Genomic DNA, 118,539 nt, shown 5'->3' on the forward strand with positions numbered 1-118,539 from the left:
CTTGGGTCATGGTCCCAGGGTCCTGGGATCAAGCCCTGCATTGGGCTCTCTGCTCAGTTGGGAGCCTGCTTCCCCCTCCCTCTCTGCCTACTTGTGATCTCTGTCAAATAAATAAAAATATCTTAAAAGGAAAAAAACAAAAACAAAAAATAACACCAAAAATAAATTCAAAATGGATTAAATACCTAAATGTGAGACCTAAAACCATAAAAATCCTTGAAGAAAACACAGGCAGTAATCTCTCCAACATCAGCCGTAGCAACATTTTTCTATTAAATAATTCTCCTGAGGCAAGGAAAACAGAAGCAAAAATAAACTATTGGAACTACATCAAAATAAAAAAATTCTGCACACCAAAGGAAACAATCAACAAAACTAAAAGGCAACTGAGTGAAGGGGAGAAAATATTTGCAGATGACATATTCGACAAAGAGTTAGTATCCAAAATATATAAGGAACTGACACAATTCAATACCCCCAAAATTAATAATATAATTAAAAATGGGAAAACACATAAGAAGGGCCATCTGTACCCCAATGTTTATAGCAGCAATGGCCACGGCCTCCAAACTGTGGAAAGAACCAAGATGTCCTTCAATGGACGAATGGATAAGGAAGATGTGGTCCATATACACTATGGAGTATTATGCCTCCATCAGAAAGGATGAATACCCAACTTTTGTAGCAACATGGACGAGACTGGAAGAGATTATGCTGAGTGAAATAAGTCAAGCAGAAAGAGTCAATTATCATATGGTTTCACTTATTTGTGGAGCATAACAAATAGCATGGAGGACATTGGGAGTTAGAGAGGAGAAGGGAGTTGGGGGAAATTGGGAGGGGAGGTGAACCATGAGAGACTATGGACTCTGAAAAACATTCTGAGGGGTTTGAAGTGGTGGGGGGTGGGAGGTTGGGGGAACCAGGTGGTGGGTATTAGAGAGGGCACGGATTGCATGGAGCACTGGGTGTGGTGCAAAAATAATGAATACTGGGCGCCTGGGTGGCTCAGTGGGTTAAGCTGCTGCCTTCGGCTCAGGTCATGATCTCAGAATCCTGGGATCGAGTCCCGCATCGGGCTCCCTGCTCAGTAGAGAACCTGCTTCCCTCTTTCTCTCTGCCTGCCTCTCCATCTACTTGTGATTTCTCTCTGTCAAATAAATAAATAAAATCTTTAAAAAAAAATAATGAATACTGTTATGCTGAAAATAAATAATAAATAAATAAATAGATAAATAAATAAAATTTTTTAAAAAGACATAAGTAGATATTTTTCCAAAGAAAACAGCCAAATGACCAAAAGACACATGAAAAAATGCTCAACATCACTCATCATCAGGGAAATACAAATCAAAACCACAGAGATACCATCTCACACCTATCAGAATGGCCAAAATAAACAACACAGAAAACAAGTGTCGGTGAGGATGTGAAGGAAAAGGAACACTTGTGTGCTGTTCGGAACGCAAACTGATGCAGCTACTCTTGAAAACAGTATGGAAGTTCCTAAAAAGATAAAGACAGAACTACCCTATGATCCAGGATTTGCACTACTGGGTATTTACCCAAAGAATACAAAAACACTAATTCAAAGGGATATAGGTACCTCTATGTTTATAGCAGCATTATTTATAATAACCAAACTATGGAGGCAGCCCCAGTAATCACTAGATGAATGGATAAAAAAGATGTGAGATATATATATATATATATACACACACACACACAAACACATATCTACATATGGACTATTATACAAGTATAAAAAGAATGAAATCCTGCCATGTGTTGCAACATGGATAGAGCTAGAGAGTATAATGCTAAGTGAAATAAGTTAGAGAAAGACAAATATCATATGATTTCACTCATATGTGGGATTTAAGAAACAAAACAAGAGAATAAAGGAAAAAGAGAGAGAGAGAAGCAAACCAAGAAAAAGACTCTTTTTTTTTTTTTTAGATTTATTTATTTGACAGACAGAGATCACAAGTAGGCAAAGAGGCAAGCAGAGAGAGAGGGAAGCAGGCTCCCTGTCGAGCAGAGAGCCTGATGTAGGACTTGATCCCAGGACCCTGAGATCATGACCTGAGCCAAAGGCAGAGGCTTTAATCCACTGAGCCACCCAGGCGCCCAGACTCTTAACTATAAAGAACAAACTGGGGGTGCCTGGGTGGCTCAGTGGTTAAAGCCTCTGCCTTCGGCTCAGGTCATGATCCCAGGGTTCTGGGATTGAGCCCCGCATCGCATCGGGCTTTCTGCTCAGCGGGGAGCCTCCTTCCTCCTCTCTCTCTGCCTGCCTCTCTGCCTGCTTATGATCTCTGTCTGTCAAATAGATAAATAAAATCTTTAAAGAACAAACTGATAGTAACTAGAGGGAAGATGGGTGGGGGAGATGCAGGAAATGGGGAAATAGGGGATGGGGATAAAAGAATACACTTATCATGATGAAATAAAATAAAGTGATAAAAAATGCATCACCAAAAAAATTAAGAATTGAAACCAAAAGTAAGATCTTTTTCTTGGTCAAGATCTGTCTCGTCAGAGACATATCATCTCAGAAACACTCAAAAGGGTATCTACTGCCTACCAAGTGGACAGAAGAACAGAGAGAAAGCTATTCTGCAAAGTGGAGAAGAAAGAAGGATAACCTGTGGGCAGGAGCACAAATTCAGGATGGAGAGAGAAAATATAGTATTTCAGACTCAAGTTTCAGTTCTTTTCCTCCTGCTTATGGACTTCTTGAGGTAACTCCTTATCTTTATAATGAACTTTTTTCTTAAACCAGTTTTTATTCTACAACTTGTAGTAATCAAAAGTATACAGTCTAATGCACAAAGCCAGCAGAAGGATCTTTTTTTTTTTTTTTGGTAGCAGTAGGGTTTATTAAGCTGTGCCTTAGTACAGGTGCTGGGGCTTGCTCATGGTGCTCTTGATGTGTAAAGCCTAGACATTCTGCCAATTCTCCTTGAGTAATGACACCAGGAAACTGACAGCTAAGTGGATATTGCACACAAGCTCATCACCTGTCATCTGCACGCGGTCAATGGCCATTGCCAAACACAGCACCTTCTTCATCTGGAATTTGATGGTAAACTTCACTCCATCTACTTTGGCCACCATGTTTTCATTGTGGGTCAGTAAGGAAGGGAGCTTGCCAGCCTTATGAGGCCTGGGCCCAGCATTTGTGGGATCTGCTTGATCAGAAATTCTGAGGCCAAAAAGGCATCATACTTCTTGGCCAGCTTCTCGACTTTTTTTTCTTCTTGTTGAGTTTCTTCAGTGCCTCAGTGTCCACGTGGGGAATAACCACAGACTCATCACAGTCCTGCTGATCCCCGAAAAACATATGGGGAGCTTGGGGTGTGGGAGTGAACTTAATTTTAAGTCTGACTGTGCCCGAGAAGCATCTGTCTTCCTGAGGGTCATAGTTGTTTGAGCTGATCTGTAGATCCACCGGCTCCAAAACCTAGCTGGGCTTGCAGGGGTTGCCAGGCAGGAATTCCCGCACTGCCTTGTACAGGGCAGCTCAGGAGCCCTTGCTGCTCGCAGAGCCTCACACCTGCAAGAACCGGAAAAGAGAGCCAGTTGAAGGGTCACTTCTGCCATGAATTTTGAAGTTGATTATATAAACAATGACTTGCAAGATTAGAAAATACTTCAGTGGTCCTTCTCAAACACAATCCCTACACTATCTTTTCCAAATATCAGCAGACTCTGCTTTAAAAAAAACCTCTAAAAATGGAGACTTTATTATCTCCAAAGGCAGATAATTTCATATTTTAACAATTTTGGCTATTAGAAAATTAGTCTGTGTAATTGGATAGAAATCTATTCACCCAAAATATTATAACATCTGGGATCATTTGGAAAAAACATGGTATCCCTTCCCCTACGACAGCTATATAGCAGGTTGAAGACAATAACCACAGCTCCACCATTCTCCTTCCTCCTGCTCCTCTTGTGTGTAACACACACACATACACACACATGCTCACATACCCATGCACCTGCATACATACACACACTGTCTTCTCCCTAAAAAATATAATTTCCTTGCTCAATTCTCTCACAAGAAGCTTAGAGCAGTTATAATGACATGGTTAATGTCGAACTTGGATTTGATTTCAACACTGCCTTTGTTAGATGTGTAGCTCAGGAAAAATCAGTTATCTTAGAGTCTTGGGTCCCTCACATATAAACTGGGCATAATAAAAGTGCTCAGTACAAAGGAGTATTGTAGGGCTGAATGAAATTATTCACGTAAAGAATGCAGCACACACACACACACACACACACATACACATACACACACACACAAAGAATGCAGCATAGCATCTGTCCCTGGTAGGCGTTCAGTAAATAGGAGCCATTATTATCTTATTAATAGAACTATTGATATTAGTCATTACGATTGCCCTTATCTAGAAATCTGGTCTTATTTGACCAATGCTCCCAAACTGCTAGCTATGAGGATGTCAGATTAGGGGCTCTGCGTGCTTACTATAATACCAGGCACCACAGCATTGGTAGATTATCTTCCTCTGCAGAGGAAGGGAAGACACAGATTAAGGAGCTTGTCCAGAGTCACACAGCTAGTAGGTAGCAGAGCAAGAGTTCTAATTCAAGAATTCTGACCCAGACACTATTGCAACCTGCCGGTTATGCCATCATAGCTCATTAATTACCCACAAGGTGGTGCTCAGCAATAGACAGTGGCTTTTTCTGCTAAACCCTCTCAAGCATTCAAAATGAGGCCCCATGGGGGTGAGTCAGCATTTCTAATGGAGGCATTTTCCTTCAAAAGCAGTACTTCAAGCCAGTTTTTAAGGAGAGCACAAAAGTCATGGGGATGTAACACAGAGCAGGGTGACTCTAGTCAATGACACTACACAGCATATTTGAAACTTGCCAAGAGAGTAGATCTTAAAAGTAAACTAATAATAACAAGGAGAGTAGACAGGAGGTTTGGTCAGTAGCACAAATTAGGGCACAAGAGAGACACTTAAATGCCTAAAGAAAATATGAGTGAAAAACTTTCATGAGTGTGAACCAAAACATAAGCAGCTCCCCACAACTAACTTCCCTATATCTGGTCCCATCACACAAATTTTACATCCTCGTATCCATGTTGCTAATTTAGTCATTTCTTTGAAGAGATATATAATATCTTTATAATAAATTTACATGTATATTAATTTGTAAGTGTTCATTATGTTTTTTCCTTCCCCCAATGTATTAAAGAAAATTCTGCCTTATTCTGGGCTTTTCACGAGACCTCAATCCCTCCCCACCTTCAAAAAATAAATTCAAAATGCTGCAGTTCTGCTTCTGGCCCATTTTCGACAGAGAACTGGCAAATGAGAAGAGAGATGGATGGAAAAGTGAGAGAAATTTCATCAGAAAGGCAAATATTTAGTCCATTAAAAGCATAAAATATAGAGGGAAAGGATAAGAGAAAAGAAACATGGAGATCACTAAAGCTTGGTTTTGTGTTTTTTACCCAGGTACATTCCATGGAGGATGGATAGTGAAGGTTTAAGATAAAGTCATGGGGTGGGTAGAGAGTGTGAGAGATGGGAAGATGAGAGGCAGGGCAAAGGGGGACATGGAAGAACTGAGTAGGAATTACACCCTTGTTGATATCTGTCAAGGGACTCAAGGCAGGATGTGAATCACTTTCAGACATCACACTTGGCTTCTTTGAAGATGGCTGCATAGAGAACTCCAGTTAGTGGTAGCTCTCAGGTTTATTCTGGTTAGAGCAACACACATCTGAAGCACTCATACACATGTCCACCTTGCTGGAATGAGCAATTCTTACCCTGTTTGCTTCTCCTCGCCTACAAGCAGACCTGTCAAATAAATCATTTCTGTGATACTGATGAACCAATATTAAGCAAATTGGGCTCCCTTGCCACTTTTAAGTATGTAATATAAATACAAATCCCTAATGGACCTACTGCTCCTTACAGTTTTAAACTTCACTTTCAACTCATTTGAACTTGACAACATTATTCCTGGAAGTAAGCAAGGGCCATTATCACCATTTTACAAGATGAGGGAAAGGAGGTTCATGGAACTTGCAATGGCTTTCACAAGATCACAAAGTCAGTATGTGGCATACTGCAAAGTCAGTATGTGGCATACTGCAAGTCCCGTGGGCTCCATAGGATTTGTCATCACACTTCTCCACTGTCTGTACTCCATGAAGTATGTGCTTCATGTAATTACCTCTTGGAGATGGCAGAGTATGTAGAGGCAAGAAGCATTTGGCTTAGAGCCTGAAGGACTTGGTTCTAGTACGTCCCTTTCTATCACTTTGGATAAGTCATTTTTACACTCTGAAGTTTATTGACTTCATCTGTTTGTATTCATTTTTTATTGAGGTAGAGTTGACACACACTGTTACAATAGTTTCAGGTGAGCAACACAGTAATTTACTAAGTCTATACATTATACCATGCTCACCACAAGTGTAGGTGCCATCTGTCCCCATAGGACACTATTACAGTACCACTGACTGTATTCCCTGAGCTGTACCTCTCAGCCCTGTTGCTTACTCATTCCATAACTGGACGCCTTTATCTCTTACTCCCCATCACTCATACTGCCCATTCCCCCCTCATCCCCCCCCCCCACTGGCAACCATCAATTCCCTATACTTATAGGTCTGATTCTGTGTTTTGTTTGTTTGTTCCTTTGTTTTGTTTTTTAGATTTCACATATAAGTGAAATCATATGGTATTTGTCTTTCTCTTTTTTTCATGTTTGCACTTAAGAACTCCAGTATTCTATATTAACAGTGATAACTGCTATTATTACTGAAGGCTTATATAAGGTACATACTAGTAATAGGTACATAGATTTGTCATCCATTTAATCTTCATAACCTTGCAAGTTTTCAGAGAGGGTAAAGTATCTCCCAAACTGACAAGTAATAGCACTAGGATTTGAAAACAGGTCAGACAGATTCTTTTCTCACAGCACCATATTGCCTCTACATCTCTTGGTGAATTATCAAAATATGTGTGACTATAAAAGAGGAAGGCCACTCTAGATTGGTACGTGGCAGGTTTAATAAACAAGGGAACTTACACACAAGCCTTGTCTTGGATAGTGGCAAGACAAGCAGATCTCTGCACCAATCTGACAGAATCTTAAACATTTATACAGAGGTTTTGATTAGGATCCTGTCATGTATCCAGTCCAGATGGTCTCAACAACACATTACTGTCTCAAGGCTATGTCTCTGAAAATGACACTTAGTGTGGACAGTGGGTGGAATGTACATTCCAAGGATGGGGGTGGGGAGGATGAGGGATGAGGAGCCTCTAATTGCCTGGGTCCAGCTAATGTGTCAACTGGTGATCACATCCTCTCAGTGACCTCCTTCAACAGGTTTGGATCTGGGTTTGTCTTCCTCAGAGTCCAGGTTCTTCAAAACTGCTTTGTATCCCTAGATACATGGAACTTCTCTGTTGTACCCATACCTATTTCTGCCTGAATCTAGGTAGTCAGAAGGAATTCTCTTCTGACTTGAATGTGCTCAGAAGGCTTTCCTCCATTGCCTCAGTAAACTTTTCTCTGAGTCTTCTACCTCTTATCTGTTAAACCCCTTGTTTAAAATTGCTGGTGCGTTACTATCTACCTTCCTTCCCCCAGCACGAAACCAGGAAATACGTGTGCACACACTTTCTATTTCTTGGTATACAGGTAAGTAAACTTTAGAACATGAGAATAAATGCCTTTCTTCACATCAAAAGCTTGAGAACTTTTCGTAGAAGAAACAATCTCCAAATACCTGTTGAGACAGTTTTGGGCTTGCTTTCTTCTGGATTGTGGCCATATTTCAGGAACACACATTCTAAGCAAGTGGGACAGGTTTGGTCACTTAATTTAGTAGGCCCTCTTCACGCCAAATGCAGTACTCTCCATTCCTCATACTTTGAGAGGAAGCCCAGCTTTCACTGGGGAAAATACCATTTCCAAGTCAAACACCCTCTCATAAGCACATATACTGAGGGCCAGAGACGTGCTCAACGTCAGGAGACTCTTAAAGACTGTGCTCTTAATCCCCTGCCCTTTTATTAGAACTTAATGTTTCCTCTTGGGAAATCAAACAATCACTGGGAGTCATCCTGGTCACCCACTATGATGTGGCAAAAAACCCTGGCAAAAACCCTCTTTTCCTCCCGATTTTTCTAAGATAGATCCACCAAATATCATGTCCATAAGTGTCCTTAGAGGGCCAATTTAAGATCTTCCCAAATTACTATGACAGAAAGAAGGAAGGAAGGAAAGAAAGAAATCTTTACCAATAAGTGCCAGAAATGTGGAATTATGTCAAATTAAAAGGGTGTTTTATTTGGTACTTCTTGAAGCCTTTGATACAGTAAAGGTGTATTGTGACCTCCTAATAGAGAAATAGGTTCCCCAACTTATTTGGCCATTTATATTTTTTACCCCTCCATGGAGAAGTGCACACATTCAGTGTTCTATGAAGCACACTTTGAGATATGTTAATGTGGTCTGGTATTCCTAAGATCCCATTTGCAATGCTCACAAAGCAGAAATGACTTGTTAAGGCCTTACAGAGTGCATTCCAAAGAAGGAGGACTGATCTGGACATGGGTGAAAACTGGAGGGCGTTATGCTAAATGAAATACACCAGGCAGAGTGACACAAATACCACATGGTACCATTTTTATGTGAAATCTAAGTATATACATACACACTTGCCAATTTCATAAAAAGAGAGAGTTAGGTGGTGGCTGCTGGGGGCTAGGGGATGCCAAAATGAGATGTCAAGGGACATAAACTTCTGAGTTATGAGTAGTTCTGAGATCTACTGTGCAGTACAATGACTATCATTAACAATATGGTTTTTGTATACTTGCAATTTACTGAGTAGATTTTAAGTATTCTCACCACACACACACACACACACACACACACACACACACACAGAAATATAAGTATGTGAGGCTTTAGAAGTATTAATTAACTGTGGAAATCAAGCAGGACTGCAATCTGTGGACTATAACTACATGCTGCCATAGTCCAAAACAGGAGTAACTTTGGTCCACAAGACTCAAAAACAATGTAAGCTGCATGAGGCCAGGGAACCTATTTTGTTGACTACTGACCATCTAGCACAGTGCTTGGCACATTGAAGATATCCAGAAGTATTTGTTTAATAAAAAATGTCCCACAACAGTACAGGATCATTTTGTCTTGTTGACTCTTTACAACAACCCTATGATTGTTATTATAATTTTTCAGAAATTGAAAGATTAGAAATTTGAAATTTGAGATTAGAAAGTAGATAGTAACTTGTCATAAATTCACAGAGATAATAAGTAACTGTGATGGTATACTAGCTTAGTATTTCTCAAATCCTGCGTGTAAATCACCTGGGTATCATTGAAAACTGTAGACTGCATTTCTAACAAGTTCCCAAGGGAAATTGATTCTGCTATTCCACAGACTACACTTTGAATAGCAAAACCCTAGTTTCCAATCATAGAATGCCAGAGTTTTAAAAGGAAAACATAGTTGGTCAAGTTAGAAATATTAAGCCTAGATATTACAAAATGCTCCCTCTTAGGCCATTTTTGATGTTCACATCATTACTCTGAGCTAACATCAGGCCAAAATCCTGCCAACCCTACTACAGACAAGGCATCACAAAGTGACATAGCCAAAGCATAACGATGTGCCATGGAGAAGCTGGGAAGAAATACCACATAGGACTTTCCTACTGCCCTGTGACATCCTGCTGGAGATCACCACGAGCCAAAACCAACAGGAAACAGGAGGCAGAAGAGTTCACTGATAGAATCCAGCCAGCTCGGCCTCAAAGGGCAAAAAGCAGAGTAGAGAAAAACTGAGGGCGTCTCAGGAAGGGCACACTAACACTATCCAATGCACTTCTGCCTCTCTGTAGAGATCAGACCAAGCTCCTTTCCAACTACTCTTTCACCTAGGGTGGAACAAATGTCAAAGGAAAAGAGGGGAAGGAAGGGAGTATACTTTTCTATTTTGTGCCTGCACACTTCCCCTAGAACCGGATGACACTACTATCTGTGAAAAAGCAGTATCTCTCTTCACCGACAGGTTAGCCCCTCTGTTGGTGTTCTTGCCATTGGCGTAAAAAACTTACTCTTCTCTCCCTCTGAGTAGGCAGCTCTCGCTTCTCTAAATTCTCGTCCCTCTCAGCCTCTAGAGTATTAGCCCTTAGGATTCCCCTGGTCATTATCTTACTGTTTCTTCTCAGACTCATTCCAAAGTATCTCTTCTTAAATACAGTAGTTTTTTAAAAAATGTTTTATCTGCTGAAGGCTATAACACCCTATCTTTGGGGCTTAGTTTCAACCCCATTCATCCAGTTCCACTGGCCATCTACTTATAGGGAACCCCGACTTAGATGATGAAGCAGCCCTTCAATCTCAAGTGCCCAACTACACTCAGCATCTTCCCCCTGAGCTCTCTTCTTGGCTCCCTTCTCATGATAAAGTCGCCATCACCCTCCTGCTTGTCACCCAGTCTCAAAGCCAGCTCTAACAAATTCTAACTCTATGACACCACTAGTACTTATATCCTTTGTTTATTTCCCAGTGACAACATTGCTGTTTAGTTTCTCATTTTTTTTTCTTTCCTTGGCTAATAAAGTAATTTCTAATTAATTTCTTGCTTCTTCTTTTTTTTTTTTTTAACCTTTCTAGCCCAATTTACAAACACAACCATCAGATTAATGTTCCAAAAATACAGTTCGGATTATATCATATTAAAAAAAAAAAAAAACCTCATTCAAACCTTGAATAGCTGTTGAAGGGAAAGTAACTGTAAATGTGTGAACAAAGAGGAGGGAAGGCAATGTTAGCATCCCACTTCTTTGGATTTCATCTGTTTTTCTGTTCTTTACTTTCATATCTGTTTTTGCTGGCAGTGAGTGGATTTTTGCATTTCTTTTTGTTCACTTCCAAATCGTTTGCAAATTTTGGAAATGGAGATAGTGTGAGAGAGAAGAAAGGAGAAACAAGATTTGTGGTAGTTGAGGAAGAGAGGGGGGAAATGAAGACTGAGTGACCGAATTGGTCTTCAATAATTGCTAGTCATTCGTTGGGAAACTGAAAGCATGAATGGGTATTTTTAAAAACCACGGTTTCTGAGTATGGCTGCAATGGAACTAACTTCATTGACCAGAGTCCTTAGTGTCAATATCATTTCTGGGGGCTTGGAAGTTTTGAAAGAGAAATGACCAAATTCTAACTACTTCAATCTGAATGGTACCAAAATCAAAGTACTCAATTCAGTAGATATTCAGGAAAATATTAAAAAGATAGAAAAGTCATGACTTGTTTAACTCTGATATCATAATCCTAATAACTGAGAAAGTATCTTTTTTTAAATTTTATTTTTTATAAACATATATTTTTATCGCCAGGGGTACAGGTCTGTGAATCACCAGGTTTACACACTTCACAGCACTCACCATAGCACATACCCTCCCCAATGTCCATAACCCCACCCCCTTCTCCCACCCCACCTCCCCCCAGCAACCCTCAGTTTGTTTTGTGAGATTAAAAGTCACTTATGGTTTGTTTCCCTCCCAATAATGACTACAGCATAACATACTTAAAGGGATTTTGTCAGCAGGATAATGAACATCAACCCCGAAGAGGAAGAGAAAGAGTATGGAAATAATCATAACCAAGCTAATGGGGAGGACGGAGCTGGACCATCCAGAGAATATGAGGAAGAGGAGGAAGAAGAAGAGGAGAATGAAGGCAAGATGAAGCAAGCTCAGAATTGGGAAAGGGAAAATAGGAAATAGATCTCTCATAGCCAATGAAAGATTTTCAGGATGGATACTACGATGATTATGTTCACAAGGAGAACATAGAAGATGGAGAAGAAGGTCTTCAAGGGAAAAAGAAAAATCAAGATGCAAAGGATGAAAGAGAATGACATAACTAGATTCTCCTTAAACCAGACCATGTAATGCTACTGGTAGCATCAGTTAAATGGCCATTACAGTGATTTCCATAGAAAACAAACAACATGTAACTCTTAAAAGAATGTTTTACTATTTTCATATTGTCTTCATTAAAATAAGCTTTATTAATCTAATGATTATATTATTTGTGGAGAAACATTTTTATTGATTTCATTGTCATAGTCCCTAGAAATTCATTTGGAATCTTAATTTTTCTCATTATCTTATTCTTGTTAATCATTATTAGCCAACAATGAAAACATGACTGATTCTACAGTTTAATACAGTACATTTTTTTCATGTTTTAAACTTACTTTAAAAACAGAAGTAAAAGTTGCAATAATATGTAAAGGCAACAGTTTTTCTTTTGAATGGCAAGTTGGTTATTTTCATAATTGACCCAGAGATCTCTAGTTGGGAAGTTCTTAGTTTTGTGTTCGTTTGTTTAGTAAGAGTTTTAAAATTTTTTTAGGTGTTTGTTTTGTCACACAATTAGTTTGGAGGATAGGAGTAAAATAATAAAGATTCTATTCAGCCACACAGATCAAGAATTTTAATACTCTTTTTATGATTGTATGTGTGTGTGTGTATATACATATATATATAGTGTTAAGTTCCTCATGAGTCTCTTCCTAAAAATTTGAAGTTATTATTTTTTGTGCAACTGGTTTTTTTTTAAGTTTTTTTTTAAAAAAAACTTTAAAGATTTTTTTTTTTAATTTATTTGAGGGAGAGGGAGAGGAGAAGGTGACTCCCCACTAAGCAGAGAGCCCAACACAGGTCTAGATCCCAGGACCCTGAGATCATGACCTGAATTGAAGACAGACTCTTAACCAGCTGAGCCACACGGGCACTCCTGTTTTCCAACTCGAATGAGGTATAATTGACAATTAAAAATTATATATGTGTAAGATATACAACACAATGACGTGATATACAAATACATTGTAAAATAATCACCACAATCAAACTATATAGCATATCCATCTCCTTACATAGTTAGCATCATTTTTGTGTGTGGTAAGAACACTTAAAATCTACTCTCTCAGCAAATTTTGTACACTGTACAGTATCTTTAACCACAGTTACAGTGCTGGATATTGGATTTCCAGAACTTACTCACTTGGTGTAACTGAAACATTGTACACCTTGACCAACATCTTCCCATTTCCCCCTACCTGAAGGACTGTCATTCTCCTCTCTGCTATGTTCATCAGAGGTATTAGCCTCTAGTGTTCTTTCCTTGTAATGTCTTTGTCTGGTTTTAGTATTGGGGTGATGCTGGTCTGGTAAAATGAGTTTGGAAGTGTTTCCTCATCTCGGATTTCCTGAAAGAGTTTAACAAGGATTGGTCTTAGGCTTTCACTGGCAAGGGGTTTTGATTACTGACTACTGATTTCATCTCCTTGTTTGCTACTGGTCTATTCAGGTTGTCAATTTCTCCTTGATGGAGTTTTGGTATGTCATATGTTTCTAGGAATTTAGCCATTCCTTCTAGATTATCAAGGGTTTTGGTATGTGATTCTTCATGATACTCCCTATGATCCTTTCTGGTTCTTAGATATCCACTGCAATGTCTCCTTTTTCATTCTTGATTTTACTTATTTGAATTTTCCCTTTTCTTTTTCTTAGACTGGCTAAGAGTTTGTCAATTTTATCTTTACAAAAAAAACCATAACTCTTAGTTTTATTGATTTTTTCCATTTTTATTCTATATTTATTTCTGCTCTAATCTTTATTATTTTCTTCCTTCTGCTACCTCTGAGTTATGCAGTTCCTTGAGGTATAATATTAGGTTGTTCATTTGAAATCTTTCTTCTTCCTTAGTGTAGGTATCCATCACTAAATACTTCCCTCTTAGAATGCTTGTGCTGTATCCCATAAATTTGATACGTTCTGTTTTCATTTTTGTCTGTCTCAAGGTACTTTTTAAATTGTTGTCATATATTCAGGTATATGACATTTCTAATCTGACATCTGTATACACAACAAAGTGATCATCCCCAAAAGTTTATTTATCATCCATCACCCTACAAGCCCTTATACCCACCCTCAACTCCTTTCCCTCTGGTAACCACTGATCCGTTCTCTGTATCAAGATACTTGTAAAATTCCCTTTGATTTTCTCTGACTCAATAGTTGGTCAAGAGCATGTTCTTTAGTCTCCACATATTTGTGGAGCTGGGGTGTGGTACACAGGCATGCATGGAGGGGCAGCAGTGCCAGGGTCCAGAGCACAGTGCACATGGAAGAGGTGTGCAGCCAGGGTCCCAGTCATGTGCCAGAATGGAGCAGGTGGGTCAACAGCCCTGGAACCAGTGGAGCTGGGAGAAGTGGCTGCTCTGGCCTGGGATGAGGGGTGCAAAGCAGCTCATACTCCCCATGCAGCTCCACTGGCTGGGGTCAACATCAACAAAAACTTCAGGGATTTTCAGTGGTAAAGCTGTGTGCAATGGGTTGCTGGAGTCTTCTGTGGTGAAGACTGCTAGGATCTTCCTGCTCCTATTTTCCCCCACAGTGAGGAAGTCATGGACAAGGGGATCTTACTGGGTGCTAAGCAATACAAGACTGGATGATGGGATGAAGGTAAAATGCTCCCTCTACTTTTTCATAAAACCAACCTCAGTTTATGTGTTCCACTGGTTTGCTGCAACTTTCTCATTATGCTCTTCCTCATTTCACATTAAATAGCTCTTCTATGGTGAGCACCTTAAGTTCTTCAAACTTTCCTCAAAGGTCATGTTTCTAAAGCCCTTCTGCATCATTTCCAGGTTGGTGGGTTTTTTTGTTTTGTTTTGTTTGTTTGTTTGAGAGAGATGCAGGGCTCGATCTCACAACCCTGAGATCACAACCTGAGCCTAAATCAAGGGTCAGAGGCTTAACCAACTGAGTCACCCATCTCTCTTTTTAAGACATATTCTCTCTGCCAGAGGTTGTGCTACTTGTTCTCCTTGCATCATTACATTTGTGTCTCTTGATGAGTCTGAGAGCTAGGTATTATAATCTCCATTTTGCAGATAAGAAACTGAAATTTTGAGAGTTCAAATAACTTTCCCAAGATATCACTTATTGAGCAGCATCCAAACTGAATTCTGACTTCAGAGTCTATGCTATGCAGTACCCACTATGTTGTCCCAAGAGGTAGTGGACTGCCTAAGTTCAGAGTTATAATCGTAAAATCTGTATGTGTACTTGGAACAACAGAATGAGGCACACCTGGGTGGCTTAGTGGGTTGAGCATCTGACTCTTGATTTTGGCTCAGGCAATCTCGGGGTCCTGAGATCAAGCCCTGCATTATGCTTGTCATGAATGAGGTTCTAAGTGGCTGATGAACTGAATGAGACCTTCGAGAATCATTTTGGCCTTCCCAATCACGTGAGACTTTGAATTTTAAATAGTTCTATAGTTCTATAGTATGCAGTGATGAATGTAACAGGACATTTAATATCGAACCAGCAGAACTATCAAAAACAGAATATGATTTCCCCCTTTCTCTTCCATACGTGACAAGTATAATGAACATATTCTGCCTCATATTAAGGTTCCTTGCATTTCCTACCCTTCTGAAGTAGAGAAGGCTATGGATACATGTTTTCACAGATGAAGAAGCCAGCCTTGAGAAAGAGGCATGGAATTGACTTTGTTGACTCTCTGACACCAGAGAGGGAGGTATTATCACCAATGCTACATGAGCACCCGTCCTGCAAGGGACCAAAGGCTCCTCACCACGAGATTAATGAAACATCACAACCCTATCTCTGAGAAGTCTCCAACAAAGACAGCTCTCCCTTTCATAAAATCTCTCTTCTCTTTGTTAACACAGCATCTAAATATTTTATTTCCTTCTTCCCTTCTGATAGCTTTTTCTAAACTTCTCTTCCAAGCCCTTCTTGCTCTGTGGGGCCCTTAAATGTGGATGCTCCTCAAGCTTCTGGTGAAGTGCTCTTCTCTTCTAATCTTCCCACTATCCTTGAATTTTCCCATCTATTCCAATGGCTTTATCTTTCAGCAATGACTCCCAGGCCCATATCTCATGTAAAGTCTCCTCTTTTCAAGGTCAGAAAGTATTTGTTGATCAATGAGTAAATGTAGTAATGGATAAATAAGCATAGGAGAAGTAACTGGGTGTCCGTATTTCAGACTGGAACCCAGTAAAATGCATTCTTATCACCAGTTTTTCACAACAGATAGAACTAAGTTCCAGTCCAATCTTGGCCCCTTACTAGTGGAGTGATGTTAGATTAAGGGATTTAAATGCCCACACCTTAGTTTATTTTTCTCACTGTGGTTGTTAGTTTGTTTTGCTTTGTTTTTAAGAATTTACAAAATGAGGATAATTATACCCATCCTGACCTACATTTCAAGTAGGGTAATTATGAGGAATGCATGAGTTCTCACATAGGAGAGGGCCTTAGGAATGAGAATTATCATTACTAAACAGTATTGAGTTATTCATTCAAGAGAGACAGAGCAGGATGCCTATCAGGGTGCAAGACAAATGTTTTCTTTTGTTTATCCTGAAGGTCTGGGTAGCTGTTCATGGCAGTTATTCACAGCTCAGCCATAAAAAGTCTTCTGAAGGAAGGGTAAGAAGGATAAAGGGTGGTGGCCATATTAAGTCCAGCCCTAGCTATCCACAGCACACACCCACCTGTTGTGTATGGTAATGCCTCAGAACACGGGCCCAGCCCAGACCTCAGCCAAAGCACCTGGTCTCAAGCGAATACAAAAGTAACTAGTGAGATGACCTCTTTAGTCATCACAGAGTGCCAAGGTTAGAGGCATTCTAGTCATTACTCCAATCAACAATGTCATTGGAAAAATGGAGACATTTGGGCCCTGGAAGGGAAAAAAGAAGTGCTCAAGTTACCCAGCTAGTTAGTAGCAGAGCTAGAATATAAATGTCAATCACCAGTTCATTATACATTCTAACCACTCTGACTACAAGACTAATATACTTATTTTTCATCCAGAAGGCTCTTATAATTATTTTTCTTTTTCCTATTAGGGTATAATTTACATGTACTAAGATATACTAAGGTACAATTTACATACAGTTTGAATTTACCTTTTTAATATTTTTTGTGGTTTAATTTAAATCCAGTTAACATGCAATATAATATTAGTCACAGGAGCGTAATATAGTGATTCAGCACTTCCCTACAACACCTGGTGCTCATCACAACAAATGTACTCCTTAATCCCCCATCACTGCTAATCATCAGTTTGTTTTCTATTAAGAGTTTATTTCTTCATTTGCCCTCCCAATCTCTTTTTTTCCCCTTTGCTCATTTGTTTCTGAAATTCCATATGAGTGAAATCATGTTAAATTTACCCTTTTAAATATCAAGTTCTGTGTCTTTTGCCAAATAGAAAATTTCATGATACAAGCATATTCATTGCATAAAGTGTCCATCATCCTTAACAATTCCCTCTAACCCATTTACAGGAAACCCTTCCCTCCCTGTTCAATGAACACATCTGTCTCCTATCCCTAAAAATTTCCCTTTTTCAGATCATATAAATGAAATTAGAATTACACACTATGCAGCATTTTGTTTCACTTAGAATAATGTGTATGAGGGGCACTTGGGTGGCTCAGTCCTTTGAGGATCTGACTTGAGCTCAACTCAGGTCTTGATCACAGGGTCATGAGTTCAAGCCCCATATTGGGCTCTATACTGGGCATGGAGCATACAATAAATAAAAATAGTAATAATAATAATAATAATAATAATACTTTGGAAATTAATCCACGCTCTTCCATGTATCAGGAGTTTGAGCCTATTAATACTAAGTAGACTTCTTTCTTAACTATTTTAATTCAATTAATTAACATATAATGTATTATTGGGCTCATAGGTAGGTCTGTGATTCATCGGTCTTATATAATACCCAGTGCTCATTACATCACTTGCCCTCCTTAATGTCCATCACCCAGTTACCCCATTCTTCCACTTCCCTTCCCTCCAGCAACCCTCAGTTTGTTTCCTATGATTAAGGAAACAAATGGTTTGTCTTTCTCTCTGGTTTTGTCTTCCTTTATTTTTTCCCCTCTTCCTTGATGAGCCTCCGTTTTGTTTCTTAATTCCACATATGAGTGAGATCATATGATGATTATCTTTTTCGGACTTGTTTCACTTAGCATAATGCCCTCTAGTTCCATCCATGTGGTTGCAAATGGCAAGATTTCATTTTTTGATGGCTGAATAGTATTCCATTGTGTGTGTGTGTGTGTGTGTGTGTGTGTGTGTGTGCGTGATCTTTATCCATTCATTTGTTGATGGACATCTAGGTTCTTTCCATAGTTTGGCTATTGTGGACATTGCTGCTATAAACATTGGGGTGCAGATGCCCCTTTGGATCACTACATTTATATCTTTGGGGTAAATACTAGTGCAACTGCTGAGAGGTAAGGCAGCTCTATTTTCAACTTTTTGAGGAACCTCCATGCTGTTTTCCAGAATGGCTACACCAGCTTGCACTCCCACCAACAATGTAGGAGGGCTCTCCTTTTTCCTCATCCTCGCCAACATCTTTCATTTCCTGACTTGTTAATTTTAGCCATTCTGACTGGTGTGAAATGGTATCTCATTGTGGTTTTGATTTGTATTTCCTTGATGCCGAGAGATGTAGAGCATTTTTTCATGTGTCTGTTGGCCATTTGGATATCTTCTTTGCAGAGATGTCTGTTCATGTCTTCTGCCCATTTCTTGATTGGATTATTTGTTCTTTGCGTATTGAGTTTGATAAGTTCTTTATAGATTTTGGATACTAGCCCTTTATCTGATATTTCATTTGCAAATATCTTCTCCCATTCTGTCAGCTGTCTTTTGGTTTTGTTCGGTTTCCTTTGCTGTGCAAAAGCTTTTGATCTTGATGAAGTCCCAATAGTTCATCTCTGCCCTTGCTTCCCTTGCCTTTGGTGATGTTCCTAGGAAGAATTGCTGCGGCTGAGGTTGAAGAGGTTGCTGCCTGTGTTCTCCTCAAGGATTTTGATGGATTCCTGTCTCACATTGAGGTCCTTCACCCATTTTGAGTCTATTTACATGTGTGGTATAAGGAAATGGTCCAGTTTCATCTTTCTGCATGTGGCTGTCCAATTTTCCCAACACCATTTGTTGAAGAGGCTGTCTTTTTTTCCATTGGACATTCTTTTCTTATTTTGTCGAAGATTAGTTGACCATAGAGTTGAGGGTCCATTTCTGGGTTCTCTATTTTGTTCCACTGATCTATGTGCTTACCATACTGTCTTGATGATCACCACTTTGTGACAGATCTTGCTAAGAAGTACTTTTTTATGTGGATTCACCACATTTGTTTATCCATTTGCTGGTTGAAGAACATTGGATTATTTCCATTTTGGGTCATTACCAGTAAAGCCACTATAAACTGGCATGTATGTTTTATTCTTTGAACATAAAATTTATTTCACTTGATTATACATCTAGGAGTAAGACTGCTGGGTCATATGGTTAAGGATATATTTAATTTTATATGAAACTGCCAAACTGTTTTCCCATTTCCCATTTCCCCCAGCAACCCATGAGAGTTCCAATTTATCTGTGTCTATCTAGCACTTACTATGATCAGTTTTGTCTTTTTCTTTTTTAATTTTAGTGATTCCAATAAGTGGGTAGTGACACCTCATTGTGGTTTTTAATTTGTATTTCTCTGATGACAAATGGTACAAAATATATCTTTTTATGTGTTTTTCAACCACACACCTACTTTGATGAAATAAATGTTCAGATCTTTTGCCCTTTTCTTTCAATCAAGTCATTTTCCTATTACTTAGTTTTGAAAAGAATTTATGTATTCTGGCTATAAATCCTTCAATAGATAGGTGAGTTTTCTCCTTCTGTTTGGTTTGTCTTTGTTTTTTATCTATAGTGTCTTTTTGTGTATGTGGATCATGTTGTTGTTGTTACAGCTAAGAAATCTTCATCTAACCCAAGGACATAAAGCCTTTTCTCTATATTTTTTCTAGAAATTTTAGAGTTTATGTTTTTACATGTGATTCTCCGAAATATTTTGAATTTAATTAATTAATATACTGAATAAGGTATAGATGAAAATTTATTTATTCTTTTAGTGTGGATGTCCAATTGTCTCAGTACCATATATTGAGAGGACTACTGTTTCTCCACTGAACGACCTTTGTTGAAAACCAGTTGATCATAAAAGTGTGACTATACTTCTAGACTCTGCTCTGTTTCACCAATATGTCTATCCTTTCTCCAGTACAATACTGTCTTAGTTGGTGAGCTTTACAGAAGTCTTGAAATCAGGTAGAACGACTCCTCAAACTTTGTTCTTTTTTTCTTTGTTTTGTTCTTTGTTCTTTTTTCTTTCTTCTTTTTTCTTAAATGCATTAGGCTTATTTAATGATTTAGCAAAGTCTATCTTGAATAATGTTTCCTCTGCAAAAGAAAAGAAAGGGTATTTCATTGTTTGATGTAGAGTATTTTATAATGTAATTTAGGTTAATATGGTTATTTAGGTTTTCTGTATCCTTCTTAACTTTCTATTTGTTCTATCAATCTGTAGATTGATCTCTAGTTTCTTTTAACCCCAAGTTTTTTTTTTTAATTAGTGTTTGATGATATACGTTTTTGCATTTACTTTCTTTTACTTTTGTCTTCATATTTAAAATAAGTTTCTATATATAGTATAGTCTGACAATCTCTGCCTTATTGATGTATTTAGATTGCTTACATTTAATGCAATTATTGATGTGACTGCATTAAAACCCACAGTGTTGCTAGATTTTTTTTTAATTCCCTCTATTCTTTCCTTTCCCCTCCTTTTCACCTACTTCTTAAAAAAAGATTTTATTTATTTCTTTGGGGAAGAGAGAGAAAGAGAGAGCACAAGAGTACAAGAGCAGGGGGAGGAAAAAGCAGACTCCTGCTGAGCATGGAATCTGACGTAGAACCTGAACCCAGCGATCCCAGAAAAACCCTGTGATTTAAGTGTTATTATACTCTTATCTGGCATGGATAAATTATATATGAATGACATAGAAATATTTGTACTATGAATTTAAGGCTGGGGTCTTTATAATTTAGGGTAAAATTACTATTTTCATGTGATCAATTTATGCTTAATTTTTTTTTAAGTTCCCTTCATTCTGTCCCATGTGCCAAAATGAGGCATGACCAAGTAAGTACCTATTCTGAAATGTTGTCTCCATCCTTAGCTCTAGCTGCTAGAAAAACAAAAGCCACTGGACTCTTAGGTATCTTTCTATTTATACCTCATCTCTTGGCCTGAGTCTTGGCTCTCATTCCAGTAGGCATCTAGAATCCTCTGCCACTAGTCCCAATTGTCCATTTACACATTTAATTAGCATCCACTGAATACCCACTGCATTTATTCAGCATTGTCTACTTGCCAGGTAGGCAAAGAGTATCTGAGGATAAATAAAGTATGGCTCATGCTTGATGAGCCTGTAACTTAATGAAGGTATCAAAAATAAAACATGACCGAGTCAAGATGGCGGAGAAGTAGCAGGCTGAGACTACTTCAGCTAGCCGGAGATCAGCTAGATAGCTTATCTAAAGATTGCAAACACCTGAAAATCCATCGGCAGATCGAAGAGAAGAAGAACAGCAATTCTGGAAACAGAAAAACAACCACTTTCTGAAAGGATGCAGCTTGCAAAAAGAAGTCTGTGGCGCTCCCTTTCATATCCCATCCCTTCTGGCTCTGTCCGTGAGGAGGAAAAATCAGTGTTCACATTTGAGCAATTCCAAGTGGAAGTATCCTATTTCAGAGAGGACACAATTTATGATTAAAAACCCTATGAATCCAAGTGTTATTAATCATCGTTCCTCATTTCCTTTCACTGCTGGGATTTGACAAGGATTTTATTTTACCTTGAAAAACTGCACATAGTGGAGAGTTTCTTCACTTTATTTCTGCAGTCTTAACATACCCTACTGAGTAAAGGTGGAGGTGCTTGGCCATATGGTAACACCATGCTTAGCCATTTGAGGAACTGCCAGACTGTTTTCCATACTCACCAGCAGAAGATGCTGCTGCGGCTGAGGTCGAGGAGGTTGCTGCCTGTGTTCTCCTCAAGGATTTTGATGGATTCCTTTCGCACATTGAGGTCCTTCATCCATTTTGAGTCTATTTTCGTGTGTGGTGTAAGGAAATGGTCCAATTTCATTTTTCTGCATGTGGCTGTCCAATTTTCCCAGCGCCATTTATTGAAGAGGCTGTCTTTTTTCCATTGGACATTCTTTTCTGCTTTGTCGAAGATGAGTTGACCATAGAGTTGAGGGTCTATTTCTGGGCTCTCTATGAGATATCACCTCACACCAGTCAGAATGGCTAAAATCAACAAGTCAGGAAATGACAGATGCTGGCGAGGATGTGGAGAAAGGGGAACCCTCCTACACTGTTGGTGGGAATGTAAGCTGGTGCAACCACTCTGGAAAACAGCATGGAGGTTCCTCAAAATGTTGAAAATAGAACTACCCTATGACCCAGCAATTGCACTACTGGGTATTTACCCTAAGGATACAAACGTAGTGATCCAAAGGGGCACGTGCACCCGAATGTTTATAGCAGCAATGTCCACAATAGCCAAACTATGGAAAGAACCTAGATGCCCATCAACAGATGAATGGATCAAGAAGATGTGGTATATATACACAATGGAATACTATGCAGCCATCAAAAGAAATGAAATCTTGCCATTTGTGACAACATGGATGGAACTAGAGCGTATCATGCTTAGCGAAATAAGTCAAGCAGAGAAAGACAACTATCATATGATCTCCCTGATATGAGGAAGTGGTGATGCAACATGGGGGCTTAAGTGGGTAGGAGAAGAATAAATGAAACAAGATGGGATTGGGAGGGAGACAAACCATAAGTGACTCTTAATCTCACAAAACAAACTGAGGGTTGCTGGGGGGAGGGGGGTTGGGAGAAGGGGGGTGGGGTTATGGACATTGGGGAGGGTATGTGCTTTGGTGAGTGCTGTGAAGTGTGTAAACCTGGCAATTCACAGACCTGTACCCCTGGGGATAAAAATATATGTTTATAAAAAATAAAAATTAAAAAAAAATTAAAAAAAATAAAACATGACCTTACAACTCAAAATAATGCATACTGTAATAGAGGTAAGTGCAAATGAGTCCACAGCAGAAGTGATTAATTTTGCCATGGGTTAGTCCAAGGATGTGGTCACAATGTTTTCTGAAGGATGCAATATTTGAAGGATGAGTTGGTGGGAGTTGGATATTCCAAGTAAAATTAATGGAATGATGGAATAACTAATAGTCTGGAGATAAGCCTGGTAAGGCAAGAGGGGAAGCTGTATTCTTCAAGAGTGGTAGGAAGTTATAATGCAAAGAGTAACATGTATTAGACACACATTGTGCTAACCTCTTTACAGCATGATCTCATTTTATGCTCATAAAAAATTTTATGAAGCTGACACTCTTGATATCTTCATATTCATGATGGAGAAGTAAAGTTCTCTAGTCATTATTAGGAACTGAAGAGATATTATATAATAAATAATTACATAATGAAAGTACAGAGATTGATCCTGAACAATCAGTGTGAGCATTTCAGTACTTGCCAGGTATATACTAGTCCTTATGAAGTCAGAAATTAAATCCAGGCCAACTGACTGCAGACCTGTGCTCTAAGACTCTTTCTATACCATAACTAAGATAAAATAAAACTACTGATTGAAAATAAAATATGAAGGGCTTTATCCATATGCAGTAAGGAGTCATGGAAATTTTTAGTGAAGGGAAATGACAGAGGTTATTAACAAAATCATGTTTAGAAACATTAAAATGACAGCAATGTCGAGGTGACAGGAGAGGTGTACATCAGGAAGACAATTTGTTGTTTTAACAGTCAGGACAAATTTGCAAACTATGACACTTTTGGTGGAAATGAAGAGAATTTGATAAATATGAAGGCTATTTAACAGGAGAATTGATAGGACTTTGTGAGGAAATGGGCTCCAGAGTGAAAAAAGGGTTAAACAAAATCTGCATTTCTAGGGGCACCTGGGTGGCTCAGTCAGTTAAATGTCAGCCTTTGGCTCAGGTCATGATCTCAGGGTCCTGGGATCAAGCCCCTCATGGGGCTCCCAGCTCAGTGGGGAGTCTGCTTCTTCTTCTGACCCTTTCCCCCAAATATGTTTTCCCTCTTTCTCTCTCTCAAATGAATAAATAAAATCTTTTTTTAAAAGAAAATTTGCGTTTATTTTATTAATTTTTAATTTTTTATTAACATATAATGTATTATTAGCCCCCCAAATTTGCATTTCTAACTCTTATAATTGATGGATGGCCATGTGCTTCTCTGAGATTATAATAGAGAAAAGAAACAAAGGAAAAACTAACTATGAGCTTTAATACTTAGTGATTTGTGATTTGTTACTCCTCCCAATGGTGTTTCCTCTTCTTGGTCCTTCCCTCTCTTTCTCTATTATTTCTTCTTGGCATGTTCAATTAATTAAAGCAAACTTCAAGATTCAGTTCACTCACGTCAATGTTCACTTCTAGTAACACTCAAGAGTCTGAAGGTTCATTCCTAGAAATATGTTACACTCTTCCATGCTTCTGTGCTTTTGTAGATGTCATCTCTCTTACATGAAGTATCTTCTCCACAACTTCCTTGCATAGTGAACACCCACCAATCCATTTTTCAAGGCCCCAAACGATACTTCCATGATAGTCTCTTGAGACAATGTTAACCACTACATGATACACTCCCACAGGAATCTGTTCATAACTCCCTTAGCATGTCTCATATTTAAACTGTAATCATATGGTTATATATTTGCCTCCTCAACAAACGTAAGGTCAGGGACTAGTGTTTTACATTTACTTGTCCCTCATGCCTAGCAGAGCACCTGGCAAATAGCACAAGCTCAACAAATGCCCAGTGACTAAGAAATTAATAAATTTATCAGTAGCATAAGGACTGACTAAGACATCAGGTACAATGCAGAAAGGTGACATGACTATTGTCACTCCTCAGCATTGTACCTGATGTCTTAGTCAGTCCTTATGCTACTGATAAATTTATTAATGGTCACCAAGGCCAGAGGAGCCCTTTCTGAAGCCAGAGGCATTCCTTCCAGGGCCGGTCTGATACTTTAGCTAGAGTGAACCAAGAACAAGAGAGAGGCTAATGATTTCCTTATGAGGAACGCAGGGGAGATAAATGCCCCAGACATGATATTAAAGAAGAACTGGGCCCCTTAATAACTTCTAATTTCCCCCTTCCACATGTGATTTTAACTTCTCATGTACTAACTTTTAATCATTTATTTGACCCTCTTATCCTGGTCGTCACTCTCTGATCTTGGGTTAAATGCAAGAAAACACTCATGAGTGCCTACCCCTGTAAGACGGCCAAGACTGGGCAGATACAAGTATAGGACACTCGGTTAAATTTAAATTTCAGTGGAACAACGAATATTTTTTAGTATAAGTTCATCCCGTGAAATACTTGGGACATACTTACATGAAAAAAATTATTCAGTGTTTATCTGGAATTCAAATTTAATTGATCATCTTATGTTTTACTCTATAACCCTATCTCTGGTTTACTTTCTGCAAGGATTAAGACACTCCATATCCTGCACCTCTGATACATCAAACTGAGCTACAATAAAGGTGAATAAGGTGGGTCAGATCTTCATCCAGGAGTCAGTGGGAAACCTACAGACCAATGGGAAAAACAAAGCAGACACAGAAGGATCCGTGTGCAAGCAGGCTAAATGAGTGCAAGTTTCGTTTGACCTAGGATTTTTGCCAGTCTGTGACCCAAAGCACATACCAGTAGAACATAATAGTTAAAAGTGCAAACTTTGAAATCACACAGCCTTGAGTTTGATTCCTTCCTATGTCTCATACATGATTTGCAAGCCTGGACAAATCACTTAATTTCTCCAACAACTTAATTTCTCAGACAACCCAAGGTAGAACAGGATAGGACAAGACAAGAGAGAAGAGCATAGGACAGAACTGGATAGGACAGGGTAGAATAATAGGATAGGGTAGGGTAGAAAGGAATAGAATGATTAGTCCACCACTTATTTTTCACTTAGCGTGCTCAAGGCATTGTGCTAACTGTATGTATTTATTTTCCCATCCAATACTTGTAACAACCCTGAGAGATACCATTATTTCTATTTTGTAGATATTGGATCCAAAGCATAATGAGATTAGGAAATATTTCTAAGGTGACAAGGTCAAACAACTTGTAAGTGGCAAATCTGAAACTAAACCCATGTCTGTCTGATCCCAAAGCCCATGCTTAACCAGTAACACATACATCAAAATCCTTCTGTGAGATTTCAACCCAGACTGCAATTCTTTCCTATATCAAGAACTCTGGTGACTATCATTTATGCATGCAAATGTCCATAGGAATTAAAGAGTCCCACATTCCTTTCATTCTCGTATCTTCTTACCACATTAGAATAATATTCCAAGAGAAGGTCCCTATCTTCCTCTTCTCGGCTTGGATAAAGCCATCTTACATAATCTCAGTTTCTCCTCCACCTAAAGGCAAATTCATTTGCTTATGTCAATGGGGAATAAGTCACAGCTTATTAAAGGCTCTTTATTTACAACAGCCAAGACACAGAAACAACCTAACTGGCCATCAGTGAATGAATGAATAAAGAGATTATTTTACACACACACACACACACACACACACACACACACACACACACACGGTGGAATATTATTAAGCTATAAAAAAGAACAAGGAAACCTGACCAGTTGTAACAACATGGATGGACCTTGAAGGCATTATGCTAAGTCAAGTAAGTCAGAAAGATAAATATTGCATGATCTCACTTACATGTGGAATTTTTAAAAAGAACAATAAAAAACCAAACTCATAGGAAATGAGATCAGACTTAACAGTTACCAGAGGCAGAGGATGAGGAGAGGGGAAATTGGAGGAAGGTGGCCAAAAGGTACAAACTCCTATTTATGAGTTACTAGAGTATAGGACTCTAACCACCCTTTATATGATCCATAGGAAAGTTGTTAAGAGAAAAAATCCTAAGAGTATCACAAGGAAAAAATGTTTATACTTTTTCTTTTCTTTATATTGTATCTATTTGAGAAGATTTAGGTCAACTAAACCTTTTATAGTAATCATTTCACAATACACGTAAATCAAAACATCATGCTTTATGCCTTGAACTGATATAGTGATATATGTCAAGTATCTCTCAATGTAACTGGGAAAACAAATAAATATTCTTTACAGCTTATCAGTTATTCTATCTGTTATCTCTTATATCCTTAAATACTGTAGACAAGTAAGCAGGAAATTATAATATAGCCAAGTTTTACAGATGAGGAACCCAAGAGTGTGGCATCAGTCATTTTCCAGCATCACAGGTATTAACTGATAGAACTATCAAACAAGACCAGACTTCTTTTCTCAAAATTATTCATTTATTTGGTATGTATTTTTTCTGTATCTTCTACATGCACTATTTTGGAAACCAGAGCTATCTCAGCAAACAACAAAGACCAGAATCCTTCCATCCTGGATTTTAACATCTCTGGAAGAAAGATGTTGAGTAATGAAACAAAAATTAGTATTTAAATGCTATGGGGGGGGGGGGCGCCTGGGTGGCTCAGTGGGTTAAGCCGCTGCCTTCGGCTCGGGTCATGATCTCAGGGTCCTGGGATCGAGTCCCGCATGGGGCTCTCTGCTCGGCGGGGAGCCTGCTTCCTCCTCTCTCTCTCTCTGCCTGCCTCTCCAACTACTTGTGATTTCTCTCTGTCAAATAAATAAATAAAATCTTTAAAATAAATAAATAAATAAATAAATAAATAAATAAATGCTAAGAGGGAAGACTACAGAGTATACAAAAGATAATAAAGGGATCTGAGTTACATTAGAGAGTCATAGTTTTCCTCCGAAAAGAGGCATTTTTAACTGAAATCTGAAGCTAAAAGGAATAAACCAACAGAAAAGAACAGATAAAAATAAAGTAAACACAGAAAACTGAGCATCAGGGCTGGAGAGTATTTAATCAGGGTCGTACAATGAGTCAGTGCTACTGACAGGAAGAGAATCCAGCTATCCTGACCCCTCAAAGTGGTGTTACTTCTGTGATACCAGACCAGTGAAAGCAGATTCAGGAATTTGTCTGCATGCCCCATTTAACTGGTATCTTTGAGAAGCCAAGGGGCCTCTCCCCAGGCTGCAATATTAGAGTCTTTGCTTGCCTGAACAGCATTTTTATGGTGAATTAGAGTCCCCTGAAGGCTCAAAGCTCATACAAAATAGAAGGTACTTGCCCATGCAAGTCAGGGACCATGACCTGGCTAAAAGAAGAAACTTGACTGTTATTTTCCCACTAAGATCAAAGGACAAGCACAGTGCTCTCCCAAACAGTGACCCTGATGGTATCAATCTAATTCATTGAAAGCTTCCTACTATGGACAACTACCTCCAGATCACAACCCTTTGTATAGGAGTAACAGGATCAGGGTCTTCTTAAAAAGATAGATTGGCGTGGGGGCACCTGGGCAGCTTAGTTGGTTAAGCGTCTGATTCTTGATTTTGGCTCAGGTCATGATCTCAGGGTTCTGAGACTGAGCCCCACACCAGGCTCTGTGCTGGACATGGTGACTACTTAAGATTCTCTTTTTCCCTCTGCTCCTCTCAACCTTTTCCCAACTTTCTCTTAAAACGGGGAGGAGGAGGAGGAGGAGGAGAAGGAGACAAAGAAGAAGGAGATGAAGAAAAGGAAGACAACAATGAAGAAGATGACAACGAAGAAGGAATAGGAAGAGGAGGGAGAGGGGTGTGGGAGGGGAAGGAGGAGGAGGAAAGGAGGAGGAGAAGAAGAAAATAGGTTGGAATTGGAGAGAAGACCTGGAAGGGTCCAAGCAGAGGTGCTTGATGGCTTTCAAGTGCAGTTTCGTATTTAGAAGTACTAACCCGAGTTAGAGAGCCATGTCCTGGCTCCGTGACACCAGATAAGTCTCCTATTTCCATACCTCAATTAATACAACAGGGTCCTCTGATACTCACAGTGTATATATTTGGCCAATCTGTAAGTTTAGGAACTAAAGTCTTAACTAAATTTGTAGCAGTTATCAGGATAACCAATATCATATAGACTTGAACTAAAATTTATCCCCTTAAGTGTTTGTATTCAAGAGGAAATATATTTTACCCATGAGATACATAGCAGCATCTCAACCCCAATATTCCTTTTTAACGACTATAAAAATTTATTTTTCTTTTCTTTTTTTAATGTTTGCTACATGCCTTGAGTAACATGTATTCAACTCTGAGAAAGACAGTCTTGCCCTTAAGGTACCTACAGTGTGTTGGTAGAGACATTTAAACACACACTTATCAGGCACATAGCGGAGCATCTACCTCTTCCAGGAAGAACCAGGACAAGATTCCCAAGAACAGGAAGTCAAAGCTGAGAACAGTTAGGAGAGCCATACTAAGCTCCTTGAAGATTCAGTAGTAAACAAAACACTCTGCCCTTAACAGATCCATGAGCTAAAGGAAAAAAGAGCTCTTCAAGAACTTTGTTCTCAAACAATATGGCAGGGTTCCAGAAGGCAGACAACAGAGCAATTGTTTGGAGTGTGTGTGTGTGTGTGGGGGGGTCATCATCAGGAAGGTTTCACAGGGAAGGGGGCATTTGAACCTGAACCTGAGGAATAAGAAGAAGGTTCTAAGGGGAGATAATGGGGAGGCTATCCTGGGAAAAACAAAGAGCATGAGCTAAGGGCATGAGGGTGTGACTGGGCATGCCCATGTGGGGACAAGTAATGAGTTCAGAGCATGGAAAAACAAGCAGAGTACACAGGGAGGGGAGGAGGCACACCTCACCAATCTGATTTATCACCTGCTCCTTGGCCCTGCATAGTCCAATTCTGCCTCATATCCAACAAATCATCAATGCAAGCATTGGAACCACCTGTAAAAGAGTTACTCCAGTGCTGTTTATAAAATACACATTAGAAACACTGACAGGGTTTTTCTTTCCTTATATGAAAAACTTTGGGTTTAAAAGATAGGTCAGGCTTCATTAGTAGAAATCCAAGCGCAAACTGTGCAGATATCTTGTGCAACAACCTAATTCCATTGCAGATGATGTCACTTATAAATGGCTTATAAATGGGGCAAGTCTCTGGGTGCATCCAAACAGGTGATCTGCACCGATGCCCAGTGCTGCAGGCATGGCTGTCTCTGTGCTGCGGCTGACAATTGTCCTGGGACTACTCGCCCTCATCCTGACTTGCCAGGCCGGTAAGTGCTCCTCAATGCAGCTCATGCAATGTGTGGTAGTCCGCCAGGAGTGGAGGGAGGTGGTGGCGCTGATCCAGAACATAAAGGGGAAAGAGAGGAAGGGGGCTTTGGGCAGTGCAGAAAGAGCACTGGACTAAGGGCCAAGAGGCAGATCCAACAACAAAAAAAGGATTTTTAGACTAATGTGCTTCAGTTGTACCCTCTATCCTCAGTGAATGTATGAAGTTTGGGATGATTTTTTTTTATATTATTGATGCAATAGAGTGAAACTATTATATTACAGATTTCTTGACGGGGGGATTTTTTTTTTTAATCATTCTAACTAATAATATTCAAAGGTAAAGGATATATACCCTGGAATAAGACTCCTAGGCCTGGCTGTCCACTGATCAGGAATGTGACTTCAGGCATGTTATTTCACCTCTCTGGGTCTCACATGTTAAAGGGAGTATCAACAGCTAACCTTCTCATAAAGTTAACATAAAAATGGAGTAAACTGAATAAGAGACAAAAGTCTGGTCCTTAATAAGCACCAATAAATATTAACTGTTATTGTTATCACATATTATCTCACTTGATTCTCATAATAATCCTTTTAAGTAAACATTCAAACTTTTATCCATTTTCCTCTCAGCAGGTTAACAAGCAGAGCTTGCAGAAGGAAAGTTACTTGGGCAAAGACACAGGTAGAAGAGGCATACCTGGAACTGAGACCCCAGGTCCCTTGAGACTGACCACTATGATTAAGCACCTACTTCTTTCGGGTCTGTCCCAAGCAAATAGGGTACCACAAGGCACCTTTAAGAGTCTCCCTAATTAATTTATTTTTGGCCTGCAGAAGACGGAGAGCTCTTGACTTGTCTTTATTCAGAAGGATAGGTCAGAAAACACAGCCAGTGGAAATAATTTAGTACCAGAGCCTTTTGAAATGTTCTAACTAGAACTTGGCAGAACTCAACACCATCAGCCACCCACTGTCCACCAGCAGAACATATAGGCAGATATCCTAACAGAACTGCTATAGAGATGGCCTCAGACACTACTGTGTCCATCAACTCCTCGAGAGTCACCACCACAGTAAAGTGAAAGATGAGATTTATATGCTAAGGACCAGGCTGAAGCTCTGTCTCTCATGAACTCTGAAACTGGTTAAATCAGTTCACTGCTTCGAATCTCAAGTTTCTTCATCTATAAAATGTGATAACAATCAACTTCACCAGGTCAAATGAATATGCCTCTGTCATCACTTTGTAAACTATAAACACTATACAAATATCAGCAGTAATGTACTTTTTCTGAACTTTATTATATAACATTAACTGAAAAACTCAACAAAGTACTTAATGTAAATAAAGGCTAGTCCACAGTATATTTGAAAAGAAAAAATATTCAACTATTGGCTTTGATAATTTGTTTCTAGTATGTCAGACTTCTTAATTTTTATTATTTATATTTATTTTTCTGTTTCTCAACATTTTCAAATGCCTTAATATTTTAATCACATTTTTAAAGTTTCACAATCTCTTAAAACATTAGAGAAAAAGCTACTATAAATTGTTTTGCTACTATTACTATGAATATATTATGTGTGTGTGTGTGTTTATGTATCTTCATTATTATGGACATATATCCAGAGTAATGCAGCAAGCATTTATTGTAGGTTTACTTTGACCTGGTATTGTGATAAGTGGCATACACACACACACACACACACACACACACACACACGTTTCAGATGTTTCAGATGAACACATGTGTGTGTGTATGTGTATGTGTGTATGATATGGATATATGCATTTATATTGAAAGACATATATGAAATATATATAAAATACCTCTCAATCCTGACAATAATACAATGGAGTAACTGAGACAGAGTGGTTAAGCATTGTGTGCAAGGTTATGTGGTGGATTTTTTGCTGAAGACAGGAACCAAACTCAGGTATATAGGATTCCAAAACATATGGTCCTCCATATTCTAAAACCTCTTAATATAGCTGTAGTCCAAGGGCTAGAGCCAAAGATCCAGTCTTCACACATACTCCAAAAAAGGGCTCTTTGTATAATGAAAAGCTAGCATTTAGTAATCATATTAAAATTAAAGGTCAGTAAAATTAATGTGCCAACGCAATTATGCATAGAGCAACATAGGAAAAAGGACCCACCTTTCATGCAAGAAATTGCTGTTTTTGTACCCGGTAAATGTCTTCAGGGGAAAACTGCTTGAAGATAGTATTATATCATGTAGATAATGCAATTTAGGCTCAAACCCTGGCTCAACCAGATTCTAGAGGTGTGATTTTATGTGAGTCATTTAATTTCTCTGAACACATGTTCTCTCTCCTATAAAACCACAGTATCTTCACTGAACTAAATAAAGATAAAAGCATGTCATGTAAAAAGTATCCCAGTACCTGCTCAACAGGCACATCACAAATTTCCATTCTCCTTCCTTCTTCCTTTGATGAAAACACAGCAATTCTGGTCCCTGTGGTGGCGATCCATGAAAGGATCATGTCTTTATATGTTTGTTCATACCCTAACTCTTAGCATATACTATGTACATAATGGTAGGCTCAAAAAACACTTGCTGGATGCAAACACTAACAGCTAAAGGAACAAATACTTGGTGATTAGTACACTGATTTTGGTTAAGGTCCTAGACTGGTGCTCCTACCAAATCTTATGTTGTGGCACAGTAAACCACAAATGCTTACAGAATTGGAAGCCACATTTTTTGACTAAGAGTTTCTATTTTAGGATATAATATAGATGCAAAGCTTCTAATGCAATTTTTGACAGTCTCCATACAAAAAGCTAGTTACACCTCCCTCATTCAGAGTCATGGGAAACAGGGTCTAGATGTTGGGACTTTTTGAGTCAAAACTTATGGTGGGGTTACCAAATGAAATACAGGATACCTAGTTAAATTTTAATTTCAGATGAACAACGAGTAATTTCTTAGTTTAAATATGACCTAAATATTGCATGGTCATTCTTACACCAAAAAAAGTATTTGCTCTTTTTCCAACATTTAATTTTACTTGGGTATCCTAAATTTTTATTTACTAAATCTGTGACACTACTTGTGAGGCTACAGTAAAACTGAAAGATAAAGGTCCCACTTTATCCAAGCACCAGAGTCCAGGTAGGAGGCCACATGAAGCTGCTGACACTCCTCCCTTACTTTTTTTTTTTTTTTTAAGATTTTATTTATTTATTTGACAGACAGAGATCACAAGTAAGCAGAGAGGCAGGCAGAGAGGGGGAAGCAGGCTCCCCGCTGAGCAAAGAGCCCAATGCGGGGCTTATCCCAAGACCCCAGGATCATGACCTGAGCCCAAGGCAGGGGCTTTAACCCACTGAGCCTGGCACCCCCCCTCCCTTACCTTTAATCTCTTAAACAATTTAGAGTACAAAGCAAAGCCAACCTCCGCCCCCCCCCCCCAAGGGACCTTGCATGTCCCAGCCTCACTCCCTGGATCCTTAGTCCTCATTCCAAAGGGCACTTGACTAAAAGTTAAGAGTAAGAAGACTAAATTTAGAATTCCATCCTCTCTTGCTATTTGTGAGATCTCCTGCAAGTCACTCAATCTTTTCAGTTTCTTAGTCCAGTGGGGTAAGAACTATACACCCCATAAAAATGGACAAGGGTAAAATCACTTGGTATTTGTAAAGTCATTATTTACAGAAATATCAAATCAGGTACAAGTGATAGAATTTCTCCTTGTCATCATCCTTATTATACTACTTTCAATCTTATGACACACTTGTGGTTAGAGCATAATTTTTTTTGTCAAAGGCCACTACAGCACATTTTTGTTGCTGTTGATGATATTTGTATTTTATAAGTATTCTATGTTTGTTGTAGAAAAATTTAGAGACTATAAAGAAATAAAGGTATTTCCATGGGGGTGGGGGGTGGGAACAAGGCTAAGCAGTTCAGCACAGAGTGCTTTTGGATCTAGATTTTAATGCCAGGAGGACTTGGGACTGAATTCTATTTTGGCCACTCACTAACTCTGTGCTTTGAATTAGCTCCTAAAGTTCTCTCAACTTTACCTTCTTGACCTTTAGCTTGAGATAATAGTTTTGCCTACTTCACAGTGCTGCTGTTGAGAATAAAATGATGTGATAATGCATGTGGATCATCTGTCATAGGTCTATCCTTAACAAAGGCTACCCATTATTATGTCATTATTATCATTACCACAGGCCAGGGATTGCATGGAGAAAATGACATTAAAATGGGCATTCTGGGGGTACCTGGCTGGCTCAGTCCATTAAATGTCTGATTCTTAATTTTTGGCTCAAGTCATGATCTCAGGCTCATGGAATCTGGCTCCTCACTCAGTGCAGAGTGTACTGAAGACTCTCTCTCCTTCCGCCCCCTCCCTCCACCCACTTGCACACCCTGTCTCTCTCTAAAATCAACAAATCTTTTTAAAAAGGGGGAGGACATCCTATATTTCAATCCTAGTACTGGCATTTACTAGCTGCTTTACTCTGGACAAGTTACTTAACTTCAGTGAGTTTCAATTTTCTCTATCCAGAAAGGAAATCTATGTCTACCTAAGTATTAATATATGTTGTTTTTAGGAATAAGTGAGATGATGCATGTGAAGGCTTTGTCCAGGAAGGCATTAAATGTTCTATAAATATAACTGTACCAGGCTGTATAATTAGTGAGGGGAGATACAAAGTGGTCCAGGAGCTCCCTTTAAAGAAAAGAGTCTTCTCTTTCTTATGGCTGAGAATCACCTGAGATTCTGTTCTGTTTTTCAGATGACAAACCAGATGACAAGCCAGAAGGCTCGGACAAAAACCCAGAGCCAGAATTCCCCAAATTCCTAAACATCTTGGGCACAGAGATCATTGAGAATGCAGTGGAGTTCATCCTCCGCTCCATGACCAGGAGCACGTAAGCCCTGAGACAAACCTTGTTTTTGTCCAGTTTGCTGTTGGTAATAACCACATTGTATTAAAATGAATGAGAAACAGAACTGTGCATGACAATATATTATTTGAGTTGAAAAGTATTGTCTGACCTTAAGCTATATTTGCATCTGAATGAATTTTCCTAAACTCTTTTGGAGTGTGCACATTGCCAACAAGTGGTTCCATAAAGTATTTTTTATCTCAGGACCAAGGAGAATGGAGGAAGAGCACCAGACCAGGGAACAGAAGGCCAGGTTCTGGTCTTCCCACATGTGCTACTTGACTGGGTGACCTTGAACAAGTCCCTCCTTCTCTGAATGCCTCAGTTTCCTCATCTGGAAAGTTAAAAGAATAAAGGACCCATCCAATACAGGCATTGTAATTCTTTGAAGGTGGTGGGTAGTGATATGTTCACTAATGAGAGGTGTGATGAGTCCTCCCTTTATTTCCTAGTTTGAGAAACTCAAGAGGGTTAGCAAAGAGAGTAGCTGATTATTTCCTCAGAGACAATCTAGAAAACCTCTCATATGAGTGTTGGTCATGAGGAACTGCCATGGTGGCTGAGCATATACCCAGAATCTTCCCAGAGTTCTTTACATGCTTCCAAGCCACTGTATCCAACACATAACACATCTTACTCTGATCTACCTAGCTCAGATTTTCAACTTTACTTCACCCTGTTCTCACTCAAACCACAGTAATTCCTACTTTCAGCTCTCCAGGATCCAATTTGTTCTGAATTTCCAGGTGCTTTCAATCCCACTTCACTGAGCCCCTGTCTCTAATTCTCTCCTTCATAGACCCCAAAGCCCAGTTTGATGAAGTGTGGTCTAGAATTCCTGGATAATTTATACAAAATGAAGTTTCCTTCATCCCATCTTGTGTCAAAGCTAAGGGTGTGCTTCTTAACAAGCTTGCTGGTGATTCTGATATCCCAACAATTTTGATAGCCCTTGATTAGATGCTCTACACTACATGGCCTTGACTTAAAGGTCCACATATCCTTTAACTTTTTATTCATTTTGTGTAAATGTGCATCTTAGCATTTGAGTGGGGGGGATGTTTCTGACTTTTTTTTTGATTCTCAATAGGGTCTACGACCAATAACAGATTAAGAAACACTTCTACAGAGAAGTAATCAGGGGCCATGTTGTAATCTCTGATTTGCTTAAATCAATATATTATCACGTGATGGGCAGGATTCTGCATACCATCCACATGCACAAATTATTGAAACTCACAGATGTTTATTTTTGTATTGTTATTTTTCCTATTGTGGTTGGCTTTTGCAACTGTTGAGTTTCAGTGATTGTTAATATAAACAAGGAGGAAACTGACAAGGAAGCAAGAGTAACACCCATCATGTACAAAGTACACATTACACTCCGGTTGAATTCATACTGTACAAAGCATGACAATAGCAATGCAAGGAGTTGAAGCAATAGTATTTCTTTTTATTCCTTCCTTGGGGAATTCTCCAGACATAAAATAGCACACACCCCCACCCCTGCGCCTCTGTTAACTCTGAAAACTCATTATCTGAAATACAAGACAATTGCTGTCAGCTCTGGGTTCAGGAATGGCACCTTGACTTCAACTATTTCCACTTTTTCTCATTTTTTCCCAAGTAAATGATGTTCTCTCTGTTTCTGGAACTTAAAACCATCAAAGGCTCTCTTGCTTTCATTTCCTAAAATGCTCCTTCTTTCGTGGCTAGTGCTTTATCTTGCAGCTCATCTAAAAGTCACCTCCTCAGAAAACAGTTGTATAACCACTCTTACACTACCTTCTTTCATTCCCTTGTTCTTCTCTCTTACTTTACCTTGTCATAGTGTCATTATAATATTTTTATTTATTTGTAGTCATGTAGCTATATCAGAGACCAGATCTATCTAGCTCATCGCTCTAACACATACCTTATAGACTGATGAGACACTCAGCAAATAATTGTTGGACTGATTAATTAAAGAAATATATCTTAAAGATCAGATCTAAAACCCATTACTGCAATATGACTGAGAAATCTTGAGGGATATTTGTTGCAAGATACAGCAGTCCTTGCTCATGGGAAAAATCTAACTGTCCTTTCTCTGTCCAAGGGAAGACCATAAATATAATGGGGATGGGGAATGGGAGAAGACCATCAAGAAGTGTTTCTAAGTACATTAGTATATACCAAAGTTGGGACAGAAATTGTGAAGGAAAAATCTAAAATGTAAAACCTTCTCAAAGATTTGCAGTCCTTATGGTAAGACGACATACCAAATGCCATGATGACTAATATGCTAAGATAAATGTCAGTAAAACAACACAGGTGATTTCTGGAGAATGGAGCTGTGACTGACACCAGGATGCTTAGGGGAGTATTTATAGCAAGGGTGAGATGCAATCTGGGCCTTAAAAGATGAAATGAGCTTTGATTAGTGAGAACGACAGGAATGAGGGAACTTCATAAAGATGAGAATTTTCTTTATTTACTCCAATATATCTGATGCCTAAGTACTGCGTCAGGCACATAATAAATGCTAGATATGTACTTTCAGGACACTGAATAGAAGAGCTCACTTCCTCCATTCTGAATTACTTTAGAGCTGTGTGAACTGAATTCTCGTCACCATTGTTTGGAAAAATATATATATTCTTAATCTCTCTGACCCCTCAAGAAGGCTCCAATCCTTGTGAATTTCCCCTTACCTGCTGAATTTCCAGGATATGACATTTTCCTGGCTCTTTCCCTGCGTCTAGCCATTCTTTATTCTTCTTTTTATTTGACTTATGATCCAGTGACTTCCAGAATCAGATGTCTATTGTGTTCTTTTTATTGAGCTTCAGAATGAAATAATTAATTGCTTGCTAGAAAATTTCACCTAGGTTTTCCACCAATAACTGAAATTTAACTGGTCTAAACCCAAACCCAACATCCCACAAACCTGTTCCTCCTCCCATGTTCCTTATTTCAGGAATCACATCTCCACCCACCCAGAATCCAAAATCCTCAGGGTCTTTTTGGATTTTTCCTGCTTGTAACCACCATCCTTGAATTGAAGAATATTCTACCTCTAATTTTTTTTCTGTATCATTGCTTTTCTTCAACTCCACTGGCTAGCTGGCCTAGTAGAGTCCTTTGTTACTTCTTTCCTGAACTCTTTTTATTAGATTTATGATTAGTTCACTGTTTCTGTCTGCCTCCCTTCAAACCATCCTCTTTCTCTCAGAGTTATATAACAAAAACACAAGTTGGGTTGTGTTACTGCCATGCTTGAAAACCTTTTGTGAATTTCCATAGCCTACAAAATCAGAACAAATGCATTTGGCTGATGTTAAATGTTCTTTTCTGAAGCTTATGTATCTTTCAATCATGTATCTCACTCCTAACATCAAACACCTGATGCCCCAATAACGAATGATTTGTTTCAGAACTGGTCATGTTTGTATAATGCCCAACATCTTTGCACATGGCTCTTCTCTCTGCCAGCAAGGTCTACCTAGCAAGTTTAATCATTTTCTAAAGTCCAATTCAAAGCTAAGCTCTGTGAAGACATCACAGAGCCCTATGATTAGAAAACAGGTATTCATACTCTGGATTTCATAATACTTTGGAATAACCTTCACATCAATTTTATTTCCCCCTCATTGTTTTAAATTACTTGTTCACTGTTTTAAATTACTTGTATCTGATTGTGTTTATTTTCTGCACTAGACTATAAACTTCTCACAGGTCACATTTTTAATCATTTTACCTTTCCTGTAGCTACTATGTACCGTGTACCCCTTTCCTTGAATGGTACAGTGCTTCTAGTATTAACTCCTGACTCTAGAGCTCTCAGTTTTAGACTTTGCTATGTGATTTAGACAGGTTGTTTAATCTCTTTGAGCTTTAAAAGTTTCTTCATCCATAAAAAGAAAAAAATTATTCATTCATTTATTATTTATTTAATTCAAACTTTTATTAATTTATACTATTTGCCAGGTGGGATATATTACTGGGGTTATATTACTAAAAAGAATATACCAAATTACTGTCTTATACAGTTTGTGTATGAATGGACACCTAATGAATAGATTTGTTGGCAGATTCAAAAGAGAGAATTGTGCATAAATAGCTTACAACTATAAATTGTTGTAGAAGTCTTAAATCTTATTTATTTATTTATGACATAGGAAAATCTGTGGAAGAAAATTGTGGCTCAAACAATTTAAGACACCCTAATGATCATTCTAACATTCTTATTCAATCTCAGTCATAATTCATTTTTTTTCTCTTTATTTTTTCTTTTCAAGAGAATTTATGGAATTTGATGATAAACAAGGAGAACATTCAGCAAACTGACTTTCCCAGGTGATTTTAACTTATAATTTACAACTAAAATAACAGCATACTGAATAAAAAAGGGGGTCTTATTTTATTTAATTTGGGCACCCCTCTGCCTACCTATAAGCAGAAAAGGTGTATTTTGTTGTTGTTGTTTCTACTGTAGTTTCTTAAACTTAATTTTAAATACATTTTTTTTTTCAATCATCGTAAAGTCCCTGACCTAATCAGATTATCTGAAGAGAGGAGGCACAACTGTGGGGTGAAACACGCAAGCACTGGGATTTAGAGGGCCTGGCCCTACCATAACTCTGCTCCCTTGCTTTGTGTTCCTGGCACATATGACATGAGGGGACTGTGTGCACTAGAGTAGAAGGGCCCGTGTAATTGTGCAGTTAGTTACTCATGAGAAGACTGAGATTTGTTGAATCTAATTCCAGGAGAAAATACTAACAAACTCTCTAATCCCACATAGTTGGATTTATAGTAGTCCCCCGCTTATCTGTGAGGGATACATTCCAAGAGGCCAGAGGATGCCTGACACAGTGAACAGTAAGAATCCCATATATACCATGCTTTTTCCAATATATACATACCTATAATGAAGTTTAATTTACAAATTAGGCATAGTTAGAGATTAACAACGATAACTAATAATAAAATAGAAGAATTTTAATAATATGATGTAATAAAAGCTCTATAAAATGTGGTCTCTCTCTCTCTCAGAATATCTTATTGTACTGTACTCACCTTTCCTCTTCTTATGATGATGTGAGACGATAAAATGTCTCCATGATGAGATGAAGCGACTTGAATGACACAGTCACCGTGACACAGCATCAGGCTATTACTGATGCTATAACATTATGTCAGGAAAAGGATCATCTGCTTCCAGACCTCAGTTGACTATGGGTAACTGGAACTGTGGAAAGCAAAATCACAAATAAGGCACAATTACAAACAATATAGTTTGAGTGCTCAGAAACAGCCACTATTTCCTTATTCTAGTCTCTCCTAAGAATGGATATTGAAATATAAAAACAGAAATGTTATAGCTGTGAATGTAATTATTGTATCAGCAGCTAGCATGAACTGAGTACATACTCTGTTTTAAGAATTAAGCTAAGTTCTATATATGTAGTACCTAATTTCATTCTAACATCACTATGAGAAAAGGATATTCTTTTTTAATCTTATAAGTAAGGAATGTGACCAAGTTACTAACATGGCCAAGTTAGAGAAGAGGAAAGGATTTGAACTCAGGCAGCCTGATCCCAGGGTGTGCATTCTATCCGTAAGCAGCAGTGCAAGTGGAGAACAAAGAACAGTGTAGAAGGAGGCAGTTGAAAAAAGTGAGTTAGCTATGTGATCTTACACATGCCTTCCAGATGCCCAAGGAAACAAAACACTACCCCTTTGGTTAATTCAGTTACCTTATATGCATCTTCAGGAAGCATGACCTTTCCTAACTTCTATTTCATATCTGATCTAAGAAGGCTCCTTTTCCCTACAGTCTTCACTTTATACCCTGGGTGTTATTAAGATAAGCTTAGCAAATTACTATCATATTACCTAGGAACTTAGCCTACTCTTTTCCATAAGCTTCTTTTTTTTTTTTTTTTAAAGATTTTATTTATTTATTTGACAGAGAGAGATCACAAGCAGGCAGAGACGCAGGCAGAGAGAGAGAGAGGAGGAAGCAGGCTCCCTGCTGAGCAGAGAGCCCGATGCGGGACTCGATCCCAGGACCCTGAGATCATGACCTGAGCCGAAGGCAGCGGCTTAACCCACTGAGCCACCCAGGTGCCCCTTTTCCATAAGCTTCTAAGGACAGAAATCAGTTTTGGGCTTTGAAATCAAGAAATGCCCAACCCATACACACATCTGATTCTCACCCCAAAGCCAGCTAAGCTTCTAAAAGTATTCACTTATGTTTCCATTTTCCATTTCCATCTTCTCCAAGAACAGCTCACCTCTTGTTGCCAGTGTCCCAAACCTTAGCTGGTTCATTCAGGCTACTGGTACATGCCTCCACCCATTGGTAGCCACACCCTGAGCCTTAGAGTGCTATACTAACAAATCAGTGTACGAGGTGGTCCAACAGAGAAGGTGTCATGAAGGGGTAGAAAGACCGAAAGAGAAGAAAGAAGTTCAAATTCTAACTTGTCTGCTATTGGTTATGTGACCTTGTGGAGGTTCACTTTACTCCTTATTAATGTTAAAACTCTTGGAAACTTCATTGTTCAAGATCTTAATGCCAGAATTCTTTTTTTTTTTTTAAACTAAATCTAAAAAAAGCTTTGAATAGATTCATGAACCAATTGTAGATGCTCTTATTGACAGGAAGGAATGGCTCAATTTAGGAATATTTTAAAAAAACTGGGCTAGAGAGAAGGAAGCCTTTAAGGCAAAGATTAAATTTTGAATGGTTTGATCAGGCGTTATCTCTTTAAACCCTGGTGACTGTGCATTTAATAAGTAGCTTTAAAGGCTGCACATGTATGATGATTGCTGCATCAAATCAAAAGCAAGTCACCACCTTAGAATTAAATGACTTACAGCAGTGCTTATTTCTTCAGTACATAAAATGTGGCCAAAGTTCTCAGTATTTCCTAAATTAAGACAGACAGATAAACAGATATCTAGATATCCCATCTTTCTCCTATAACATATGTCCCTTTCTAACATACCCATTTAGTGCTTATTTACTCTATACCTACTATGGGTCAGATTCTGCCAGTACTCTCAAGATAAATAATGATGTCCAGCCACTGAGAAGGTGATAGTCTTGGGCTGTCACTTAGCAGTGAACCCCAGGACTGTGTAGGGAAATGATAGAGTTATGTATGGAAGTGCCTTGGACATGCCTTGAAGAAAGGAGGTAAGAGACGTCTGCAGAAAAGGGTGGGAACTAAAAGGGTTTTACAAAGAAGGTGAACTTCAGCACACATTCTCAGATGATTTACAGAGAGGGACAAGGTCTCAAAAGCAACTGATCCAACAGCTGGACACTTAATTAATCTGAGACCCTCCCAACCTCTGCTCAATCACAGTAGTACAATTACCTTATATTAACAGACTTAAAATCTTTTTTCCTATTGTCCAGCATCACTTGAAATATATCACAGGGATTCAAATCCCCTAGTGTCTTAAGTCACTAGACCTCTTAAGATATGAATTTCTTTTCTTGTATTAAAAAATTTTGATCTGGGGCACCTGGGTGGCTCAGTGGGTTAAGCCTCTGCCTTCGGCTCAGGTCATGATCCCACGGTCCTGGGATAGAGCCCCCGCTTTCTGCTCAGCAGGGAGCCTGCTTCCTCCTCTCTCTCTCTCTCTAGTTGTAATCTTTCTCTCTGTCAAATAAATAAATAAAAATCTTTAAAAAAAATCTTTTTTTGATCAAAGAAGTAAAAATTGGGAAAGCACTTCATGAATTCCTAATTTCTAATTACATATTTTGAATTAAGAAAAAATTACTATGGACCCACTAGATGACATGTTTATAGAGTTGCTGAGTCAGAAATTCCAAGAGAGGAACCTGGGAATAAACACATTCTGGGGTGTTGTGGTGGGGTGGGGATAAACACATTTAACAGGAAATCCTCATGCTGCTGATGAGCAAAACTGCAGTCGGGCATGACATTACTCACCATCCACTCCATGATACCTTATGGGAGAAGATTCTTCCTGAATTTAGAGAAAGAAAAAACCTGCCTTCCCTAAAAACTCCTTCTTCTTTTCTCATTTTAAGATTTATGAAGCATGGTCTGTTCTTTTTTCCTGTCTACAGAAACTCAGAGTAAAACTGATGACTCATTTTATCCCTGAGTTTAACCTATGCACCTCCTTCCCTCATCCTTGTCACTGATTCTTGCCACATATACCTTGCATGTTCATTTGTGTTGTTGTTGCTCTTTTCATCAAATATTATTATAGTTGATTTATTATAAATCATCTCACATTTTAAAGTGCAAAGGCATTAAAATGTTAAAGATTAAAAATTCTTTGTATTTATCTTAAATCCTTAAACCTTCTCTAGTTGGTAATTGTTTCCCTCTATCTGGCTTGTGTTTCTAAGGACACACCCGCAAGGCTCCAGAATAACCCAAGGGTAGCCAATCCTGCTTTTCCAGTTCTGCTTCCTGAGTCCTCCAGAACAGAGGCCCCAAAAGCAGCTCCAAGCAAGTTCTCAGAATTCAGGACCTGGCTCAACCAAACACAACTTACTTTAAACACCCTGACTTTGCATTCTTGCCTCTAGAAGTCAGAATAAATATGTCTCCTTAGGGGTCACATATCCTAGGTAACTGAGATTTTTATTGGTAGTAGTAGTAACTTTCCGGGGCATATTTAATGCCAACAAATAAAAAATATACAGAAGTTATTATTAGCCATCCAAAGAATGGTTCAAAATAAGGAAGCTACAGCCCAGATAAAGTAACGTGTCCAAAGTCAAAGAACTAGGAAAAGAAAGAAAGGGAATTTGAACCTGACTCCAAAGAACAAACCCTTCACCCACAAAAATGTATGAAGTTTCACAGTTAAAAGCTTCATATATTCTTTTTGGAAAGAATTTCAAATACATCTGAGTCCACTCTCCTGGGCTAGGTAAATTAAAAACCAACCATGTTTCAAAGAAACAAACTTACTACAGTTCCAGAGAGTCTTCATCATTCTTATAGAATAGGAGAGTGTCAGGGATGGGAGAGTCTGGAAAAGGACCCATTAAACAGAGGCGGGGCCCAGTGGCCATTGTTACGGTGCTTGCCAACTTGGTCACAGAGGATCAAACTCCTGTATAACCTGATCCACCTGAGCCAGAAAGATTCTCCCAGAATTATTTATGTGGCCAGTAGGAACAGACTGAAATCATGGAGCATGATGATAATTATGGCAGTGCCCTAGAATAAAGGATCTCGGTATTTCTGCTACTGGGTTCTCAAAAGCTGTCCAGCATCTAGCCTTTCCTAAGCACTCTGAAAGCAACAGCAGTGTTTCAACAAATCTTTTTTTTTTTGTATTGCTTCCTATTTTAATAGCCAGAATATGTCTACATACAACACAAAGAACCTTTAATAATAGAAAGAACTTTAATAGTGAACACCTACAAAATACTGAACATTCATCTTACTCCCTACAATGTATTCAGACAAACCACCTTTTGCATTTTCCAGAGATTGTTCCAATTTCTTCTTTTTTTTTTACTGAGATAAAACTGACATATATTGTAAGTAGGTTTAAGGTATAAACGTGATCATTTGACATACACGTATAGTACAAAATGATTGTAAGAATTAGGTTAGTTAACACATCTATCACTCACATATTTACTATTTTTTTGGAGTAAAAAAAATTTTTTTTTTAAGATTTTATTTGTTTATTTGACAGAGAGAAATCACAAGTAGATGGAGAGGCAGGCAGAGAGAGAGAGAGGGAAGCAGGCTCTCTGCTGAGCAGAGAGCCCGATGCGGGGCTCGATCCCAGGACTCTGAGATCATGACCTGAGCCGAAGGCAGCGGCTTAACCCACTGAGCCACCCAGGTGCCCCTGGAGTAAAAATTTTTAAGATATACTCTCTTAGCAACTCACAAGCCCATGATACAGTATTATTAACTACAGTCACCATACTGCTCCTTATCATCCCCAGAAAGTATTGCTCTAATAACTGCAAATTTGTATCCTTTGACAACCTTCACCTATTTCCCCCACCACCTTCTGCCCGTGGCAACCATCAAACTACTGTTTCTCTGAGTTCCATTTTTTTTGGATTCCACATGTAAATGAGACAAATACTTTCTCTGCCTGACTTATCTCACTTAGCATAATGCTCTCAAGATTGATCTATATGGTTTTAAATGGCAGGATTTTCTCCTTTTAGGCTGAATAATATTCCACTGTGTGTGTGTGTGTGGGTGTGTGTGTGTGTGTGTGTGTGTGTGTGTGTTATATTTCTCTATCCATTAATTCATGAATAGACACTTAAATTGTTTCCATGTCCAGGCTTTTACAAACAATGTTACAGTGAACATGGGGGTATACATATCTTTTCAAGATAGTGATATCTTGGGATATATACCCCAAAGTAGATTGCTAGATCATATGGTATTTCTATTTTTCATTTTTTGAGGAATATGCATACTGTTTTCCACAGTGGCTGCACCAGTTTCCATCCCACCAACAGGGCACAAGGGTTACCTTTTCTCCGTGTTCTTGTCAGCACCTGTTTTTTCTTATTTTTTGATAATTGCCTTTCTAACACGTGTGAGGTGATATTGTGATTTTGATTTACATTTCCTTGATGAATAGTGATGCTGTGTATTTTTCCATATACCTGTTTGACATCTGTGTATTTGCTTTGGAAAAATATCTACTCAGGTTCTTTTGCCCATTTTTAAATTAGATTACCTGTTTCACCTTGTTTTGGTTTTTGCTATTGAGCTATATGAGCTCCTTATACATTTTGGATATTAACCCCATATTGAATACAGATTTACAAATATTTTCATTTTTATATTTTAAAAATTCTTTAGAAGTGAGAGAATAGGAGCCTGAGAGGCACAGAAATACTGTCAAAGAGCAGTTGAAGAAAATGATGATGTTTAACTTAGAATCAAGCAGAGAGGGAGGAAAATGTGTGTTCTCTTGATAACAAGAAGCTCTCTGGAATTTATGACCCAAGGGGAAAATTATCTTCTGGGCCCTTCTGAACAGAACATCCAGAAATAAACACAGGACAAAACAAAATCTGTTCATTGCTTTATTCATTCTTTTCAGGGGTCACTACATTTTAGGATGGAAGGAATTCTAGCCCTGGAGGAGAACACCATTCCCCTTCCCCTCTGCGGCTGTTTTGTGCTGACATCACACCAAATGCGACAGCGCCTCCTGAAAGGCAGAAGGATAAGAATAAAAATAATGTGGCTTACATGTGCTTAGCATGTTTCCAAAAATAGTCACCAACCTATCTGGCCACCATTTTACTGATGTGGAAATGGAGGCCCAAATGGTTAAGTCCCAACTAGAATTACCAAGCTGAGAAATGCAAAGTGACAATCAGAACATAGGTCTCTTTCATTAAAAAAAAATCCCTTCTAGAAGTGTAGATGTTGCACCTTCCTTGAGATTCCTAGACATGCAAACTTTGTACAAGTAAATCCAGGGAAATACATGTCCACAAGTGAGAACAGGGTAAGGGGGAAAGCAGGGGCGGGGGGAGGGCAGATGTTTAGGTGGCTAAGCTCTGCCCATTGTCAAATAAGCCCACAACCTATAGTTACCAGCAGTTTCTTCACTGCCTCAGAGGCCTCTGGTCCCAGCTCATTCACACACTTTCTTAGCCCTTCCACAAGGTGCTCAACAGAAATGCCCAGAGTTTTCAGAAGAAGCTTTAATGGATCCAAAAAAGGGAGAATGTTGTCCACAGGTAAAGGTAATTTGTTGACAGCATCTGGCAAACTGTTGATGAGGAAGGCAGTAGCTGCAGAGCAAAAGGGAAACTGAGTGAAATAAACACATCTGACTCCTGTCTATGACTGTCCTACTTTCCACTGTATCCATAAACAGCTCTGTTTCAGTCTCACTTGATTTGATGAAATGTCACTTGTTTCGATGAAATGTCACTTGATTGATGAGGGCCTCAGGGCCTTTGCATCTGCTGTTCTGTCTCCTTAGGAGTTTCTTTCTTCAGTTAGCTACATGTCTCTCCTCAAATGTTACATCCACAGAAAGGTATCTAAAGTAGTATCATCCATTATCCTTTAACTTCCTCTATTTTTTCTTACCATTACTTAAAACAGTAAATCTCACTTATTTATTTCTTGCCTTCAACCTCTCACTAGTATGCAGGCTCCATGAGAACAAGAAGTTTATGTTTTATTCACTCCTGCACCTCATGCCTAGAATAGACCCTGGCATGTAGGAAGCACTCAGTAGATATTGGTGGTTCACTGAACAGGAATGTACTTTGCATGTGGCTATCTCCACAGTCCATGGCTTTGAGGCCAAAAAGTAGATTCCATAAAGAATCTTCACTTGGGGACATGCATGAACCCAACCAAATACAGCCCAGGAAACTGCTCCCAACCAATTCAACTGAATGCTAGAAACATAAATGAACCCCAGCTCTGTAGTGGCTAGTGCAGATACATAGATGAATAAAACAAAGATATTCCATTCAGAGAACTTACACAATCTAGTAGATAATAAAGACCTGTATATGCCACAATGTGACGTGTGCTATGCTCACATCATGGATAAAGCTCCATGGAAACCTAAGAGAAGAGATGACCAGTTCTAATGTGGTAGAGTGTTGGAGCAATCCTCACAGAAAGATGTTGCTGGAGCCGTGTCTTGAAGCAGAATCAAGAGTCACAAGGTAAAGGGGAGGGGAGGTGCACTGTAAAAAGGAACAAAATTAACAAGGGCACTGAAATGTGAGGATGAAAGTATGCACACTGCCTGGAGAGCCTTCCAGAGCAGATGGAGTGTAAAACTGCAGTAAGGTATGCTGAGGTGGGGAAAGGAGGTAAGGCAGCAAAACCCAAGTGAGGTCACATTTTCAGAGCTTGGAATGCTATATTAATGTATTTGAGACTTTTTTCCCTGTGGGCAATGGGGAGGTATCAAGGCTTTTCTACGGACAACTGAATTTTTCTATCTTTGTCTTTAGAAAGATAATTTTCATATAGAAGATGAATAGGAGGTAGAGTGTAGAGAATGAGAAAAATATATACAGTATACATTTTAACAAAACACATGTGCAGATATGTAAACACACACATTCATAAGCACACATGTAAGAATGCACATCTTCCAGGATGCGTGGGTGGCTCAGTGCATTAAGTGTCTGCCTTCTGCCTGGGTCATTATCCCGGAGTCTGGGGATTAAGCTCCATGTCAGGCTCCCTGCTCAGTCAGGAATCTGCTTCTCCCTCTTCCCCTCACCCTGCTTGTGCTCTCTCTCCCACTCTCTTTGTTCCTCTCACAAATAAATAAATAAAATCTTTAAGGAAAAAAAAAAAAAAAAGAACACACATCTTCCTAGTAAGACCCTGCCATAGTTCATTTTCCTTTGGAATCCTTTCCATTTCCCCATTCAAATAAAGTGAAGTGAAGCCTGTGCACCTATCTTCTCTTTCTCTCCTACCACCTATTGTCCCTCCAAAATTCTCTCCCATAAAAGGGATATTTATTTCCTTCCACCCAGCTTTCTGTTTCCACCCCCATATGTAGATATTTGATGCTAGTTACTAAATAAAACAAAATAGCCAAAACCGGTGAAGTTACAAATTGGCCCAAAAATTCAGTAAAAAGCACAAACTCAAGTTGCCAGTGTGGGTGTGAGCAGCACCAATTTTCTCATGATTAATCTCCCTACTTAATTTAAAGGCATTGGTGACGGTCTTCTCTGTATAGACCTATATACTTCCAGGGGAAGACCTTCAAGGCTTTCTGTTCTTTGAATGTACAGTGGCTATCACAGTGCCTTTTGCAGATGCATCCAAATGTATTTTGCTGAGGTTAAAATGATTCCCTTCAAAAAGAACACAGCAGTTCCCATTCTCCTCCAAGAATCCAACTTCTATGCCTCAACTAGAAATTGAACTGTAGGCCCCCCAGTTCTCCCACAGAGCGCTGGCTATATACATCTCCATGCATTAGTCTCTCATTGTAGTCCTTCTGTGTGAACAAGTCTTATCTCCCCTGTCAGACTACATGCCCCTTGTAAACCGTTAATGTAAACCATCTCTGTGTCTGATTCATATCTAAATCTTCCACTACTTATCCAAGTGCCCAACAGGTGTAGTTGTTCAGCAACTATCCATTGACTGTGTGAATGATAAATGTAGCTATGTCTCAGGAGAAACAACCTGGCAACTGATTACAGAGGATAGGAAGAATGATTCCACATGGTTTCAAAAGAAAGAAGTTACAAAGTGAGATTTTGACTCAAGATTAAGAAAGAAAAGGAAAATGTTCGAGAATGTTGACAATTAGTGTGAGTTGACTAACTTCTTAGGTAGGATTCACTAAGGATAGTGCTTCTACAGGGTTAGAGCTTTGTAGGCTGGGGTAGGGATTGCTGCATATGAAATCCCTTCCGACCTTTCCATTCTGTGATTCTAAAATTCCCTCCACCATACTCCCCTGTGAGCCAAGGCTTACTGATTACATTAGTATTAATAGAAAAGCAGAGACGTGTGTTCAGGCCACTTACCAGAGTAACTGCAAATGCTGATGGTCACCAGCAGAAACACAGTTACCAGCTTCATGACAGGGTTTCTGTGAGATATGCCTGGAGTTTAAAATTGAATCGCAAAATGCACTGAATCCACTGAGCTAGGGCCCCAGTTACTATACGATTTCTGCACAGACACATATTTATAGCCCAGTCATAACCTAATTTCAGTCACTACCACTTGACTCACCCTAGAGAAGAGCATGAAGATCATGTTTCCTCACTAAACAAATTGGAGGTTTTTCCACTTTCCCTTGTATTCCCACAAGAAACAAGGCCCTAACTTGAAGCATTCTCAAGGACCTCTCATAAAAGCCCTTCCTTGTACAGAGAAGCCAGTGGGAACAGAGAGCTCTAAGAGTCCTTGTCTTGAAAGAATCTTGAAAGGAAGGGGAAGTTTTATATTAGGATTAAAAGGAGCAAATGTTGTTTTCCTCCAGCTTTCTATTCAAAGTTTGCAGAATCATATTACTGATAAGCTACCTAGTCGTGGAAGGAATCAGTAGGTCCCATCAGCTACAGTATATACAGACTCAGCCTCATTGCATTTAAGGCCTCTAGAATTTTCCTCTGCCCACCCCATCCCCACTCACAGATCTGCCATGGCAAGACCTCTTATTTTTTCCTAGTATCTCCCAATTAGTTTGAGAATCCCTACAATGTGCCTTCTGTTCTCATATAGAATAATATGTTATAGGAGCTAAATCTCAAAATGCTTTTGTAAAAACATAGGATTCAATATTTACTCTTGGTGTAATCTTGGATTAAACGTTTTATTTTTATTTTTTAAAAGATTTTATTTATTTATTTAACAGGGAGAGAGAGATCACAAGTAGGCAGAGAGGTAGGCAGAGAGAGAGGGAAGCAGGCTCCCCAATGAGCAGGGAGCCCGATGTGGGGTTCGATTCCAAGACCCAAGATCATTAGCTGAGCCGAAGGCAGAGGCTTTGACCCATTGAGCCACTCAGGCACGCTGGATTAAACTTTTTAAATCTATAGTATTGGTTTCCTCATCTAAAACGTGAGTGTGTGATCCTGAGGGAAATTTTTTTTTTTTTTCAAGACCCTATCTACATAAATAATTTAGGCCACCAAAACATGCATTTCAGAACCATTCTCACACAGTCACACAAAACAAACACTGTGCCAGACATAAGAGCAGTCTGTTTGCAAGGCTGCCTCCCCATCCCAGAGCCAGGACTCAACCATGGAGCTCCAGGACATCCCTACTTCTAAGCAGGAGACCTGGAATTCCTTGAGACTTCTGGTGCCTCCCATGCAAGAAAGAGGGAAAGAAAGAACCCTGAAGGAGAACAGTAGGAATCAGGGTTTAGGTAGGTGCCACTTCCAGATCAGATGGCTCGTCTCAGCCATTGCCATCAAGAAGAAGGGACACAGAAGATGCTGAGAAAGCTATGCCAAGACACAAGCCCCTTATGTTGCATGGCTACAAGTTGGTGCTCTGCTTGTGGGGGTGATTATGTTAGGAAAATTCAGTAAAATGATGGAAACAGAGAATGTAACTGTACCAAACCAAGATTAATACTTATCATATGTCACCTGTTATTTATTCTTATAAGGTACTGTGTTGTAACCGTCCATCCTTAATTTTATAAACTGCATGAAGGAGAAGATGAATTACCACCATGCTGATTCCCTCCTTCTGCTTCTACTGGCTGTCTCTGCCAGAGACTGTTTCCATTTCTCCTGGGTATTAAGCACGTAGGAAGGCATACTGATCTGCCAAAATGCTCAAAAGGCCAAGGTTGTTTGGGAAAGTGCTGGTGGGTAGACCAAGCTTTATTTTTATGTTGAGGGACACCTGCCTGGCTCATTGGGTTAAACCATGTGACCCTTGATCTTGGGGTTGTAAGTTGAGGGCCCATGCTGGGCATGGAGCCTACTTAAAACCAAAAACTGAAAAAATAAATAAAAAATTTTATGTTGTGATCTCTTTATGGGATACTAACCAACACTGCCCTCATCTGTGCTTGTCATTTCCCAGTTTCCTTTCAGATCCTTTCCCTGCACATCCTCTCTTCTGCTCTGTCCTAGAGGAAGCTGAGTTTTCCAAAATGTAGTTTCCTGGCTTCCTTACCCACTGTGTCTGGTTAGGTTCAGCTGATGGAGGGCACTGGTAGAAAATTCAAAGGGAGAGAATGGGAGAAGTCAGGCTACTTATTCCTTGGTCTACTTTAGAAAATATCTTGACCAGTGACTCATCTTCTCCATGGCTCCAGCTCCTTCCAAAAAGGCCCTGTGTTTGTGTTCCCACCCAAGCCAGGCCAACCCACCATTGTTCCAGCTTCTGCAGCATGGCCCCAGCTCCTGGCTCCAGCTCCTCACTCTCTGACTGCCAGCCAAAGAGCACTAGCACTTTCCAGCATTTTCTAATATCTGGATTGACTCAGCATCCTGCTTCTTGCTTTAATTGCATTTCTAGCACCTTGTAAATTATCCTCCAAGTTTATTAAATTCTTCCTTTTTGCTTACCTGGAATGGTTTTGATTTTCTGACTGGAATATGATTAATAAAGCATTCTAAAGCATTACAGAGTTTTTGTTAAAAACAGATCTTTCAGTTTTTAAGCAGAGATGTCTCTCTCACAAGTGGTAAGTTATACGTCCACGAGGGGGCAGGGCCAAGACTCCTCCACAAGAAATATAGCATTATATGCACAAAAATGATTCTTCCTTCCAACCTCTGAGGAGTCCTCTGAGGTGTCCCGTACTGTCTTGAGCTTGTCTGCTGGCCTGACCAGCATGAGTTCACTTCTCCAGGAAGACCTGTGTGCTAGATTCTGATAGGCCTATCAAAGAACCTGCCAGACATGCAGTGTTGGCTGAAACCTAGCCACAGACACAACTTAGACTAAAGGCTGGAACCTGCTCTATGCAAAACACACACACACACATTCGGCAACACAAATATCCACATTTTACACATGTATGAACAGTGATATATGCCTGTGCACACATCCACACACAACCATCAAGTACTACTGTTTTCACTCACTCGTTCAACAAATGTTTATTGGTAATCCTCTGCATGTCAGGAACTAGAACTGGAGCAGTAAACCAGACAAGCAAATTTCTCACCTTCCTGGATGTGACAGTGTAATGGGATAGAGAGAATGAACAGGTGAGCAAAGAAAAGAACAAGCGGTAAGTGATAAGAAGTAAATAGGGTGCTGTGACAGGGGACAAGCAGATTGGGGATACAGTTGGATTTGAAAAGAAACTTGGACTTGGCTACTTCCATGCTGCATGAGTTCAGAGTCACTGCATTCATCAGGTCTTTTTTTTCTGTATCTTTGATGCTCTGAGATCTTGGGGCCTTGCTGACCTTGGAGGTACTGCTCTTCCCAGAGCTAGCTAATTCCTAGAGATCGCAAATAATTCACTTAGGAGTGCCCCTTCCATATGCAAACCAACCAAGAGCCCTTATCATGAACCACCTCCCTTATGGAACTCACACTCGGAGCCACTCTACGCCTATCACAACCATGCAAGGCCAGGTACCAGACAACTAAAGACAGCCCCTACATCCCAGAACCAAAAGAAATTATTGCTAACCCTGTCTCATCCAGTCCTTCCAAAAGAAGCAGTAAAGGCTCAGTCCACTTCAGCCACAACACACACACTCCACCCCATCACCTTTCTGACAGATCTCATTCTTCCCTTGTGCCCCTACCCCCTGTGATGTGGCCACAGGGATCTGTGAGTATAACAAACTGTCTTTCCAATGGCAGTCATCTGATCTGTTGGCCGAAATAATAAAACCTGTATTTTAAAACAGGAATCAACTCTTTTCTTCCACCTTTGTGATGCTACTGATACTGTCCTTCTTGCAGTATAATTATTCAATTAATGTTTTCTTTGCCAGTACTAATTTGTAAACGTCCTAAGGGGGTTTATCTTGTTCACATTTGTATCCTAACACAGAGGCTTACACACCTGATATTTTTAGGAACCGTTAACAAGTGCCAGGTACTACACTTTGCATATAGTATCTACTTCATCCTCACAAAATGCCTGACCATAAGAGCTTTTATCCCACTTTACAAATGAGAAATCTGAAGCCAGAAGCAATGAATTAATTGCCAAAATTACTTATATAATAAATAATGCAACCATAATTTAAGTCCTTCCTCTTCCGATTTATATTTCTTTACTTTTAAACACTTAATTAATATGAATTTCCAGTAAGCATTAGTAAAATGAATTAATTCATTAAGATAAACAAAATGAAAAGGAAACAAGTAGCAATGTTTCCAAGTTAATTTGGGAAATGCTTTTTGAATGAATTCTTTTTGTAAAGACTAAATTTATAATCAGGAATGGAAATTCCGTTAGCCATTTAACAATGATTTACTAAGCATATTTCGTATTTTTGGCTCTATGGTGGATGCTAGGAATACAACAGGAACAAAAACAAGAATGACTCTTGCCTTATTTTAATTCTATGAAAGAAAACTAGAAGCAAGTCAGTAAGTCTTTTTTTTTCTCTGTAAGAGGAATGACAGTTATAATGAAACCAACTGAATATAGATGCAAGACACTGATCAGGAAAAATAAAAGAATCAGCCTGAGATTTCATTTAACACTCCATCTCCTAGCTGCAGAGGAGACTGTCATTGGGAAGTTACACTGGAAGTGTCATACTAGAGCTTATTTTCTCTCTTCTACTTGTGACGATAGGATGGTCAAATAGCCTAAACTGAAGGCCATATAAGAGGGGGAAATAGTCTTAAAATTTGTCTTTAAAAATACAACCACTTTGGCGCGCCTGTGAGGCTCAGTTGGTTAAGCCCCTACCTTTGGTGCAGGTCATGATTTTGGGGTCCTGTGACTGAGCCCGATGCTGGGCTCCTTGCTCCGTGAGGAATCTTTCTTCTTCTCCCCACCCAACTTGTGCTCTCTCTCTCTCAAAAAAGTAAGTAAAGTCTTTAAAAAGAGCACACATACACAAGGACATAAAATAAAATCAAATGTCACAGCCCAGTCTGTCAACCTCATAAATATTGGAGAAAAGCAAAAAACTCTGTTCCTGGCTTCCTTTCATACTGATTGAATCATAGCCAGTGAAAATCAGTCCCTTGTCATTTGAGGCTTCTGGCCCCTTTCTAGGCACTGCAGGGAACCCCAAATGGAATGTAAGCTCAGGATGATGAAACACAGGAAGTAATAGGCAAACCAAGAACTGCTTGAACCAAAACATGGGGAGCATCAGAAGGGGAGATAAGTGATTGGTCCAGGGGTTGATTTTTCAATAGAGACTTCATGAATGTAAGTGGTTCTTAAATTCAAAGATATGAATAAACAGAGAAGATAAGAAAACTACAACTTGCAATGTTTTATTTTAGAAAGCAACAAAGATGATAAGGTGGGCTGAAAAGAATGAAGTGTGGACTGTGTCTCTTTTACCTTTTGATGCCTACCACTGTTCATTCACAGTGCCTGACAAAAGCAGATTTCAAACAAAACCTTTATTTGCAGCCAAGCAATGAGCTGTGTCATGAATTCAGTGAAAAGGTATGGCTAGAAAAAAGACTAAATGCTGATTGACTGAATCAGACAAGCTTGATCCAGCAAGACCTTTTTTACTTTTGAACTATAATTGACATACAACATATATTAACTTCACGTGTACAACATAATGATTCAGTATTTGTATATATTGCAAAATGATTGGCACAAGTATAGTTAACATCCCTCACCATACAGTTATATAATTTTCTTCTTATGATGAAAGCTTGTAAGATTTATACACTTAGCAAATCTAAATATGCCACAGAATATTATTAACCACAGCAGCCATGCTGTACATGACACCTGCATGACTTACTTTATAGGTGGAAGTTTGTACCTTTTGACTCTCTTCACCCATTTTGCCACCCTCACCCCTACCTCTGGCAACCACCAATCTGTCAATATGTTCTCTGTAACTATAAGCCTGGTTTTGTTTCCTTTTCAAAAAATATTGCACATATACTTGAGATACTACAGAATTTATCTTTCTGTATCTGGGTTACTTCATTTAGCCTGATGCCCTTGAGGTCTGTCCATGTTGCTGCAAATGGCAGGATTTCCTTCTTTTTATGGCAGAATAATATTCCATTACATATACACACCATATTTTCTCTATCCATTCATCTATTGATGGGCTTTTAGGTTGTTTTCAAATTTTGGTTATTGTAAATAATGCCGCTAGGAACATGGGGGTGTGTGTATCTTTCTGAGTTAGTGTTTTCTTTTTCTTTGGATAAATACCCAGAAGTGGAATTGCTGGATTGTATGGTAGTTTATTTTCAATGTTTTAAGGAGCTTCATACTCTTTTATATAGTGGTTGCACCAATTCACCTTACCCCCAACAGCGCCCCAGGGTGCCCTTCTCTCCACATTCTCACCAACACTTGTTATTTCTCATCTTTTTGATAGTAGTTATTCTAACAGGTGTGAGATGGTACATCTTTGTGGTTTGGATTTGCATTCCTCTGATGATTAATTATGTTGAACACCTTTTCATGTACTTGTTGGCCATCTGTATGTCTTCTTTGGAAAAATGTCTAATCAAATCCTCTGCCCATTTTTTAATTAGATTGTTTGGGGGTTTTTTGGTATTATGTTGAAAGAGTTCTTTATATTTTTTTATATTAACCGTTTATCAGATAAACGATTTGTAAGTATCTTCTCCTATTCAGTGGGTTGCTTCTTCTTTTCTTTGTTGGTTTCCTTGGCTGTAGAGAAGCTTTTCATCTGATGCAGTCCCACTTGTTTATTTTTGCTTTTGTTGCTTATCTAGCAAGACTTGATCAATAATGAGAAATACGGATTCTTATGCAGAGGGAAATCTGGTCATAAGAGTTCACAAGCAGATTAGTGGAAAGGAAAGCATAAAGATCTCTTAGTGACCAGGAGGACTCTGGGCCCACATGACCACATACTGCCAATCTATGGTCTACTCCCCCATTCATAGTTAATGTTGTTGTCTTTTTAGAGGACCAGGAGAGCATTTGCTATGATTTACTTCCAGCAAAAATGTCAAGCCCTCACAGAAGATGGCTCTTCAATGTCTAGCATGCATTCTTTTTTTTTTTTTCTTAAAGATTTTATTTATTGATTTAACAGACAGATATCATAAATGGGCAGAGAGAGAGGAAGGGAAGCAGGCTCCCTCTTGAGCAGAGAGCCAGATGTGGGACTTGATCCCAGGACCCTGGGGCCATGACCTGAGCTGAAGGCAGAGGCTTTAACCCACTGAGCCACCCAGGCACACCTCTAGCATGCATTCTTCACACCAGGATCTCGTCCTAAGTCTTGCCTTCTTAAAAAAAAAAAAAAAGAAAGAAAGAAAGAAAGAAAGAAAAAGAAGTCTTGCCTTACAACTGCTCTTTATAGAGAAATGACTTCACCTTGGTACCCTGGCAACCTTGCCAAGATCCACTCAAGCAAAGGGTCAAACCATAGCTTGTATGAGTCTTGGGAACACCTGTGGTTCTCTTGGAACCTGAACCTGAGAGATGGGGGGCCAGCTGGAGCTACTCTGAGGTCATCTCCCACTCATCTTTCTATTTCCCCCGGAAGGCTATCTTAAGACATTCCTCATCACCTCCCAGGTTCTATGAGGTCTAAGGCTTACTGCTCTGCCCCTCTCAGAAAAGACCTGCAGAACACAAAACCAAAACCATTTTGCTATATTCTAGAATGGATACTCAGGCAAGAGGATATCCCTCAACTTATGCTATAGTCCTCCAACCTCTTCTTGTCTGGTGTCATCCTTTCTGCTGTATGGGACAAAGAGGACAGGGAGCTGGCACTTTACATAGACAGCACTTCGCTATGTAAGTGGTAAACTGCCTGATCTAAAAGGGGTTCCTGTCTCTTTAACAACTGAATCAATCAGGCTTAGCCTTGGGGCACCTAGGTGGCTTAGGGGGTTTTAAGTGTCTGACTCTTGATCTCAGTTCAGGTCTTGATCTCAGGCTCATGAGTTCAAGCCCTGCATCTGACTCTACTTAAAAAACAACAGGCTTAGCCTTGCCTTGTCTTAAATGTGTGTGCTTGACACCCTTCCAGTAAACAGCCAAATAGCATGTACACCATGTGGGTGCGACTTGGAAAGGAAAATGAAAACTTCACGGTACACTGCCAAGTTTAGGTCCTCACTCAGCATCTCAGCTATAAATCATTTTCCCCCTTTCCAAATGTTTACACTGTGACTCTAATGACCAGCAGTACAGTTTGCTGTGGCATTTTTACTAAGGTGTGTGGGCCCCTGGCAAGCCTCATTCAAATATGCACAATAGATGATATTTTCTCGACAATATTTCCACCTTCTCCAAATCTTTCCACTGTTCCAACTGCTCTTTTGTTCCTTGAATGCCCTTATTCTTCCTTTAGTGATTAAGTGCACAGGTCCTGGGGCTAGCCGTTTTTGGATTCCTGTCCGCTTCTCCACTGAGGAGGTTATGTTATCTTTCTAGGTATCAGTTTTGTCAACTTAGCAAATAAAGCCAACAAAATGAGTTCCCTGTGGGGCTGTTAAAAGGAGTAGTAAGTTAATACATGCAAAATGCTTAAAAATTAGTACCTCAGAATGGGTACTCAATATATGTTAGATAGTACTATTAACATCACCATGCTCCTTCTCCTCCTCCTCTCTCCATCTCTTTTAGTTTTCCAGCCTCCTAACCATAACCTCAAACACAGCAGGCACCATGATCAATGACTTCATGAGCAGGACTCACGTATTTAATTTTGAGTTATATTTAGGAAGCTCTATTTATCATTTTCTCTTTAAGGATTTCCATATTTCTTAAGCTTGCTACAAAGAATAGGAGGAGAATAGATCTTCACTGTATCCTGTAAACAAATAAGGGAGGGTTTTTTGGCACATGGTCTTGAATTTGAGACAATTTCAGACTTACAGAAAAGATTTGAGTACAGTACAGATTTTTTTTTTCAGAACCATTTGAGAGTCAACTGTTGACCCAATGCTCCCTCGCTTACAAATATTAGTGCATACAAGCAAAGACATTCTCCAATGTGACCATAAGCAGGAATTTAACATTTATACAGTGTTACCATCCAAGAGTTAGATCCAATTCAAATCTCATCAGTTCTCTGAAAAATGTCCCTTACAGTGAAGGATCCAGTTCAGAATCATGCGTTTCATTCAGTCATCTTCAGTCTGGAAGACTTCTCAGTCACTCCTTGACTTTCAGGACCTTGACATTTTTGAAGATTACAGGCCAGCTTTTTTGTAGAACATTGCTCATTTGCGTTTGTCTGATATTTCCTCATGGCTAGGTTCAGGTTATGGAAGAAGTCACACTATGATCCCAGCGGATCCTAAGTTGGCACATGGCATTTCCCCTTACTGACTTATGCTGTTCATCTCAATTACTTGGTTAAGGTGAAGTCTGCCAGACTTCTCCAGGATACTTTTTTCCTGTTGTGGCAAGTTATTCTGAAACTATGTAAATATCCCATTCCTAATCAAATTTTCAATTTATCATTTAAATATCAAAATGGACTCATGGTTTACTACTTTGTTAAATGGATTATGATCCATTACTCTAAAGTTTTACTTGAGCCCCAAATTTTGAGCCCCTTCAAGCTGACCTCTCTGCCTTTGGGTGTGTCCCCAACATTCTTTGTGCACTGCCTTGTTTTCTGGCACTACCAGATGCTTCAGGCTCATGATCAAAATTCTGTGCCCCAGCCCTGAATAAACACTTCTTCAAGGAGAGACCCTTAGTACTTCATCTAAGAGTAATCTTGGGGGATCATTTATGTACTAGGTTGCTCATTTCAGCTGGGCTGTCCAAGGTCTGATCTTATCCTGTATTCATGCCTCAGTTTACTAGCTCCATTAACTTGTATTGATGATGAAATAAAAAGAACAGTTGACAGGTGTCAGAGAAGTTTTAATTGAGCCCCATCTCTTTCATTTAATTCCTGTAGCAAATCATCTCACCTTTCTGACTCTTGGCTTATCCATCTATAAAGAAGGGCCACTAATGCCTACCATATAGAGCTGTGTGGATTAATTTAGATGGTATAGTTTCAGTCCCTTGGTTTATAGTTGGCATTACAATAATGAAAATCAGCATTCTCATTCCATCAAATCTAGAAAAAAAAAATCAGGCTTCATTCCTTGATTGTCAGAAGAGGGAACTGAGAAATAAGACATAAGTTCAATAGTCTTTCTTTTTAAGTCAACAAGAACAAAATGTGTCCAGGGCTCTGAAGTCACCTAAAACTCCACAGGTTATGAAAACACAGATATAAAAATCTACTAGAATTACCTCTGAATGTGGTATCAAAATCAAAGAAAAACTCATTTTATTGGTTATTATTTACAGGCAACCTATTTAGATCCAATTCAAAACTTTGAAGCCATTTGCAAAATCTTACCAGTTATTTCAGGCAGCATAACAAATCGCTCCAAAATTTGGCCTAAAACAACCCTAGTTTATTATTTCTCATGATTCTTGAAAACAACCACATTCTTCTGCTTCATGGATGTTTACTAGAGCACTGGGATGGTGGATATATAAAATACTAGAGTTTATGGTTGGCTTTGGCAAGGAGCCCAGCAGAGGCTGTCCACAAGAAGTCTTGGTTGTCTGTAAGTTCAAGAAAGTGTATTCCAAGAAATGAAATTGAAACTGTAGATGTCTTAATGTCTTAGCCTCAACAGATATACAACATCTCTTGTGCTATAGTCTGTGATGACAATCAAACCATAGGACCAGCCCAGATCTGAGGGGAGAGGAAATAGACTTTTTGGTGGAAGCTCCTGCAAAAATGACTTGACAATATTTAATCCACAACAAAGCTATATTAAGAAGGGTGTCCAAGACTTTCGAAGAATCATATTAGAGACAGTTAGTGAATATGGTAACACCAGCCTTGAGATAAGATGAATATATTACTCAAATACTTGGAAAGCTACCTTAATGACAGAATAGACTAGGATATAGAACAGAATTTCAGAGTTTTTTTTTTAAGATTTTATTTATTTATTTGACAGAGAGAGATCACAAGTAGGCAGAGAGAGAAGAGGAAGCAGGCTCCCTGCTGAGCAGAGAGCCCGATGTGGGACTCGATCCCAGGACCCTGAGATCATGACCTGAGCCGAAGGCAGTGGCTTAACCCACTGAGCCACCCAGGCGCCCCTCAGAGGTTTTTTCTGAAATGTGATGAGAAATCACAGGAATGTACAGTTTAGTATTTCAGTACTGAAACCAACAAACAGTGGTTGGCTGAGGCTATATTTACTCTAGAAAGGTTCTTAGAAGAGAAAAATGGATTAGATCATCCTTAATACCTTTTCCAATTCTATGATCATAGATTCTAACAGCTTCCTTAACCTGAAGCATAATTCAAGAAGAAACCATTTTAGAATTGGGGAAGCTTCTCATCTGTCATTTCTTGGACTCTATCACAAGCAGAATTCCTCAGTGCAGTAAATGTTGATGCACAAATTACTTTTTTCTCTGGGTCTCTCTTTTTTTTTTTTTTTAAGATTTTGGGTATGACGGGAATTCAGTAAAGCGTCAGGATATAAAATCAATGCACAAAAATCAGTTGCATTTCTTTACACCAACAACAAGACAGAGGAAAGAGAAATTAAGGAGTCAATCCCATTTACAATTGCACCCAAAACCATAAGATACCTAGAAATAAACCTAACCAAAGAGGCAAAGAATCTATACTCAGAAAACTATAAAGTACTCATGAAAGAAATAGAGGAAGACACAAAGAAATGGGAAAATGTTCCATGCTCTTGGATTGTAAGAACAAATTTCGTGAAAATGTCTATGCTATCTAAAGCAATCTACACATTTAATGCAATTCCTATCAAAATCTCATCCATTTTTTTCAAAGAAATGGAACAAATAATCCTAAAATTTATATGGAACCAAAAAAGACCTCGAATAGCCAAAGAAATATTGAAAAAAAAAAAAAAGCCAAAGTTGATGGTATCACAATTCCAGACTTCAAGCTCTATTACAAAGCTGTCATCATCAAGACAGCATGGTACTGGCACAACAACAGACCCACAGATCAATGGAACAGAATAGAGAGCCCAGAAATAAACCCTCAACTCTATGGTTAACTAATCTTTGACAAAGCAGGAAAGAATGTCCAATGGAAAAAGACAGCCTCTTCAACAAATGGTGTTGGGAAAATTGGACAGCCCCATGCAGAAAAATGAAATTGGACCATTTCCTTACACCACACATGAAAATAGACTCAAAATGGATGAAGGACCTCAATGTGAGAAAGGAATCCATAAAAATCCTTGAGGAGAACACAGGCAGCAACCTCTTCCACCTGAGCCGCAACAACTTCTTCCTAGGAACATCACCAAAGGCAAGGGAAGCAAGGGCAAAGATGAACTATTGGGACTTCATCAAGATCAAAAGCTTTTGCACAGCAAAGGAAACAGTTAACCAAACCAAAAGACAACTGACAGAATGGGAGAAGATATTTGCAAAGGACATATCAGATAAAGGGCTAGTATCCCAAATCTATAAAGAACTTAGCAAAGTCAACACCCAAAGAACAAATAATCCAATCAAGAAATGGGCAGAGGACATGAACAGACATTTCTGCAAAGAAGACATACAGATGGCCAACAGACACATGAAAAATTGCTCCACATCACTCGGCATCAGGGAAATACAAATCAAAACCACAATGAGATACCACCTCACACCAGTCAAATTAACAAGTCAGAAAATGACAGATGCTGGCAAAGATGCGGAGAAAGGGGAACCCTCCTACACTGTTGGTGGGAATGCAAGCTGGTGCAACCACTCTGGAAAATAGCATGGAGGTTCCTCAAAAAGTTGAAAATAGAGCTACCCTACAACCCAGCAATTGCACTACTAGGTATTTACCCTAAAGATACAAATGTAGTGATCTGAAGGGGGCACATGCACCCGAATTTTTATAGCAGCAATGTCCACAATAGGCAAACTATGGAAAGAACCTAGATGTCCATCAACAGATGAATGGATAAAGAAGAGGTGGTATATATACACACAATGGAATATTATGAAGCCATCAAAAGAAATGAAATCTTGCCATTTGCGACAATGTGGATGGAACTAGAGGGTATTATGCTTAGCAAAATAAGTCAATCGGAGAAAGACAACAATCATATGATCTCCCTGATATGAGGAAGTGGAGATGCAATGTGGGGGGTTTGAGGGGTAGCAAAAGAATAAATGAAACAAGATGGGATCGGGAGGGAGAGAAACCATAAGAGACTCTTAATCTCACAAAACAAACTGAGGGGGTCGGGGGGGAGGGGGGATAGGGAGAGGTTGGAAAGGTTATGGACATTGGGGAGGGTATGTGCTATGGTGAGTGCTGTGAAGTGTGTAAACCTGGCGATTCACAGACTTGTACCCCTGGGGCTAATAATACATTATATGTTTATAAAAAAATTAAAAAAATTTAAAGAAAAGATTTGGGGTATGAGATAAATGAGACTATAATAATTTAAGTCAAAGGCAAAGCTACTTGATGCTCAACACCAATTTAAATACTTAAAATATTTCTCTTTTGAAATATTTCAAATAGCTCACACAAATAGCTCTCACCAATACTTTAAAGAATGACACTTTCACAGGTCTTGAGAGCTGGGGCCGTTAGGTTGACCAGCTGAATTAGATTATGTCATATGTTTCTCTGCTCTAGAAGTCCCATAACTACATTTTATTTCTTTTTTCTTTTCTTTTTCTTTTCCTTTTTTTTTTTTTTTTAAGATCTTAGTTATTTATTTTCCAGAGATGAGTGTGCAAGTATACAAGCAGGGGGAATGGCAGGCAGAGGGAGAAGCAGGCTCCCTGCTGAGCAAGGAGTCCAATGTGGGACTCAATCCGAGGATCCTGGGATCATAATCTGAGCTGAAGACAGACACTTAACCGACTGAGTCACCCAGGCGTCCCTGTATATTTTATTTCTTCCAGGGCTGAATAAAAGGAAAAACTTTGGGAAACCATAGGGTTTGTGAAATTTGAAATGAATCATTTAAAAAATGGTTCACCAATGCCCTCTTCTGGCCAGTTCAGAGATGGCGCTATAGTTTGTCTATGAAAAAAAAAAAAAAAAGCAAAGCAACAGCAATAGGCTAATGAATTATCTTTGCACTAGGCACCCTGCTAGAGGAAAATAAGGAATTGCAAAGTTAAAAAAGGGAAGGGAGGGTTTATCGTTTCTGTTTTTTTTTTAATCTACTTCTCAGATTGTAAGCCAGCTAAACGAAACACTCTTAAATGTAGAAGGAAGGTGTGGAAACTCTTAAAATGGATTTGGGGGTCCACAAAATCCATATGGGGAGGGGCTGTACATGGAGTGATGGCAGAGTAATCAAACTGACCAATAAACCGGGAAGCCTTGGAAACCTGTAATCCTCAGAGATTTTTACAGCATCCCTAAATATTTAGCAGTGTAGAAGGAGACCTTCAAGATTTGTCATGCCAGAACCTTGATAAACAAGCAGACTTTCTACTGGACACAGGCTCCATCAATATTCAATCGTCTGCATTTCTTAGCATGGATTCCAAATCCAGGACTTCCGAGATGTTATCAACAATAGCAGAAAGCATTTAGAAGGGACAGAGCCGATTCGGGTTCCAATATAAGGGGCCTGCAAGTTGCCATTCTGTCCTAACAAGTAAAAAGCTGAACAGATTGAAAAATTAACAATTTTTTTTTTTAATTAACAATTCTTTATCTGTAAGACAAACTGCTGCTGCAGGACTGGAGAGACAGCCAGGTAATTACAGGGAATCACACCTTACTAGAGCAGAGCCTCATCAGTGGAAATTGCCATGGTACCAGTACTAGGGTAGGAAACCCTGAACTGTGATTGATAAATTGCTGCAAGCTCAGTGTGGACAAGTCTGAGAGTTAAAAACTCCAGGAGACTCCACAGTATTGTAAGATTTACCTCCAGGAGCTTGGCAGGATTCCCACAGTATGGGTCAGAAAAATCCCTTGGGCTTCCAGCAGAGAAAAGGGGAAAAGGGACCATTTTAAAATAGGCCAGAGCATTCTGTTCTTCTTAACAAGGCATGCCCTTAGTGTAAACTATTTAACCAGAACCTAACCAACTGGGGTATTATCAGAGCCTAACTGATGTGGGGAAGACATATATACCCAGCTATAGGCCATTTAGCCATCCTATCCATCTAAGTGGGGAAAACAAAAACTAAGAACATTTGTGAAGTTCGAGATCCAGAGGCATAGGCTTACAGAACAGAGACCTAATCACAGGGCATAGAACACTTTGCCTCCCTGACTCCTCACCACGACATTACTAAAGGCCAATTTACAACAGTCCCTTTTACCTAGTACATCATATCCACGTATCAAGAAAAAAAAAAAAAAAAATTGGGGCGCCTGGGTGGCTCAGTGGGTTAAAGCCTCTGCCTTCAGCTCAGGTCATGATCTCAGGGTCCTGGGATGGAGTCCCACTTCGGGCTCTCTGCTCAGCGGGAGCCTGCTTCCTCCTCTCTCTCTCTCTGCCTGCCTCTCTGCCTACTTGTGATCTCTGTCAAATAAATAAATAAAATATTTAAAAAATAATAATAAATTTTTAAAAAAAGAAAAAAAAAATTACAAGGCATCTGAAGGCTAAAAACACAATGGGAAGAGACAGAGCAAGCATCAGAACCAGACATGGAAGCGATGTTGGAATTACCAGAACAGGAATTTAAAACAAGTATGATTAATATGCTTAGAGATCTAATGGATAAAGAAGACGGCATTCAAGAAGGGCAATAAAAGCAGAGAGCTGGAACTCCTAACAAAGAACCAAAAAGAAATGCTAGAGGAAAAAAAAAAAAAAACCACTATGTCAAAAATGAAGAAAGCTTTTGATATGCTTATGAGTAGACTGCCCACAGTGCAGGACAGACACTTTGAACTAGTGGCTATAGTAATACAATCCCTGAAAACTGAAAAGAAAGATAACAAAGACTGAAAAAACAATACAGAATATCCAAGGACTTTGGGACAATAATAAAAGGTGTAACATTCATGTAATGGGGATATCAGAAGGAGAAGAAAGAAAGGAACAAAAGAAATATTTGAAACAATGACTGAGAATGTCCCCAAATTAATGCCAGACAACAAACCATGGATCCAGAAAGCTCAGGCGACACCATGCAGGATGAATGCCAAAAAATACCCTATACTTATGCATAACATTTTAAAGACAGAAAGAAAATCAAAGGTAAAGAAAAAGTCCTGAAAGAAGCCAGAGGAAAAATACCACCTTACCCACAGAGAAACAAAGATAAAAATTACATCTGACTTCTCAGAAACCATGCAAGCAAAAAGAGAGTAGAACGCAATAATTAAAGTGTTGGGAGAAAAACCCCACCAACCTAAAATTCTGTACTTTGTGAAAGTACAGAGTAAGTACAGAGAAAAATAAAGACTTTTTTAAGTTAAACAAACACCGAGAAAATTTGTTGTCAGTAGACCTGCTTTGTAAAAAGTGTTTTCAAATAGTACTTCAGAAAGAAGGAAAATAACATAGGTCAGAAACTTGGATCTACATAAAGTAAGGAAGAGTATCACGGAAAGAAAAGGAGAAAGGTAAAATTAAAAACTATTATTTTAGGGGCACCTGGGTGGCTCAGTGGGTTAAGCCACTGCCTTCGGCTCAGGTCATGATCCCAGGGTCCTGGGATCGAGCCCCACATCAGGCTCTCTGCTCTGCAGGGAGCCTGCTTCCTCCTCTCTCTCTGCCTGCCTCTCTGCCTACTTGTGATCTCTGTCAGATAAATAAAGAAAAAATCTTTAAAAAAAAAAAAAATAAGTGGGGACATGACTTAGTTCTATGGTTCTCAACATTAGAAAAACTATTATTTTATCCTTAATTATCTGACAAGCAACAATTCAAAATAATAAGAGCAACCATATATTTGAGCGTGCATATTTATATATATGTATATATTATACATGTATTTATGTAAGCTTATATACGAGTGGAATGAATGACAGCAATGACACAAGGAATGGGAGGGAGGTACTCACACTACACATGAAGTCACATAGTGGTATAGTGTTCCTTGAAAGTGGACTTAATCTTAAATATATATTGTAAACTCTTAAGACAACTCCTAAGAAAAGTTTAAAAAGTATAACTGGGGCGCCTGGGTGGCTCAGTGGGTTAAGCTGCTGCCTTTGGCTCAGGTCATGATCTCAGGGTCCTGGGATTGAGTCCCGTATCGGGCTCTCTGCTCAGCAGGGGGCCTGCTTCCCTTCCTCTCTCTGTGCCTGCCTCTCTGCCTACTTGTGATCTCTCTCTGTCAAATAAATAAATGAAATCTTAAAAAAAATTAAAAATAAAAATAAAAAAATAAAAAGTATAACTGATATGCTAACAAATATGAGAAAACTGAATCAAACAAAATGTTCAGTTAAAATCCCAAAAAGCAGGAAAGAGGGGAAGACAAAAATAAGAACAAAGAACATGGCCAAAAAAAGAAAACAGCAAAGAACATGGTAGATATTAATTTAACTATATCAATAATTACTTTGAAGGTCAGTAGTCTAAATGCACCAATTAAAGATAAAAGATTATCAGGGGGCCTGGGTATCTGAATTGGTTAAGCATCTGACTCTTGATTTTGGCTCAAGTAATGATCTCAGGGTCATGGGATGGAGTCCCACAGCAAGCCCTATGCTGGGCTCCATGCTCAGCATGGAGTCCACTTGTCCTCCCCTTCTCCCTCTTCCCTCACTCATGCTTGCTCCCTTTCTGTCTCTCAGAAACACACAAATACATATCTATACAAAAAGATAAGAGATTGTCATAGTGGACAAAAAAACATGATCCAGTGTATATTTTCTACAAAACAAACAACCAACCCCCTCCCACCAAAAACACCTCTTTAAATAGAAAGACACATTAAAAGTAAATGAATGGAGAAAAATACACCATGTTAACAGTAATCAAAGTAGCTATATTAACTTCAGAAAGAACCAACTTTCAAAGGAAAGTTTTAAGAAATAAAGAGTATTACATATTGATAAAGGGGTCACTTCTTCAAGAACCACTGCCTTAAAAGTAATGAAACTTCATTCCTCACCTCTATTTGTCAGCGTAACTTATATCCGGGAGCTAATTAAAATTCACATAGAATTTTCACAAACCTACTTCACTGCATTCAAACTATTAGTTTGTTAAGATTACAGATGCCCATTTTTCAACTGAGGAGACTATGGTTAGTTGCCACTGTAAAGATCACAGTATGATGCACTCAGTATAGTTCATTCAGATCCTACTACCAGGTGGTCAGAACACTAAGGAAATGCAGAGATCTCCCAGAAGAAGTGAAATCCAAGCTAAGATGAAGGTGAACTGGTTCCTAGGCAAGAGATGAATCACAAATGAACAATTACACATTTTATTTTAACTACAAAAAGGGGTCAATGAAAATGTTTAATTAAGAGAGTACATGACCATTCTGCTTCCAAGTGAAGATTAGAGGATCAAAAAGCTGGCGGGGAAGAAATGGCTGATTCTAGGCCTAGACAGGCAAAATACAAGATGGTTTACAAGCATCTTACAGTGCCTGAAAAGAAGGAACTGAGCAGAAAACAAAAGAATTAGAGCATGCCCCATGGCTACAGGGGTGGAAAGGACTCCCCCTGGCAAAAGCACGAACAATGTGACCAAAAAATAAATAAACAAACAAACAAACAAAATAAATAAATATCCATGAAACTTTGTCCTTCTATATTGATAAAAATAAGCTATTGGTTATGTGAATAAATAAATACAGAAGAGACGACTCTTCCCGTGGAGAGGGATTCAACATAATTTATATAGACTCTCCACTCTCAAGGAGATGGAGCTTAACTTCCCTTCTCCCCTGTGGGGGCCACATTTACTGGCTTTATGCTAAATAACAGACTATGAAAAGGGATAAAAAGTAACTCTGCAGCCGAGGACCAAGTAACTGGGTTTAACACTCTCAACCACAAGTCATATGAATTGCACACGATAGTGGTATATGGCAAGAAGGGTGTCTCATTTTTGTGATGCTCTCCCTGCCAAAATCCTCAGCTCCAGTCTAACCATGAGAAAAATACTGAACAAACCCAAATTGACGGATATTCTAAAAATGGCTAGCGCTCCACAAAACTTGTCAAGGAATAAGCAGGGTATATTCATAAGGAATAAATGAGAAAGTGTGACCAGAGACTAACGAAGCATGACTAGTAAATTAAATATTGTATCTTGGATTAGATCCTGGGACAGGAAAAAGGACATTGGTATAAAAAATAGTGAAACTGGAATCAAGTCTGAGGTTGAATAATATAACGTGTCAGTTGCTTCCTTAGTCATGACAAATATACCAAGGTAAAATGTTAACAATAAGGAAAATTGGATGAGGGGTATACATGGACTCTCTGTATTATCTTTTTAACATGTCTATAAATCCAAAAACTGCAGTTAGGAAACTGTTTCAAGGAGTAAATAATGGTCTGAATTAGGGAAGTAGAGGACACTATATGAGAAAAAGAACAGAGTCAGTCAGTATGCTGAAAGTAGGCTCAACAATACTTGGTGACTATGTCAGGGGACAAAGGTAACTGGTGAGATACTGAGAGGGGACAGAGAATACATTGTGGGTGAGTAGACAAACCAACTCATAAATCCAGGTCGTCTGCCTCTTTATGACCCCTTGATGCACGCTGTAGCTCATAGGAGAGCTCATCTGAAAGAACAGAGGGAAATAATCTAGGCATGGGGCAGAGTGGTAGAAGAACAGAAACAGGATGTGGATTAAAAGTTGAACTACGAAAACTGGTGGCTGGTTAGATCTAGGGCCACAGAAAAGTCACCAAAGATGCCTTTTAGCCTAAGATCCGAACCGATTACTGCTCTTAAGAAAATGGGAGAAGCCTGGAAAAGAAGGACTGACAGGAAAGATAATCAGATTTGTTTTATAAAGTATGTTTGAAAGATTTCCAAGTCTCAGAGGACATGCCACATGGCAGAATGCAAGCAGGTGGGGTCTGGTGACGTATACTAGATATCTAAAGATGAGAGAGACTAACAAAGTTCATTAGAGAAAGCAAGAATGAACTCATTAATAAAATGAGAGGTTAATTTAAGAGCAATAGGGCTGGAGCACCTGGGTGGCTCATTTGTAAATTAAGTGTCTGTCTTCAGTTCAGGTTATGATCCCAGAGTCCTGGGATCCAGCCCCCATATTGGGCTCCCTGATCAACAGGGAGTCTGCTTCTCCCTCTCCCCACTGCTCTTGCTCCCTCCCATTCTCTCTCTCTCAAGTAAATAAAATCTTTCTTAAAGAAATTTACAAAGAGCCACACAGGGGCGCCTAGGTGGCTCAGTGGGTTAAGCCTCTGCCTTTAGCTCAGGTCATGATCTCAGGGTCCTGAGATCAAGCCCTGCATGGGGCTCTCTGCTCAGCAAGGAGCCTGCTTCCCCCCCGCCGCCTCCCTACTTGTGATCTCTTTCTGTCCAATAAATAGATCTTTAAAAAAATTATAAATTTTTTTAAAAATAAACAAATAATTTTTAAAAGGAGCCATAGGGCCAGAAATCAAAATTCATTCCATTTATTTTAACGTTCTGGGCATCCTCTTCCTCTTGCTATGTTTGCTACGTTTGTTTCATACCCATTTTATTATTTCCTTATTTGAAATGTGGTTAGTTGCATATTTGTTTTTTGTGCCCAAATACAGGCTTCTACCTTTGGCTATAAAATTTTTTCTTTTTTCCCATATGTCATAAAAATATTTTCTTTTCTCTTGGTAAACATTTATATTTGCCAACTGGAATGCTTCCTTCTTCCCTGTTTCAACTTTTAGTTAATCATTCCTGGAAAGGAACCACTGCCAGTCTGAAAGAAGGTAAAGCTGCTGGAAAGGGAGACTCAGGGCTCTGTCAACAAGGAAGCAAGAATGGGAGATGTTCACAACTGTGCTGGGTCTAACAGAGGTGGTCTGCAACACTGCAGGCTTACTCCTTCTAAAAAACAAAACAAGGGGCGCCTGGGTGGCTCAGTGGGTTAAGCTGCTGCCTTTGGCTCAGGTCATGATCTCAGGGTCCTGGCTCTCTGCTCAGCAGGGAGCCTGCTTCCCCTTCTCTCTCTGCCTGCCTCTCTGCTTACTTGTGATCTCTCTCTCTCTGTAAATAAATAAATAAAATCTTTTTTAAATAAATAAAACAAAAATCAAAACAAAACAAACTAACTAAAAAATGTAATGTAACAGCAGTTTGGAAGTTTCCTATAAATTAAATACACAGTATGGAAAGATTTTACCAATAAAAGGAAAGAGAAAGGGCAGGAAGTTGATCCTAAGTTTAACATGTGCTGAAATAGGGCAGCAGTGGTAATAAAAACCATGTATTAAACCTTTAGTGTCATGGTCTGAGCTATGAGCTTGACATACATTATCCTCTTTATGCCTTGTGACAAGCCCATGAAGTAGATATAGGTCTACAGTCCCTAATTCATCATTCCACACTCCACAGAAGTTTTTGTTTTGTTTATTTTGTTTATTTTATAACTCATTTGACAGCAAAACCTATCAGGAGACAACTCAAAGGCTATTTATTTTCTTTATATCATCTGTTTTGCTGCAAAATTACTAGTGCGTTTGAGCAAACAGTGCTACCCTAGACACCACGGAGCTTTCTGTAATAAACAGTACAGCATCATATGACCTTTCTAAAATTAAGAAAACATCTGAATTCCAAAACACATCAGCAGCAGGGATTTTAGAGAAAAGACTAAAAACTGAGAATCATAAATGTGAAGTTTCACTCAAAGTCACACAGGTAGATTTGAAATTAGGTCTGCTGTTCTCTGAAGACTGGGCTTTCAATTACTATGTAATGTGCTGAAAATGTTATTAACTTAACAGGTGGTACCAGAATTTATCCTGGGGAAAGTTCTGCCTTTGTTGGAAAAAGACCCTGGAAAAAATGTTCTGGGTATGGTATCGAAGACCTACGTGTCATCTGGCTCTGCTTTAGATAAGGAAAGAAACTGGCTGTTTTATTCATGAGTGGAGGGGGTAGGAAAGAGGAAGAAGGAAAACGTGCAACCAAATATTTGCAGACTAGTCCCTAGCTTGGAGGGAAACAGACCAAGAAAGACTTTGCATAAGAGTAGCTCTAAAGGCTAACATTGCTGCACATTCTAAGGTGTAGTTTTACAGTATTTTGTTGTCTGGTATGTGATGTTATCTCTTCCACCATTTCTTTGTATATTTACTAAATCTACTATGCCCTCAAATGCTTGGGGGGAATGGATTTTTCCCATTTTATCAAGTGCCTTCTTGTTTCAAGTTTTTATTTAAATTCTAGTTAGTTAACATATAGTATAGTATTTGTTCATGACTAGAATTTAGTGGTTATCAGGTACCTTTAGATTGAACAGTGTGCTTGACTCTCAGGATGAAAACCAAAAGGTCATGACTTCTAGCAGTTTAGTAGAGAAGAGAGATAAAAAAGTGAAAAAATTAGAATTCCCAGTTTAACCTTCTATACTAGAAGCATGCATACATGCAGGGTTTGCAGAGAGAAAGGAGCAACTCCATCTGCCTAGCGAGGTCGCATTATTCTCGCTATGGACCCACAGGTGCAGCCTAGGCAGGGAAGACCATCTTCACAGGATACTGAAACATGCTTCTTCAGTAACTGTTTTTTTGAAATTCACTATTTGGATCCCTAATGCTGGGAGAAATTTCCCTCTTGAGCTCCACAGTTGCTTTTGATATTTCTTAGCAGTCCTATATTCAAAGATACATGTTCTCAAGCTCTTTTCTTCCTTTACTACCCCAACAATGGAAACTCATCACCTGTTTTTTTGTGTGTGTGGAATACTGGAAAGTTCTAAGGAATGTCTATGACATTATTTTCTTGCCACTCTGATGAATGATTAAAGGAACTCATGATTTTGAATCTTCAGGAAAAATAAAGTATTTAGAATGGGCCTGACGTCATAAGCCTTTGTTTGAAGTACATCACGTCCCACCTTAAAATTCCCTTTAACCCCATGTCCACATGCAGCAATGACTCTTATTTCTCACTCTCTTCAGAGCAAAGCTTCTTGAAATAGATGTTGTTCTTTGTCTCCATCTCCTCACATTTTGTTCACTTTCTAACCCACTTCAAATGAATTCTACATATCCCTTCTGCCAACTTCTAACATGTAATAAGTCTATTCATGTATCTGTTGAATGAAATATAAAATTTCAATGTGCTCTGAAAGCAGTAAGGTTGAGGTGCTTCCCCATCTGGCTTATCCTGAAGAAGCAGTAGGCTGAGTGTCAACAAAAGGACAGATGCAAGAGAAGAAACTCAGCAGCATCGTATGAGGCAGGGAAAGTAGTGCTTACATTTTGTGTGATGAAGTGAAAGTACAGCTTTGAGTCAGAAGATAATTAAAAAGATTTTGGACATTAGTTTTGTGTGTTGTGTGAGTGGAGATGGGGAGGTAGGGGAGAGGGTAGCAGACTTTAGACCACTGTGGTCATCAGACTGTCCTGGAGTAGCCTTCCAGGCAGTTCACGCTCAAAAGCAGAAAGACAAAATGGAGACATGCTGAGGGGGGAAAACCTGAAGTACTACCAAATGAGAAGTAGTTGATGGACCAGATTATTTCACAGAAAGAAAATTTAAAGTGGACTATAGTTGTTATTAACAAACATTTGAAGGAGGATCATGGAGATAATCAAGTAGAATTTTTCTGAAGTCAAGCACTAGGATAAATAAATCAAAACCCCAAGAGAGGTTTTTCAGCACCATATAAACAACTTCTGATCCTGATCTATCACCTGAAGGATTTAAGCATTGACTAGATGCCCACTAATAGGTGAGATTTAAACACAAGAGTTAAAGTTGGAACAGATGACAGTTCTCCCTCCTAGACCTGTGAGGAACATAGTTATTCTAGAGAACAATTGCAAATCTTGGAAAGGCATGTTGCCACCTGACATTTATTTTGCCTTAAAGCTGTGTTGAAAATAAAATAGTATGTACATTTCCTAAGGTTAACTATGACATGTTTGTGACAATGCTGTTACTGGAATCATGAGGAACCTCTAATATCAGTACCTCACTGATACCTAAACTCCAAGCGCTCACCTCCACTATTTTCAACATTCTACCCAAACATTACTACCAAAAAAGCAAGTGCAAGAAAGAAGATAGTTCAACTCCAGCTAGATTCACTAGCAGTTATTAAAGACCTACTTCAATGAGGCCAAAGTGGTCCAATAGACAGGTTAGGGTGGATTTTCCAAAGCCAAAGAATGGCTCTCTACAAAGTCAAGAAACATCATCCAGTAGCAAAGACAAGAATCATACTGGGGAGGGGCACCTGGGTGGCTCAGTGGGTTAAGCCGTTGCCTTCGGCTCAGGTCATGATCTCAGGGTCCTGGGATCGAGTCCCGCATCCGGCTCTCTGCTCAGCAGGGAGCCTGCTTCCTCCTCTCTCTCTCTGCCTGCCTCTCTGCCTACTTGTGATCTCTCTCTGTCAAATAAATAAATAAAATCTTTAAAAAAAAAAAAAAAGAATCATACAGGGGAAGGCTGCATATACTGTGCATAGCAGTAAAAAACGTGTGTATATATACATATGTGTATATACACACTTTTTTTCTGTGTGTGTGTGTATACACATATATGTGTATATATATATATGTATACACATATATGTGTATACACACACACAGAGAAAACCCCATCAGATAAAAAGTTCAGTATGCAATCTTTTCAAAAAATGGTGCTGGAATAATTGGATATTCACATGTAAAAGAATGAAACTGGCCCCAGTGGATCTTACATCACTCACAAAAATGAACTCAAAATAGAATAAAGACTTAACTGTAAGACTGAAGCCATGAAACTCCTAGAATAAAACATGAAGGAACATAGTTCCTTGACAAGGAACATAGTTCCTTGACAAGGCTCTTGGTAATAAGTTTTTGGATGTGACACCTAAGGCACAAGCAACAAAACAAAAATAAGTAGATAAATGGGACTACATCAAACTAAAAAGCTTCTGCACAGTGAAAAGACAATTTTTCTTTTTACAAATATTTACAATATTATAAATCTTTACAAACCATCTATTAAAGGGTCAATATTCAAAATGTACAAAGAATTCATGCAACTCAGTAGCAAAAACCCAGATAACCCAGTTTAAAAAGGCATAAAGACATTTCTTAGTGAATAGACATTTCCGCAAATGTCCATGAAAATATGCTCAACATCACCTGTCATTAGGGAAATACAAATGAAAACCATAGTGCAGTATCACCGCATGCCAGCAATACAGCCATCCACAAAAAAACAGAGATACTAAATGCTGGCAGGGATGTGGAGGAAAGGGAACCTTTGGGCACTGTTAGTGGGATAGTAAATTGGTGTAGCCGCCATGGGAAATAGCATGAAGGATCTCCAAAAAATTAAAAACAGAGCTTCCATATGATCCAGCAATTGCACTTCTGGGTATTTACCCAAAGACTTATGAAACATTAACTAGAAAAGATATCTGCACCCTCATGTTCATGGCAGCATTATTTACAATAGCCAAGACACAGAAACAACCTAAGTGAGCATCCACTGAAGGATGAACGGATAAGGAACTGGTATATCCATGTGGTATACATGTATGTATATATACACACACACCATGGAATAGTACTCAGCCATAGAAAATGAGGAAATCCCACCATCTGCAACAATATGAATGAACCTTGAAGGCATTACAGCTAAGTGACATCAGTCAGACACAGGACAAATATCTTACGATGTCACTCACATGTGGAGTCAAAACAAACAAACAAACTGAAAAACAAGAAAACAAATACACAGAGAAAGAAATCAGACTTGTGGTTACCTGAGGTAGGGAAAGCAGGTTGGGGCAATTGGAGAAGGATGGTGAAAAGGTACAAACCTCCAGTTACAGAGGAATGTGTTAGAATAAATCCTGAGAGTTATCATCGCAAGGAGAACATTTTCCTCCTTTAATCTTTTCTTCTTTCTTTTCTTTTTCTTGTATCTATATGATGAAATGGTTGCTAACTGACCCTACTGTGGTAACTATTTCACAATATGTGTAAATCAAACCATCATGCTGTGTGTCTTAAACTTATACAGTGACATATGTCAATTATAACTGAATAAAACTGTGGAAAAAACAGGGTGCTTGGGTCACTCAGTCAGCTAAGCGTCTGCCTTCAGGTGGCTCAGGCCATGAACCCAGGGTCTTGGGATTGAGCTCCACTTCAGGCTCCCTCTCCTTCTAACCCCCCACTACCACTCAGGTAGTGATCTCAGGATCCTGGGATGGAGCACTCAGTCAGGCTCCCTGCTCAGCAGGAGGTCTGCTTCTCTCTCTCTCTCCTTCTGTACCTCCCCCTGCTCATCCTCTCTCTCTCAAATGAATGAATAAAATCTTTAAAAACAAACAAACAGATTGGGAGGGAGACAAACCATAAGTGACTCTTAATCTCACAAAACAAACTGAGGGTTGCTGGGGGGAGGGGGTTTGGGAGAAGGGGGTGGGATTATGGACATTGGGGAGGGTATGTGCTTTGGTGAGTGCTGTGAAGTGTGTAAACCTGGTGATTCACAGTCCTGTACCCCTGGGGATAAAAATATATGTTTATAAAAAATAAAAAATTAAATATTAAAAAAAAAAAAAAAAAAAAAACAAGAGACCACTAGAGAGATGATAGACCTCAACAACCCAACCCATGGGGTACCTGCACGGCTCAGGTGGTTAAGCCTCTAACTCCTGATCTTGGCTCAGGTCATGATCTCAGCCTTCTGAGATCATGGAGTCAGGAGCTAGGCTCTGTGCTGGGCTTGGAGCATGCTTAATATTCACTCTCTCCCTCTCCCCTCTCCCATCCTGTGCCTGTGCTCTCTATCTCTTAAAAAAAAAAAAAAAAAAAAAAAAAAAAAAAAAAGTCATGAGGTTCCGCGAATAATGAAAAATAAGACAGAAGAGTTAAGATATAGTTAAGTCAGAGATCTTCACATCTCAGGCTAAATATATTAGTTTCTGTCATTTTTCTTACCAGTCAAACCTTGGGCCCAGGATGTGAAAATCAACAGGTGCTCAAGCGACATCCCCATTCCAGCAAGTCTTATCAGCAACCATGAAAACAGGTCTCTTAAGTTTTGTCATCACTCTTTATTCAGGTGAATAATTAGTCCTTGAAACTGAGGGGAGTAGGTCACAGTGTGTTTGCTGAGTCCCTGAAGACATGCACACACAAATATGTCCCCAGAGAAGAAAAGAAGACAGACGGAGAGCTTTACACAAGGCTAGGCCATGCAGACACACTAAATATGACTATAGTCTAGCAGGGCAGCAGAGTTGTTACAGCCAATGCCTACCCATCTCATCCCTTAGGGCAAACAATATTTATTCTATCAAGACAGTGATCAGAAAAAGCTTTAATATATGATCCATTCATTTCCAATCCGTGGAAGGCTCATGTCATTACCTGCCAGTAATGATTATTCCAGGGGAAATGGAGGATATTTTTGCACAGTATTTATTTGCTTTTCTACATTTATTTTTCACACCAAATGAATATATCATGACACACATTTTTTGTAGTTGAGGATTTAACTAGAATCACATCACAGGTGAAAGGGCAGGCTTGTAATTGCCGCCAGATGTCTCTCTTCATGTCCTCTTCAACTTGCCGCCTTCAAAGAGCCACTTCCTATTACAGTTTTAGAACTAGTCTCTAACTAGAATTTTATCCTACTTTCATAGCAATTAAGAAAACAAGATTGTATGAGGGCACAGGATATTACTATACTTAAGCATTTTCAAAATGCAAGTCAGAATTGGTGAATTATGAGACAGAAGAGAATAAAAGGCATCAAGAGTCATCCCATATAATAAGGCTATGTTCTGTTTCTTTCTTTCTTTTTTTTTTTTTTAAGATTTATTTATTTATTTGACAGACAGAGATCACAAGTAGGCAGAGAGGCAGGCAGAGAGAGAGGAGGAAGCAGGCTCCCTGCCGAGCAGAGGGCCCGATGTGGGGCCTGATCCCAGGACCCTGAGACCATGACCAGAGCTGAAGGCAGAGGCTTTAACCCACTGAGCCACCCAGACACCCCTACATTTTGTTTCTTAACAATTTTATTTGTCTACACATATGTAGGCTATCACACAAAATTTATTTTTTGCCTCAGATATACAGTCAAAAATGTTTAAAAATCAAGGCAAAGAGCTTGGGGTTTGGCATGAGACAGTTCTAAATCTGAATGTTATCACTGCTGGTATTATTACCTAAAGAGTTCCTGCAACGAGATGCCAGCCAATTCCTTTCTCCTCCGACTGCTTACAAAGCCAACGAAAAAAACCTCCTCTCAAATATTAACTCCCCTTACAGTGGCTATTAGAAACTTCTTACTGTCAACCAAACTGCTATTTAAATTATGAAAAGAAAAAAAAATTTTACTCATTCAACCTGTATCCATCAATGCTTAGCCTAAACTCCATAAACACAGAAATTAAAATCTATTTCCCTGGCAGTCAGGCCAGGGCTTTTAAATGTGAGGAACTCAGTGGGTATCTGAATTATAATGACGGCTAAATGAGTAAGACTAAGTGACCCAATAAGGGACTCTTCTGTGGCAGGCAAGAGACACAGAAATAACAAGGCATAGATCTAGGCCTTCAAGAAAAGAAGCATATGCATATATATTACTTTATTCATGTTTTCTGCAAATATTTATTCAGAACTTTCGATTTACCAGGCACCTGGTGAGGTACTGCAATTACAAAGCAACCATATTTTCTCCCTAAAGGGAAAGGGATATTACATAATAATCATATAAACAGCCACAGAATAAAATTTAAGTGTGATGCAGTGTATCAGGGAATAATATAACAAGCCCTAGCATGCATGCAGAACAGAATGAGAAACTACTTGGAAAGCAGCTCCATGAGAAAATTATATTTAGCCTGAGTCTTGGAGGTTAAAACCTAAAACCTATCTTTTTTTTTTTTTTTTCCCCTGTGGAGAGCAGCTGAGGAAGAAATAACTGTAGATACTGTCTTGAAGGAAACTTCAGAAAGCCAAAGGGGACTTTAAAAGTTCAAGAATTTCCCAGGTCCAAATTTATCCTCAGGGAGGGACACAGACAATGATGCCATCATCTTTGATATGTCAGCATAAAATGATGAGAAGCCTTCAGCATTGTGGTTATTTTGGATACAGATTCAAGAAGAGAACTTGGGGCACCTGGGTGGCTCAGTCAGTTGGGCGTCTGCCTTCGGCTCAGGTCATGATCCCAGATTCCTGGGATCAAGTCCCACATTGGGCTCTCTCCTCCACGGAAAGCCTGCTTCTCCCTCTCCCCCTGCCTGCTGTTCTACCTGCTTGTGCTCTCTCTCTGTCAAATAAGTAAATAAAATCTTAAAAAAAAAAACCAGAAGAGAACTTGGTAACAAATTAAGCTTGGGAGGTAGTACAAGGTAAGGGCAAAAGGGGGCATATCGCCCTCGACCCACAAGGACAAGAAGCCTGGTTCGGTGTTAATGCTTCATTCCCCTTATTTCGTCAACTTCCTTAGCTTATATGCAGCAGGGTGACCAATAAGGGGCCAAGCAATGGGGAGAGCCAATGAGAGTCTTGTTACTATGCTGATTAAATTTGAAACAGCCAATGACTATGTCCTCCTTTAGGCAGGCTTCACCAGAAAGTTTGTTGTTTACTTGCAGTGTATTTTGCTGGCAGTGAGCCAAGCACCATCTTGTAATGGTGGGGACTTTCCCGGCCGGAGGCGGTCCCCGACAGGGGCAGTGAGGGGAACACTTAGATTTTGGCTTAACCAACCTGTTGGAAGGCAGAGAAGCAGAGGGGAGACTGAAGAGAAAAACGTTTGTGGTTAAGTGATCAAAGCAGTAGTACGGGACATATCACATCTGGTGTGCCCATAGGATGTCCAAAGAGTTGAGAAGGCTCTTAATATCTGGTCTAAAGATCCCAAGGGCAGATCTAGGAAATATATACATATCTGGGGATTTTATAAAGATAGAATTTAAATGATGTGAATGAAAGAGTTCACCTAAGGAAAATGAAATTGAGACATGAATAGGGCACAAAGACTTGAAAAACTCCAAGTCTTCACTCATTAGAGGAAGAGGAGTCAATGAGGAGGATGGAGATGATGAGAATGAAGAAGGTATGAGGAAATGCAGAGGCCTGTGCAGTCATGAAACCCAAGAAAAGAAATTATATTGAGAGATGCCAGGATGGCACAGTAGGTTAAGCATGTGACTCTAGATTTTGGCTCAGGTCATGATCTCTGGGCCTGGGATCCAACCCCACCTTGGGCTCCACACTCAGTGGGGAGTCTGCTTGTCCCTCTCCCTCTGCCCCCCCCCACACCCTTCCCTCTCTCTCTCCCTCTCTCAAATAAATAAACAAACCTAAAAGAAAAGAAATGATATTGAGTGTGATCACGTGTGAAGAATTAGAGGCTATGAGTTCTGAAAATTGTCCATGGAATTAACTGATTTGAATCAGGGACCAAAACAAGCAAGTTCAGCAGCAGTAGAGAGGCAGGAGGAAGCTAGGATGGTGAAGGTTGAAGCATAAATGGAAGATGGGGGAACACATCATACACAGTTTCAACAATGTGTTATGTGTTGCATTCAACCACATTAAAAACACTAGGGCAGCCCAGGAGGAGCAGAAGTTTTCCAATAAGAAACAACATTTGAAGTGAACCTTAAAGACAGAGAAGAATTCATTCATGCATAACAGTAAAGAAAAACATTCCAGTTAGATGGAACAGCATTATAAATCCTGAAAAAATAACAACAATGAAATTCTAGTGATGGGTAATATTTCTAAGTGTTTACCATGTGCCGAAACTGTTGTCAACACTTTACATGTATTAAGTTCGCATGAACTACAGAGCCAACCTCTTTCTTCCACTCCCATTATCAGCTCTTGGATGGATGAGTGTAAGAGCCCAGCAGTTGGTTTTCCTGCGGCTGTCCTTATCTTCAAGTTTATTCTCTTAAAAAGGTAAAATAACCTTTTACAATGTACGCCGTATCGTGTTATTCCTGTGCCACAGCTCTTTCACAGCTTTCCCTTTGCTTCCAAATTAAAGTCCTTACTACAGCCTACACAGCATTTACCACTCAGACCTCACTGCTTCCTTCACCTCCCTGCCATCCTTGATGGATGTCCTTCCATCACTGTGCTCCAGCCAGATTACCCATCACCCTAGATGTTTGTCAAACAGATCAAGCAAGTTTTTGCCTTTGCCCTCGCTGTTCTCTCTGCCTGGAGTGCCTGTTCTTGGATATCTGCATGGTTCAGTTCTTCACTTCCTTCATGTTTCTGTTCAAACGTGACTTAATCAGCAAGGCCTTCTCTGCCAATCTATAACAACTCTCTCCCGATCCTCCAGCACCCTTATTCTTTTTCTCCATAATATTTATCATAATCGGATATGCTTTATAATTATCAGATGACTTTCTTATTGCCTGTCTCCCCCAAATAAAATGCAATGGAGGGGCGCCTTGGTGGCTCAGTGGGTTAAAGCCTCTGCCTTCAGCTCTGGTCATGATTCTAGGGTCCTCGGATCGAGCCCCACATCAGGCTCTCTGCTCAGCAGGAGCCTGCTTCCCCCACCCCCTGCCTGCTTCTCTGCCTACTTGTGATCTCTATCTATTTATTCAAATGAATAAATAAAATCTTTTTACAATTTTTTTAAAATTAAAAAATAAAATAAAATAAAATGGAGGCTCCATGAGGGCAGGGACTACCATTTTTACTCACTGATGTATCTCCAGACATGAGCACAGTTCAAGACTAGGGAAGATCTGAGATTTACCCTACCTGGAAGCTAACAAGTTAGCCTACCACAGTTAGAGGGATGCTGGCAAAAGATACAAGCTGCTGTGGGGCGCCTGGGTGGCTCAGTGGGTTAAGCCGCTGCCTTCGGCTCAGGTCATGATCTCACGGTCCTGGGATCGAGTCCCGCATCGGGCTCTCTGCTCAGCAGGGAGCCTGCTTCTCTCTCTCTCTCTGCCTGCCTCTCCGACTACTTGTGATTTCTCTTCTGTCAAATAAATAAATAAAATCTTTAATAAAAAAAAAAAAAAAAAGATACAAGCTGCTGAGACAGAGACAAGGGACTTAATTATTCAATTACAAGAGCCAAAATGCCAATGTCATCTGGTTTCCCAAGCCCCAATTTCTACAGGGTGACAAGAGGAAGACCAAGTGGTACCTATAGAAAAAGTGTACTGTGCTCCACAAGAAGGATGCCATGCTTCTTAAAAATCCCTAATCCATGCCCACCTTATCTTTGCACTGGTGAGAGATACTATCTTTATCTCTTTGCTCCAGAGAGAAACACTATTCCACCTTCCAAGTCCATTTGTTATACAAACTCTTGAAAAGAGCAACTGAGTCACAGGCAGTCAGTGCTTCTCCTCACAAGATAGGCAGAAACACAAGAGAGAAGGGAGAACCATCTCCCAAATATTGTTCTACACAGTTAGAAACAATATTTGTGCTTGAATGAAAGATAAACACTTTGAGTTAAATGCTATTATTTTTTCAGATCTCAGATGAATAAAGTGAGGCAGAGCGCGAATGAACCACCTGTCCAAGAACACAGATTTAGTAAGTGTCTGGCAAGCAGATCTAGCCTCAGAACACACATACACACCTTAGGGACCTAAGCCCTCTCCAACTCTACCCTGTCTCTTGGTCAGCAACACTGGGATTTGTGAATGAGTGACAGAACATAAGAAAAGAGAAGAATAAAAGAGGGAAAAGCTAGGGATGCCTGGGTGGCTCAGTCAGTTAAGCGTCTGCCTTTGGCTCAGGTCATGATCCCAAGGTCCTAGGATCAAGTCCCACATCAGGCTCCTTGCTCAGTGGGGAGCCTGCTTCTCCCTCTGCCTGCTCTTCTCCCTGCTTGTGCGTGCTCTCTTGATCTCTTTCTCTGACAAGTAAATAAATAAAATCTTTTAAAAAGAAAACAGGGAAAAGCTGAATGAAAAGAAGAAATAATAGAAAGCAATTTTTGGATATCCACACCTGTTTATATATCCAGAGCTAAAGAGCACAGGTGACCTTTGAGTTTACCTTATGGATGAGACCACTGGGGCTCCCCACAGTCATAGAGGAAGTTAAGGGGAGAACCAACTAACCAACCACCAGAACTTTTCTGACAGAATCTTGGCCTGGCACATTGCAGGCCTGTGCTGTTTCTTTTACCTTATTTACGAAAGTGACATTCCTGGAACTTGGGGCTAGGCTATGCTACAGAGTCAATCAATAACCAAAGACCTGTGACGGGGCAGGAGGTGGCGTCTGGAGGCCAGCCTAACTATATAACCCTTCCCATCCCAGGGTTCTGAAGAGAAGTGGTAAGTTCAATGCAGTTTTCGACTGAGCTCTGAATACCGAACTTTCACCATGAAGGTAACAAGCATCTTTCTTCTTAGTGCTTTGGCCCTGTTGAGTTTATCTGGTAGGTGCCTTTGCATATTTTCTGATTTGAGTAAAACTCTTCTGACGTGTTGCATCACTGTTCTCATTACATTTTAGACTTAGAGTCTAGTCTTGGACAGATCTTTTGGTCCCAATGAAATGAAATAATGTTAGGGACCTATTTTAGGGGACTTCTTCAAGACCAGAGGTGCCTGGTTGCTTCTCATAAAACTGACTTAGGAAGAGCTACCACTTTATCTAGATCACCTCAGAAATTGTCGGTATCATAATCAAATCTCACCAACGTTTCTTCCTTTAAATGCTATCAAGTTAGTTCCTCTTCTCTTCAATGAGCTCATCCAAAATCACCACCCCTATATAGTGTCAGTAGACTTGTAATTTTCTAGAGAATGCAATTTTAAGCATCTATCTGTAAATTCAAGAAATGTGAATTGGACTAATAATCAGTGTAATCTAACAGAGGGAAAGAGCTCTTTGGGGACTGAAGGTGAGATGTCAAAGGAGCTCTATTTTTAACATTACTTAGTAAAGACGACTTACATGTAATTGCAAGTAAGTTTTGTGTCAGGAGATCTGGTTGGTGCTGGTGGTAACTGTTTCATAAATTTTCATATAAACTCTCCACATCTTCATCTATAACACTGAGTTAAAGATACTGACACTTCTTACATCACTAATTATAAGACCAAAGGTTTAGTAACCAGTTGCGAGAAGGCAGTGGACATTCAGAAGGTATTTGCTCTGTGCCTGACACATCTCAAGCAGTAAGTAAATGACTTCTATTTTCAAAGAAATGATGAACTTTCATGAAATGGCCAATTGAGATACTTTGATCCTAATCAAACTTCTGCTTCATTTTCTTGAGACTTCAGCAGGCAGGGAGTTATTGGACACCAGTGAGATGTCCTTGAGAGAAGGCAGAAACAAGAAGAGATGGGGTAGGGTGCCTGGGTGGTTCAGTCAGTTGAGCGTCTGACCCTTGAATTAGGCTCAGGTCCTGGTCTTGCCCTGTGTCAGGCTCCGTGTTCAGCAGGATGTCTACTCAAGGATTCTCTCCCTCTCCTTATGTCCATTCCCCTGCTCATGCTCTCTCTCTCAAATAAATAAATCTTTAAAAAAAAAAAAGAAGAAGAAGAAGAAAAAGCGGAAGAGTAAGAACATGGTGGGTGAGAGGAGCAGAAGAAGCCAGCAGAGAAGTCATAGTATTCAATGGAAGTGGATGATTCTAAGTAAGAGCAGATCTGGCTTCTCCTACTTAGTACCTGACCCCCTGTGTCTCATTCATGTTTTCTAGGCAACACCAGAGCTGGCTTGGAGGGAAGAGAGGTAAGGAATATTCTGTACTTTTTTATTTGTCTGTCAGGCTAGAGCTGTTTGCTCCACTCAACGCACAGTCAAGCTGTGACATTTCAGTTTCACCTGAAGTCAGGATGGATGTGGGGTACTAATGAGGCTTAACCTGCAAAGTATGGAGAGTAACAGCAGTGCCCCCACAGGGCTTATGCTGAAGGACAAACACACCAAAACCCAGGCAATTTCTACATCGTCATATAATGTTTGCTATGGAGGCATTCTGAACGTTCTGAGGCTATCTGGTAGGGCAAGGATTTGGGGTGGCACTCTTCTTAACTTCCCTCCAAGGAGCCCTTCCTCCTTTCAGCCAGTTTGACCATGTTGGCATAAAACTCTCCCAACCCCCAAGTTGAGCTCTAATTTTTAATGAGCAAAAGAAAATAATAAACTATGTTCTTCCTCTAGAAAAACATTCTATACCTAATTTTTCTTTTTTTTTTTTTTTGGTTCTGTGTTTATAAATTTATTAACTGCAGTAAATTTGAAGATCAGAGGAGGAAATGTCCCTTTTCATTTATATCTAGTGAGGAGATAGATGGCAAACCAAAAGGATGAGTGAATAAATTATTACACTAATGATAAGGGTTTTAAGAAATTCTGGTACCATCTGGAACCAAGCCTGGTTAGATCACAGAATGTGCCCCTAAGTGAGATATATTCTGAGCCATGAAGGGTAAGTGACTGTCAGCAAAATATAACCAATAGATAGGAGTAGCAGGCTGAAGTGGGTATGAGCCAAAGCTCAGGACCTAGACAAAGTGGGTCTGAATCCTGGATCTGGAATTACCAGCTGTGTAGCCTTGGGTGACTTAATCTCTTTGTGCTTCACTGTCTTCACTGGAAGAAGAGTATAATAAAAAATTCAGAGGATAATTGTAAGATTTAAATAAAGTAATACATAAACGCACTTAGGAAAGTGCCTGACCTATAACAGCCATTCCGTAACTACAAGTTCTTACTGATGTCAAGGAAACAGCCTGTGCAAGGGCTCCCAGGGCAGAAAGCATATGGTGTTGTCACATGACTAAGAGAAGGGCAGTGTGAATGGACCACAGTGTGCAAGGAAGACATGCCCACAGTGTGGCTGACCTGAGAGGAACCATCATTGATCTGCCGTCATCGCAAACTTGAACATGATGTCACTCACCTTATTTAAACCTCATGATGCCACCAGGAGACAGGTGTGGAAGTGATAATATCCTCCCCATTGTGCTGATGAAATGACCGAGGGTTGGAGACACAAGGAGATTTGCCAGCGTCTCACAGTCTGTAAATGGCAGAGGCATTGCATGCAATCAGGCATTCTGATTCCAAACCTTGGCTTCTTCCTTTCAAACACTCAGTATCACTACTGTCACGCCCACAACCATACTTCCATCTTTAAGCTGACCACTCCAAGGAAGTGAAAACCGTTTCCGAGATTTCACTATAAACTCAAAGAAAGTTAAATGATGGAAAATAATTCTGTTTAATTCCATTTTTAGGCTAAATGTAACACTGAAACAAATGCATGTACCAAGATCTATGATCCTGTCTGTGGGACTGATGGAGAAACGTATTCTAATGAATGTGTGTTATGTGTTCAAAATAAGTGAGTACAAACTCAAATGTCTTAAAACATAGTTTTAAGCTAGTTGTCTTCAAATTTTCATGTATCTTATCCCTCTAAGTTCCAGTCAATTTACCAATAACATTAATCTTACCATGAGAGAAACAAAACATCTCATCTTTCCAAAAATAATTCTCAATCTCTTCTTCTCATTACATATCTGGTATGATTATCTACAGAGATGTTTATGTGTGTGTGTTACGACAGAAAGCAACACTTACTGTGTCAGGCATGGGGCAAGGCATTGAATATTCACAAATCTCTGAGGCAGAGAATACTAAGCTCGTTATAAACATGAAGAAATTGAGACTGAGCTCAAGTAACTTGCAGTGACAGACAGACATGGGTCCAAATCCTTGCTGTTTCAACTGTGCTTTAAAGTCAGGTACCAGGGGCACCTGGGTGGCTCAGTGGGTTAAGCCGCTGCCTTCGGCTCAGGTCATGATCCCAGGGTCCTGGGATCGAGCCCCACATTGGGCTTTCTGCTCTGCAGGTAGCCTGCTTCCTCCTCTCTCTCTGCCTGCCTCTCTGCCTACTTGTGATCTCTGTCAGATAAATAAAGAAAAAATCTTTTAAAAAATAAATAAATAAATAAATAAAGTCAGGTACCAGACCAAGTATTTGTGAGATACAGAAGAAGCCCAGCATGTTTCAAGACTCGATTTGGTTACACTCAATGCTAATTGCAACGTAGTCAGTGGAAATAAGAGCAAAGTACTCAGAGAGCACAATATTTAAAAAAACTAATTATGCCTGCTAGGATTTTGAAAAGTTTGGAGGCTTTGTTTAGGATGTAAGGGAGAGAGAGACACTCCAATAAAAATATGAACAAAAGGGCGAAAGGTATTAATAACATAGTGTAAGATAAATGTGTTAAGGAAAAGAGAGTGGAATAAAGTGTTTGGTTCTCTGAATGAATTTTTTCAAAAATCACTTGTATAACAAAATCCCATGCTTTAATAGCAAATCAGTAGATAGTCTAGATTTTTAAAAAGCTAAGACACCCAAAATACCTTTAAAAAATCACAGAGCTGGGCGCCTGGGTGGCCCAGTGGGTTAAGCCCCTGCCTTCGGCTCAGGTCATGATCTCAGGGTCCTGGGGTCGAGCCCCGCATGGGGCTCTCTGCTCAGAGGGGAGCCTGCTCACCCCCCCCCCCCCGCCTACCTCTCTGCCTACTTGTGATCTCTCTCTCTCTGTGTCAAAGACATAAAATCTTTAAGAAAAAAAAAAATCACAGGGCCATCTGGCTGGCTCAGTTGCTAGACCATGTGACTTTTTTAAAAAATATATTTTATTTATTTATTTGACAGACAGAGAGAGAGATCACAAGTAGCCAGAGAGGCAGGCAGAGATTGGGGGAGGGAGGGAAGCAGGCTCCCCACTGAGCAGAGAGCCTGATGCGGGGCCATATCCCAGGACCCTGAGATCATGACCTGAGCCGAAGGCAGGGGCTTAACCCACTGGGCCACCCAAGTGCCCCTAGACCATGTGACTCTTGACTGATCTTGCAGTTGTGAGTCTGAGCCCCACGTGGGATGTAGGTACTACTTAAAAATAAAATCTTGAAAAAATCATTCTTGGTGATGGTAATGACTGTGTATACCAAAGCCCTCAAAAATGCAAATATGAATTATATAGATCAGGTGACCAAAAACATACTTTTGTAACATTTTCATTTATGGAGATGAGAACCAGCCTCAATGAATCTCATTTTCTGAAGTGATCATAGGTAGATGCTGGGAATCAAATTCATGCCCTCAGAGAAGCAGATCTGCCACAAATTTTCTATTTTCCTCTGCTCCTGAAAACCTAACTTGTGCCCAGCATCATGCTGGTTTCCTCTGCTTTCCTTGTGCTTTTGAGTAAAAGAAAATAGGTCATAAGTTCAAATAAGGCAGCTTCTGGTAACTTGGGACAAGTGCCATCAAATGAGGTGTGAGGAAAGTACTACCAGAGTGAAAGAGAGACAGATTCCTTAGTACTGAAAGGGTCAAGAAAGGATTCATGAAAAGGATGTCATTTAAAGAGGGCTCAGAATTTTGGTAGCACCGCAAAGACATCCCAGGTTAAAGAAAGGTGTAGAATGATCAAAACAAATAAAAGAGATTCCACAAGTAGCCTAGAAAACTCTAAGTTATTCTAAGAACTGATTTAGCATTAAAGACTTTGATTTAGACTCAAATGACTGCACGCATTTCCATTATTCATTATTCCATAGTATAAATTCCTGATAACATGACCTCTCTTCTGGGTCTACTTTAAGATTTTTTTTTTTTTTTTAATTTATTTGACAGAGAGAGATCACAAGTAGACAGAGAGACAGGCAGAGAGAGAGAGTGGAGGAAGCAGGCTCCCTGCTGAGCAGAGAGCCCGATGCGGGACTCGATCCCAGGACCCTGAGATCGTGACCTGAGCCGAAGGCAGCGGCTCAACCCACTGAGCCACCCAGGCGCCCCTGGGTCTACTTTAAATTACATCAGAAAATCCTGAGTGTTAGCAAGGATTGTTGAAATAGGGCCCCAGGGAGAGAGATTTAATATCCTCAAGTTTTAAGACCCAAATGTTAGGTGTTCTACTTTATGGTGAATTTATTGCTACAATAAAGATTTGTAAAAGGAACTGGAAAACACTTGTTAATTTTCTCATGACCTAGGCTGATGACATAAAGGTCAAACATCGTATTTCCATCCAAGGGGAGGAGAAGCAGTAAAACAGCCTTGAGGTTTAGAAAACTTCCAAGTTCCAAGAACAAAAGGCCCAATGCTTAAAATGAAATATTAGGAAAATATGAGCATACAGCTGAGCCACCCCACTCCTTAGCCTTTAAAACCCACTGTCCTGCTTACTCATTTTATTTTTTCAAAAATATTTAATATGGGAAGAACATTTGAATGCCAGAAAACGTAACTTTTCTTCCTGTATTTCTCAGATAAGAAAACAAGTCTAGGGGCGCTTGGGTGGCTCAGTGAGTTGAATGTCCAACTCGGTTTTGGCTCAGGTCAGGAACTCATGGGTCTTGGGACAGAACCCAAGTTGGGCTCCACACTCAGCAGGGGCATCTGCTTGAAGATCCTCCCCAACTGCCCCTTCTTCCACTCTCTCTCAAATTAATTGATTAAAAAAAAAAAGAAAACAGGTCTAGAGAGAAAGTATGGCTTTTCCTAGTGTAAAATACTTACGATGCACCATACCACCTTTCTCTCTACTGTCCATTAGGAGCCTCCCAAAATCCATTGTCAAGTTAACTTGAGCCAGGCTCTGACCCTAGATGTTGGGGTTTTTTTGAGATAGGTGGACAAAGGCTTGCATCTCCTTGAGCATTATGTGCTTGTCAGATATAGTCAGTAAGGACTTTTTTCTCTTTGTGTCTTCTCCGGGAATCTGTACTGGAAAATTCCATTCTATAGGCCAGCACTCTCTAGTAGAACTTTCTGCAAAGATGGAAACGTTCTATCACTCTGTTGTCTAGTATGTAAGCCACTAGCCTTGCCACCAGTGCTTAAAATGTGTCTAGTACAACTAAGAAACTTAATTTTTAATATCATGTAACTTTCACTGATGTGAATTTAAACAGTTAAATAGGGATAAACAACACAGCTATAGAAGGTAAGTCAACCTGTGTACTGTGTTTAGATGTTTGTGCTATGTATGCTAAACAACTCAGACATAAGTATTATGTATTGATAATAACCTATGGAATAACAAAACATTAAAAACTCTTAAAATGAAGAATCATCGGGATGCCTGGGTGGCTCAGTCGTTAAGCGGCTGCCTTCAGCTCAGGTCATGATCCCAGGGTCCTGGAATTGAGTCCTGCATCAGGCTCCTTGCCCAGCGGGAAGCCTGCTTCTCCCTCTCCCAGCCCCCCTGCTTGTGTTCCCTCTCTTGCTGTGTCTCTCTCTGTCAAATATATAAATAAAAAAAAAGAAAATCATCAAGGTCCAGATCAATACATGCATAGATATATGGAAGTCAGATGTCCTCAAGAAACAGAGAAATTGAAGAATTTCTATGAACCAGTATATTCAAGGAAGGGATGGTTTAAAAAATTAAAGGAGAGTGAGAGTGAGCTCTGTAAACAACCTCATGAGGCACAATTACAGGATTTAGGAATATTTAGCTAACACAAAAGAAAACTGGTTTGGGAAAGGTGGTGTCCTGGGAAGCAGAGAAGTTTTTATCTGGAAGGGAGGATGCTCAGACCTGGCAGTTATCAGTTAGGATATAGACATGATTTCCTTCTGTGAGATCCCACAGGTATTAACCCCCAGAGTTTTAAAGCAAAAGATCAGTTGATTAGAACATCCTGTAGTAGCCCAGACACCAGCTAAGATAGAAACCTTGTGGGTAGAACAAAGATATTAGAAGAAAAAGAAGCAACGATGAATTAGAGATTGACTTCAGAGGTTTACTGTAATCCCATAGTAGATCTGTAAACGTGTAAAGGCAGACATTTTTATTTTCTTTTGTATCCTTATTGAATGTAAGAAATAGTGTCTGTGAATATTTGATGAATTAATGAATAAGTGAATGAATAAATGAATGAAAGGCAGAGAAATGGGAATAAAAATCTGAAACCTTTCTATTTTAAATAAAGCTGATGTTTTTTCATTGTTTTCTTCCCATAGTCACTTTTTTCATCCGCTGTTTAACCTCTTTTACAGGAAGCGTCAGACCCCTGTCTTCATTAAAAAATCTGGACCTTGCTGAAAACCAAGGTTCTAAAATCACCTGTGGTTACCACAATGCCTAGCAGGCCTGACTGCTGAATAAAACGCATCTAAATACTTCCTGTTGTTCCTGAATGCTTTACCCTCAAAGGTATATTTGATTACACTGGGGTTAGGTGACTGAGACAAACTCAGACCGGATTTTAAAAAATACAGCCATTCTGAAATCTTGGACAAGGTTTCCGTCATGATGCTTTTTCCTTCCCCATTCCCTTCTTCACATACTGACGACTATCTCAGGAAATGTGATTACAGTTATTGACTGACAGGACAGGACCCAGCTGGTCATGAGGGCAATAATCCCATGAAGAATTAAACTAGCATCAGAACAATACTTGGAAAACTCTCAGTCCAGAAACATGTTATCTGCTAGCTTTCGCTGACTGAAATAAATTCTTTAGGGTTTCCTTGGGATTTAATGGAGCATCTGTTGTATGAGGTCTGTGTAGTTGACTTGGCTCTGTATGAGAGCCACCATAACCCTGTAAGGTTATCCTTATCTTGTGAGTCAACTTAGAAAAGTTCAGTAACCTCACTAACAGCACGGGCAAACAAGTTAGCAGAGTGAGGTTTTGTTCCAGGGTGGACCCAAAAATCTAATGCTTCGTCTAAACCACAATTACCTCAGGTGGATTATTCTTTTCCTATTTCTTCTGTAGAAACGTTAGGTAACTTCCTCATATTAAAAGACCTATGTGCTTAGAGACAACAAATAAGGTAGAAATAAGAAGTACCTCTGTAGAAAAAGTGTCTGTAATCACTAAAAAAGAGAGGGAAAAGCAGCTTGAATCCTTGAGTCCTTACGGAGAACTAGGTAAGAATGGAGACTTGAAGGGGGCAAAAAAAAAAAACCTGAGCTGTATCAGGTGCATCAAAACCGGTCCCAACACAGTTGCCTGACACCTGAGGTTAGGATAATTTCTCGTCCTGTTTAGAGTACGTGCAGCTGGAAGCTTAACTCTGACCACTAGAGGATGCTGTGGTCTCCTGAGTGACTCAGCCAAACTGGAGCCTAACAGCTCGCCAGATCCCACGTTAACGGAAGGTCTGGATGCAAGATGGCTTCCTGTGTCTCGTCTGGGGATGTTAGAGGACACTTGAAGGGCACCCTTCATATGAAACAATTTAGCCACAGTAAACAGAACGTAAGTCACTGAATGCTAGAAATCATCATGTCTGCTCTGGACCACTTTACAGGTCTGGAGAGAAGAAGCTGGAAGGTCATAGGAGAAACAATACATGATAAACCCAGTGCCCTCTCTTGTGTTCCCTCTCTCTCTGACCTGTGAAAAGGTAAAGAGAAGCAGCCTGGCCATAGTTTTGGAGCTGCCGACCTGACAGATGCCAAGCCAAGCTCTCCAGCTGATGAGGGAGCAGAAGGCTGGCTGAGGAGAAAGCAAAAGCTGGCACCTTGCACCCCCTCTCCACCCGCTCCCCTCGGTACTATGTGTGACATTCCTCAGGCACCCCTGGCTGCCCTAAAAGAAAAAGAAATAGTTAACTTGCAGAGACCACAATCCTGCAAGACAGGAGTCCCCCTCAGTTTACAAATGTCCCAGTGACTTACAACAAAGCAGCTATCTTATCAATAGGTCAATTTCCAGAGACAAACAGCTCAGTTCCTCAAGCCCTGATGTCGCCCTCCCCTCCATAAACAAAACTGAAGGAGGCTGAGGCAGAAGGAAATGTAAATAAAATTAAATTTCTTCTACACCTAAATCTCACTAACAAGGACGCTTGATAGCACGTATGTGACATTGCACCAGGAGACTCCCAATTGTCGTCATATTAGCGCCTCATTAGAGGGAAAGAGGGCCTTGGCTTGATAGTAACCAGGCCTTCAATATCCCGACAGTCTTCTTTACCCGGATAGCCCTCCGGAACACCCCCTTTGTCCTCACCTATCCAACTCCTGTGTATATCATCAGCCACTCCTCAGGAGAGCGGAGCAGCAGCTCTTTCTGTCCTGTCCCCATGCTTTAATAAACCACCATTTTGCACCAAAGATGTCTCAAAAATTCTTTCTTGGTCATGGGCTCCGGACCTCAACCCACCCAACCTCCCCTAGGTTCTAGAACTTCATCACAGCCACAAACCAGACAAATAAGCAGGGAAAGGATCGACAACTAAGGTAACTAAAAGCAAATTCATGAGTCCCAACTCGAGGATCTAATGTTGGTTTTTCTATTGGGTGGGGGGGGGGGGTGTTTGTTTTGTTTTTGCCCGCCAGTCTGGGTTTGGAAAGGAAGGGACGAAGGGCATTTTCCCTCCCCTATGGACCGGGCGCCGCAGGCAGACCGAAGACCGTCCTTGGGTGAGCATTCTTACCCGTGCCCGCTTCGGCCAGTTTTCCCAGGATCTGGCCTGCGGGGTGAGCCCGAGGCCCCGCGTTCTCGGCCTGGTCGCCAGACACGTCCGCCGAGGAAAAGTCGTTTCCCCCCAGCCTCACCGCTGAGTACCTGGGCGAGAGGCCCTTTTCTGTAGGGCGCCTCATAAATGGATAAGCTTACCTGCCGCGAAAGTTCCCCTGCGGCCGCCGAAACTCAACATTCTCTCTGGTGAGGTTCCCGTGCTCCCTCAGCTTCAAGCAGAACTTCCGCCTGAGGCCTCACAGGGAAACCGCTCAGGCCGCGGAACCAGTCAGTCTTGAAAGCGGACCCAGTCCAACCCTGAACTCGTTCTGGTTCCCACGTCAGACCCAGTGCTTCCCTGGACCCAGTTCCGCTTCTAAGTCTGACGGGTCTGACAGGGGACCCAGTCCGGTTTCTAAGCCGGAACCTGTGTGAGCCCGAACGTCGTCCAGCTTTGAAGTCGGACCCAGTCTGCCGGGGAACCCAGTGCGGTTCTCCAAGCTGGAACCTGTGTGACACCAAATGTCATCTGGCTTTGAAGTCGGACCCAGTCTGCCGGGGAACCCAGTGCGGTTCTCTAAGCTGGAACCTGTGTGACCCCAAACATTGTCCGGCTTTGAAGTTGGACCAAGTCGCACGTGGACCCACTGGTATGATCCCGAACGTCGTGGGGTTTTGAAGTCGAACCCAGTCTGACCTGGACCTATTCTGGTTCTCTAAGCCGGAACCAGTGTGAGCCCTAATGTCGTCCGGCTTTGAAGTCGCACCCAGTCTGCCGGGGAACCCAGTCCGGTTCTCCAAGCCAGAACCAGTGTGAAACCAAATGTCATCTGGCTTTGAAGTCAGACCCGTCTGACGGGGGACCCAGTCCGGTTTCTAAGCCAGAACCTGTATAACCCCTGAACGTCGTCGGGGTTTTAAGTCGCACCCAGTCTGACGTGGACCCAGTGGTGTGACCCCGAAGGTCGCCCGGCTTTGAAGTCGGATCCAGTCTGCTGTTGGACCCAATCCGGCTTTCTAAGCCGGAACCACTGTGAGCCCGAACGTCATCTGGCTTTGAAGTCGGACGCGTCTTAAGGGGGTCCCCTTCCGGTTTTCAGTCAAGCCCAGTCCGACCGCGGCCAGCTGCTGGGTCCAATTGGGAGAAAGAAAGGGTCCAGTAAAGCCTGAGAGCTTTGCCGTAAAAGCCGAAGAGCGGGGATCCGACGGGAACGTGCCCGACCTCGGGACGTGGCGAGAAGCGCGAGGAGCCGCGGGCGCGAGGGGCTGGTCGGGTGCCTGCGCCTGGGCTGCTGCTGGTCGCTCCGCGCTCCGTGGGGTCCCTCTTCTGTCTCCGGGACCGGAAAGAGAGAAACCCGAGGCACAGTACAGACTCCGGAGTTCACGCGGACAAAACCCGCTTCGAGTCGGGTAACTTCCGGTCTGGCAGGTGGAAAGGGCTGGACGGCAGGAAAGACACCTGCGGCCGGAAGGGAGCGGGAACACAGCCGTCACGTGACCCGACGATTTGCAGGTTGGTCACAGCAGTTCACTTGCCTTTCGGGCGCGGCCGAGGTCAGGCCGACGACCTAGCGAGGGCCCCTCGGTGGAGTCCCGGTTGCCGGACTGGAGATCGTTTCGGGGGAGCAGAAGCGGCGCTTCAGGTGTGGTTCAGGGCCGCGGGGCCTAGTGAGCATCATTGACTCCATTCTGGGCCTCTGGTCTTGCTTTAACGGACCTGTCGGAAGCGTGTGGAGGACGGCGTTCATGTCTGATGGTCACTTTTTTTTTTTTTAAAGATTTTATTTATTTATTTGACAGAGAGAAATCACAAGTAGGCAGAGAGGCAGGCAGAGAGAGAGGAAGGGAAGCAGGCCCCCTGCTGAGCAGAGAGCCCAATTCGGAACTCGATCCCAGGACCCTGGAATCATGACCTGAGCCGAAGGCAGCAGCTTAACCCACTGAGCCACCCAGGCGTCCCTGATGGTCACGTTTTTAAAAAGACATATTTGCAAGCGGAAATATGTGTAGAAGAGAGAGACCACAGGAGTCGAAAGAACTGGAAACTGCGTCCTAGCATACATGGTTGAAGGAGGTGGGAGAAGATGGTCCGAAGAAAGGAGAACGTTCAGGTATCTGGTAGGTTTTTTCAAACCATTTCAGAGAGTTAACACCACGGCAGCAGAGACATCCATCCTTGCCTTGGTCGCTGTGTGGTAAGCTGGAGGACAGTAGCATCTGGGAGCTGCTCCATTGGTACTCTTGTCGTTACATCAGGGGACGGGGAAAGGTAGGAGCGTGTTCTGGTTGGCCACAAGGGAGAATGTAGACTAACTGAAGATTAAAGCAGGCTGATGAGGGCTCAGTGGGAAAGCGTAGACTAGGATGGTCACGATCAGAGGCCCCGGTTTCTGGTGCTTGGGCTGGAACCCAGCTTTCCCACCATCAGCCGCATGACCTAGGAGAAGCCAGAGAATGTCCTCATCTCTGATAACGGGATGAGTAAACAGTTTCCCAACAGTTAGCACCATGTCTGCCATACAGTTAAGTGCTCAAGAATTACCAGCTGTTTGTTGTTACTATTTTTATTGTTACTCGTCTTGTAACACTTAGAACCCACCAAAAAGATCTCCTGGTGCATTAACATTTCCCCCGATAGCAGGAATTTTGCTTCTTAAGGTGCCAGTTCATCGCATTATTGAACTATCAGCGGTTTTATGGAAGAGATTCTCGGCTGCATACAAGGTGACACTAAATTTTCTTCGTTTTTAACTATAAAAAAATTTTTAGAATTATAGACCACAGCCCTCCGAATAGGAATGGGACTGACTGCAAGTATTATGGATGGAGTTTTATGGACGGGATTTGTGGTCCCTACTGTTAGGTCTCCATCTAGAGGAAACCTAAGAACTGTAGCTCTCTTTAAATGCAAAAGCACAATTACAGGTAAACTCCGAAAAGGCCTGGTCACAGGGCCAACAGATTTTTATAGTTTCCTTTGCTGGTTTCAGAGTATTTGAAATGTGAAGCTATCAGAGGGTAATAGTATATATAAAAAGATTTTTGTCTCATTGGAGAAGTACATGTGATTGAAATGAAACATTAAAAAAAACTGTATAAACCTCCTGAGAAATAGGAACATGACTGATACTGTAATTTTATTTCCATTTCTTTGACCCAATTTATCCCCAGAAGCCCTAGTTTAATCCAACTAAGTAAAAATACAATTGATTTGTATAATACAGGAAGTAATTACATAAAAAGGTACAAAGCTCTTACTTTTCAAAGTCTTAGCACTGCCAGCAATTTCCTTTGCTTTTTTTCCCCCATTGTTTAAATGGTAGCTAACTTTGAGCTCAAAATATAGAATGTATAGATACATTCCTTTTTCAGGAAAAAGGAATAGCATAAATCATCTGCTTTTCAACAAATCAGGATTCACTGAAAAGTTCTGAACAAGAAACAAATAAGGCTGGTTGGAGAGCAAAGCAAAAGACAGTTGGGTGGTGTGCCGTTTAAGTTCTTGCCTTTTTTATGTGTCAGTGGGTAACACGTGCTCCTCATAGCATGTGTAGTCATGAATAAGGAGTGTAAAATAAAATTAATACTATTTTTTTGGCATTTTACTATTCCCTGCTGAAGGAAGTAAAAGAAGTAAGAGGAAGTTGGGGATTAGGAGTCACCAAGGCAAACCTTGCATTAGAAACAGAAAAGTAAACACGAAGAGAAAACAGCGGAATAAGTAAGAAAAACACATACCTATGGAAGTAGGAGGGGGAAAAGTAGCAAGAGTCATGCATACTATTAAAAAAAAATTAGATGTAAATGCCTGAGTAGAAAAAGAATGAGAAGCAGAAAGAGAAAACCTAGTAAGTTTTTATTTTTTAGTTTTTTCAAGATTTTATTAATTTATTTGTCAGGAGAGAGTGAGCACAAGCAGGGGAGCAGCAGGCAGAGGGAGAAGCAGGCTCCCCACTGAGCAGGGAGCCCCATGCAGGGCCCCATCTCAGGACCCCGGGATCATGACCCGAGAGCTGAAGGCAGCAGCCCAACCGACTGAGCCACCCAGGCTCCCAAATTTAGTAAGTTTTATACTGAGTGTGGCTCTGGAAGGCCAGCACCTTATTAGATTTTGAACTGTTCATGTTGAATTTCAGCTTTTTAAATCTTCTTTATGTGCTGAAATGAATTATATGTTTGTTTTTTAAACTTACAACTTTTGAAATAAAAATTTGGGGGAGTTCTGGAGATCTATAAAACCTACAAAAAATGTCTTATTAATAGAAAATAACCCTCAAACGTTAAAGATGTTGCATCAGGTAAAAGTTTAATAAGAATAATAAAGCTCATAGGAACTAACCTGTGTTGAGTAATTCTACATGCCAGTGCCTACATTAAATGCCTCCCATGAATTCATTCTCCTCACCATGAACTCTGAGGTATTCATTTCAGTAATGAGAAAACAGAGATTCTCATGGACTGAAGGTTAGAATTAGTCAAAGTTCGCAGCTCCTTGGCTTCTCTGTCGTGTTTAACTATCCATCTCCCACTACTTGCTCCCCACTTTCTCTGCCTTCTGTAACAGTTAGCACCTATGGTTTTTCCTTCTTTCTAAATTATTACTGCAGGTTTTCTGAATCTGCCATGTTCTCTAGTCATTGCATTACTTTTCTTACTGAATTGTCCTCGTTGTTTTACTTCTCCATGATTCCCATACACACATACACACACAAGCACACATCATTCCCACACACCTCCATTTGTCTTTTAATTGGCTTCTCAGAATGCAGGTATCGCCTTCTCTGAGGACTCTTTCTTAATCCCCTATAACTCCTGTTAAGTGGCCTCTGCTTTTTGCTCCTTTTATGTGCTTGCCAATTTCCAAAATGTCTGAGAACTCTTGCTGCAGAAGCCCTGGGCTCCCCAAAGTTTTCTAACCTTTCCTTCTTTCTTGGATTTCTAGGCATCCCAAACACTCTGAGGTCCGAGGGAGTCACTAAACATGTTTCACAGCCAAACACTGGTTCCCCTTCCCCAGTCCATGCTCACTGGAAAATCTCTGGTATCGAGCTGAGCTACAAAGTGAAGACCAAAGAAATTTTCCATGGATCTTGGGCAATGGAATACTTCCCTAAAGCACACTATGCCTCAGATCCAACCTCCTCAGGAATTGCTGTCACTAAGCCCAGCATTACTTCTGATGTTGTTTAATGTACCTGACTAGATGCTCTGCCTATCCAAGGTTATTCAGCCTGCCTCCCTTCCAACATACCATGGTCTGTGTCCTCTTTACAGCGCCATCACTTCCTGAACCAGTGAATGCCTCCAAACCACAAAATAGTTACACTTTGGTGAAAAAGCTGTAGTAGCTACACATTATCTACTAAAGAAAGTTCTGATTTAGTTTAGCGGTTTCAAGCTCTCAGGAATATAAAACCACATGTGTTCCTACCTTCATTCTAGACACATTTTTTTTTAACCACGATATTGGCTTTCTGCACTTCTTTACAATGTCAGTATTCATGCCTCACTTTCCAGATATGTGGGATCAGTTGATTTGGGTGGAGCTCTCTCCACTTGTCATTTTACTCAGTTGTTAGGTCTCCCATAAATTTTTCCTGCCTTCTCAACTCTTCTCTTTTTTTTTTTCTTTTTTAAAAGATTTTATTTTTAAGCAATCTCTACAGGCCGCACATGACTCCTGCTCATAACCGTGAGATCCAAAGCCACATGGTCTACCAACTGAGGCAGCCAGGTGTTCCTCAGACTGTTCTCTTCTAAATTCCTGTAGTACTTTTTGGGTTCCTCTCTTGTTTAACTGTATACAGTCAACCTTGAAATAGAAGAAAATGTGTTCATGTTTGCTCATTTCCTTTTTTTTTTTTTTTTTAGGAACGGAGAGTGTGGATGCTCAAGAACAGGGGGAGGGGCAGAGGGAGAGAGATTAGTAAGCAGGCTTCACACCCAACATGTAGCCCAACCTGGCGCTCAGTCTCATGACCCTGAGATCATGACCTCAGCCGAAATCAAAAGTCAGATGCATAACCAACTGAGCTCCCCAGTTGCCCCCGTGTTTGTTCATTTCTTTGTTTTAGTTTCCCAAGGGGAGTAATTGAATTCATAAGTGTCTTTGTATCCCATATTATGAGACTGATGTACTACCTACTGCACTAACGAGGCATCTTGTATCCTGTATTATACAACCACAAAACATTCTCAATACACTGGCTCAATAAATAAATAAATATTAATTTTATATGAAGAATCTGAGGGCATTCAACACTTTTTAGAATTTGAGTTTTCTTCTTTCACATTTTGTGACACTCCTGTTTGAAAATTGTAGTGTGGGGAAGAAACTTCCTCAAGCAATTAGACTCAGTGACTAGGCTCCCAAAATTAAACTGACAGGTAACCAATTAACAGGAGAAAAAAAAATCATTCTTGTGCATATGGAAGTTAACAAAAGAAACAGGTGGCTCACTAAATCATTAACTTTATATAGACTTGTATGCCCAATTCAATAGAGGAAAGAGAGAGAGCAGTAAAGGCTTCTATGAAAAAAACAAATAGGTTTCTTCAGGAAAGACAAATGGGTTTTTAGGGGAAAAGAGATTTAAAAATTGGCCATGTTTGTCTGTGCAGGTGTGAGTGGTCTGTCGTCTTCAGGACCGTATTTGTATTTATAGTAGTATACTCCTATTCTTCTTCCTCCTACTAGACCTGACTCAAAGAGGGAATTTATGGCAGCCTTATTTCCCAGAAATTGCTGCTTTTTGTCAGATAAGAGAAACTATGAGAAGGTTTATTTCTGTTTCTGTTTCTGTTTTTTTAGATTTATTTATTTGAGAGAAAGAGAGGGCTGGGGGTGGGAGGGGCAGAAGGAAAAGGAGAGAAAGAGTCTCAAGCAGACTCTGTGCTGAGCATGGAGCCTGGCTCAGGTATCCATCTCACAACACTGAGATCATGACCTGAGCTAAAATCAAGAATTGGACACTTAACTGACTGAGCCACATGGGGACCCTTCTTTCTGTTTTCGTTGAATCTCAGATATCTTTAGCTTAAAATATTTATCATGTTTATCATACCAACTCTGGAATTCCTAGTAGGTCACGTTTTTAAAGAATTTAACTAAATATATTGATTAAGTGGGGTTGTGATGAAATTTTGAACAGTAGAAACCTAAAAAGAAATAAGACTCCTTATAGGAAAAATAGTGCCTTCATTAATTAGGTGGTTAACTTTTTATTTTCTACTTGATTGAATATTGTGTATTTATATTTTTGTGACCTTCAAAAACTGATTTAGGTTTTATTTTAAATTACATATATAATATTTGTAATATATAATAATGATTCTGCAGTTGCAGCTACAGTTTTACTGTGCTACAATAATTAATGAATTATTTAATTAAATAATTATTTGATTTTGCTTTCATTAAAAGATACTCCCACTATCGGGGCATGAGAATCTTTCCTTGTCATAATCCAAAGGACCCTAGAAATAAACCCTAACACCCCTCCCCACCCAATCATGTCCATTACAGTATTATCCTTAATAGTCAAGATATGGAAATAACCTCTCTCCGCTGATGGATGATGGATAAAGAAAATGTGAAACACACACACAAATATTATATAGCCATATAAAATGAAATTTTGCCATTTATGACAACATGGATGGACCTTGAGAACATTATGCTAAGTGAAATAAGTTAGGCAAAGACAAATACTATATGGTCTCACTTACATATGGAATCTAAAAAAACAAAACACAAGCTCATGTATCACAAAATACAGAGAACAGACTGATGGTTGTCAGGAATGGGGGAAAGGAGGTAGACTGAGTTTGCCAGGAATTATCTGTTCATGGAGTTATTTCTTAGGTATTTCCAAGAGTGAATACCAACTGGAATTTTTTTCTGAATTGTTACATGTTGAATATAAAGGTTATTAATCATATTATGATTAGGGAAAAATGTAAGATTTTCTCCAGTCTACCTCCTTAAAGTGAATGGGACTCTGTTACTATCCTTCCAATACCTCTTACCTTCATCAGCCTTAGATGAATAATGTATGTGCTTTTGCCTCTGTTCTCTGTGGAAGAAAGGAAAAGGTTAGTAGCTGAAGAGATTGGAGCATTTTGTAGAAGGACCTTTCTTAATCTCCATAACACCTTGTAGTTGTTGATGAGAAACTGGAACTTAAGATGGAGCCCATTTATTTGCCTCATATTATGACATGTGACCTGTAATACCAGTAAGACTATCAATATTTTAATGTATTGTCAAAATATTCTAACTTATTAGAGGGTTTTGTTGTTGTTGATTAAGTATATGATATGGATAGTAACACTCAGGTATTGTTTTTACGTTGTCAATCTTCCTTCATCCTTCCTCTTCTGGAACTTAGAATATAGCCCCCCCCCCCCCCCCCCCGCCTCACATCTCTACTCTTATGCTCTAACTTGCTAAGTAGATGAAGTTTGTTTTTGATAGGGAGTGGGTATTCGCTGTCATCAAGTAAGCAGTGTAATCTGCCTGACCCCTCAGGGACTAGACCATTCCTTTCATTCTCTCCCAGTGATCATCCTATAACCCCTTAGTCATCGTCCTATAACCTAGGATTTATACTGGCTTCTTCTCTGGTAGTGTGTCCCTCTTGTGAGGACACTCTTTCTTCTTAATCTTTCCCTTCCCCTTATATCACAAGGTCATTTATATCTACTCCTTTAAAAATTAATCAAAGTAAGACCTTTTAGTCCACTTTCTAGGTGAGGATATTGAACTTGAAGAGGTTCAGTAATTGCCTACTGCCAAAGAAGAGCAGGATGAGAATGCCTAACTGTTTGACTCCATTATACCTTGCTGCTTCCTCCATACATTAAATATTGTCAGTGTGAATTACAGTAAAAAAGATCAGGTAATGTCTACATGTACCATGCATTTGGTAGGCAAAGGGAACAGCTCCCACAAAGTAGTAGCAAAAGTGTTCATATGTATGTACCTGAGGTTTTGATTCTTAAAAAATAACTTAAAAACACGATTATACTTTTTAACTTTAAAAACAAAGTTTTTGTCTCTGAGTATTTTCTCAGTTGAGAGATAATAAACTTCCAATTTTTGACTTTAAAAAAGAATTCCCTTAAATGCAAAGATGGTAGGAACCTGTGGCCTTCAGGATAAAAGAAGAGCTTTTACTTCCTGGTATACCTGCTGGGATTCAACCTTTGCGGAAGTGCTAAACTTAAACTGCAGTTACCCTGCCCTTAATCCCTCACGCATTAAATCTACTTGTCTTTACTTGGAAAACCGTTTTTCTTCTGCTCATTCACTACCCTGTCCCCACTACTTTATTCTTGTATGGGTGGAGGAGGTGGGTCAGTACCCTTCTGTTGAGCTCTGCTGGCCTTGTGTGCACACCACTCAGCATGCACTTACGAGTCATGCTTTAGTTACCCCTTGTGTGATCCGTATCTCTCATTAAAGTCCAGTAAGAGCAGAGGACATGTCTTATCCATATCTTTGTCTTCAGGAGGCTCAATAAATGCTTGGGAAATGAACTTTCCCAAATAAGTCTTACTATTAGAGTCTCCCCAAAACTACAAATCCATAAATTAAAATGAAATCATACTTTTCAGTCTGAAAACAAATTTCAGTTAAATGCAAAGAATAGGAGCGCCTGGGTTTTTTTAAACGTTTTAATTCCCAAGGGACAATGTTTCCACCACATGACCTAAGGGTTTTATTGAACTGGAGGATTATACCATCACCTGGCTGTTTGAGTATCCTCATGCCACTGAGACAACAAGCAAAGCAGGGGCCTTGATCTCTATTATTAAGGAGGATGCTATTTCACATTGGGGACAGGGTGGATTATGTCTAGACCCCAGTGGATTCACCAGGGTGCCTCCTATTTCTTCTAAGTTCAGTAGCACAGTTAATGGAAAACTAAAGAAACCCAACAAAAAAGATGACTAAGAACTTTAAGAGCTGATGTTTGAATTACTCCACCACATAAAGAATCTTAACTGGAAGAGGTGCTGCTTGAGGTCAAAGAGAACCTAGAGTGAGGAGAAGAGTGAATTACAATTATCACCGTAGACTCAAGACCCACTACATTTATAGAAATGATGACTTGGTGGCAGTTACATATGATTTTTTTCTTACATTCTTTCTTTCTGCATAATTAAGTATTTAGATTACAGGTAATCCTGGGTCTGAACATTCCTATTTGTAAGCAAAGTAGCTAGTTGTGTTAGGTGAGAGTATGATATTGTTGCAATTGTTGTTCAATGAAGTTAAAGGGCAGAAGAGATGTGAATGAACATAATAACTAAGGGATAAGGGTAGACCCTGGTGAATCTTTGTCTGCTAATTGTCAGCTCTATCCCCACTCTCTAGTACTCTTTTCTATAAGATTGGGAAAATGGAGGCCCCAAAACTCTATTTTCCAGGTTCCTTTGACACATGAGGCTAAGAGATGCAAAAAGGAGGTAAGAGGAAAGTCATTTTATTTTCTGTTATTGATGGTACATCAAGAAATGGCAGCAGCATCAGTGGGAGTATGATCTGAGTTCCTGCTTAGTTCTGAAGTGTGTGCGCAAACGGAAGCTGCAGGATTATAAACTTTTGCATTCCTGCTCAACCACAGGGGGCAGTTTCAGCATCAATGACAGCACCTCTGGCACCTCCCGCAAAAGCAAGCGAGACTCCAATCCAGAGTCTATTCCTTCAGCTCTTTTAAGAGCATTGTAACTAATTCCTTGTATTAAATGCCTCTTCTAAATATCTGGAGTAGTCTGGCTTCTCAGCATGACACTGATTGATACAGATACGAACCTCCAGTTTAAAAAATGTGTGAGAGAATTATTTTTCAAAGTTGTCTGCTGTTTCTAGTCACTGTTTTCTACCTTAAGTTAGAATATTGTTTGGGAAATTGGGCTAAGCGTCTCAGCCAGGGGAACAGTGTGGCATGGCTAAAGAGGATGGCTACACAAGAACTTGGTCCAGGCTAAGGGTGAAGGATCAGATCCTATCCAGAGATGAAGCTGCTGTGTTGATGGATCCTGGAATAGAACTACCACTCACTCCCTTTCTTTCCGCTGCTAAATCAGAGTCTTATGAAGGAAAGAGTGCAAGGATAAGAAGTCAAAGAATATGCGGGGTCTGTGAGCTAGCACAAAAAGAAGATGTCAATCTGGGGAAGAAAGAATTATACAGAAGATTCTCCCTTCTCATCCAAAGAGCCCCTACCCCTACCACTACCCCTTTTTGTTCCCTAACAGCTACTGCTAATGGGTAGCCTCTTGTGAGTCCAAAGGTGTAAGTGCCTTAGATACTCAGCCTCCCTAGGCTCCTCAGTGAGAGTGCTGCTGATCCCAGGCATAATCAAGCAAAATGTCCTGAGCCTGGAGGATTCTTGGATGAGCTACTCCTTCTGTTCAATAGATAAAATTCTGAACAAACTTGGACAGGATAAAAGACCACTGTCCATGGAAAAAGAAAGCACAGCCATGATAGGAGACAAGGTCTAGGGATGGAAGATTGATGTTGATTAGCCCCCTGCCATCTGTGTAGACAGCAGTGAAAACAAGGCTTCTTAGAGGTCAGAGGAGGAAACCTGTAAGGCAGGGGGAAACATACCTGGGCATAGGGGCAAGTTGTCTGCAAGGAAAAGATTATCACTATTCTCAAAGTGAACATGCTAGATTTCTCACTTGTTTCATGCCCCTACTACCAAATCCTACCCTAGTATAACTGATGCCCTTACTTCTCTCATTTCTACTTTCCTCTGATCTTGCCTTTATTTGTTTTTACCATGTGTAGTTAAGAGTTCTCTTGCAAGACAGTGAAGCGTATCATCTCTACCAATTGTATCTATGAGAACCAAAAGGGATATTTTGCCCACCTAATGAGGAAGGAGGCTTGTTAATTATGATTTCAGAAAGCTAGACAGAGTTTTCCTCTCAGACATTCAAATAGTCAATGGCCAGAAGTTACTTACCTGATACAAAATACTTTCAGCCAAGTATAGCAGAGAGGGTGGTATCAATGATGTAAGTTTTTAAAAAGAGAAGATGTAAAATGTGGCCTATTTTAAGGAATTAGTGTGAAATACTCTTGAGTGTCACCGGGGCAGGCAGAGAACAAGGCTCCCTAACATTCAGACAGCTCCTGTTGTTTCATAACAACACTGTCTGAAGGTCATTTTCAGGTGCTAGGCAAGGAAGTAAGGAAAAATTCAGCACTGTAACAGTATCTTTTCGGCAATGAGAAAGTCTGTGCTTTGGTCCTAGGAGAGGAAGTTGTGAACTTCCCTAGAATGGATGGAAAGGGAAAGTATGAGCAGTCCTCTCCACTCTGACCTGTGCATCCTTGAGAGTCCTGTATTGTCTGACATGAAGTTTCTCTTAGAACCCAGAAAAGCCTTGTGGGAAGACTTGGTGCTCTTTATGATGCCTGGTGTGGCCCTGACTCCAGCCAATGAGGTTACGTGTAATAATTATCCACCCATCCTTTCAGAATAAAGTATATTTCAGGGCTCATTTGTTTTCTATTCTGTGAAAAGGAAAACCAAGAGTTGGGTGACAGATGGAAATATTTGCCCGTATCTTCCTGGACTTCTGATTTCTCCCCTTTGACAGTCACCAAATCACCACCTGTCTAATTCCCTTTGGAAATGAAGGAGTAGAGAGGTGTATATACTTTAGTTTCTCTCCCGATGCCTCTACATTCCAGAAATCAGTTAAGCATACTTCAAGGTAATCGTTTGAAATTAGCTGCAAGTGGGCAAGGATATTTGCTAGGATAAGTTGTTCCCCCTAAACTCAGAAAGAACACTTTAAATGTGAGCGAAGGAACACCACTGGTGTAAGGGGTGTTGAGGACAGGACTGGCCAGAGAATGTAAGGTAAGGGACAGAGCAAAACCAAGTCAAACATTAGTATAGGATTTCCCAGGGCTGAGATCACACCAATATTATACCCATATGATGGACCGTTTTTAGTGTTCCCCTCCCTCCATCCCAATTTTCCAGTTCTCTTTGCCGAGCCTCTGGTTAACCACTCACCTGACCCAGCTTGTAAATCTTATCTTACTGTTTAACCTGCTGTTTTCTCAACATTTCTGGCTGGATATATCTTTTGCCCCAGGCAGGCCAGATTTTAAGACATGTCCATCTGTCTCCCCAGATCAACTTAATTTAAATAGGTACATCCTCTTTGCTGCCAACAAGAGGGTTTTTTATTGATGTTTCAGGAAAACTGGAATGGAGTTAACTTCCCCTAAGAAAGAGCACTGCATTTCTTTACTCAAAGCCCCTGGGAAAGAATGACTGATGAGCCAAGGTTTGCATTTTACCATACGTAACCAAAGGAGTATATATTCAGTGTGTACTGTATTTTTCAGTATGTAGTAAGTGGAAAATATTTTTTTCCAGCATTTTCTTTTGGAAAATAGATTTTGTTGAAATAAGAAAGAGCTATTTAAGTGGCCTCTTTTATGTTAGTGTTAATACTAGACCACAGAAAAGTCAATTTTCAGTGTAAAAATTGGTATTTTAAAAAGTCACTAGGTAAATACAAAATCACTAACTTTCAGCACTTACACCAAGGATGATCCATATATTGAAACATGAGAATTTTTAAAATCAGAAATACTGATTCTTAGGCCTAAAAGACTATTATAAAAATGAACAGGAGTTTCTGACTAAAAGACTTCTTTCTATATATTGGTGTAGCATATTCTATATGATTATCTGGGTCCTGCAGTAAACCTGCCCTCATGGTAAACTTGTTTTTGCCATGTTTGCTTACCTTGACTCTCTGATCAGTCTTTATCTCACTGTCCTTTTAATGGAGGCTACTTTCCTAAATGCTTAATTTCAGGGAACTCTGTCCCATTCCAGAGAATGTACTCCTGATGCTCTTTACCATACCATACTTGAGATATTTCCTTTCAGCAAGGATGGGCAGAGAATCATATCAGTGCCCAAGCAGTGAGATTTGTGAGAGGGGAGAATGGAAAAGGCAAGGTCTGGCTGTTTTTAAACTCACCTGCATAAGCAGTCTCTATAGGGCATTTGAAGTGTACTTCCTTGAAGATTAATTACCTCATAAAATTGATCAACAATGAAAAGTATTCCTGGACTGGGTACAGGGCTAAGAAAATACCACCAGCCATTCAGCTCCACCGAGCCCTCCTGTCGCGTGAGAGCCATGGAGCAGGACCTCAGGAGTCCAGCGGAGGAGACAGAAGATTTTATTTCATTTCCTACCTCTTCTAGCATCTGCTTTACTCATTTCCTCTAAATTAAGTGTGTTTTCTTTAGTCATTCTTTTACTGGCTGCCTTTATCATTTTGGGAGAGTCAACAAATTAGAGGAAAGAAACTCTGAAGGAGAAGGGACTTTTCATTAATATTAAAGCCCTGTTTATTCCAGAGCCTTATAAAGTGAATTAAAGAAATCTCTCCTGATGATACAAAAATGGGGGCTGGCTTAAGCATGATAAATAATCACATATAAAGCTTTCAAGCACCTCCATATTTAGTATTAGTCCAGTCTTTGGACAGAGGAGGGAATAATAGATGCCTGTAAAGGTACCTACTGATTAAACATTTTGTGATTTCAGCGTGGAGTGTAACTCTGAGCACAGCCAAGACTTCTGGTAGAAGTTCTTGGGGAAATAGGAACTCAACTCAGGCCACAGAGTCAAATCTAAGTAGTCTATCAGGGACTGAGATGTATCTCAAAGCTTAAGAAAACATGGGCTAGAATACTAGAGGCCAGAGAAGAGGAGAGAAAGGACAAGGAATATATTATCAGGTCATGATAAAAATTAAATGAATTCTAAATTTCTGGATTCAGAGACATATTATGAAATGTTAGTTTTCTAAGAGAAGAACAGAAGGAAATGAAGCTTAAACATGTTTTCAGTGTCAGCTTCTCAGGGTTTCTCCTTGATGCAGGAAGCCTATTCAGAGTAGCTCTATGGAAGGGACATTTGACTGGCACAGAAGGACTGCTGGGAGGGAGGGGTCCAGGGCACTGTTAGAAATTGCCTCCAGGAAGAGCCCTTAACTCCAATCTATAGTGCAAGTGATGCTTTTCCTCTCAGAGGAAAAAAGATAACCAATTACAGCAACTGATTTTAGGGATTCGGCTTGAATTTTAGGTGTATATTGATTGTTTTGTTTTACTTCTCAGTTTCCTGACAAGTAGTAAGCCCTCCCTAAATTAATGAAGAAATAACTAGACAGAGGCACCTGGCTGGCTCAGTTGGTGGATCATGCATCTCTTGATCTTGGGGTCATGAGTTCAAGCCCCACAGTTAAAGCATTTCCAAGGTTTTCATTCTAAGGAGTTAAATTTAACCCATCTGGGAGGAAGGAGTGGAATTAGATAATCTCTAAGTGTCCGTGTCTAACTTTGGAGACTCTGACTTGTCATGGCTACCCACAGTACAATGACAAAACCTGAATGAAAACCTGGCAGACCACGGCCACCTCAATAATGAGGTATCAGGCTCAGAGTCTGACAGGATAATTTGCTTTCTTTTAATTGAACAGCAGAAAACCTGGACATGTATACCATCTTAAAGTATTCACAGACTGGGTCTCGCATTCTAAGAACTGGGGCATGAAGGCCCCTCCTAGACGGATCGGACAGACTTAGCAGAGGTTGCAAGAAGCAGTTTCTTCCCCTGATGTCTCTTGACTGCATTGCTCTGCCATTAAGCATGACTATAAAGTGGGCAAAAATCTCAAGGAGTAAAGGCACAGAATCCTGTTCTTTCTTGCCAATCTTCTCTACATGTCAAGGCTTGAGGCAATGGGGAAAAAACCTTGGGAATTTAGGGAGCACAATAGAACATGCGATATGAAGCTTTATTCCTCCCAATTCTGCATTTCTGAATTTGCTCTCAAATTGTACATGTAAAAGCCCACCCCGATTCTTTGGTGTTAAACAGAGCACACCACACAGTTTGCTGATTTATAACTTGATGATCTTCTTCCAGAAGGCATCATTTATTAAAAATAATATAAATAAACATCTCAGCCTTGAAGGTTAAATTTGGAGAGATTTGGTTATGCTATTAGGAGGGAGAGACACTCAATATGCAATGAAAGGATCTTACATCTAATAAAGTCTGGAGAAAAGAAGTAGATGATTTCTAAACAGTCTTCCCTTCCTTTACTTGATTCTCAAGTAAACTCCCAACATGAGTGCTATGAAAATCTTGCTGAGAATTTTATAGAAATTTCTTACCACAAGAATAGAGCATATAGCTCTCTTCCTATGGGATGAAAGAATCCCTTCTAAGAAAGGACACTAGGAATTATGAGTGCTTATAGGTTAGAGTTCTGCCTCCTTAAGCAGCAATATGAAACTCCCCCTGCAAAGCTGAGTCTCTCATACTGAAGTATAAGTCATGAAGACACTCCCACAAGCTCTGAAAGCTTAAGAGACAGGAGGCACTGTCTCTCACACCTTGTCCTCACCCTTCAGTACTTTGATTTGTGATATTAGGTCTGGGGCTATGCAAATCTCATTGCTGCTTGACCAGTCAGCCAGTTCTACCAGTTGGGGAGTGCTGGCGAGAGTAGGAAACTGTAGGAGAGAGAAGGGACTTTCGTTTTCGTTTGCATACTGTGTACTTGAGGTTCTTGTTAGCATCACTCCAGCAACACTGGGAGGAAGAGAAGGAGGTGAGGAGACAGATAGAAAGAACTGGAGAAGAAAGGGGAGGAGAAACAAAACTTACAGAGATACGTTCCAGACATCATGTTCTTTCTTCCAAGTACTTTAATGCATATTTTCTAAAAGTAAGGACAATTTCTTTCATAACAAGAGTTCAGTTATCAAAATCAGAAAATTAACATTAATATAATTCTTTCTAATCTATATATCTTATTCAGGTATTGCCAGTTATTCCATTAATGTCGTTTATAGAAAATTGTTCTATTTTGGTTCCCCAGGATCCAGTCCCAGATTTCACAGCAATTAATAATAATCATGTCTCTGGTCTTCTTTAGCCTAGAAGGTTTTCTCAGTTCTATTGCCTTGTCTATTACTTTGACATTTTTGAAGAGTGCCAAGTCAGTTATTTTGTAGAATGTCTGCTGTTTCTTCAGTTTGTCTGCTGTTTCTTCATGGATTAGAATTGATACATAAGACATTTGAGCAGAAATACCTTTAAAAGTCATCCTGTATTCTTTTCAGTGCGTCATGTTAAAGAGGCACGTGATTTCTATTTGTCCTCTTCTTAGGGCTTTTAATTGTAATCATTTCGTTAAAGAGATGTGAACCGGCTTAGCTTTCTTCACTGAGAAGTTACTATTTTGCCCTTTGTAATTAATAGGGGCCTGTGGGGAGGATAGTTGGAGACTCAGAATATCCTCTTCCTCATCAAACTTGCACTTACTAGTTTTAGGATCCATTGGTGATTCATGCCTAAACATTATTGTTATAATGTTTGCTAAATGACGATTTGCCAGATGATGGATCATTCTCTGTATAATTAGTGGCTGGCATTCGACTGTAAGAAAGAACTTTTCCTTCTCCCCTGTCATTCCACTTTATTTGTTTATAACAGTATATGGTCATGGATTCTAATTTTATTGTATGGATTATATTCCGTTATTACCATTATTCATTTTTATGCTCCAGCTTTCCCATATTTTGCTATGGCAGTCCATTCAGATTGTCTCCTTTGACTTTTGAAGTGTCTCATCATTCTTTGAGTATTTCCTTATTTTTTGATACGGCAAGGTGTTCCAGCTCATTTTGTACTTTACTTCCCCAGCCCGGGAATCAGCCACTTCCCCAAGGATCCCTGGCTTCTTTCCTTTTAATGATATTTAGAAATTGTGATTGGGATGCTGGTGTGTCATTGCTGCTAGGCCCTCTCAGTGGACAGAGCTAGTGTTGTCTCTATCCACCCAGCCCCTCTCTGCCTTTCACTACCAATTTCTATTTACACAAGCTATCTATGAGAATGTCTATTTTTCTACAACCTCATCAACAGAAGTTGTTTTTATAATAATCTGATTTCATAAGATAGTTTCTAGTGGTGTGTTCAGGTCATAAAGGCCAGATTACAAAGATCTAGGAAGGGGCAATGGTCATTATGCCTCTTAACGGTGTTAAGAGGCCCATTCCATGCCATGGGAGCCCCTGGCTGGCCCATTTGCTGGAACATGTGCCTCTTGATCTTGGGGTTGTGAATTCGAGCCCCACATAGGCTGTAAAGATTACTTAAAAATGAAAATCTGGGGGGGGAAAGTGTGTGGGCTCTGTCCCAGCCTGGAGGCACAGGGTGGTTACCTGTCTCCAAAGGACTCCTCTTGTTGTAGCTGTCTGTGACTGAAGTTCTGCCTGCAGCTTTCAGTACAAGACAGCCTAGGTATTTCACAGTAATCTCTGTCTATATATCCCTTTGTATATGGGAGACATAAGAAGGGCCAACATAAATCAGAGCACAAATTATAGGAGGTTTATGAAGCCCTACCTGAAAGGCTTTCCCTGATAGTAAACTTGCATTATTAAGACTCAGCTGATTCTGGAGTCCTCAGGAGTATCTCAGTGGAAAAAAAAAAAAAAAAATCCTCTCTTCTGGCTTTAAAAGCAACACATAAAAACAAATACACTTATGAGTAGAAAAGAATGTTGGGAAGATAAATATATGACATAAAGCAAAGAGTTGTATTACTCCTCTTTGTCTGCCCTCAATGCTGAGATACTTGGCCAGAGTACAAGGTGACTGAAAGGAGAAATAGGATAAGACAGCATGAGGGGTGCCTGGGTGGCTCAGTTGGTTAAGCATCTGCCTTCAGCTTAGGTCATGATTCCAGGACCCTGGGATTAAGCCCCATGTTGGACTCCCTGCTTAGTGGGGAGCCTGCTTCTCCCTCTGCTTGTGCTGTCTCCCTTTCACCACCTCTCTCAAGTAAATAAAATAAAATCTTTAAAAAAAAAAAAAAGACAGCATGAAGCCATATTCCCCTTGATTCTGCTGTGGCACATTTGTTCACCAGAATGTATGTGTGAAAATCAATCCCATACTGGTTAGTGTTATAGGACACAGTAGATCCATAACTGCCCCATACTTCATATGAGATCATGCCAGAAGGCGTGACTGAAAAGATTTTTCCTTGTCTTTATGGTTAAACTGAACAAGTTCTGGAGACTATCCTGGGGCAGGGGGAGATTCAATATTTTGTTGATGAATTTCTAATCAAGCCAAGACTAGAGGAAGAGTTAAGCAAGATGTGTTTTACTGAAGAAGGCTGTTCACTTGTGAAGGAAAGGTACACTTCTGTTTTACAATTGCAGCTGCCATACATAACTAGAAAGACTAAGGGTCTTGCAGGGACCTTGATAACAGCTGTGGAGTCACTTCTCTATTGAGCAGTGAAGAAGGAGGGGAGATACCCTACTTCCAGGACAGTAGGAATGCTGGTGGCTCATCATTCCAATATGTCTTAAAAGAAAAGAAGAGAAACAGCATCAGGATTCCTCTCCAAGCTTGGTCTCCTAGACCAAGCTCTGGACTAAAAAATTGACATCATGTACCTGGAATTTTCAGTCTCAGCCATTTTCTCCTCCTCCATTTTATACATGAATCTGTCTGATCTGAGAATAGGAAGCAGAGTGGAAGAAGGGACAGAAGAGGATTGAGGACACTGAATAAAACAAACAATTATTTGGTGTTATATTGGCTAAAGCTTAGATTAAAGAAATCTGGGGAGCCCAGGAAATGTTTTTTAGTCAAAGTATGAAGCTCTTTTTTCTTGGTCTCCTTTCACTTCCTCCTAAAATCCTGATTATAGAGACTTACCCAGTTTGATCTGAGGAAATTCCAACCTTTGGTTCAAGAGATAAAGATTGTCATGATGACCTACAAAAGGCCTGGCCTTTGACTTAGTCTAATTTAGGTCACAGGGGCCACAGTTAGACATAAAATATTTTTTCTGGCATTATAGCCCATACTGAGGTCTGGGAAATGAGGACTTCTCCTTCAGGGAAGAGATAAGAAACACACCAATACTTGTTCTGTAATACCTCTGTACAGATCTCTGCATAAAGTCAGACCTAGGTTGTTTTCCAGAAAATTCTGGGAAATAAAGACACTTAATAAAACACTTTATCTTTAACATCCTCATGCTGTGATGTCTTAGGGCCAAAATAAAAAATGTTTGGGAAAATGGAGAAAATATTAGGAGCCTCATCACCTCTGATTCATAGTAGGTGTTTTAATCCAAAGTAATTAGGTACCAAAACCAGATAGTCACTGTTCATTCCACTGTATGGAAAGCAGGAATAAAACTCTACTCTCAATTATAAAGGCTGGACAAATATTAAGAGTTAGAGAAGAGGGCTTTTGGGTAGCTCAGTCGGTTAAGTGACTGCCTTCAGCCAGGTCATAATCCCAGGGTCCTGGAATTAAGTCCCATGTTGGGCTTACCCTGCTCTGTGGGGATCCTGCTTCTTCCTCTCCCTGCCACTCCCCCTGCTTGTGCTCTCTCTCGAATAAATTAATAAAATCTTAAAAAAAAAAAAAATTTACAGAGGAGTTTGCATGAAGTTCAGTATTCCACATCTCCTTTCACGCTTGTGTTTAAAAATTGTCCCGGGCGCCTGGATGGCTCAGTGGGTTAAAGCCTCTGCCTTCGGCTCAGGTCATGATTCCAGGGTCCTGGGATGGAGTCTCAAGTCAGGCTTTCTGCTCCGCAGGGAGCCTCCTTTCTCCTCTCTCTCCGCCTCCATCTCTACCTATTTGTGATCTCTGTCTGTCAAATAAATAAATAAAATCTTTAAAAAAAAAATTAAAATTGCTCCATGTTACAAAGGCAGATTATAGCTTGCTGGGAACCTAGTGAAAATAATCATGAAGCAGTGTGATTTGTTCCTCCTGTCTGGGTCTCCAGTTACTCAGTGATGATGGATAAAATAAAGAAGGCTTGGAAGTTGAGCTGTTCAGAGATGTAGAAAGAAGGAACATTTTTCTCACTCAGTTTTAATTTTCTCCTTCTATAATAACTTTTAAGACCTCATCTTAAATGGTTCAGTAGCCTGGAAGGGGATGTTAAATTAGCTATATTCACGGCGTTCTTATGCATAACCCTTTCACAAGATATGAGGATGGTTTAACAATAGTACAATCTCGATTCTACCACTGATCGTCTGCTCTCAAATTGAAGGCCAAACCCCCCAAACTTGGGAAAAGGGTCTGGCGCAATTTTCCATAATATTAGTGTAAAAATCTGAATCTACGTAGACTTGGGATGATGTAACTTACCCCCAGGGGATTTCTAAGGTGTAAAACCCATGGACTGTCTGTAATGCCCACATGTGTGACTATTAGAACTCCCTAGGGAATTGGGGCTGCATTGTGGTAGGCTTTCTAAGAGGAGCTTCCACTAGAAGGGGCACTAGAGCAGTAGTGGCCAAAGAACCTTCAATTCTAGGGGTACCTGGTTAAAGCATCTGCCTTTGGCTCAGGTCATGATCCCAGGGTTCTGGGATTGAGCCTCGCATTGAGCTCTCTGCTCAGCAGGGCGCCTGCTTCCCCCCACCCCGCCCCCTCTCTGCCTGCCTCTCTGCCTACTCGTGATCTCTGTATGTCAAATAAATAAATAAAATCTTTAAAAAAAAAAAAAAAAGAGCTTACAATTCTATGAAACAGAAGAGTCATGATATCCTCTCTCTCAGCTTGGTTTCTCACATTGACTCTGGTCTATGACTCTGCCAGACCACACTAGACAAATCAAGGGAAACTCATAGAGCAAAAATCCTTTTCTCTTCCTGTGCCTTCAAGAAATTCTTTTCTATGAAGCCAAACCATGAAATTAATAGGTGATTTGGGCATGAACAACTTCTCTGAGTAAAAATTTGTATTTTTCTACCTATCTTCCTGCACTGGAGGCAAGGAAGCATGATAAATCAGACAAATGATGGGGACATAGCATGATGCTGCACTGCATGTCCGTAGCTCAGTTTCAGTTTACCTGACTGCAAGGAAGATAGGAGGGGTTGGAGATCAAACCTAAAGATAACTGCTTGTTATATAACCAAAATATCTTGAACCTGGAGTTGCTTGAGTGAATGAATGAGCCCTGACCTACTCACACTGATAGGTGGGTTACATTCCTGTCAGATACACTCCCTAAGCCCTCCACATCTTCTGTTTCAGTATTTCTGTATAAATCACTGAGAGAATTATTATGTGAGCTCAAGAATCAGCGTGGAAGCCTCTGGTCTAATCTTCTCACAATTGGTGTTACTGAACATACAGACCCTGCTGCTTCTAGATGCTTTTACCATGTGATTTGCTACGCTTCCCACCACTCTGCACAAGGCCTCTGTGGAGCAGCAGTGGACCAGTTCACCCTGCGTACCGATGCCCTCATCCTTGTTCGGCAGACATGCGTAGTGGTCCCTTTCAGAGTAGGGAGAGTTAGCTTGCACTTCTGCCTTATGCTCTTGTAGGGAAGGAAAAAGCTCTTTTCTCTCTATGTAAAGCTCTTTCAGTGAGATTAGAACAGTTCTCTCTGCCTCTTTTAGAAGAGTTGGCAAAGCAAGACTACTTGGTCCCCAGTGTGTGGAAGTGTTGAGTAGGATGGATCTTTCAGTTTCCACACAAAATACAGGGGAGCTGACACCACCCCCCTCCAACCATAAGCCACCCCCCCTTCAACCCTAACCCACCCCCAGTGTGATGAGGTCCAGGCTGATGTAAGGCCCAGGGCCATGTTCCACCTGGAAACATTGTTTTTCACTCATTCTCTTTTTTTATCCTATACTTTTAGTTATTTATCTCTGTGCCATAAATATAGTTGTAAAATGGTAGAATTTTGTAAGAGATAAAGACATTGCTTGAAATGAGAACCCCCAAATTTAACTTTGCCAGGAGGAGGTAGTGGGCAGACACAAGACACCTCAAAGATTTCCTTAAAAGGTTGTGTTGTCCTTGGCATGTTGTGATCCAGTTGAAGTTAAAAAATCATCGGATAAGACCAAGAAAGTTTAGGGGAAAAGGTATGAAATTCCATTTCTTTGACTTCAGTATCAGACCACTGTGCTCTTAACATCCTATGTGAGGTCTCTCCCCAGGACAGTAGAAAAGATTAATATTCATTTCATCTGTTGATTCAGGTGGCACAAGGACTGGCCACCAGGATCTTTTGTATGACCTACAAAAGATCGACCAGAAGCATAGTTTATTCAGGGTCATAAAGATTAATCTTGTGCATAAATTTGTATCTCAAGGCTTAAAGTTCACATGAGACTGCATAAGTAAAACCACTTTTGTCCTCTGATTTCCTTTTTACCTATAAATATCTAGCTTTTTAAATGCTCTTTGGGCCAGTTTTAGCATCTTATAGTTCTGCTGATTAATTAGCTAATTAAAATAAAATCATTGATGTGTACATTTTGCATTTGCCTAAGGGTCCTAATTTTATCATTTTGAAAGTTAGTCATCAACAAGAGTTAAGAGATTTACAGATTTATTTGAGAGATGGTTTGGGGTTTTGTTAAAGACTGAGAAGTTTATTATAAGGAGAAACAGATGCAGAGAAAAGTGAAGGAATTTGGAATTAAAAAGAAGAGAGGCCCAAAAGAGTTAAAAGGAGAAAAGTGGCTTTCCCAAAATTGAGCTTCCCCCTCTGGGTTTGACCTAGCTTTCCCTCCATCATTCCCATTCTACAATCAAGCCCAGTTGGTCCATAATGGGCGTCGCTGGTTCTTGAGCTTATACCAGTGTACCAGTGTTATAGCTTGTACCAGTGGCTAGAAATAGGGGTCTGTTAAGCAAGAGTGCCTCAGGAGGAGGCAGTGGGCAGATACAGACATGGACTACAGGACTACAAAGATTTCCTCATGAGGTTGTGTGGAAGTGGGGGGGAATCCTCAGAACACAAATTCCTTCACTGTGCATTTTTCTATCATAGAAGTGTTAGCAAGCTCCAGGCTCTCAATTTCACACTTCAGATCAACTGTAAGAAACCAGTCGAATAGTAATAAAATGTAAATATTTAAAGAAAGTTGGCTCATAAATAATAGACATACCAGGCAGTCTGTAAACTCCACTCATAGACAACTCTTTTCTCCTTTCAGTGCCTCTGCACCTAGCATATCTGCCAGACAAAAATAAGTCCTCAGCTGTTTGAGGTATCTAAAAGATCATTTGGGGGTTTGAGGTGGGAAGAAACATTTTCTAAAATTTGAGATCTGTAAGCAAATGTTTGGGGCTACAAAGGCTTTCACAAGAAAGGTTCAGATGTGTGGGTGGGTGTAACAGAACAGCTAGAAGTCACAGAGACCTGTCTACATGCCAGGCATGTGCTAAGGTTTTTATAAACACAACTCATTTAGATGTCCATTTAGTAGGCAAGGGCAATTTCTACCCTGGATTCATAGAGGAGGACATTGAGGTTCAGGGAAGATATGGTTACAGGGTTTTATGGTTAGAAGGTAGCAGACTTGGGATTATAACCCAGGAAGAAGCCAAACTAGTTGTGGTAGAGAATATGGTTTAAATATTCAGGAGGCTCAGAGTAGAAGAAGGCCTTTTTTTTTTTTTTTTAAGTTTTTATTTATTTGTCACAGAGAGAGAGAGAGAGAGAGAGCACAGGCAGTGGAGAATGGCAGACCGAGGGAGAAGTGGGCTCCCTGCCAAGCAAGGAGCCAGATTCAGGACTTGATCCCTGAGCTGAAGACAGATGGTTAACCAACTGAGCCACCCAGGCATCTGAGGAAGGCCTTTTTTTACCATTCCTTTTCTTTTCTTTCTCCCTTCCTTTCTCCCCCCCTTCCTTCCTTTCTTCCTTCCTTCCTTCCTCTCTTTCTTTCTTTCTTTCTTTCTTTCTTTCTTTCTTTCTTTCTTTCTTTCTTTCTTTCTCTTTCTTTCTTTCCTTCTTTCTTCTTTCTTTCTTTTTAAATTAACATATGTATTATTTGCTTCAGGGGTACAGGTCTGTATATCATCAGTCTTACACAATTCACAGTGCTCACCATACCACATACACTCCCAAGTGTTCATCACCTAGCCACCCTATCCCCCCCAGCAATCCTCAGTTTGTTTCCTGAGATTAAGAGTCTGTTACAGTTTTTCTCCCTCCCTGATCCCATCTTGTTGCATTTTTCCCTCCCTACCCCTCACAACCCCCT

General features: G+C 40.0%; 3 protein-coding genes and 1 pseudogene across 5 annotated transcripts; 2 read left to right on the forward strand and 2 right to left on the reverse strand.

Moving 5' to 3' along the window:
• Positions 1-2,895: 2,895 nt before the first annotated feature.
• Positions 2,896-86,177, reverse strand: LOC309862295 (large ribosomal subunit protein uL1 pseudogene; annotated as a pseudogene). The gene is made up of 3 exons (XR_014316675.1): positions 85,848-86,177; positions 40,306-40,477; positions 2,896-3,559 (listed from the first exon to the last, which is right to left on the reverse strand). The product of XR_014316675.1 is annotated as a large ribosomal subunit protein uL1 pseudogene (transcript).
• Positions 30,199-43,857, forward strand: LOC309862296 (uncharacterized protein C5orf46 homolog). Of its 2 annotated transcripts, XM_082726017.1 has the most exons (4): positions 30,199-30,305; positions 35,091-35,226; positions 39,525-39,582; positions 43,634-43,857. In XM_082726017.1, the coding sequence occupies exons 1-3, from the start codon at positions 30,218-30,220 to the stop codon at positions 39,571-39,573; spliced, it is 273 nt and encodes a 90-aa protein (XP_082582143.1). In that variant the 5' UTR covers positions 30,199-30,217; the 3' UTR covers positions 39,574-39,582; positions 43,634-43,857. The 2 variants fall into 2 exon arrangements, with proteins under 2 accessions (XP_082582143.1, XP_082582142.1); XM_082726016.1 differs by lacking the exons at positions 39,525-39,582; positions 43,634-43,857 and adding an exon at positions 35,449-35,615.
• On the reverse strand, positions 46,300-49,926 carry SCGB3A2 (secretoglobin family 3A member 2). Its single transcript, XM_082726018.1, has 3 exons — positions 49,772-49,926; positions 46,833-47,032; positions 46,300-46,440 (listed from the first exon to the last, which is right to left on the reverse strand). Exons 1-3 carry the CDS (start codon positions 49,824-49,826, stop codon positions 46,417-46,419), a joined length of 279 nt encoding a protein of 92 aa, XP_082582144.1. The 5' UTR covers positions 49,827-49,926; the 3' UTR covers positions 46,300-46,416.
• On the forward strand, positions 83,246-91,098 carry SPINK1 (serine peptidase inhibitor Kazal type 1). Its single transcript, XM_082726019.1, has 4 exons — positions 83,246-83,366; positions 84,642-84,673; positions 86,185-86,291; positions 90,975-91,098. Exons 1-4 carry the CDS (start codon positions 83,312-83,314, stop codon positions 91,018-91,020), a joined length of 240 nt encoding a protein of 79 aa, XP_082582145.1. The 5' UTR covers positions 83,246-83,311; the 3' UTR covers positions 91,021-91,098.
• Positions 91,099-118,539: the final 27,441 nt, after the last annotated feature.

The sequence above is a fragment of the Mustela nivalis genome (genome assembly GCF_964662115.1).
Source record: "Mustela nivalis genome assembly, chromosome: 3".
Taxonomy (NCBI): Eukaryota; Metazoa; Chordata; class Mammalia; order Carnivora; family Mustelidae; genus Mustela; species Mustela nivalis.

What these genes read in the sequence shown, in the direction of transcription:
- LOC309862296 (XM_082726016.1), top strand. Translation starts at nt 30,218, where the DNA reads ATGCCCAGTGCTGCAGGCATGGCTGTCTCTGTGCTGCGGCTGACAATT. An exon ending in CATCCTGACTTGCCAGGCCG is followed by an intron (nt 30,306 to 35,090) that starts GTAAGTGCTCCT and finishes TCTGTTTTTCAG; the next exon opens with ATGACAAACCAGATGACAAG. An exon ending in CGCTCCATGACCAGGAGCAC is followed by an intron (nt 35,227 to 35,448) that starts GTAAGCCCTGAG and finishes TTTTTATCTCAG; the next exon opens with GACCAAGGAGAATGGAGGAA.
- SCGB3A2 (XM_082726018.1), bottom strand. Translation starts at nt 49,826, where the DNA reads ATGAAGCTGGTAACTGTGTTTCTGCTGGTGACCATCAGCATTTGCAGT. An exon ending in CAGCATTTGCAGTTACTCTG is followed by an intron (nt 47,033 to 49,771) that starts GTAAGTGGCCTG and finishes TTTGCTCTGCAG; the next exon opens with CTACTGCCTTCCTCATCAAC. An exon ending in AGGCAGTGAAGAAACTGCTG is followed by an intron (nt 46,441 to 46,832) that starts GTAACTATAGGT and finishes TCTGCCTTTCAG; the next exon opens with GAGGCGCTGTCGCATTTGGT.
- SPINK1 (XM_082726019.1), top strand. Translation starts at nt 83,312, where the DNA reads ATGAAGGTAACAAGCATCTTTCTTCTTAGTGCTTTGGCCCTGTTGAGT. An exon ending in GGCCCTGTTGAGTTTATCTG is followed by an intron (nt 83,367 to 84,641) that starts GTAGGTGCCTTT and finishes CATGTTTTCTAG; the next exon opens with GCAACACCAGAGCTGGCTTG. An exon ending in CTGGCTTGGAGGGAAGAGAG is followed by an intron (nt 84,674 to 86,184) that starts GTAAGGAATATT and finishes TTCCATTTTTAG; the next exon opens with GCTAAATGTAACACTGAAAC.